Below are 144,179 nucleotides of genomic sequence, written 5' to 3'. Positions count from 1 at the left end.
TGATCGATCCCCTCCATCACCACAAACGAAAGAGTCCGTCCATCTCCCCCCTCCTCCCCGCCGCCGCCAAGGCCGCCCTCCTTTCCGCCGTCATCCCCTTCTATCGGTTGAAGGACGTGATGCACCCCTACTTGCTGCTGAGTGTATACTGCATCCACATGTACCTCGCCCTAGAACTCGTCCTTGCCTGCGCCGCCGGCGCCGCGGCTCTCTTCCTTCCCCGGGGCCTTGCGATCGAGCCGCAGTTCGACGCTCCCTACCGCGCTGCCTCGCTCCAGGACTTCTGGGGCCGCCGCTGGAACCTCATGGTCTCCGCCATCCTCCGGCCCTCCATCTACCTACCAGTCCGCGCCCGTTTCGGCCGCGCCGCCGGCATCCTCGCGACCTTCCTTGTGTCCGGCCTCATGCACGAGGTCATGTTCTGGTACATCACCCTCGCGCCGCCCACCGGGGAGGCGACAGCCTTCTTCGTGCTCCACGGGGCGTGCCTGGTGGCGGAGGGGGCCGCGCGGCAGGCCGGGTGGTGGCGGCCCCCGGCGGCGATGGCGACGCTGCTGACGCTAGGGTTCGTCGTCGCGACGGGGTTCTGGCTCTTCTACCCGCCGATCCTGAGGAGCCGGGCGGACGAGGTGGTGCTGGCGGAGTGCGCGGCGGCAATGGCTTTCTTGGAGGACGCCGGTAGGGCGGTGATCGCTTGGGTCCGTTGACCGCATCGGAGGATGGGGTTCACATGGGGAAGTCGACGCAGCGCAGAGAACAACGGGTAAATAAAGAATTACTTCTTCTTCTTCTGACGCTGGCGCGAGCGGCGACGGCTTTATTTATTCTGCCCTCATTCTACTGCGACGATTTGTATTATTTAGCGTTGATGTGAGCTACCGTTGGGAAAGTAATTTTAATTTGTTATGCATCAATTCGAAGGTGTCAGCTTTAGATTTGAATACAACCTTATTTCCCTCATCTCTATGTTTTCTTTTTATCAACAACTTGTCTGATAGTTTCTAACAGAGGTTTCAGATCGGATCTAATCAGAGTCAGTTCGATCAAATATTGAGAATAATCAATAGTTAATGATTAGCAAACTCGGTATAATTAATGCAATTGTTGTTGAGATTCATATTTTGAATCTCTCTAGTAGATGAATACAACTAATATAATACAATACAAAATTTATAAGATGTGACAAATGAGACAACTGTGATCCACAATCACAATAATAAACTAAAGAATTCATTGTAAAAAATAAATTATTTTTTTATTAGCAAAGAGAATCTAAATAATATATATATATATATATATATATTAAAATAAAAAATTATTGTGCCCAAAGATTATATATCATTACTTTCTTTGGGCAATTGGCAGCTGCCAAAAGTAATCTCAGCTGCACCAACGAGCATCCATTCATTGCTGTGTGATTTCTTCTAAGAAATTTGTCATCATGAGTAGGAAGAGGAATGTCGAGGCTAAAGATCCTTTCCTAAATGAAATGGCCCAAGAGACTCCGTAAGGGTTTCGGTGTTCCAATGCTGATCGTTAGTGAGCTTTGAAACACCAAGTATAGATACCATTCAGATCAAAGAAATGTGGGTTTCCAGGCTACGAACGAAGATGTCAAAAGAGCCAGCTTTGCTGGGGGGATGTCAGTGCTTCACCCATCCCCTGTGAAGCCAACGCTACGCTCGTTCGTGCACACTAGCATTTAGTAATTGTCAGGACCAGCCGGAATTGTGAGGAGGCTCTCTCTTCATTCCGAGGGGTGGGATGAATCATTTGAATGTTCCTTTTCTGATGATTTCTGAGATCTCAGGAAAAGTATGCCCAACAGGTGAATGAATCAGAAAAGAATGTTCCTTTCCTTTTCTGATGATTTCTGGGATCTCAGAAAAAGTATGCTCAACATTTCATTTAAGGCCTTGGATACATATGGTGGAGAGGAGACAAGCTTAGTTGAAGGTCAAATTTTGGATTATATATTAAATAGTTTTATTACGAATTTATTTTGATTTTTTTATAGAATAACTGAAATAATTTTCTCTTTTGCAACGACTCAGATCGACTTTCTATCTATCCTCCACTGATTTCTATGGAATAACTTAAATAATTTCCCCCTTTTGCAACTATTTGGTACAAAGGTCCTCCTTTGCTACTACTAGTGACTATATCTTTAGGAAGGGTTAATCTGAGGGCTATCAAAGGGATGCTGTCACGAGATCGGGAGAATTTATTAATACAGAGATACTTATCAGAATTGATGGTTTTAAATTAGAATGTGATAACTCACCAAATCCTCTTTGCAATATTGCCATAACTCACCAAATTCTATTTTGTGCTTAACCTGCATAATATTTTAACACTCATTACTGTATGATCGTGATAAAAACTACTATCATTACTCTCATCTCATCTTTGATATCGCTACGTTTATTATTATCATTGTTTATACCATTTCTACTACTCTTTTAAAAACCATATGAATATTTTCATGATCATAGAAATGTTACTATCAGTTCAATTCTACAAATCACTTATACTTAATTTTATATTCATCATGACATCGTGGTATCATTATCACCAACAGTAATCATTAACACCTCCTCTGCCATAATAATTTAGACGATAGGCATCAACCCTTCTTCTTTGTCATTATCAAACATCTATTTGATTACAAAAATTCTTTTAAAACTTATCAATGTTTTTATTAATCACAAACATGGGAGTACTTTTATAAAAAAAATCTAATTTCTTTTCATAAGTTTCTTTTTGAGAAGGAGAATAAATAACAACGATGTCTCTATTGATCAAGTCTCTAATGCTCGATAAAACTATACAAGCATCCGTGTAACATTCAACAATAATAATAATAATAAGAAAGCCATAAGTCCCAAAGATACAAATCTGATGCTGGAATCCTTAATTCTTCAGTCAATAAAATATGCTGAACAGTTTACAAGCCGTCAGTCAGCACAAGTATACATGTATCCTATATCGCAATTAAAACATCCCTAGTTATCAAGGGTTAACAAACATCAACAGCTCACAATGCTGTGAATAATATAGCTTTTATTGTTATTTTGTGAGATGACAAGTGATCTAAGTTTGTGTTGAAGTCCAAAAACGTAATGATGCGGTCTTCATCAAAGAAGGAAAAGAACGCTTAAAAGAGGCTATGACGAATGATTGTTGTCAAACCACTAAAATATTCCGTACTGTAAACTGTATATATTGTGTGCTTCGCATAATTCTTATTATTTAGAATTATACCGAGAACAATATACGACTGCACAGAGCAAAGTTATATAAACCTCCTTATAATTGACTTAGAATCACAAAGTGTAAGGCCTCCAGCCAAGTGGAAAGTCAGAAATGATATAATATCGTAATTCTATATATTTTCCTATAAGAACGTAAAGTCAAAATCATAACAAACCAATTTTTACAGTATAATTATTATATAAATTAATTCATAATTAATCAAATCATAGGATATTAATTAGTAACATAACTCAATCCATAATCAATTCACTCATAAGATATTTAATAGGTTCAACAACTCCTTAAAAGTCATAATATTTTAATCCAAATAATATATATATATATATATACAGTAATCTTATTAGAATAATTAGTGATCCATTTATAACTTTAAAAAAAATTAAGATATAATCATATGAGCAAATCATACTCAATAAGTACAACGACTCACATATTAACAAAATTTATCATAAATAAATATTTTTTAAAACATATAAATTTTTATGTCTTTCAAAATATGCATAAATATCGAATACTTTCTTCATGCATATAAAATTTACAAAACATCAATGTCATATGCATTTTGAATTATAGCTTACTAATAATACTTTTTTAAATATAAAATATATTTAAATGTATTTCATAATGAAAGCATAAATATGACTAATATCACATGTCAAAACTTCAAAAATAGTGCAAGGACTATCACAAATGAGCAAAGTATAGCTAAGGAGAAATATAACTATGATGCATATGTGAGAACAGAAATCTTAACAGTATTAACAACTATGGTTACGTTGTATCAATATCATGTTTAACTCCCATCTTATAAGTAAAGTATATCTTTGTATGTTTGGATTATTCGGATCGAGAGAAAAAGAATTCTTCGGAAGATTCGGATTATGATTGAGAAGAAATTAATTTCTGAACAAATATCAATGTATAATCCTCGTTAGTAAGATCTAAATCATAATCATATTAATTAGACAAATGTAATTTTACAAAAAAATATTATATCAATTATTTTCTTTACAAAAATAGAAGCTTTAATAAATCCTTTTGCATATCAACTGATGCAATCATATATCATTTAAAACTAATAATATTTACATGTTTTTAATTATTTTCAAATATAATATTAAATAAATATTTTCATATAAATCAGATACTATAAATCCATAAATACTTATAATATAACAAAGTACTATTCAAAATATATGTATTTTTCAAATCATCAACATACAAATCCTTTTGCGATGTTTTTAAATAATAAATAAACTTTTAAATCATGTAGATGCCAATAGTCTCTTATAGATGAAATCAAAGGATGCTTATGCCAATAGTCTCCTTTTATTTCCTTTTGTTTAACAACATCAATTTTCATTCTTTTATTTTCTTCATGATATAAGTTATAATTAATTAAAAACATTTTGATTCATCAATCCATGATCTAAAATATAAATCTAATTAATATTAATATAATATAATTTTTTTGAATTTGATCTGAATTTATTTGGTATCAAAACGGATCCTCACTACATTTTTCTTTTTTTATTTTCTCTTTATTTTTTTCGTTTTCTCTTTCTTTCTCTCTACAGTGCCAAAAGCCCATCCCCTCTCATTTCTTTTTTTCTCAATCTATTTCTCTCTTTCTTTCTTTTTCTTTCCTTCCTTTCTTCCTTTCTCTCCTTCCCGGATCTCTCTCTCTCTCTCTCTCTCTCTTCTTTTCCCTCCTCTTCTTCTTCTTTTCTCTAATCTCACAGCCGAAGCGTACTCCGTATCTTCTCTGTTAGTTTGGCAAGTCCAATTAGACTTGTTGTCTCGTCTTGGAACTATAAATAAGGGCCTGAGCTTTGAAGTTAGACACACCACGAGAAGTACTACAGACACCACAAGAAGTACAGCAGGCATCACAAGAAAACCTGCTTATGGTTTGAAGTCTTCTTGTTTAGGAAGCTGAAGGTGTTTTATGGCCTAGGAACATTTCCTAAGGCATTTGTAAGTGTCCCTCTTTTATAGTAGTAATTTGCTCCTCTTTCTTCCGTGGATGTAGGTCAAAGTCAATTGACCGAACCACGTATATCTGGTGTTCTGGTGTTTTGTTTGTTCTTGTCGCTTTATTCTTTCCGCTTTATTGTCTTTGTTGTGTTGCCAAAATTATCCTTTGGTAAATATCCTGGGGCTAGCTCTAACAAACTGGTATCAGAGCCTGGTTCTGGAATCTTTTGGCAACAATGACAATATCAAAGATCGTTGTCGAGAAATTCGACAGAAATGTCAACTTCGGCATGTGGCAACTCAAGATGGAGGCCATTCTGGTTCAAGACGGAGTTGATTTGGCACTTCAGGGTGCTGAGAACATTCCAGATGGTACGTCAAAGGAAGATCTTGCGGGTATGGATAAGAAGGCCCGATCCAGCATCATTCTAAACCTCTCTGACGAGGTTTTACGGGAGGTAGCTACGGAGACTACGGCTAAGAGCATGTAGGACAAACTTAAAGCCTTGTACATGAAGAGGACAGTGGAGAATCATCTCTACTTGAAGCAGAGTCTGTATATGCTTCGGATGGTTGAAGGTACATCTATACTCTCGCATCTTGATAAGTTTGATTCTTTGGTTATGGATTTGGAGAATATAGATGCAAAAATTGATGATGAGGATAAGGCTTTGTTACTCTTGTGTTCTCTTCCCCAATCTTTTAAGCATTTCCGTGATACTTTGATTTATGGAAAAGAAACAGTTTTGTATCAAGAAATTAAATCTGCACTGAAATCTAAGGAGCAGATAGACAGGAATATCAAAGTAGAGAGAATCAGGCTGAGGGTCTGGTTGTCAGGGATAAAATGGATAAAAGAGAATTTGACAGTAGTAGATCTAAATCTAGATCTAAATCCAGACATAGAAATTTGGAATGCAGATATTGTCATAAAATGGGGCACATTAAATCTGATTGCTTTAAATTGAAAAATAAATTAAAGCAAAAGGAAAAATTTGTTGAAAAAACTACTGAATCCGCTGAAGCTAGTGTAGCATCTGATGAGAATTTTGGAAATATTTTCTTTGCTACTGATGACAGGACAAGGTCTAAAAATGAATGGATTTTAGATTCAGGTTGTTCTTATCACATGTGTCCCAATAGGGATTTGTTTTCCATATATGAATCTTGTAATGGTGGAATTGTTTTGATGGGCAATAATGCTGCATGTGATGTTGTTGGTAGAGGAACAATCCGAATTAAAATGCATGATGGTATTGTGAGGACGCTCACTAATGTTAGACATGTTCCTGATTTGAAAAAGAATCTCATCTCTTTAGGCACCCTAGAGGCCCTTGGGTGTAAATACACAGTTGAAGGTGGAGTTATGAAAGTTTCTAGAAGTGCTCTTATTGTTATGAAAGCTTGTAGGTCTGGTAGCTTGTATATTCTGCAGGGAACTATTGTCACAGGTTCAGTTGCAATCTCGTCATCATCATTGTCTGATTCTGACATCACCAAATTATGGCATATGCGTTTGGGTCATATGAGAGATATTCGACCACCACAAAGGTATGCAAATTTGGTTGCATATACTTTGTCTGTTGTAGAAGAAACAAGTGAAGTTGGTGAGCCTACTACCTATTCAGATGCAGTTTCTTTTGATAATTCCGCTAAGTGGTTGATTGCTGAGGGAAAGGTCCTTGTTCAGAAAATTCATACGAAGGACAATCCAGCTGATATGTTTACGAAGCCTCTTCCGGTTTACAAGTTCAAGCAATGCTTGGACTTGGTTGGTGTTCATTGTTGGTGATTGCCCGTTAGGGCTTTTGTGAAGAAGGTGGAGCAAGTTTTGTTGGGACATGCCAAGGTGGAGATTTGTTAGTTTGGCAAGTCCCATAGTCCCACATCGGGAAAATTAGACTTGTTGTCTCGTCTTGAAACTATAAATAAGGGCCTGAGCTTTGAAGTTAGACACACCACGAGAAGTACTACAGACACCACAAGAAGTACAGCAGGCATCACAAGAAAACCTGCTTATGGTTTGAAGTCTTCTTGTTTAGGAAGCTGAAGGTGTTTTATGGCCTAGGAACATTTCCTAAGGCATTTGTAAGTGTCCCTCTTTTATAGTAGTAATTTGCTCCTCTTTCTTCCGTGGATGTAGGTCAAAGTCAATTGACCGAACCACGTATATCTGGTGTTCTGGTGTTTTGTTTGTTCTTGTCGATTTATTCTTTCCGCTTTATTGTCTTTATTGTGTTGCCAAAATTATCCTTTGGTAAATATCCTGGAACTAGCTCTAACATTCTCTTTTTCTTCTCTTCTCCCTCTTCTTTTCTTTTCCCTTTTTATCTTCTCTTTTCTTCTTCTCCGATTCTCTCTCTGTTTCCCTGTAACGTGAAAATTAGATTTTGCATTTTAGTTCATGTTATTCTTGTATTTACATTTAGTTCCTCTGAGAAAATTAGAGATTAACACAATCAGAAGCTGTGGTCTCTCCATATTCATCATATCACCTGCAATCAGATAATGTGACATTTAATGTCAATATAATATATGTCAATTCATAATTAATGCATGCAACACAAAGTGTGAGGTTAGATTAACTCACATTTCATAGCATCAATTCAAGTTATTTAAGGATTAAATTGGCAAATGACATAAGATTAGGCTCACGTGTCAATCACGATGGACATCATCGTATAACAAATTAAGAGTTGTTATGAGCATAGCAATGTTAGGCCTCTTTAATCAATATTTGATACATAGAAATATCAATAGCGGACCACTTCAACATGTGATTATGTTCAAAGCCATGCACTTTGCCCAGAAAAAGGCAACATTTCATAAATAAAATTTAAAATGCTAATATGAACGATTAAGTTTTGATATTTTAGGATAAACTTAGAGCCAAATTGATTTCTGGACCTAAAATCATGGACAAATTTAAATATGGTAATTATACTAGCCTCCTATTGGTCAAACTGGCTTAGCCTACTAAGTTCTTTTATTTTTCGTTTTCCTTTATTTGCATTAGTAAGTGATAAACCAGAATATATGCTTTGTTCACAATTTATCTTCACTTTCTTAATTTTAGAAAACCCTACATGAAATTTATAACATGAATTGATAAACCATAATCAATCTATTAAGTATTATCATGAGTATCGATAAAAAATTATTCATTACACATTAGAGATATATGTGAATATTTTTTTTCTAATTTTCCTTATGTCATTTCTTACTTACCTTGATACTATATTAATAATTTTATTGTTTTTATTTTTTTATAGACAAAAGTTTTTTTACTTATAGCTCTTCTTGTGAGTTGTTAATGAGCTCTTTTCTCATAAGCTTCTTATCTCTTACACACACGGCTCTTTTCTTAGCTCTTCTTGTGAGTTATTAATAAGTTTTTTTACTTATAGCTCTTCAAGTGACGTACTTCATTTTAAAGGAATAGGTGATTCATCCACACATGCCACCAAATCAATGTCCATACAACCGAGAGCCAAAAGAAATTTTTTTTTCTTTCCGATTTAGAAAAATTACCATCACTTAAAATAGGAACATCATTAATAAGAAAAAATAAAAAAAAAATCAAGAAAAATTAATCAACTTTATGCTATGGAACAAACAATCCACATTAATACAAAAATCTAACCTTTCCATGAGAAACCGTGCATCATTAGTAGAATATACATCAAATTTTAATTTTTAATTAATAAGATTGATAACAAGAGCACTCAAATAATTTTTTATACCTATGAATCTAGAAAAATTAATACTCAAATTATTATTTTATTTTAATTAACTCGTGAATGATAATTATCTCCTTATAGGGCCAAGTGTTTACCCTCCACAAGTCAATTGCAATCTCATGTGATGTCATTTATCCTTTTATAATTATTTTAAAAATTATTTTATCATAGATATAATTATCATCAATTAATGTTATATTGTGACTTAAAGAGTCTATGTCTCCTCCTAAGTTAAAACATTATACAACATCTCACCATTAATATATTAATAAAATCTCACATTGATGTATAATACAAAAAAATAATTAAAATGAATAAAGTGCATGTACAACAAGTTACGTAATGAAATCCACTTGATTTGTCCAAATAATATCAATTATCAATATCTTTAAAATAATTTAACGCATTAAATAATCCTTCTAATTTATATATCCAAATCCACTTTAATGGTTTCAAACATATTTCATAATACATATACCATAATTTGATTTTATCTTGATGTACCATATTTTAATTTTTAATTAATAAGACCGATAATAAGAGTATTAAAATAATTTTTCATACATGTGGGTATAGAAAAATTAATATTCAAATTATTAATTTATTTTAATTAACTCATGAAGGATAATTACCTCCCTGAAGGGCCAAGTGCTTACCCCCACATGTTGATTGTAATATTATGTGATGTCATTTATTCTTTTATGGATATCTTAAAATTTATTTTATCGGAGATACGATTTACAGTATTATGAGTTTTATACATATTGAATTACAACTAGCATAACAATAGAAATATAAATAATATGTATATGTTATCCTTACTTCATGATGTAATTTATGATGTTTATACTTCATAAATATGATATATGATATACTTATACTTTTGACTTTTAAGATTGAAATACATATTTTTCAAGATATATTAATTTTAATATTCTATGAAATTTTGACTGAACATGCATAAGCATTAACGTTTATGTTTACATATGATTAAGTTATATTAATATTTAGTGTAAAATAGAAATATTTGATGAGATGGATATTGTTTTAAGTTTTTATTTGTTTTAAGATGTTCAATCATATGTGATCTCATGATATGATTAATATCGTGAAGATATATCAATCTTGATTACTTATCATATTAGATATGTGAAATTTATAGGAGTAAACTCTTCATCATTTAGAGGGAAGAATGTAATATTTTTTTATTTTTTGAATATATATTTATAAATATAGATATTAGAAGGATTAAATTGTAAAAAACACAAGGGGTTTTAAGGAACCGGGAGAAGGGGAGAAAGAGAGGAGGTTGCGGCTATGGTCGTGGGGGAGAAGGGAAGGAAAATAAAGGAGTCTATGGATGTGGGGGTGAAGGGAAGGAAGGGAGGAGAAGGGGAGGAAGAAGAGAAGAGAAGGGAGAGAGTGAAACAGTGGAAAGGGGAGGAGGAGAAGAGAGGAGGCTATGGCTACGGGGGAGAAGGGAAAGAAGGGAGAAAAAGGAAAGAGAAAAGAGAAGGGGCTGCAACGGTGGGGGAGAAAAGAAGAAAGGAGAAAAAAGAGAAAGAGAATGGAGAAAGGAGAGAAGGAGAACAGAAGAGAAGGGGGCTGTGGCTGTTGGGGAGAAGAGAAGGAAGGAGAAGAACGAAAGAGAGCAAGAGAAGGGAGAGAAGAATAAAGGAAAGAAAAGAGCAAGATGGAGAAGGGAGGAAGAAGAAGAGAGGAGGAAAAAAGAAAAAAGAGAAAAGGAGTAAATAGAGGAAAGAGAGAAGACTTAGGAGGTCTAATGGGATTGAACCATAGACCTAAAGTCATTCCCTTAGTTTTTTTATTATAGAGGCTAAAAAACTTCAATCCTAAGAAAAAAAAGAAGATTTATCGTTTCCTAGTATACTTAGATCATTAAAGAATATGATTTTACTCGACATCTTCATTTTTAACATTATCTTTACTTCACATCTTCATTTTTAAGTTTAATTATAAATTTAATATATTTATAAAATAATAATTATATAAATTATCATATTCGTAATTTATTTAAAAAAATATGTTTCGACTGATTTGATAATCATGAGCTAGTCTAAATATAAATGTATGAATTTTGTAAGCATAAAATTATATGAATGTATGCATATATATTGATGTGTAGTATGGGAGTGTATAAATATTTTAATATATTTATGTGTGTACGCGCGTGAGTATAGAAATCTATAAAAAAAAAATTTTATAATATATGTATATTAATATTTTAAATTATTTTGATGTAAAATTTTATGTTCTTATAATGTATATACTATATTGTAGAGTTGTGCTTACTAAGGAAGTCCTTAGATGTTTACCATTAAATGTCTTATGTTCATAATTTTGAAATATTATATATATATATATATATATATATATATATATATATATATATATATATGACATAATATATGTTCATTAGAATAAAATTATAAAAATTTATACTTAGTGATTACGCACTATGGATCTTATTTTATAGGTAGAAATATTAGTACCATACTCAAATGATTAGGTAGGAAAGTGAATACATGCAAGCCTATGCCAACGATGATCTATGGACATTTCGTGTATAAAATTTTTGGACATATTAAATTATGTTGGATGGAATTAATTGGATATGTTCCGTTTGAGTTCATTTGGTTAAATATTTTGAATTATGTATAGGTGTCAAAATCATCATGTATAAGATAAATCTTATCATTTTGTTTAGTAATTAGCATGTTTTAAATTTTATAATTATTTATTTTTTATTATATTTATATCGATAGTAGTAATAAATGATTGAAATATGATATCCTACATCAATCTTACCTATATGATATAAGTAAAACGAAGAATATGATGTTACGTGATTATCATCAATTAATATTATATTATGAGATAAGAATCTGTACCTCATCTTTAGTTAAAACATTATACAATATCTCTTCATTAATTCATTAATAAATACAATAAATCCTTATATTGATGTATAATATAAAAAAAACTAAAATTACATAAAGTGCATCTACAAAAAGTTACATAATGAAAATCTAATTGATATGTCCAAATAATATCAATTATCAATATTTTAAAATAGTTCAAGATTTTAATTTATATGTCCAGAACCACTTGATGGTTTCAATAATAATCAATATATTTCATAATATATATATATATATATATATATATATATATATATATATATATATATATACCATATGTTTATTTTAACTTGACACAATATATTTTAAGTTTTTAATGAATAAGACTGATAATAGGAGCACTAAAATAATTTTTCATACGTGTGGGTCTAAAAAAATTAAATTATTATTTTATTTCAATTAATGAAGGATAATTACCTCCTTATAGTGCCAAGCGCTAACCCTCTACAAGTCAATTAAAATCTTATGTGCTGTTATTTATCCTTTTATAATCATCTTAAAAATTATTTTATCATAGATATGATTATCATCAATTAATATTATATTGTAACTTAAGAGTCTGTGTTTATTCCTAGGTTAAAATATTATATGACATCTCATCATTAATTTATTAATAAATCCTTATATTAATGCATAATACAAAAAATAATTAAAATCACAAAAAGTGCATGTACAACAAATTACATAATGGAAATCCACGTGATGTGTCCAAATAATATCAATTATCAATATATTTAAAATAACCCAAGACATAAAATAATCCTTTGAATATATATGTCCAAAATCACTTGATGGTTCAATAATAATCAACATATTTCATATCATATACATACCATAAGTTTGGTTTTATCTTGACATAACATATTTTTAATTTTTAATTAATAAGACCGATAACAAGAGCGCCAAAATAATTTTTCATACATGTGGGTCTATAAAAATTAATACTCAAATTATTATATTATTTGATTTCAATTAACTCATGAAAGATAATTAATTACCTCTCTATAAGGCCAATTGCCTACCCTCCACAAGTCAATTACAACCGTATGTGATGTCATTTATCTTTTTATTTTATCTTAAATTATTTTACTACAGAGATGATTACCATCAATTAATATTATATATGGTTTCGATAATAATCAATATATTTCATAATATATACATACCATAAGTTTGGTTTTATCTCGTCAAAACCAATATATTCATTATATAACAATTAAAATAAAAAAAATGAAGATGAGAAACTGATTATGAATAAGAAGAACCAGAATATCGATTAGAATAAAATTTATGTTCAAATTAAATACAATTGATTCTATCAAAGAAAAATCTCACGTATAATTTATGTTTTGAATAATATGGATAAAGCATAGCTCTGATACCACTAGTGTTAGCAAAATAATTCATGAATTAAATCTACCGTGAAATATAAAGTTACCTTCTGATTGTTTAACAATAATGGTTTGAAGAAGAACATTGAACTCCTTGAATGATGCACTTAAAATAATGAGTGGATAACCATAAACCTACTATGTATAGACCTTGATGGATAACCATAAGCCTATTATATATAGACTAGACAAGGGATCTTAATTTAATATAATTCATAAAATGTTTAATATATTATTCTTAATACTTTTATTCATGAAATACTCAATGCTTTATCATTATTATTATTATTATTATTATTATTATTATTATTATTATTATTATTATGTAATTGAAATAGTTCAATTTGACATGTGAATCATTTATTTTATTGGATTCCGTTGACCACTAAAATCTCAACACCCCAAATAATTATTTGACCAGAACTGCTAACGAAACTCTCTTGACGGGCATGTTTGTCGTAAAGATGGTTACTGCATCTTTGTGCAAGAAGAGGATGGTCTTCCTTTTCATTGTTGTACTGAAATTTCTCTTCAAGAAAAGGGAAAGGGGGCGAAGACAACTCCATATTCTATCCTGCCCTCTTGCGAGAGCATCAAGTGAGAGAGAACAAACGGTGAGAAAGTTATCTTCGCCCCGTTTCCCTTTTCTTGAAGAGATCTTTCAATACAAATGCATCTACCTTTCGGGAACCACATGACAAATGTGACTTGTCCCTTGACGGAAGGAAGCTCTGAGAGCTGACAAGAGAGGAGGAGGAGGAGCTCATTAGTCCTTACGTTCATCCGGATTTAGAGGAATTAAGTCAAAAACAGCTCGTAAAGATTTAGAAAAAAGGCTAACGATGAGGTAGGTGTTCATATATTAAGGATTGGATTCAGGAATCAAAAGTGTGCTATACTACTTACTACGCATCAGCTCATCTAACTCATGTATGAGTTGCTACTTGAACCTTTGACTTGTGCACGAATACGAGTAGTTTATTAGTAGAAGAAATAGAGAGGACAAATCCACACAGACTATATAGATATTTATTTGCGAAATTACCCGTGGGGTTCATTATTCTTCTTATGTGATTCCCATGCAGGGGTGGTCCAATGAATGATGATATTCCAGCCGATCAACGCAAAGGACCAAACCCACACAGACTGTGTTATCGAGTGAGGGGGGGGGGGGGGGGGGGTGTCTCAGGTACGGTCCTGACTGCACATGACATGCAATCGAGTCGTGACAGGTTACGTGGTTTCAAATTTTCTATTCATTCCACATCAAATTTGTGTCACGGGATTTGCCATCACATACTCACCAGTTAGTTCATGGGCTTTTGACACTGTGCTTGCCAACTGGCAGTCTGTACTTTTTACTGGCAAAAAGAAAAGAAAAGAAAAGAAAAGAAAAGAAAAGAAAAGGGCGAACTGGCAAAAAATGAAGTGTTGGTTCACATGCTCACAGGAACCGACTACAATCGAGCAATTCCAATGAATCTTTTTTTGGCTTCCTCTGCGATCGCGAGTAAAATAATGTCAACCGCCAGTCTCTCGCCAACCCTTGGAACTCCGCGACATGTTCGTTTCGAGGGACAACCACTGTAAAGATCCTCCTCCTCATCGGGGGTCTCATTTCCTCTGTGGTGCTTCCGAGCACTGCTCTCTACTCGAACATCTGATTGATACGTGACCGACTCCCGAACAAACCATGATGAAATTTGAATTCAAACACGACCAGATAGGAGCTTGTTATCTTCCGTTGGAAGTCTCCAGAAAAATCTGGCACCCAGATCAGATCACGTCGAGAAGGGGCGAGGAGATCGAAGGGCGTCCGTCCATTTTTGTGTACTCGATCGTCACCCGCAGCCTCTGCTTACTTACGATTCATTCTCATTCTCCCTCCTCACGACTCAACAAGTGGCGTCCATCGCCGTGCGACGCTCGCTCTCTCTCTCTCCTCGTCGGTGATATCCGCGTCCAACAAAATCCGCAACGGAGTCCTCCAGAAAAGGCGTCCGCATCCCTATTTATTACGAACCCCCGTGACCCTGGCGACTTTGACTTCTCTGCGACCTCACATTCGCTCGCCGATCCTCCCTCCCTAACTGCACCGACGCCGGCTTTGCCACAATCCCAAGCCAGCCGTCGAGACAGTGAGGCCGGTAAGAGGGGCGAGTCTAATCATCACCTTCCGAATCTTGGCTTTCACTGAGACCAGTGGAGGAGGGAGGAGGGAGGAGGAGGAGGAGGAAGAGAGAGAAGCCGTTGTCCTGTTCGCTAGGGAGATTTGTAGTGAATTAGTAGGGGGTGGCGTGGGGACGACAGCTTGTTGGATGCTTCTGCTCTCATCTTTATCTTTTTCCGTTTAGAATCAATCTACTTCTCCGTTTTCAAGCCCATTAGTCGATTTGGTTCTTGGAAGCCAAGGCGTAGGCGTTGGATCCAAATCTCTCGTCTTATTCTTCATTCTTCTCCACTTCGCCATCCGATAACCAAGGGTAGAATCGAAGTGTGATGATGGATAGCCTGCCGGCCACCCCGGGCAAGTTCAAGATGGACAAGCCCCAGTATCACTATCACCACCACCACCACCCGCGTCAGCTCACCGTCCGGTGGCAACACTACCCGCTCGTCTCCAAGGTCGCAGTCTGGTCTTTCCTCGCCATCGCCCTCCTAGTCGCCTTCTTCTTCCTCTCACCCACCACCCCCAACTCCTCCTCCACCTCTGGGCGTCGCTCCCTCCGTAACGCCGCCCCGTGGGGCGGCCCCGCCTGGGAGAAGTGCGTGCGCTCCTCCGCCCGCGTCCGCCGCTCCGGCGGCATCTCCGTCCTCGTCACTGGCGCCGCCGGCTTCGTGGGTACCCACGTCTCTACCGCGCTCAAGCGCCGCGGCGACGGCGTCCTTGGGCTCGACAACTTCAACGACTACTACGACCCCTCCCTCAAGCGCGCCCGCCAGGCCCTCCTCGACCGCGCGGGTGTCTTCGTCGTCGAGGGCGACGTCAACGACGGCCCTCTCCTCCACAAGCTGTTCGACGTGGTGCCCTTCACCCATGTGATGCACCTGGCCGCGCAGGCCGGCGTCCGTTACGCCATGACCAATCCGTCCTCCTACGTCCACTCCAATGTCGCCGGGCTCGTGTCGGTGCTCGAGGTCGCCAAGTCAGCGGACCCGCAGCCCGCCGTTGTTTGGGCTTCGTCGTCTTCCGTCTACGGCCTCAACTCCCACGTGCCCTTCTCGGAGGTTGACCGCACTGACCGGCCGGCCTCCCTCTACGCCGCCACCAAGAAGGCAGGCGAGGAAATCGCCCATGTCTACAACCACATTTATGGACTCGCCATCACCGGCCTCCGCTTCTTCACTGTCTACGGCCCCTGGGGGCGCCCCGACATGGCCTACTTCTTCTTCACGAGAGACATCCTCCGCAGCAAGCCGATTTCCATCTTTGAAGGCCCAGGTCATGCCACCGTTGCCCGTGATTTTACCTACATTGATGACATCGTGAGCGGTTGTCTTGCGGCTCTCGACAATGCTGGGAAGAGCACCGGTAGCGGCGGCAAGAAGCGGGGGTCTGCGCCGCTCCGCGTCTACAACCTCGGCAATACGTCCCCAGTCCCCGTGTCTCATCTCGTGTCTATCCTGGAGCAACTCTTAAAGGTCAAGGCCGTCCGCAATGTCGTCAAAATGCCACGGAATGGGGATGTACAGTTTACTCATGCCAACATCAGCCTTGCGCAGCGGGAGCTCGGGTATCATCCGACCACCGGTCTGAACACTGGCCTCAAGAAGTTCGTCCGGTGGTACCTTGGGTACTACCCTACTTCCTCGAGTAAAAAGGGATCAAGAGGTGGCAGCAGCAGTGCTCTCTAGCCAGGGAAGGATGTTGGTGGCAGTTGGTGATATTTTCTGCTACTTCCTCAGGTGGATTAAATTGTTCCTTCGTCCAATCCTTATTAATGTTCTTATGATTTTTTTGTTTTCACCCTGTTTTGTCGATTTACCTTCTAATTATTGCTTATTTGCTCTTCTTCTTTACATCTCTGTTTTGTGGTCATCATCGTTAAGAAACGAAGAAGGCATTTAGATATCATTCTGGGAATTGTTTTGCACTGGCATGAACCATTCTTTGTCGTACTTTGTGGTCGTTACTACTAATGAGAAACAAGCTCGCTTGTTCTTTCATTTCTCATGTTTGGTTTTCACTAATGAGAAACAGGTATTTAGATATCATTCTGGTAATGCTTATTAATGTTGGTCAAATCAGTACATATTGATTGGTTTTTACTAATCCAATGAAGGACCGCAACCGAACTAATAAACTTTGAAATATTATCTTTCATGGGCAGGGCACCGAACTAATAAACTCTGAAATAAGCACATGTTCTTGAGTACATGACCTTATAATTATTGCTTACCATCACCTCAAACACTAATTAACTCCATCTTTAACTTAAGCTTTTTTCCCTTTTAACAGTAGTAACAAAGTATATCAGATCCAGTAAAATATTATCTTTTGGTAGAAGAAGCAAAGTACATGATTTAAGTTTCTAAGCCACAGTTGATATAGTGTAACTGTGTAAATAAGATGCATTAACATTTTAAGTGGTTGTGGCTCTTTTCTTTAGCAGTTTGATTTCTCGACTTTTTTGGATAATTCTTCCTCAAGTTTCTATCTCTTAGTTGATATCAAAATTCCAATGCATGTTTTGCACTTATGTCACAGAGTAGACTTTTCTTCATAATACTATCCTAGCCCTTTAAAAGCAAAGCCCTTTCCACCGGTGTGGTAAGGGTGTGGTAAGGGTTTTATCTGTTTTAGAAGCTCCTGTTTAGGCCACTGCTAATGATGGACACAAGAGGATGGATGCAATAGGACTAACATAGGGATTGTGCACGTAGTTATCTATATCTGGAAGGAATAAATTATCAGCCTAGGCAGGAAGGTGTGTTGGCCAACCCCTTTAGATACTGGACAAGTGAACACTATGTGAAGCCTTCTAGGCAAGATGAACTGCAAGGACTTGAATTTGAAGATCATGTTCTGTTCCACCTATGGAGACATCATTAAATAAATTTTTAGGAATATAAAGTTCCTATTTCTTAATTCTTATATTTGAAACTCGTCTCTAAATTTAGAGACATGTCCTCATGTTAAAAGCCAAAGTGATTTCATGATATTGGTCTTTCTTCTAGGTCTTAATCTTCACACCATGGCTTTGTTAGTATCACTGTTTCCTGAGGCAATATTTTATCTCTGTTGGGTTGGCCACATAGTAGGAGTTGAACTCCTTGAATGTCCATTTGAGTCAGTCACCCAACCACTTTGCCTTTGTTTACATATCTAAAGGTGCAAGGTTGATTTTCCTTATTTGGAAATTGATTAGCATGAGCATTGCTTTCTTCAAATGGATCCAAGGGAGACAATTGGTGTCACCATTGGACTGCACTTTTTTCATCTTTGACACGACTGATATAGGTATTAATTTGCCAAAACTGTTAGCTGAGTCATTTAGAAGTTTGATGGTTTTTGTTTAAAGAGTTGAGCCAACATCCTCATCAGCAGTTTTTTAAGATCTCTGTGTGATTCCTTGAGTGCATTTCCAATAATGAAATACTCAGAATGTGCCAATGTAGAAAATTTACATTATGTAGCAACCATCACCAAATATTACAACTCCCTAAAGTTCGAACTATTCCAAGTACATTCAAATAAATGCTAAATGGAAAACAAAGCCTGATTTGATAATTTAGAGATATTGGTATTGCATGTTTCTGTTGGTTCTTTCACTTTGATGCTTATTATGACTTTGTGTGGCTCTGAAAAGAAACTCGAACAACTCATCTCAATATTGTTTAGTACCAGAAATAGAAATATGATTTAAAAAAGAAGCGTCCCATGGAATTATTTTGAGGAATATATGGCTCTAGAAGTATGGATTGCCAGAAGTATAATACTATTTGTATCATACAAGAACTGCAGATGAGAACAAGGAAGCCAAGAGTAAGAAGCTTTAAGGAACATGATGATATTATTCTCAATCTGAAACAAAAGTTCTATCTGATTGATTCTTATATGTGATTATATTTTCTAATCATTTACATTTTCACTAATCAAGAGTTTTTGAGGGAATCTTGGAAATAGCATAATTAAATACCAATGTTCTCCTTTTTCAGTTTTAGTTTTTTTTTACAAACTTAAATTGAAATTGTTCTTCAAAATCCAACACAACCTGAACCTAATGTTGAGACTTCCATACGTTCAACTTATTTATTACCTTCTTAGAGAATCATAACAAATTTCTGGCAACTTGATTTAATTTTCAACTTTATTATCTAAAAGCAAGTACTGGTTCCATAGAAAAAAATTGCTAATTTGTTCTAGCCTTATTGGATCAGATGCTTGCAATTCCATAAAAAAGAATTGTTGACTTGTGTTCTTGTCCTTTTTTGGCATAAAATTAAGTTTCCTTGGAAGCATTTGCTTTCTGCACTGTCATTTATTTACTTGAGTATTATTTTTAAGCAGAGCGGACTTTCTATATAGAATTCACTTCCTGTTGCCTTTTGTTGGAAGTAGGGCATATGTGAGAATACCTCTCATCCGAAGCCATTGGCTCTTGACATGTGGTGTTTTGTATTTTTATTTTTCCTTTGAATCTTCACATGGATGTCCCAATTTTTTTTATATTTTTTTTCCAGAATTCTGGTCTGCTTTTACAATTAGTGACTAGCACTTGTGATTAAAACTGATTGCAAACTATTCCTCTACACCCTATTTTTTTTTTCAAAACATTGGGTCGTTTTAAAAATTCAGGTCTGTTATGATTCCGTGTTGAGGTCATATACGTCAACTTCTGTCCAACTTTCAATATCCTTTTTTGTGTAATTATATTGCATTTGCAGAACTCAAACATATAACAAAATTGACATAATTTGTTCTACTCGGTGATCATGCTATTTATTAATTTTCTTCTCCATGATTCTTATTACATGAAAATGATTTAATCTGTTATGTGTGTGTGTGTGTACATAATTAATTTTCTTCTCCATGATTCTTATTACATGAAAATGATTTAATCTGTTATGTGTGTGTGTGTGTACATATACACATACACACACACATATATGTATGTATATATGTATGGATATATATGTATGTATATATATGTATGTATATATTGTAAACATACTGTGAAGCTTCCACAAATCCTTTTTGAAAGATTTTCAGATAGCACTTTGATGTTCGTCCCAAATGTGATGCTTCAGAGGTCATCTAAAACTTTGACCAGAAGGATGTTGACATTTTTTGCTTCTTTTGACTCATTGCATCTGCATTTTGTTGACCTTTCACTTTTTTTGTGAGAAATTAATGTCCCAAGTATGTCAGTTTGTAAATTCATGTCCCCTGTATTTGGATATCAGATCATTCAGTCAGATTCCAAGGCAAGCTATCAGTCAGAATTTTCCACTGTGTCCATCTTTTCTCATACAAGTCTACTTCAATACAAGTCACTTTAAGAGCTTGATAGCTGAATAATTTATGGATATCAGATCATTCAGTCAGATTCCAAGTTAAGCTATCAGTCAGAATTTTCCACTGTGTCCATCTTTTCTCATACAAGTCTACTTCAAGACAAGTCACTTTAAGAGCTTGATAGCTGAATAATTTATGGACCTGGAATGATATCCCTTGGTATCCCGAGTTACTTGTTGATTTCTATAAGAATTGTACAATTTGTGTGGTTAATATTTATGTTGCGTATAATAAAATCCTTTGTTGCTTTGGTTTACACAGAAATTGATGTGGTATCTTCGTTTTTATATGGTCATGTCTTTATTTTACTCTCCATATGAGATAAAGAAGCACAGACTTCATGATTACATCCAGAACACTTTGAAGTTTACAAAACTGTCTGTTGATTTACTGAAATTAACATATGTTCACATAACATAAATGTTAATGTCATTTAAATGATTAAGATAAAAAATTGTATCTGTATATTACTGCTATTATATGACTACAATAAAGCAACAGTAAGCAAATTGAGGATCATATAAGTGAATATTTTATGTATATTTTAAATTATAAAGCCCAATTTATTCTTTCTTACTTTCCTAGGCATCCTCGTCTCTTTTCTGTGTTTATACAACATGGGAACATATGTAAATGATGTTTTATGTTAGAAACAACTTCCTGAAATATTGTTTTCCAATTGGTGAAACCTCTGTTTTTTCTAAAATCGTCTTGCAAAATCCTATTGGCAATAGAAAAGTTCTTGGATTTTGACGGGAAAATCTGTCTGCAGATTTCTGTTGCACAGGACAGGATTCTCTTTCACCTAGTTGCTTTTTTTAATTTTGACAATGCATCTTATATTGCAGGCAAAGCAAAGTATGTTTTCTATCCCTTCGTTACTGAATAAAAGTTTAATGATAATGGACTTTATTCCAAGTTTTATACCCAATAAACCAGAACCTAAACAAGAAGGTTAATCATCTTGTCGAGGACAAAAGGCATTAAGAATCTATCAGTAAGCTTTTGCTAAGTAGACAATGTCTGCAGCGATTTTTTTTCTACAGTAGGAATCTTCTGATGGTGTGTAATGCTTTCATTTATACTTTTGAGGTGATATTAGCAATAAATTGATGACTGAAAACCAAATAGTTTCTCTTAAACTAAGTTGATTTTGTTAATCTTCGTCTCATTGATATTCAAAATGATGCATTTCATATAATTAAAATGATATGCATGTAGGATGCTTTTGGTTATAATTAATTATAATTAAAATCATATAATTAAACTAAGTTTTGGTGCTTTACTCTAGGATGCAAATATTTGATGTTAGCATACAACACCGTTAGGCATTGCAGAAAGAGTTGTGATGAAGATCATACTTGTTTATAAGTTATTTATGCTTTAGTGTCATCTGTATGTTTGCTTGAACCTGATAGTTGAAACACTGACAGAGCAACAAGATTATATAGTTGTAAATTCAATCCTGAACTTGAAAGAGGGCACATATTCTTTTATTCTTTTTTTTTTTTCTTTAGTACACTGGTAAATGTCTCATAAGATTTGCAGCAGTAACTAGCAGTGGATGCCTTTAAGGACCTTATTTATATAGGTGCATTCATGAAACTATTGTCTAAAAGAATATACATATGTCATTATAGGAACTATGCCTAAATTATTGGGAGAACATGTACTAAATAAAAAAGAAATCTTTAAATCAATGTTATCAGTTTTTGTTTTCTCCTCCTGTGATTCATCCAAACTCCAATTACTTAGAAATCTTTAAAGCTAACTGAGCAGTTAGCTTAGATCAGACTGAAGGACTAAAATCCATTCCAATTACTTGCCAGCTTGTAGCATGCCAAAGTGAAACACTGATGTGGTAAGACAATGTCAAAGGATAGATGTATGGAACGGTATTCCTTGAGTTGATGCATGGTGCACGCAACTAAATGTGCAGCAACCTATCTGGATATAGCTTAAATGGTTAATGGCTGTTGGTCTGATCTAATGTTCTTTTCTGGATATATACATTATGCAAGGCTTCCTTTCTCATAGTGTTAATATTTGCTCTTTTATGGAGATTTATACCTAGAATACCTTTTCTCCATTGGACACAGCATCAGATTGCTCAATTTTATTGTCTCTTGTCATCTGTTCCTTTAAAATAGTCAAGGCCCTTGCATCAGGTTATGCTACCTAGTTTCCAACCTCCACCTGCTTATATAACTTAGCCATTGACATGCTTGTGATTTGCTTGCTGGGAAAATGCATGTTTGTAAGGTTTTTTGTTTAACTGGTACACATTTACAGATTTTTTGGTATTAAAGGCAGAGGCTGCAGCATTTGATATATTGTGATGTAGAAGCCATATAGAAGCATGAACCAAAATTAGTAGTCAAGTAGAAATTTATTTTGAAGAGTGGTGAATTTCTAGATTTTGTGTAACAAGTTCAGAAGAGACCATATACCTAGTTTTTATCCTTGAGCATTACCTATCTATGAAGATAAGATCGAGCTACGGCCTCTGGTGATATGTGATGTCTGATACCATGACTGCAGGGAGAATATGTATCCATCATGGTCATGATGCGACATTGATGTGCTACTCTCTGTGCAGATGAACCATCCGTGCCCATGACTGCAGGGAGAATATGTATCCATCATGGTCATGATGCGACATTGATGTGCTACTCTCTGTGCAGATGAACCATCCGTGCCCGTATGGCTCATCCAGCAATGAAAGTAGGTGAGATGGTTGGTGTTTTTATTTTTTATAAAATGTTTTGCTTCGTTTTTTTTTATAGAAATAATAAGTGATGAAGATAAGATCTGATTCCACTGTTGAGACCAAATTGTTAGGACTTGAACTGAGAAGGATTATTCTTTGAGCTTACAAAGAAGAAGACCTTGAGGGGATTTGGCAATTCATTAACAGATTTTGCCTCCACTAACAAGATCGTATTCTAACATATTGTTTCAGGCCTTCGGAAATTGAGAATTTGATTAGTGGACATAAATCATGAGTCGATGATATAGCTGCCAAAAACATCTTGTTTCTTCTTGTTCATCATCTCATTTATATTGTGGTTGATTTATTGATGATAAACATCTATAGGGGTGCTTTATTAGTGTTCAACATTTAAGAGACTAAGTGAATATGAAAAAAATCTAGAGAGATTTATAATATTTAGTTTAAAATTTGATATACTAAAAAAGTTAAATTGGAGGAGATTTTAATAGTCATATGGGACAAACTTATGATGAATGTAAAGAATTTGCATGATAGTTTTGGTTATGGGAAGGGACATGGAGAGACTGTTATAATTTTGGATTTTTTATTAGAGGAGTCATAATTGGAATTAGAAAGATTTTTTTTTCGCTAGAAAATTAGATTAAATTGTATGTAATAATCATAAAGCTATATTTAGTGAATACCCGACGAATCAACATACGTTCATGATATTAGATATTTGTTGTAGAAATTAGAAAGAAAAAAGTATAAAAAAATTATTAGTATAAGATGGTGAAATTTTAAAAATAACAATGTAAGGATTTTAAATTATATGATGGAAAGAAAGATTTTAAAGTATATATATATATATATATATATATATATATATATATATATATATATATATATATATATATATATATATATATATATATATATATATATATATATATATATATATATATATATATATATATAAAGTTAAGAAAAAAAAGTATAAGAATTTAGGTAATATTAGATATATTAAAAGTGAATATAAAATTTTTTTATTAATGATAATGAAATTAAGAAAATATAAAGAAGTGAAAAACGATAAATAATAGTGGTGTATTTAATAATTATAGATTTATTTATAAAATTAGAGCAAAAGATGTTTTAAAAAATGAAAAAATACCTAAAAGTATGAGACTTATGATATTCCTATTGAGGTTTTAAAAAAATTAAGAGATCAATAAATAGTTTGATTAAATGATTTATTTAATAAAATTTTAAGATTTAGAAAGATGTCTAATGAATGAAGAGTTTTTCAATATCATTTTATAAAAGTAAGGGTGAGATATAAAATTATTTTAATTAAAAAAAATTAAATTCATGAGTTATACTGTGAAATTTTTGAAAAAAATATTGAAAGTAGAATAAGATTTGGAATAAATATCTCTAAAAATTAATTTAGTCTTCTGCATAAAAGATAGAAGTTATTTATTTATTAAAATAATTAATAAAAAATACAGATAGAAAAGTAAATATTTATATATGATTTTTATTGAGTTAGAGAAGGCTTAAAAAAAGTTTTTAACTATATGTATAATAGTACAACAGTTTGTCTTTTCTTTTAGTATATGAGTATGTCAAGTTAAAATGATAAGGAGAGAGCTTATTTATAAAGTAAAAATATAAATGTAGCTCTCTTACACAAACATAGTGCTTTTCTTAATATCTTTCTTATTAACAATGTGATTCACCTGATTGCTCCTCTTACCAATTCTCTGTATTGCGATCAGGGAAGTGTGGAATCACGTTATGATACAATCTACTTAGCTAATCGAGTCCACCTAACTTGTGATTGGATATGAATGCGGGGCTATCTCAGCACAACTCTGGTAGGGCAGAAGATTTGGCCACCTGAGACTATAATTAAATTTCCTACATCTTTTCGCCTTGTGGCGGCTAACAGACTTCGGAGACGAAGACGCTGTACCTGTATGTCTCACCTTTATCCCCTCCACCTTCGTCTTGGTGGTTCCCTTCTCTGCAGTCGTGATGGAGTCCTCTCTGTGGCTGCTTCTTTCTCTCGGTGTCTCCGTCCTTTTTCTTCTTCTTCTTCTTTCTAGAGCCACAAAGAGGTCATCGAAGTCCGGCGGTCACCAGCTTCCACCTGGGCCGACTCCACTTCCAGTTGTCGGCAACCTGTTCGAGCTCGGAGACAAACCCCACCGTTCCCTCGCCCGCCTCGCCAAGCTCTATTCCCCAGTCATGACCCTCCGCCTCGGTCAAGTGACCACCGTGTTCGTCTCCTCCCCGGAAATGGCAGGAGAAATCCTGCAGAAGAACGATGCAGTGTTCTCCAGTCGCTGGATCCCAGAAGCTGTTCGCGTGTTGGCCCACAGCGAGGCCTCCATGGCGTGGCTTCCGCCGTGCCAACGATGGCGGAACCTACGTAGAATCTGTAAAACCCAGCTCTTTACTGCAGAAAGACTCGACAGCTACCAGTCCCTTCGGCGCGAAAAGGTACAGGAACTGATGCAGTACATCTCTGACAGCAGCACGTCCAAGGGCTTGCTGGTTCACGTCGGGCGCGTGGCGTTCAGCACCACGCTGAATTTAATTTCTCGCACCGTCTTCTCCGTGGATCTCGTCGATCTCTACGCTGAGTCCGCGCAAGAATTCAAGCAAGTGGTGGAGGGGATCACGGAGGAAGCTGGGCGGGCGAACCTGTCCGATTACTTCCCACTGCTCGCAAAGCTCGACCCGCAGGGCATTCGTCGCCGTTCCACCAAATACTTCAAGAGGCTGCATGACATCTTCGATGAGCAAATAGATCGGCGGCTACACAGGGAACGAGATGGAACCACCGCCCGCAATGATTTCCTGGATGAGCTCCTCGAACACCAAGTGCAGGGAGACGGCACCAAGTTCGATCGACAAGCACTGAAATCTTTATTTTCGGTGAGGATACATTCTCGAACGAGTAACGGTGATGAGGCAAACTCTATTCCTACGACATCTAAACCACGAAATGGCTTTGATTTGGCAGGACATATTTGTGGCGGGGAGCGACACGAGCTCGAGAACCGTGGAATGGGCTATGGCGGAGCTGCTTCGTAATCCCCGGACCATGGCGAAAGTGCGTGAGGAGATCGGCCGAGTTATCGGCTTCGCAAGAGCAGTGGAGGAAGCGGACATCGGTTCACTACCCTACCTGCAAGCCACGGTCAAGGAGACGATGCGTCTGCACCCACCGGTGCCACTTCTGCTGCCTCGCTTAGCAGAAGCCACCGTGGAGCTGCACGGCTACGAGATACCGGAGGGCACGCGGGTGCTCATCAATGTCTGGGCGATCGGGCGAGACAGCAGCGCGTGGACGGAGCCGGAGGAGTTCTTGCCGGAGAGGTTCTTGAACAGCGAGGTGGACTTCAGGGGCCGCGACTTGGAGCTCATACCGTTCGGAGCGGGACGCCGGATCTGCCCCGGACTGCCATTGGCGTACCGGATGGTGCACCTCATGCTGGCGTCCATGCTGCAGAGGTTCGAGTGGAGGCTGCCGGAAGGGGTAGAGCCAGGGGATTTGGACATGGAGGAGAAGTTGGGACTCACCTTGATCATGGCTTCTCCGCTCAAAGCTATGGCCGTTCCCACTAAATGCTGTTAGACTAGGATTCATCTTGTCAAGTTAATCTTCCACCGTGAGCTCTGCCAAAGCAAGAAGATGCCGCTTACGAACAAATTTCAAGTGAATTGGCTTTCATGTTCATGTTAGCATTTGCGTCCAAGTTAAAGTTATGATTGGAAATAGGGTTTCCATAAAAGTTGAACCTAGAAAAGATTTGAGGCCATCATTTGTGTTCTCTATCTATTCTACTAGGATCTATAGCTGGCCCAACTGATGCATCGATGTTGGATCCACAAAAAGAGGATCACGTGATTGGATATAACTTTTTAATGTTGGCTTTATATTTTATCCCGGACATATCCCACTGCAAGTCTCATGCATCCACGTCGTCAATAGATCGATCCACTGGAATCTCATGCTTAGTTAAAGATGAAAATAAGATACGATAATTGAAGAGAAATGCCAAATTGAATGCTTGCCCACTTCTGAAAAACCACCCTATTTATTAGCAGAGCTCATCTGAGTGGAACTGACGGCCCCTGAAACACTCATCAAGCAATGTCATCGATCAATAATATGTTCGATAGTTCGCATGACAGTCTTGAGAGTTATGGAAGGATAAAGCACAATGCATGATGATGTTAAAGATAGACAAGTCTTTTAACTCCTGACTGAATTACGGATCCAAATAAAAATTCTAAAACTAATTCTTACAGCTGAAAATTTATCATGATCTGCATTGTCAGGAACCCCATATATCATTAGGTTTGCCCACAGTAAATTCAAAAACCAAATATAAATATACTGTGTTCTCTATAATCGAGTCCAACCATTGGGATCATAGGACTGATCGATGCTTGGTTTGGCTTTTATATGATTGATCACTAATCTAATTATTTAATTACCATGTAAAATACTTCTACGTGAACATGCGTATGTCATTAACAAAAGCAACACAAGTCTTATTAGTTTGGCAAGTCCCATAGTCCCACATAGAGAAAATCAGACTTGTTGTCTGATCTTGGAACTATAAATAAGGGTCTGGGCTTTGAAGTCAGATGCACCACAAGAGGTACCATAAGTAGCACCACAAGAAAAACTTAAGTGTTTGCTTTGGTTTAAGTCCAGTTAAATAGTTTGGACTTATAGTTTGGTTTTTCTTGTTTAGTATTTTCGGGTGTTTTATGGCCTAGGAACATCTTCCTAAGGCATTTGTAATTGTCCCTCACGTATATCTAATGTTCTGGTGTTCTTGTCTCGCTTTTATTCTTTCCGTTTTATTGTCTTGTTGGGTTGCCAAAATTACCTTGTGGTAAATTTCCTGGGGCTAGCTCTAACAAACTGATATCAGAGCCTGGTTCTGGGATCTTTTGGCAACGATGACAATAACAAAGATTGTTGTCGAGAAATTCGATAGAAATGTCATTTTCGACTTGTGGCAACTCAAGATGGAGGCCATTCTGATTCAAGACGGAGTTGATTTGGTACTACAGGGCGCCGAGAGCATTCCGGATGATATGTCAAAAGAAAAGCTTGCGGGTATGGATAAGAAGGCCCGATCAAGCATCATTCTAAATCTCTCTGACGAGGTTTTACGGGAGGTAGCTACGGAGACTACGGCTAAGAGCATGTGGGACAAGCTTAAAGTCTTGTACATGAAGAGGACAGTGGAGAATCGTCTCTACTTGAAGCAGAGTCTATATGCTTCAGATGATTGAAGGTACATCTATACTCTCGCATCTTGATAAGTTTGATTCTTTGGTTATGGATTTGGAGAATAAGATGCAAAAATTGATGATGAGGATAAGGCTTTGTTACTGTTGTGTTCTCTTCCCCAATCTTTTAAGCATTTCCGTGATACTTTGATTTATGGAAAAGAAACAGTTTTGTATCAAGAAATTAAATCTGCACTGAAATCTAAGGAGCAGATAGACAGGAATATCACTGGGGAAAGTAGAGAGAATCAGGCTAAGGGTCTGGTTGTTAGAGGGAGAATGGATAAAAGAGAATTTGATAGTAGTAGATCTAAATCTAGATCTAAATCCAAACATAGAAATTTAGAAGGTAGATATTGTCATAAAATGGGGCACATTAAGACTGATTGCTTTAAATTGAAAAATAAATTAAAGCAAAAGGAAAAATTTGTTGAAAAAACTACTGAATCCGTTGAAGTTAGTGTAGCAACTGATGAGAATGTTGGAAATATTTTTTCTGCTATTGATGACAGGACGAGGTCTAAAAATGAATGGATTTTAGATTCAGGTAGTTCTTATCACATGTGTCCCAATAGGGATTTGTTTTTCACATATGAATCTTGTAATGGTGGAATTGTTTTGATGGGCAATAATGCCGCATGTGATGTTGTTGGTAGAGGCACAATCCGAATTAAAATGCATGATGGTATTGTGAGGATGCTCACTAATGTTAGACATGTTCCTGATTTAAAAAAGAATCTCATCTCTTTAGGCACCCTAGAGGCCCTTGGGTGTAAATACACAGCTGAAGGTGGAGTTATGAAAGTTTCTAGAAGTGCTCTTGTTGTTATGAAAGCTTGTAGGTCTGGTAGCTTGTATATTCTGCAGGGAACTACTGTCACAGGTTCGGTTGCAGTTTCATCATCATCATTGTCTGATTCTGACATCACCAAATTATGGCATATGCGTTTGGGTCATATGAGCGAAAAAGGTTTGAGCATATTGAGCAAAAGGGGTCTACTTTGTGGACAGAGTACTGGGCCACTTGATTTTTGTGAACACTGCATTTTTGGAAAGCAGAAAAGAGTCAGCTTCACTTCTCCGGCAATTCACAAAACGAAAGGTACTCTTGACTATATTCATTCAGACCTTTGGGGTCCAGCTCATTTTCAGTCTAAGGGTGGTGCTAGGTATATGTTGACTTTCATTGACGATTATTCCAGGAAAGTTTGGGTTTATTTTCTGAAGCATAAAAATGATGTTTTTCTAACCTTTAAACAATGGAAGGCTTTGATTGAGAAGTAAACAGGTAAACATATTAAGCGGCTTCGAACAGATAATGGCATGGAATTTTGTGAAGGTGATTTTGAAGAATTCTGCAAAAATGAAGGAATCATTCGGCATCGCACTGTTAGGATGACACCTTAGCAAAATGGTGTGGCCGAATGTATGAACAGAACACTCTTGGAGAGAGCAAGGTGTATGATCTCAAATGCAGGGTTGACAAAGGACTTTTGGGTAGAGGCGATTAATATGGCTTGTTACGTTGTCAACCGCGCTCCTTCTGCAGTACTTAACTTTAAAACTCCAGAGGAAGTTTGGTCAGGTACTCCTGCTGATTATTCTGATTTAAAATTTTTTGGGTGTCCAGCATACATGCATGTAAATGAAGGAAAATTAGAGCCTCGGGCTAAAAAGTGCATTTTCCTTGGGTATGCTTCTGGGGTGAAAGGATACAGATTATGGTGTTCTGATCCCAAATCCCCAAAATTTGTAATCAGTAGAGATGTTACTTTTGATGAATTATCTATGTTATCTTCCAAAGAGGATTCTACTAGTTGTACAAATGATAGTGCGCAGAAGTAGGTGGAGCTTGAGATTGGTAGTTCATATTCCTTTAAGTCGAACTCTTCTGCTCAAAGAATGCTAGTAGGTGGTCCCGAGTCTACTAACGCAGATGATCCAGAGGAAGAGTAATATTCCATAGCCAAGGATAGACCACGGAGAGATATTCGACCACCACAAAGATATGCAAATTTGGTTGCATATGCTTTGTCTGTTACAGAAGAGACAAGTGAAGTTGGTGAGCCTACTTCCTACTCAGATGCAGTTTCTTGTGATAATTCCGCTAAGTGGTTAATTGCTAGTCATAGGTGCCCAGCAAGCCAATCACGTGAGTGATGGCACGTGTGACTTGATACAGAATCTTTTTGCTTATTATATTTTGGCGTATATCACTTTATAACTATTGCATATGTGCATATATATATTGTGATGTCCTTGGATTTGTGCAATGAGAATCAGATCGTGATAAGATCACGATAATGAGATTGATTCACCTTTAAACACATATCCTAAATAATCCCGGTCATAGGTTACTCGAGAGGGACATCGTGATAATCGGATAGACTGGTGTGCTGTATACCCGTCCATATGATGGATGCAGCTGGTCTCATAGCTGCTCGTGTAGGGACACTAGGGATACAGTACAGGTGCTCATTGGAGAATGAGTTCACTGATTGATCCGCTTACGGAATGCTGGATGGTTGATGATGCCTTATTGTCAGACAGCGATTCCGTAGTCCTAGTGATGTATCCGGTCCTTAGACTTGAGACACCAAGGATGTCCTGTATGAGTGCTCCACTCTTTGATACCAGACTTATAAGTTTGGCTGTCCTAGATCTAGTACAGCTGGTCATTGGGAGTGGTAGTCAACCTTACGAGGGCTATTGAGTGTCGATAGAGGATCATCCACTCTCGACGTCATGAGAGGAATATCCCATGTGTTCTTGCTCAGACAAATCCCTGGCCAGGGTCATTCGGGTTGAGAGAGAAAGAGTTCTCCGGGAGAATACGATTAGAGCGAGACTCGAGTAGAAACCGTATGGGTCTGACAGCACCATGCTCGATATACGGTCTCTGGGATATTAGATGGATGAGGGACTATAGGTACACGGTAACTGAGGACAGACAGGTCCAATGGATTGGATTCCCCTGTATCGTCTGGGGACTACGGCGTAGTGGCCTAGTACTTCCGTAGTCGATGAGTCAAGTGAATTATTACAGAGATAATAATTCACTGAGTTAGAAGGAGTTCTGACAGGTATGACTTACGACCAGCTCGATATTGGGCCTAGAGGGTCACACACATATGGTAGGTATTGCGATGAGTAGAGGTTCGGATATAAGATATCCGACGGAGCCCTTGTCTTATTGGATGCAGATCCAATACCCACTAGGGGAGGACCCATTAAGGTTTGATAGGGGACCTCTATAAATAGGAGGGATTCAGAGCCTCATAGGCTAGAGTCTTTGCTTGCCTTACCTATTCTCCTCTCCCTCTCCACCTTAGAGCAGGCCTGGAGTTTTGAGGAGCGTCGTCGCAACCCTACTATGTGAATCACCGCTAGAGAGGAGGACGCTTGACCTCCTTCACCCTCTCCTAAGGATCTGCAAGGAAACAGGGATATACGATCTCCCTAGGTAACACAATCTACTCAATACACAGTTTTAAGTTTCGCGGATTTTACGCACCAATCTTCGCACGATGACGAACATCTCTTTGGGAATCGGGGATTTTATTTTCTTGTTCTTCCGCTGCGCATATGATGTCGCCCCCATGATTTCCCAACAGTGGTATCAGAGCCAGGTTGTTCGTGCGAATGATTGGTTTTGAACTGCGTGTGTTGTGTTTAGGAAGAATATTGACGTCAAAATCGTTGATGCAAAAGCGAGAAAGGGCAGCAACAGTTTCTGCCCTCGATCTGCGTGCGCGAAGCGCAGCCGAAGGCGGGCAACACAGGGGCTGCGTCTGCAGCAGCCGGCCGGCGGCCTGCTTGCAGCAGGCTTGCTGCCGGCGGGGCTGGCAGCCCACGGGCAGAGGCGCCGCAGGGCAGCGGCGCCTGCCGCCGCTGCTCCCGCGGGCGAAACCCCCCCCACAGGGGCGACCGCCCGGCGGGCCAGCACCGCCTGCGGAGGCAGCGGCGCCCACTCGCAGCGGCATCGCCGCCAGCGGGCGTGCCGCCTGCAGGCGAGGGCAATGCCCTCGCCCCGCCGCACAGGCCGCCGCCGGCAGGGTGGCGGCGGCGGCAGCAGCGAAAGCGGGAAAGGGCATTAGGGTTTTCTGGGCAAAAGACAGTTTTGCCCCTCGGAATTTCAGAAATTCCAGTGTCCAAATTATGAAAATACCCCTATAAATTTGGAAATTCCCTAGATGTCCCTGATTTCAGAAAATATTAATTAATTAAAAGGTTTAGTTGATTATTATTTTTATCATTATCTAGTAGTTCTACATGATGATGATTATTTATACATGTGATGTATGATGTGTGGACGGATGATCATAGACCGTGTGATGTGTGTACTTGTGATTATTATTATTGAGGTCTGCGAGTCTCCATTATATTTCTCGTTTATTGTCGGGCCTGCGTGCCTATGATTAAGTTGTAATCATATGAGGAGGCGCAGTGGGAGTGTGGATGCGATAGCGGGACCCACAAGACGGACGATCGTGATGCATGGAGATGCATCAAGATGTCGATGGAACCGACGAGGATGAGATGGACGATCACAGGGCATTGAGATGTACCGTTGCACACATAGATGTTGATGTGAGTGATTAGGTCTACTGGCTCGGGCCTAATCATATTAGGTTGTGGTCCATGATCATCTGGTGTGATTGCTTATACACATACTAGATATGTATATATATTTGCATGCGATGTAGATATATATTAAATATGTATATGTGTGACATGTCATATTAGGAGACCAAAGCATAGAAACATCTCTCGATAATATTAAGTCGGTAAACGTGAGGCAATTAGATTGGCCCACGTGACCTTCCATCGTTATGAGTAGGAATCGATTCCCGGTGTAGGTTGAGTTGGTCGAGTCCCTCGAGACTCACCTATATCGCGATTTGCTATCTTGCTTACGACATAGAGATGTCACCGGTGACCTGAGGGCATGGTATGCTTGGTCGAGTCTCTCGAGGGTATATCATCAAATCAGACTCATCTTGTAACGAAGGTGTTGACTTAACCGAGCATCATGGTTGGTCGAGTCCCTCGAGACCATGGTGATTCGGAGGCCGAACAGGACGGGAATCACAAGGAGTTGTGATCGGCAAGAGTTGCCTACCTTTTAGGCTTAGTGTGATTGGTCGAGTCCATCGAGGTTACACTAAGACCCTGATTGGATCCTGATCCCCACTAGAAGTCAGCCGGAGACTTCCGTTTCACGTGCTGAGAGTGTCGCGTGACTCGTTAGTAAAATAGTGGGAGCATATTAAGATAGAAGTCCATATCTTGATAGTTTATTTCTTGCAAAATCTGCATGTTATTCATTTCTGCTGCATCTTTATTTTCAGAAAATGTCGCTTTCAAATCCCTTACGTGACATACTTGATGTCAACCGCCTCACTGGTCCAAATTATATGGATTGGCTCCGTAACTTGAGAATTGTTCTCACAGCGGAGAAAATCGTGTACGTCCTTGATAAAGTGATGCCTGCGCCCGAAGAAGGGGCAAACGAGGATGAGATCGCTCGATACGTGAAGTACATTGATGACTCCACTCTTGCTCAGTGCTATATGTTGGGCTCTATGACTCCTGAGTTACAGAGACAACATGAAAAGATGGATGCCAAATCCATTCTCCTACATGTCCGCAAATTGTTTGAGGAACAGGGAAGGATTCAGCGATATGAGATATCTAAGAGCCTCTTCCGCGCTAGGATGACTGAGGGGACACTGGTTCAGAACCATGTCCTAAAGATGATTGAGTGGATAGAGAAACTCACAGGTCTAGGAATGGTCCTAGAGGATAACTTGTGTGTGGACATTATGCTTCAGTCCCTAACAGATTCCTTTTCATAGTTCATAATGAATTTTAATATGAACAAGCTTGAGATGACTCTCCCAGAGCTCCTCAATATGTTGAGGGAGGCAGAGAGTACTATTAAGAATGAGAAGCCAGTTCTCTACACTAGTGAGACCAAAAAGAAAAGGAAAGCAGAAAGGTCCCTTAAGAAGGGAAAGGGCAAGGGCAGACCAGGTAAAGCAAATGTTGCTAAGAAAGGCCCAGCAAAGGACAAAGGCCAGTGCTTCCACTGTAGTAAAGATGAGCACTGGAAGAGGAACTGCAAAGAGTACCTTGCAGAAAGGGCGAAATAGAAGCTTGGAGAAGCTTCAGGTACATTTATGATCAATCTCTAATTGGCAGATTTTTGTGATAGTGCATTGGTATTGAATACCAATATTGCTTATCACATCTACAATTTATTGTAAATTCTAGCAAAGCTAAGGGGAGATTGACGAGAGGAATATTGCATAAAGGTTTGTTTATGCAAGACACTACTCCACATATCATGAATGTAAGTGTCTAAGAGGAAACGAGAGGAGGTGAACAGTGTATACCTATGGCATTGTAGGCTAGGTCATATCCATGAGGGAATGATTCAAAAGTTGCTAAATGATGGATATCTAGATCCATTTGACTACGTGTCATCTGCAACTTGCGAGCCTTGCCTTCGTGAAAAACTGACCAACTCTCTATTTAATGGAACTAGAGAGAGAGCCATTGAGTTGTTGGAACTCATACATAGTGATGTATGTGGACCCATGTCAACTCATGCCATTGGAGGTTACTCCTACTTCATTACATTTACTGATGATTTCTCAAGGTATGGATATGTGTACTTAATGAAGTACAAGTTTGAGGTTTTTGAGAAATTCAGAGAGTATAAGAATGAGATGGAGAACCAGACTGGAAAGAGTATCAAAACTCTTCGATCAGATCGAGGAGGTCAGTACTTAAGTACAGAGTTTACTCAGTTCCTCAAGGACCATGGGATATTATCCTAATGGACACCTCCTTACACACCTCAGCTCAATGGTGTCTCTGAAAGGAGAAATCGTACGTTATTAGATATGGTACGGTCCATGATGAGTTTCGCTGACCTACCCATCTCATTCTAGGGATATGCCTTAGAAACCGCAGCTTACCTTCTGAACAGAGTTCCAACTAAGTCGGTAGTGTCTACACCATATGAGATATGGAAAGGGAAGAAGCTTGATCTTAAGGTTGTTAAGATTTGGGGCTGCCCTGCCCACATTAAAAGACACAACCCCGATAAGTTAGAATCAAGGACAGAGCGATGCAAATTTGTGGGACACCCTAAGGAAACTTGTGGGTATTATTTCTATCATCTCGAGGACCAAAAGGTCTTTGTAGCTAAGAGAGTAGTGTTCCTTGAGAAGGAACACATTCTTGGCGGAGACAGTGGGAGAATGATAGAGTTGAGCGAGGTTGGAGAACCAAGCTCAAGCACCACTCTACAGCCCAAGTCTGTTCAGGTACCTAATACACAAGTTTCAACTTTACGCAGGTCTGATATCATATCCTCCTGAGAGATATGTGGGACATATTAGAGGAGAGGATGTAGAGGATATTGATCCTCAGACCTATGAGGAGGCTATTATGAGTATAGACTCTGGGAAGTGGCAAGAAGCCATTATTCTGAGATGGATTCTATGTACTCCAATAAGGTTTGGAACCTAGTTGATGCGCCCGAAGGTATTGTACCCATCGGTTGCAAGTGGATCTTTAAGAAAAAGATCGGAGTAGATGGAAAGGTAGAGACTTATAAAGCAAGGCAAGGTATTGACTACGACGAAACCTTCTCACTCGTAGCAATGCTAAAATCCATCAGAATTCTATTGGCTACTGTAGCACACTATGATTATGAGATCTGGCAGATGGATGTGAAAACCGCATTCCTCAATGGGAACCTCGAGGAGGAGGTGTATATGATGCAACCTGAGGGATTCGTGTCCAAGAATTGCCCAGATAAGGTGTGTAGGTTGCTTAGATCCATTTATGGACTAAAGCAAGTTTCCCGAAGTTGGAACATAAGATTTGATGAGGCAATCAGATCTTATGACTTCGTTAAGAACGAAGATGAGCCTTGTGTGTACAAGAAGGTAAGTGGGAGCGCTATCACCTTTTTGGTGTTATATGTGGATGACATCCTCATCATTGGGAATGACGTAGGAATGCTATCCACAGTAAAGGCTTGGTTATCTAGACACTTCTCCATGAAGGACTTAGGGGAAGCATCCTATATCTTGGGGATTAGAATCTATAGAGATAGATCCAAAAGGATGCTTGGCTTGTCCCAGTCTAGGTACATAGAAACCATTGTCAAAAGTTTTGGCATGAAAAATTCCAAGAAAGGGCGAACATGGATATGATACCTTATGCCTCAGTAATAGGGTCTATCATGTATGCCATGCTATGTACTAGGCCTGATATAGCGCATGCTCTGAGTGTCACGAGCAGGTATCAGGCGGATCCAGGCTTGGAGCACTGGAAAGCAGTAAAGTGTATCCTTAAGTACTTGAGAAAGACTAAGGATCTTTTACTAGTATATGGAGGTAATAGCCTTAAGGTTGAAGGCTACACTAACTCAAGTTTTCAGTTTGATGTCGATGATAGCAAGTCGAATTCAAGGTATGTGTACACCTTGAATGGAGGAGCAGTGTGCTGGAAGAGTTCCAAGTAAGATACTACTGCTGACTCGACCACAGAGGCGGAGTATATTGCTGCATCAGATGCAGCAAAGGAGGGAGTTTGGGTGAAGAAGTTCATCACAAATTTGGGAGTCGTGCCGGGTAGCAAGGAGTCGACTTTCTTATATTGCGACAACTATGGGGCGATTACTCAAATAAGGGAACCCGGGTCTCATCAGAAGTGTTCTGAGGAGGTTCCAGCTTATCAGAGAGATTGTAACCCGAGGAGATGTAGTAGTGGAAAGAGTTCCATCCGAAGATAACATTACAGATCCACTGACAAAGCCGTTGTCTCATTTTGCCTTTGAGCGTCATAGGGGTCTGATGGGGATCAGAAACATAGGTGATTGGCTTTAGGTCAAGTGAGAGATTGCTAGTCATAGGTGCCCAGCAAGCCAATCACGTGAGTGATGGCACGTGTGACTTGATACAGAATCTTTTTGCTTATTATATTTTGGCGTATATCACTTTATAACTATTGCATATGTGCATATATATATTGTGATGTCCTTGGATTTGTGCAATGGGAATCGGATCGTGATGAGATCACGATAATAAGATTGATTCACCTTTAAACACATATCCTAAATAATCCCAGTCATAGGTTACTCGAGAGGGACATCGTGATAACCGGATAGACTGGTGTGCTGTATACCCGTCCATATGATGGATGCAATTGGTCTCATAGCTGCTCGTGTAGGGACACTAGGGATACAGTACAGGTGCTCATTGGAGAATGAGTTCACTGATTGATCCGCTTACGGAATGTTGGATGGTTGATGATGCCTTATTGTCAGACATCGATTCCGTAGTCCTAGTGGTGTATCTGGTCCTTAGACTTGAGACACCAAGGATGTCCTGTATGAGTGCTCCACTCTTTGATACTAGACTTATAGGTTTGGCTGTCCCAGATCTAGTACATGAGAGGAATATCCCATGTGTTACGAGGGCTATTGAGTGTCGATAGAGGATCATCCACTCTCGGCGTCATGAGAAGAATATCCCATGTGTTCTTGCTCAGACAAATCCCTGGCCAGGGTCATTCGGGTTGAGAGAGAAAGAGTTCTCCGGGAGAATCCGATTAGAGCGAGACTCGAGTAGAAACCGTATGGGTCTGACAGCACCATGCTCGATATACGGTCTCTGGGATATTAGATGGATGAGGGACTATAGGTACACGGTAACTGAGGACAGACAGGTCCAATGGATTGGATTCCCCTGTATCGTCTGGGGACTATGGCGTAGTGGCCTAGTACTTCCGTAGTCGATGAGTCAAGTGAATTATTACAGAGATAATAATTCATTGAGTTAGAAGGAGTTCTGATAGGTATGACTTATGGCCAGCTCGATATTGGGCCTAGAGGGTCACACACATATGGTAGGTATTGCGATGAGTAGAGGTTCGGATATGAGATATCCGACGGAGCCCTTGTCTTATTGGATGCAGATCCAATACCCACTAGGGGAGGACCCATTAGGGTTTGATAGGGGACCTCTATAAATAGGAGGGATTCAGAGCCTCATAGGTTAGAGTCTTTGCTTGCCTTTCCTATTCTCCTCTCCCTCTCCACCTCAGAGCAGGCCTGGAGTTTTGAAGAGCGTCGTCGCAACCTTGCTGTGTGGATCACCGCTAGAGAGGAGGACGCTTGACCTCCTTCACCCTCTCCTAAGGATCTGTAAGGAAACAGGGATATACGATCTCCCTAGGTAACACAATCTACTCAATACGCAGTTTTAAGTTTCGCGGATTTTACGCACCAATCTTCGCACGACGACGAATATCTCTTTGGGAATCGGGGATTTTGTTTTCTTGTTCTTCCACTGCGCATATGATGTCGCCCCCATGATTTCCCAACATTAATTACGATGAATGAAGAAATTGAATCTCTCCATCGGAATATAACTTGGGATCTTGTGAAGTCGTCTTTGGGTAAGAAAATTGTTGGATGCAAATGGGATACCATTGCTGAAAGAAAGGTCCTTGTTCAGAAAATTCATACGAAGGACAATCCAGCTGATATGTTTACGAAGCCTCTTCCGATTTACAAGTTCAAGCAGTACTTGGACTTGGTTGGTGTTCATTGTTGGTGATTGCCCGTTGGGGCTTTTATGAAGAAGGTGGAGCAAGTTTTGTTGGGATATGCCAAGGTGGAGATTTGTTAGTATGGCAAGTCCCATAGTCCCACATCGGGAAAATCAGACTTGTTGTCTCGTCTTGGAACTATAAATAAGGGCTTGGGCTTTGAAGTCAAATGCACCGCAAGAGGTACCATAAGTGGCACCACAAGAAAAACCTAAGTGTTTGCTTTGGTTTAAGTCCATACTCAATTAAATAGTTTGGACTTATAGTGTGGTTTTTCTTGTTTAGTATTTTCGGGTGTTTTATGGCCTAGGAACATCTTCCTAAGGCATTTGTAATTGTCTCTCTTTTACAGTAGTAATTTGCTCCTCTTTCGTCCGTGGATGTAGGTCAAAGTCAATTGACCGAACCACGTATATCTGGTGTTCTGGTGTTCTTGTCTCGCTTTTATTCTTTCCATTTTATTGTCTTGTTGGGTTGCCAAAATTACATTATGGTAAATTTCCTAGGGCTAGCTCTAACAAGTCTTCAGACCACGAAAACAACCCTGCCTAAATCACTCAAGTGGTATTGTCAAGTATTTGCCTTTCGACGTAATCTCCTATCTAAATTTCACATGCATTATTTCATAGACCATCGTTCCTTTCGATTACCTCATCTGGTTAAATAAATTATACATTATTTTACTCCTATAAATATACTTGTTAGATTATGACTCTTTACTAATACATTCCATATCACACCAACCGTGACTCTAAATTTATTACACATTTCAGTCTTTTATGAACATATACTTCTTATGTTAAAGAGAAAGTTTCAATGTTCCATGGCATCGGGTTTTAATTGTCTTCGAATGACTACAGACAATCCATCATGTTGGCTTTGACACCGCACTTGTTGGCTTTTCTATAAAACTTCAAGAAGAAAGGAAAGATAATAGTAGAAGAAACCAAGAGTATCTCTTGGTTTGATCCAAGAGCACCTATTTATATTAATCAAAAGATCGAGTACAAGGTTTTTAAAACAATGAAAAAAAAAATCTACCATATCCTAATAAATCTTTTCATCTTAATCTATTTATTTAAATCTATATTTTTATCTTTTATTTTATCTAATCCTAACTATTTGAATTAATTTTATCACACTCCCTTAATTCAAATAGTTGTAACTTGAAGTTGTCTTCGTCTGACTTGTAACATGAGTTTTGGGCCTTTTTATTTCATACTTTATATGAAATAAAAGTATTGGTTCATTCAGCGCTTCGTTTGAACTTTCGACACATCGTCCTCTCCTTTAGTGTATTGCCCGATCCATCGGCATGTTGACCTCCTGCAACATCCAATCTTCTTGGCACAATATCTAATCCTTTTGGCCCAATGCATGAACTCATGGCACGAAGTCCTTTCGGCACGTCGACTAGTCCTCTAGCATGACGTCCAATCTTCTAACATGATACTCTCCGGCCCAACGTCTGATTCTCCTACTTCAATCGATTTGCTTTTTCATGATCGAAGTTAGTCGTGTATCACTCAAACGCTTATTAGATCATAATTTCATCAATTGATTTCATTATCAAACTCTAAGATTCAATAATCTTCCCATTTTAGATGATGATAACTAATTGATGATGAAGTTTTAATAAAACTCCCCTTATGTATATGACATATTGAAATAAACTTGAATTCAGAAAATGATAACCTTATAATCATAATATCTTTGAATTCAAGTCAAAACAATTATGATGATGGTAGCTTTTACATCATTGCATGCATCATAAAATCATGAGAATTGCATGCATAATTTTAAATCATCATAATTTTAAAAATAATCAAAGTATATCATACCATGTATGGTTCAAATTTCAAATCATCATCAAAACTTCTCCTTCTCTATCATCAATAAAAAAGAGAAAAGTGCAACTAGCATGTTTTTTAAACATGCAAACTAGCAATTTTTTTGAGATATACTAGGTAACAAATTTTACTTCTCTTGAGATGTGCAAGTTAGCAATTTTTGCTTCTCTTTTGAGATGCTTAAGCTAGCAATTCTTACTTCTCTTTTGAGATGTGTAAGCTAGCAATTTTTGCTTCTCTTAATATGTGTAAGTTTTTGCTTCTTTTTGAAATGTGTAAGCTAGTACATTTTGCTTCTCTTTTGAGATGTGTAAGCTAGAAAGTTTTGTTTCTCTTTGAAATGTACAAGCTAGTAATTTTTTCTCCTCCTTTGTTATTGTCAAAAAGAATGGACGGATACAATGGTACAATTCTTTTCCCTTTACATTAATATTCAAATCATCGCATAAAAGATATAATAAAAAGTTAATTTGGCGATAAGGTATACAATTCATAAATATAAGGAAGTTATATGAAATAAATCTCAAGTTGTGAATATTGATAAATCAAGATAAAAATTATGATTCAATTAGATAAATCAAATAGTGAAAAGAAAGAATCATAGTAAACGATCTTGATCCATGAAAAAAATCTCAAGTTATAATTCTAAGAAATCAAAAGAAAAATCATGATTCATTTAGATAATTCCCCTATTTAGTGAATAGCAAAAAGAAACATAGGAGATCAAATAGTAAAAGATCTCGATTCATACATAAGAAATCTCTAAGTCATCAACATCATGATTTGAATAAAACTCATTCAAATTTAATTTATCAAATCAGCAAAATCACTTTCATAGTTCAAGAGATTTATATAAATAAGCCTTAGAGATAGAGAAATTAAACAAAAAATGCATTCCCTTTTTAGCTTCAATTTATGTGATTGATTTCATACTAATATGCCCTAATCTTTTATACTAAAGCAAAGCATTATCATTTAAAATCGAAAAACAAGTTTCATCACAAAAATCATTAAGATCAATAGTATAACCATTAACTAATAAACTATCTTCAATCAAAAGATTTATTACTAATAATTTTAATTCCAATGATATTTTATTTATTATTATTGTTTCGACTAGAGAGCTTTGTGAAGTGTTTTGGATCTTTAGTCATATGCCTTGAGCATCTGCTATTAAAATTTTATTTTTTCCTCAGAGTTTTCGATTAAAGACATTTCTACAAGAAAGATATGTTTGTTCTAGGTACATATTTAACTTTGGGTTCTTCGTGATTAGATCTACCTAGCTTAACTTTTGGCATAAAATCATTTATGGTTCCTTAAGGGACCCAAACTAATTTATGAGAGCTATATTTTTTAAATAAATATTTATAAGCATAATGTTCACATATATCATAAAAATTATATTTAATTTTAGGGAAAACATATGATATGGGTGCTTTAACAAATGTATTTGGCTTTTATTGAGTATTACTCACAAGCTGATTCTTTCTTTTCTATTTATATGACCTTTGTTAACAATTATCATATTTAATAATAAATTTTAAATTTTAAAATTTTCTAATGTTTGTTGTAATAATACGTTTTCCTTTTTGACAAAGTCTAAGTCTTCACATATAGTACAAGGAGTTAATATACAATTATCATGCTCATTTTTTAATTTTTCAAATTTATTAGAGAGAGAAGCATGATTCATCTTTAGCAATTTATATTTTTTACAACTAATTTAAATTCATCAAACAAATCATGAAATATATCAAATAATACATTATAGTAAAGACATTTCAAGTGAGTCACATACTTGGCTTCGAGTGAAGAGGAATCGAGAGTGGACATAGTGTTGAATCTCGGATTTTGATGATGAAGTCAATTGTCATTTGTTATCTAATCTATATGTTGAGATAAGTGTGCAGGATTAACTACGATGAAAATAAGATATGCAGCAGGAGTTGCGCCGGAGTCAAGACAATGATCACGTTGGGAGTTCGAGAGTTCGACGGAAGTTCGGACAGTCGTCGGAGGTTCTGCGGGAACAAATCCGAGAAGTCCATGAGCTTGCCAAAGAAGCTTGTCGGAACTCGCCAAGTGGATCGTCACAAGTCCAGGAGTTTGCCGGAAGTCCGCAGGAACATCACCGAGGGTTCATCGGATGATCGACGGAAGTTCGCCGGAAGCTCGCCGGAAGAAGCGATTGACGCACCGGAGCAAGTTGTAGTAAATATCTTAAGAAATATCGTAGTTAGCACAATGATTAAGTTGGAAATAGGAGGTGATCCCATTAACTTAATCTTGGGGCAATTGGGCCCCTGAAAAACCCAAATTGAGCCGAATGGATCAACCCATTCGGACCCTAATTTCTGCCAGGCGGTTGAACCGCCCAAGCCAGGCGGTGGCACCGCCTGGGCTCAATCTCCGAGCGAGACTGGGTGGTTCAACCGCCCTAGCCAGGAGGTGGCACCGCCTGGGCTCGGTCTCCGAGCTCTGGCAGGAGGTGCAACCGCCCCTGATAGAGGTGGCATCGCCCAGAGGCTCAGTCTTCGAGCTTTGCCAGGCGGTGCAACCGCCAGATCCCGGAATTCCGGGAATTGACAGTTTTGAGCTCCAAATTCAAACTGGGTTGGGGCCTATAAATACCCCACCCATTCAGCATTGAAAGGGCACAAAAAACACACCGAAATCCTGATCTTATTCTGTGATTCTTAGAGCTCAAAATTGTTGTAAAGGCCAAAAGTTCTTCTCCCTCTTTTCTTCCAAGTTCTGATCTTTAAAGAGAGGAGAGAAAATTCTGTAAGGGTTGTCTCCTAAGCCCGTCAAAAGGAGTGAAACTGTAAAAGGGTGGTTGGCCTTCGCCTATTGAAGGAAGGCCTCTAGTTGACGTCGATGACCTCGTCGGTGGAGGAAGCCAAAAGTGGAGTAGGTCAAGATTGACCGAACCACTCTAAATCTCGGTTTGCATTTACTTTGAGCATATTATCTTTATTGCAAACCTCCTCAAAAGCTTACTGCTTTCTGCGCATATACGATTGGGTTTCAAGCTTTGCACTTTCCGAATCGGCGTTTAGACGTAAATCAGTTTTATCGTACGATCATCATATTTCAGTTTGCACTTACGTTTTGATTTCTATCATAACTGAAAACTGCCTTTATATCCTTGCTTTAACTGCATCTCGCTTAATCAAGTGATTTACGAATCAGCATTTAGACGTAAATCAATTTTTTCGTACGAATATCATATTTCAGTTTGCGCCTACTATCTGATTTGAACCATAACTGCAAATTGCATTTATATCTTTGCTACATCTCACTTAATCAAAAGTTAAAGTGATTTACGAATCGACTTTCTTACTGAAATCACTTTTATCGTACGAACACTTTTTTAATCGTCGAAAGTTTTCCGCTGCACTAATTCACCCCCCCCCCCTCTTAGTGCTCTTGATCCTAACAATTGGTATCAGAGCGGGGTTAACTCTCAAACGGATTAAAACCCAAGAGAGATGGCATACGCCGGAAACCAAGAGGGCCATTCTATTACACGTCCACCCATGTTCAATGGGATGGACTACACCTATTGGAAGACCCGAATGAGGATCTTTCTTATTTCTATGGATTTTGAACTTTGGAATCTTGTCAAAAATGGATTTTCGAAGTCTTCTCTTCCAATGATCGATTGGAATGAATTGGAGAAGAAGGCTTTCGCTCTTAATGCAAAGGCTATGAATGCCTTATTTTGTGCGCTTGATAAAAATGAGTTCAACCGTATTTCGGTTTGTGAAACCGCATTTGATATTTGGCACACACTCGAAGTGACTCACGAAGGCACAAGTAGAGTGAAAGAGTCAAAAATCAATCTTTTGTTACATTCTTTCGAACTTTTCAGGATGAAACCGAGTGAGACTATTGGCGACATGTTTACCTGCTTCATGGATGTCATCAACAGTCTAAAAGGACTCGGAAAAAGTTTTTCGGATTTTGAGCTCGTAAATAAGATTCTAAGATCCATTCCTGAGAGTTGGGATCCTAAAGTCACTGTTATTCAAGATGTGAAAGATCTAAACAACTTCCCTCTTGAAGAACTAATCGGGTCATTAATAACCTACGAGATGACTTGCAAAGCTCATGAAGAGCAAGAGGACATCCTTCCAAAGAACAGGAAGGATATGACACTTAGAACTTCAGAAGACCACTTGAGAGAAAACTCAAGTGATGAGGACTGTGACGATAACTTGGCACTTCTAACAAGAAAATTTAAAAAATTCATTAAAAGAAACAAGTTTAAGAATGACACAAAAAATAAACTTGAACCCAAGAAGGACCAAGTTATTTGCTATGAGTGCAAAAAGTCGGGACACTACAAAAGTGATTGTCCCCAAGTCAAAAAGAGAACATCAAAGAAGAAGGCACTCAAAGCAACATGGGATGACTCGAGCGCGTCCGAAGAAGAGGAGTCCAACACCGAGCAAGTTGCTCATTACGCCTTAATGACCATCGGAGAGGAGGTAACAAATTTAATAGATGCAGATTTATCATTTGATGAATTATTAAATGCCTTCCATGACTTATTTGATGAATGCAAGATTATTAGTAGAAAATACAAATTGCTAAAAAAGGAGCATGATAGTCTTACTTGTAATTTCGATAAGTTAAAAACTAAATATCATGATAGTTTAGGTTCATGCATAAAATGCCATGATCTAGAAACTCTCCAAAAGGAAAACTTGCTACTTAAGGACACCTTGAAGAAATTCGAGGTTAGTAGCAAGTCCTTGAACATGATCCTTGCAAACATGGGTCACGTTCCCAAAAGAAGTGGAATCGGATTTGTGAGAAGTCCTCACCAAAATCCAACCACCTTCATAAAAGGCCCCATCTTACATGTTCGACACCAAAGCAAATGCAACTTTTGTTGCAAACTTGGACACAAAACGCATTATTGTCCATTCAAGAAAATTAGTCCGAACAAATTAATTTGGGTTCCTAAAGGAACCATGATAAATTCTATGCAACATGATAAACAATGTAGATCTATTTTTGAGGCACCCAAAAGCAAATGGGTACCTAAAGATCATCCTTTCTTGTAAAGACATAAAACATCTTAAGATGAGAGCAAGAAATAATATCCTGCTCTTTGGATTCTCGATATTCATGACCCGAGATCCAAAAAGAACTCGCGATGCTCTCTAGCCTAAATAACAGAAGAGGATTAGAAAATTAAAATTACAAATGCGATATAGATACAATCCTATTTGATCTCTCAGAATTGGAAACCCATGATTCTCACTTCACATATCCTCTAGATTTTCAAACTCATTGATTTCATCCGTTCGTTACTTTCGAATCCAACTATATCATGAACTTACTAAGTTTGTCATGAACTTGCAAGGCTTACCAACCTGAACAATCTGTCACAAACATGTGCACGACATTTAGAGTATACACGTCACAAGATCTATCTTGATCATGCAAAATTTCTTATCTTACAATGAAAATTCTTACGTAATTACGTAAGTAAAGTTGATTGCTCTGAATGAAAATTCTTCTCAAGTCAAAAACATTCAAATCAGATCACACTGCAGTTAGAACAAGTGCTCACCGCCCCAGCTGGAGGTAGCACCTCCGGCTGTCACGTGTTGCAAGCGGTTGCACCGCCCCAGCCAGCAATGCAACCACCCGCAATTCTGCCTCTTTTTAACCCGAGCTAGGGCCAGCGGTGGAACCGACCCCAACTCACTCCCTTCCCCTCTTTACTCTTCCAAAGCTTCGCCACCTCCATTTCACCCCTCATAGCATCCCAAATACTCCTCATTTTGAAGCAAAAGATCAACAATCTCTCCTTCTATTGAAGATCTCACTAAGGTATTATCTAAGAACCCCTTAAATTATGTTTTTGATTCATTTACTTTTGCTCATTACTATCCTCTTAAAAAGCAGTAGTTATGGGGTCTAGAAGATTCTCAAGGGACAAAGGGAAGAGGGGATTAGTGGAAGATTTTGATTTTACCCTTTTCGATTCAAAATATCATGCTGAAAAGTTTTCCTCTTTCGAACTTAGGAGTGTCAATAAGGGAAAACATGTAGATTTAAATGAACTAAGAGACTTAGAGACAATCCAATGGTTTGCAAACTTAGATCTACTCCCTATTTTACAAATTAGTGAATCCATCTATCCAAGACTTGTTAGATTGTTTTACAACAATATACAAGTAGATGAAGAAGAAAGAATATCTACCTATCTCTTAGGACAACACATCTCCATTACGGATAAATTCATTTGCGATATGATAGGCATTCCCATAAAAAATAGAGGACTTTACTTTAGAGGATCATGGGATGATGAAATTGTTGGGACAACATATGTTGAAGCCTTAGGAACAATTTTCGCCAATCCCAACTTAGCATTTATTCCTAAAAGTTATGAACATCTACTGCCACTAAACACTAAGGTACTTCATCATATCCTAACTAGCATCATTCTCCCTAAACAATACCATCATGATGAAGTAAGCCAAATAGAATTAGGAACTATGTATTGGATCATGAAAGGACATGGCATCTGTCTTGATTATCTTATCCAGCAAAACATGTTAGAACTTTCTAAGAAAAACATGATGCTTCCATATGGTGGTATATAATCACTAGAATACTGAAAGCCTACGATATTCCAATACCACCGGAAGAAGAAGTAATAAAAGTAGATAGGTTTAGCATAATAAATAAAAATCTACTTCACCGATTAAGATGTGTTTATAGAAACGGTAGCTGGGTTAGAATGCCTAGAAGAACCGATCCCCCTCAACCTGAACCAGAACCAGAAACACCAGTCTTTAGGGGTACTCAATCTCCTCCGATCTGTCCCTTTGAGGAAACACATTCATTTGAGCAAGCTCCTGCATAATATGTCGAAGATATTGGGATTCGGATGGACCGATTTGAACAAAGACAAGAACAGCTTGAACATCGACAAGATCAAATCCTATCTGAGCTGCAGCAAATTCATCGACAATTTGACTCTTTATTTAGGCATTTTAATTTTCCATCTCCTGAATGAGCTTATATGTATTGTAAACTATTTATGTTACTCACTATGATCACAATGCCCTGTGCCTTGATCTTTGATATGGTTACCTGATGTATTTATTTGTGAGCAGAGTTACAAACATCACTCATTGTTTAATCTCGTTACTCACTATCGGATTTTATATTGAAACAAAATGTTTTTGAAAACCTTGTGTCTTAGTTTCCATGATAAATATGATTTGAGAAAATGATATACCAATGCAGTTGATGCGTCATGTTATTATATTGACATAATATTAAACATCAACTAGCTAATATTTTTACAAAACCTCTAAGTGAAGAACAATTTGATTTCATAAGAAGAGAATTAGGAATGTTAATGTGTCCGAATACATAAACTAGTTAAAATTATTTTTCGGACTTTATTGAATGATCAAATCACTTGATTGTCATTACATGCCTAAATAACATGTTGGAAATTATGTGTTGAATACAAAAATTTCCATAACAATAAGCATGTTTTGTCTTCATGATTGTATTTGAAAATCTATAGCATAGTCTTGTCCGAATGCATGAAAGTGTTAATTTTATTTTCGGAGTCGCTTAACAATTGGTATCCTAACAATCGAATTTTTTCATACACTTATGAAAAATATTTTTTTGAAATGGATTTGATAAAATAATTCCTGCTTATAAATTCCATCTTGAAATATGGATGATAGTGTTTTTTCTTGCAAAGATTTATTTCACATACATATCTTGATCCTTGTAAAAATAAAGCATGATTTAATCTCTCATCGATTTTAACTTCACTCAAAGTAAAATCACAAATAGCCTTCCTCCTTCATGCAAAAAGATTATAACAAATAAAAAGGAAGAAATATTCAAAGCAATCTACATATCATGCTTTCCTTTATATGCTTGTATAATTGGTTTCCTATCACTTACTATTGGAAAATAACATAAACCTAGTAAAGGCATGAACAACTATCACACTTATGCTCAAAATTTGCTTATATTGTTCTCCTGGTATCACAATTACCACACTTTTTGTTGATGACAAAGAGGGAGAAATATATGAGTATTAATGTCATGCTTGCATCACCAAGCGATATATGAATTGATGCTATGATTGCTATAATTTGCATTATGCCTTGTTTGTATCATGTAATGATATCAAAATCTTACTTCGTAGTTTTACATGTTGATATCTTACAATATGATGAATTGCTACTATTACCATCATTCAAACTTGTTATGTAAAATTTGAAAATGAATGTCAAGCCTTGACATCATCTTCAGATAGAAACATCATGATGGGAATTATGATGGGAGTATTGATAAGTTTAAATGATCAATATGTCTCTTGAATTCAAAGGTTTTGAATTCAAGAATGACTTATCTCAAGTATGGCATATAGACAGGAGGAGTTAAGGTTAACTCCATTATCAATTGATTGTCATCATCAAAAAGGGGGAGATTGTTGAATCTCGGATTTTGATGATGAAGTCAATTGTCATTTGTTATCTAATCTATATATTGAGATAAGTGTGTAGGATTAACTACGATGAAAATAAGATATGCAGCAGGAGTTGTGCCGGAGTCAAGACAATGATCACGTTGGGAGTTCAAGAGTTCGACGGAAGTTCGGACAGTCGTCGGAGGTTCTGCGGGAACAAATCGGAGAAGTCCATGAGCTTGCCAAAGAAGCTCGTCGGAACTCGCCAAGTGGATCGTCGCAAGTCCAGGAGTTTGCCGGAAGTCCGCAGGAGCATCACCGAGGGTTCATCGGATGATCGACGGAAGTTCGCCGGAAGCTCGCCGGAAGAAGCGATTGACGCACCGAAGCAAGTTGCAGTAAATGTCTTAGGAAATATCGTAGTTAGCACAATGATTAAGTTGGAAATGGGAGGTGATCCCATTAACTTAATCTTGGGGCAATTGGGCCCCTGAAAAACCAAAATTGGGCCGAATGGATCAACCCATTCGGACCCTGATTTCTGCCAGACGGTTGAACCGCCTAAGCCAGGCGGTGGCACCGCCTAGGCTCAGTCTCCGAGCGAGACTAGGCGGTACAACCGCCCCAGCCAGGAGGTGGCACCGCTTGGGCTCGATCTCTAAGCTCTGGTTGAGCGGTGCAACCGCCTCAGTCAGGCGATGGCACCGCCTGAGCTCGGTCTTCGAGCTCTGGTAGGAGGTGCAACCGCCCCTGACAGAGGTGGCACCGCCCAGAGGCTCAGTCTTCGAGCTCTGCCAAGCGGTGCAACCGCCTCAGTCAGGCAGTGCAACCGCCAGATCCCAGAATTTCGGGAATTGACAGTTTTGAGCTCCAAATTCAAACTGGGTTGGGGCCTATACATACCCCACCCATTCAACACTGAAAGGGCATAAAAAACACACCGAAATCCTGATCTTATTCTGTGATTCTTAGAGCTCAAAATTGTTGTAAAGGCCAAAAGTTCTTCTCCCTCTTTTCTTCTAAGTTCTGATCTTTAAATAGAGGAGAGAAAATTCTGTAATGGTTGTCTCCTAAGCCCGTCAAAAGGAGTGAAACTGTAAAAGGGTGGTTGGCCTTCGCCTATTGAAGGAAGGCCTCTAGTTGACGTCGGTGGAGGAAGCCAAAAGTGGAGTAGGTCAAGATTGACCGAACCACTCTAAATCTCGGTTTGCATTTACTTTGAGCATATTATCTTTACTGCAAACCTCCTCAAAAGCTTATTGCTTTCTGCGCATATACGATTGGGTTTCAAGCTTTGCACTCTCCGAATCGGCATTTAGACGTAAATCGGTTTTATCGTACGATCATCATATTTCAGTTTGCGCTTACGTTTTGATTTCTATCATAACTGCAAACTGCCTTTATATCCTTGCTTTAACTGCATCTCGCTTAATCAAGTGATTTACGAATCAGCATTTAGACGTAAATCAGTTTTTTCGTACGAATATCATATTTCAGTTTGCGCCTACTATCTGATTTGAACCATAACTGCAAACTGCATTTATATCTTTGCTGCATCTCGCTTAATCAAAAGTTAAAGTGATTTACGAATCGGCTTTCTTACTGAAATCACTTTTATCGTACGAACACTTTTTTAATCGTCGAAAGTTTTCCGCTGCACTAATTCACCCCCCCTCCCTCTTAGTGCTCTTGATCCTAACACATAGGTCACGACGATCGAACCACTATAAATCTGATGTACTCGGTTTAAATTTCTGTTCTGTTTTTCATTCTCATATTGAAAATTAATTTACTTACTTACTACTTTCACTATTCTTACGAATGCGTTTTTAAGTTAAACTCATCTTTCCGATACAAGTTTTCTCGAACGATATTTTCGAATTGACATAATTTTTCATAAGCACTAATTCACCCCCCCCACCCCCCCCTTATCTTAATGCTGGTTTCAGTCCTAACAATTAGATCATAACTTCATCAATCGATTTCATTATCAAAATCTAAGATTTAATAATTTTTTATTTTTATTATGATAACCAATTAATGATGTAGTTTTAACTAAACTCTTCTTGTCTATATGACATATTGAAATAAATTTAAATTTAAAAAATGATAATATTTTAATCATAATATCTTTGAATTCAAGTCAAAATAATTATGATGATGGTGACTCTTACATCATTGCATGCATCATAAAATCATGAGTATTGCATACATAATTTTAAATTATCATAATTTTAAAAATCATCAAAGTATACTTCTCCCCTTTTATCATCAATAAAAAAGAGAAAAGTGCAACTAGCAAGTTTTTTAAATATGCTAGCTAGCAATATTTTTGAGATGTGTAAATTAATCATTTTTGCTTCTCTTGATATATGTAAGTTAGCAATTCTTACTTCTTTTTTAAGATATTTAAGCTAGCAATTCTTGCTTCTCTTTTGAGATGTGCAAGCTAGCAATTTTTGCTTCTCTTGAGATGTGTAAGTTTGTATGTTTTTGCTTCTTCTTAAAATGTGCAAGTTAGTAAATTTTACTTCTCTTTTGATATATGCAAGCTAGTAAGTTTTTGCTTCTCTTTGAAATATGCAAGCTAGTAATTCTTTCCCCCCTTTGTTATTGTAAAAAAGAATAGAATGATAATATGGTATAATTCTTTTTCCTTTACATCAATGTTCAAATCATCACATAAAATATATAACAAAAAATCAATTTGGTGATTAAGTATATAATTAATAAATACAAGGAAATCATATGAAATAAATATCAAGTTATGAATATTAAAAAATCAAGAGAAAATTATCATTCAATTAGACAAATTAAATAGCGAAAAGAAAGATTATTTATTAAAATAATTAATAATAAAAGTATAGATAGAAAAGTAAATATTTATATATGATTTTTATTGAGCGCTTAAAAAATGTTTTAACCATTGATTATATTGATATTATTAACGATATGTATATTTAATTTTTCTTTTAGTATATGAGTATGTCAAGGTAAAATGATAAGGAGGAAGATTATTTATAAAGTAAAAAAATATAATAATTAAAATGATGAGGAACATTCCGAGTCTTATATGAATTTTGGATAGTTTTGAAGTTAAAATAAATATTTTATAAAATAGTTATTAGACTAACAACATTGTTTGGATCTTAATGTTGGATAGTTAAGTAATAATATATATATATATATATATATATATATATATATATATATATATATATATATATATAAAGTTTGTAGTTGAGATTTGAATATTGAGGTGGATATATGAAGTTACTTTAAAATTTTAAAAAAATATTTTTATTTATAAATAATTAGATATTATTTTAATAAAATATATAATAAGATAAAATTATTTAAGATGATATAAATATGTGACCGGGGGATCTATAAATACGATAGAAGAGGTAAAATATTTAATTTAGCATTAATGATAGGAGGAGAGGCAAAAAAAAAGATCTAAAAAATATTAATAAAAATTATAAATAAAAAATTAAATTCTCTAAACTTATTGAGATAACAAAGCATCTATCAAATCATCCTCAAAGCGGTAGGATTTTACTGGTGTATTGTTGTTGCTGTTGTGATAGATTTTAAACATGAGATGGGTTTGCAAGTTATTCTTTTGCTGTGATAAAATTTAAGGTATTATTACCAAATCAAAAACATACGATTTATGTACAGTGTGAAAAATATGATCTTTTTTTTTTCCACATTTGCTGCTGGTCAACGACGACTTTCTTGTCATAATCTCCTATATTTCTTCCCGATTAATAATTGTGTCAATGTAGCTCGTTCATCCATATTCTTACACAAACATAGTGCTTTTCTTAATATCTTATTAACAATGTGATTCACCTAATTGCTCCTCTTACCAATTCTCTGTGTTGCGATCAGGAAAGTGTGGAATTGCGTTATGATACCGTCTACTTAGCTAATCGAGTCCACCTAACTTGTGATTGGAGACTAATCTCTTATATTTGTTCCCAATTAATAATTGTGTCAACGTGGCTCGTTCATCCATATTCGTACACAAACATAGTGCTTTCCTTAATATCTTATTGACTACGTGATTCACGTGATTGCTCCTCGTACCAATTCCCTGTGTTGCGATAGGAAAGTCTGGAATCGCGTTATTGCAACATCTACTTAGCTAATCGAGTCCACCTAACTTGTGATTGGATAGGAATGCGGGGCTATCTCAGCACAACTCTGGTAGGGCAGAAGATTTGGCCACCTGAGAGTATAATTAAATTTCCTACATCTTTTCGCCTTGTGGCGGCTAAAAGACTTCGGAGACCAAGACGCTTACGTATATGGCTCACCTTTATCCCCTCCACCTTCGTCTTGGTGGTTCCCTTCTCTGTAGTCGTGATGGAGTCCTCTCTGTGGCTGCTTCTTTCTCTCGGTGTCTCCGTCCTTTTTCTTCTTCTTCTTCTTTCTAGAGCCACAAAGAGGTCATCGAAGTCCGGCGGCAAGCGGCTTCCACCTGGGCCGACTCCACTCCCAGTTGTCGGCAACCTGTTCGAGCTCGGTGACAAACCCCACCGGTCCCTCGCCCGCCTCGCCAAGCTCTATTCCCCTGTCATGACCCTCCGCCTCGGTCGAGTGACCACCGTGTTCGTCTCCTCCCCGGAAATGGCAGGAGAAATCCTGCAGAAGAACGATGCAGTGCTCTCCAGTCGCTGGATCCCAGAAGCTGTTCGCGTGTTGGACCAGAGCGAGGCCTCCATGGTGTGGCTTCCGCCGTGCCAACGATGGCGGAAACTGCGTAGAATCTGTAAAACCCAGCTCTTTACTGCACAAAGACTCGACAGCTACCAGTCCCTTCGGCGCGAAAAGGTACAGGAACTGATGCAGTACATCTCTGACAGCACGTCGAAGGGCATGCTGGTTCACGTCGGGCGCGTGGCGTTCAGCACCACGCTGAATTTAATTTCTCGCACCGTCTTCTCCGTGGATCTCGTTGATCTCTACGCTGAGTCCGCGCAAGAATTCAAGCAAGTGGTGGAGGGGATCACGGAGGAAGCTGGGCGGGCGAACCTGTCCGATTACTTCCCACTGCTCGCAAAGCTCGACCCGCAGGGCATTCGTCGCCGTTCCACCAAATACTTCAAGAGGCTGCATGACATCTTCGATGAGCAAATAGATCGGCGGCTACACAGGGAACGAGATGGAACCACCGCCCGCAATGATTTCCTGGATGAGCTCCTCGAACACCAAGTGCAGGGAGACGGCACCAAGTTCGATCGACAAGCACTGAAATCTTTATTTTCGGTGAGGATACATTCTCGAACGAGTAACGGTGATGGGGCAAACTCTATTCCTACAACATCTAAACCACGAAATGGCTTTGATTTGGCAGGACATATTTGTGGCGGGGAGCGACACGAGCTCGAGAACCGTGGAATGGGCTATGGCGGAGCTGCTTCGTAATCCCCGGACCATGGCGAAAGTGCGTGAGGAGATCGGCCGAGTTATCGGCTTCGAAAGAGCAGTGGAGGAAGCGGACATCGGTTCACTCCCCTACCTGCAAGCCACGGTCAAGGAGACGCTGCGTCTGCACCCACCGGCGCCACTTCTGTTGCCTCGCTTAGCAGAAGCCACCGTGGAGCTGCACGGCTACGAGATACCGGAGGGCACGCGGGTGCTCATCAATGTCTGGGCGATCGGGCGAGACAGCAGCGCGTGGACGGAGCCGGAGGAGTTCTTGCCGGAGAGGTTCTTGAACAGGGAGGTGGACTTCTGGGGCCGCGACTTGGAGCTCATACCGTTCGGAGCGGGACGCCGGATCTGCCCCGGACTGCCATTGGCGTACCGGATGGTGCACCTCATGCTGGCGTCCATGCTGCAGAGGTTCGAGTGGAGGCTGCCGGAAGGGGTAGAGCCAGGGGATTTGGACATGGAGGAGAAGTTTGGACTCACCTTGATCATGGCTTCTCCACTCAAAGCTATGGCCGTTCCCACTAAATGCTGTTAAGACTAGGATTCATCTTGTCAAGTTAATTTTCCACCGTGAGCTCTGCCAAAGCAAGAAGTGTAAACATAAAGATCTGTAATTATGCTATGTCAATAATACGGAAATAACCTATATGCCAGGATTGAAATCAATGCATAGATCTAATTATACAATGCATACCTTTTGATGTCATATGTTCAGAGATCTCGTTGATCTGCTAAGCACCGTCTTTAATCCAAAATAGTTGCAAGCACCGTCTTTAATCCGACCGTCTTTAATCCAATCGCACGCAATCTGAAGGAGTGCAAGGAGAGTAGACCATTTCTCCTCTCTTCCTATCCTTTCACAGGACCTACACTGATTGATGGATTTGGGGAGAGGGTTTTGGGGGAGAGTCGAGGAGAATAACTGAATCCCTCAACAGAGAGATCCTGTCCTTTTATAGGCATTTTATACATGGCCATGTTTTAAAAATATACCAATAAGTCCAATAAACACAATAATACTATATTAAGTCCAACTATCAATGCGAGTCATAGCGGTTGTATTTCATCAATGTCATACTCCCTTCTATGTACCACAACATTGTTAGTCTTTCCTAACATAGTCCATAATGACCCTTGTAATTTGTCTTGTCAAGACAATCCTGTTATTACATTCAACCATAATATGCATAAACATAAATGTAAACAGGATAGCAGAAACAGATAACTTTAATTAAGTAAAATGTCAATAATAGCATCCACGTAAACATGCATCACCATATCCTTTATGACTTGCTCACAAGCCCCATTCTAAGAACATGTTCTTTGAATATTTTGCACTATAAGGCTTTTGTCAATGGATCAGCAATCATTATAGTGGTGCTCAAGTTCTCAATTGACACTTACTGTTTCTGGACTCTTTCTCTAACCACCAAGTACTTTATCTCAATGTGCTTGGAACCACTAGAGTACTTGCCATTCTTAGAGAAGAAAACTACTGCGGTGTTATCACAAAATATCTTCAGCGGCTTGGCAATTGAGTCGACCACACCAAGTCCTGAGATAAAATTTCGTAGCCATAAAGCTTGATTTGTGGCCTCAAAGCATGCCACAAATTCAGCTTCCATTGTTGATGATGCAATAAGCGATTGCTTTGCACTTTTCCAAGAAATTGCCCCACCAGCTAACATAAATACAAATCCTGAAGTGGACTTCCTACTGTCGAGGCAATTTGCAAAATCAGCATCTGAATATCCAGTTACTTCAAGCTGATCAGATCTCCTATATGTGAGCATATAATCTTTTGTCCCATGTAGATATCTCATTACTTTCTTTGCAGCTTTCCAATGTTCCATTCCTGGGTTGCTTTGATATCTTCCCAGCATTGCAACTACAAAACTGATATCTGGTCTTGTACAGGTTTGAGCATATAATAGACTTCCAACTGCGCATCCATAAGAAATATTCTTTATTTGATTCTTTTCTAAGTCATTTCTTGGGCACTGGTTTTGACTGAATTTTTCACCTTTAGTAATAGGTACATCATTGGTTGAGCAAAGTTGCATATTAAATCTCTCCAAGATACGATCAATATATCCTTTCTGAGACAATCCTAATAATCCTTGAGATCTATCTCTGAATATCTCAATGCCAATAACATAAGATGCCTCATTCATATCAACCATCTTAAAGTTCTTGTTGAGAAATATCTTGGTTTTATGCAATAAACTAAGATCACTACTGGCAAGTAAAATATCATCCACATATAAGATCAATATAATAAACTTGCTCCTACTTACCTTCAGGTATATACACTGATCAACAGTATTTTCATTAAATCCGAAGGAAGTAATGGTATTATGAAACTTTATATACCATTGTCTGGAAGCTTGTTTAAGGCCATAAATGGATTTCTTAAGTTTACAAGCCCAACTTTCTTTTCCCTTTTCTATGAATCCTTCGGGTTGTTCTATATAGATTTCCTCATCTAGATCCCTGTTCAGAAATGCTGTTTTCACATCCATCTGATGCAACTCAAGATCATAATGAGCTACTAATGTCATAACGATTCTCAATGAGTCCTTTTAAGAAACAGGAGAAAAAGTCTCATTATAGTCGATGCCTTCCTTCTGAGAAAAACCTTTGGCCACAAGTCTGGCTTTATATCGTTCGATATTGCCCGTTGAGTCACGTTTTGTCTTAAAGACCCATTTACAACCGACTCTTTTACAATCATTGGGCAATTCAACAAGATCCCAGACATCATTCTGTACCATTGATTTTAACTCTTCTTTTATTGCATCATACCATTTTTCAGAATCGTTACTTTCTATGGCTTGTGAAAACGATAAGGGGTCTCTTTTTATTCCTATATCATAATCTGATTCTTGTAGATATATAACATAATCATCAGAAATGACATGTTTCTTTTTCCTTTGAGATCTTCTCAAATCTGCCAATTGTGATTGTTCTACAAGATCATCAGCGGCGACATCAACATCATGTGAGAGTTCTTGGATGTTATTTTGTTGTTCACCCTCATCAATACTCTCATTGATTTGAGGAACAATAATCTCTCGGACAAGAGATGATATGGGAGAATTAACCCGAATCTCCTCAATATCAAAATTAACCCTTCGAGATTTTTCACTCCCACTGATTTCGCCATTTTCTAGGAATTTTGCATTACCAGATTCTACTATTCTCATACTATGATTAGGGCAATAAAATCTGTATCCCTTGGATTTTTCTAGATAACCAATAAAATATCCTGAAATAGTTCTTGGCTCCAATTTCTTTTCATGTGGATTGAATACTCTTATCTCTGCAGGACATCCCCAAATATGTAAATGTCTTAGACTGGGCTTCCTACCGGTCCATAACTCAAATGGAGTCGATGAAACTAACTTACTAGGAACCCTGTTCAAGATATACATACCTGTCCTAAGAGCTTCACCCCACATCGACTCAGGTATAGAGGAATAACTCATCATGCTCCTAACCATATCCATCAGAGTACGATTTCGCCTTTCAGCAACACCGTTCTGCTGTGGCACACCTGGTAATGCATATTAAGCACAAATTCCCCGTTGTTCTAGGAATCTAGCAAAAGGGCCAATATTCTGACCAGATCCATCATATCTGTCATAAAATTCACCACCTCTATCAGATCTGACAATTTTAACTTTTCTATCTAATTGTCTCTCAACCTCATTTATGTATACTTCAAGAGTATCAACGGCTTGAGACTTTTCATGTATTAGATAAACTTTGCCATATCTAGACAGATCATCTATAAATGTGATGAAATATTTTTCTCCACTAAAACAAGGAATATGGAGTGGTCCACAGATATCAGTATGAATAATCTCAAGGAGTTCTTTACTTCTTGTGGTATTTTTCTTTATTTGTTTAGTTTGCTTTCCCTTAATGCAATCTATACAAATATCAAAATCAGTGAAGTCTAAATGTTCCAAAATATTATCCTTCACTAATCTTTCAATTCTTTCCTTGGAGATATGCCCCAATCGTCTATGCCACAATATAGAAGATATTTCATTATTGAAACTACGTTTCAATCCAACACTTGATTGCAGGGTCATTAGTGTCTTTGCAAACTCAAGATCCAAATTAATTCTGTACAAACCATCACAAAGAATTCCAGAACCAACTTTTATTGAATCGTAAAATATGTTGAGTTTGCCACTACCAAAAGAAATACAATATCCTAACTCATCAATTCTAGAAAGAGAAATCAAATTTCTAGAAATTGTAGGGACATAACATGTGTCAACAGGATCCATCAAGTGACTCGTCTCTAAGCGTAAACGATAAGTTCCCATTGATATCACTTTCGCTTTAAGACGATTTCCCATAATGATGAATCTTTCATGTTCTTTTGGTTTCCGAATTGAAAGAAATCCCTGCATGTTATTTGTAACATTAGTTGAAGTATCGGAATCTATCCACCAAGTGTTAGAAGGAACTTCTATAATGTTTGATTCGAAACATACAAAGGTCGAGTTAATACATTTCTTTTCGAACCAAGTCTTGTGTTTAATGCAATCCTTCTTCACATATCCTTTCTTGCCACAAAAGAAGCACTTTACAGTAAAGGCTTTCTTTTCATTAGTCTGTTTAATATTTACAGACTTAGCAAATCTCTTTGATGGATGATGCTTCAACTTTCTTTTCTTATTACCACCTCCTTGAGTAGTCGTCATGACATTATATGAATTTTCCTGCCTTAATCTCAATTCTTCCTAAACACACATGCTAGTCAACTCATTCAAGTCCCACTTATCCTTATTTGTATTGTAGTGAATCTTGAATGGGCCAAACTGAGAAGGAAGAGAATTGAGAATAAATTGCACAAGGAAAGATTCATCAACATTCATGCCTAATGTTTTAAGTTTTGCAGCTTTGTCAGCCATATTGAGGATGTGATCCTGAATTCCTCGAGTACCATCATACTGAGCAGTAGTCAATTCTTTCATCAATGTGCCAGCCAATGACTTATCAGCAGATTTAAATCTGTCTTCAATAACATTTAAATATTCCGTTCTGCAGTACTTTCATCAGTCAAGTCTGCAGGCTTTTCAATAAGTAATGCTAGATCAAGATCTAATACACCTAGTGTGAATTGCGCATGCTCTAACCATTCTGAATAATTTGATCCAGAAAGTACAGGGACACTAGAAGCATATGAATGTATATACATATAAGTACCACTGCAAAAAATATATAACAACATTAATGCTTTGAGTTTGTCAAAAAATTGATGAACTATTGATATCATCTATATTACACCTTTGGGTGAAATATTGACATATCTAGTGTTCACTCAAGAATATTTATGGAGGACTGATACCATCCTTGAGGAATAGGTATTGTTACCTTTGGGTATACAACCCTAAACTGCAAGGATATCTAAAATAGTATCATCCTACCCCATCACATAATTATTTGAATTAGATTCTCTTTTGGGATTATCTAAATCTCCTAATTATATATACCATTATGAATATTATTTCCTTAATATTATTTTATAAGTCATTAGTCTAGGTCACTTTGGTGGCTACAAGACTAATGCAATAATATAAAATAAAAATGTCCTATAAAATGACAAAACTTTTATTGTAATTCATATCACAAAAGTTTATCATCCTAGGCCACTTTGGCAGCTACTAGTCAGATAAAACTTAGGGAAATAAATTACAAATAATATTCATCAATATTTCTTTAATTTTGTTAAGCAGTTCAATAATAAAATAACAATAATAATTATTGAACATTTATGTAAAGCAGTTCAATAATAAATAACCATAACAATTATTGAACATTAATGCAAAGCAATTCAATAATAAATAACAATAATAATTATTGAATATTAATGCTAAGCAGTTCAATAATAAATAACCATAATAATTATTGAATATTTATGTAAAACAGTTCAATAATAAACAACCATAACAATTATTGAACATTTATGTAAAGCAGTTCAATAATAAATAACCATAACAATTATTGAACATTAATCAAAGTAATTTAATAATAAATAACAATAATAATTATTGAATATTAATGCTAAGTAGTTCAATAATAAATAACCATAATAATTATTGAACTTTAATAAAACTCATATGATAATTTCAAGCATATACATGTGAATAAATAAATGAAAATTCTAAAAATAATAATTAAATTTTAATTTTATTTACCACATATATAATGAATAATTCATATGAGAAAATCATAAAATAAACCATAATTTATAGTTTTTTTATTAATCAAAATTAAATCCAATCAAATAATCAAAAATATAATCATGATTAAAATTAATCATAATTATAATAAATGATATTTATCAATTTTATAATTGAGAATATAACCTAAATTTCTCAATTTCATAATGATAAAAACTGAAAATATTTGATAGGATATAAATCGAAAATATGCGAATGGTAGAACTGTAATTTGGCAGAAATTAGACCCGAGGGCAAAACCATAAATATGTTCACAGAACATAAACTGTAATTACGATATTTGAAAAGGGTAAAACTGTAATTTTTCAAAAACCCTAGCCTCGAGGGCAAAAACGTAAATATGCCAAAACCCTAATCTGCCATCGCCGTCGTCGCCTGCGCGAGCGGCGCTGCCGCTGCTGCCTGCGGCCCGGCCGCCTGTACGCGGCTGCCAGCGGCAGTTCTAGCCTGTGCGCGGCCACTGCCGCCACGGCGCTACCGCCGCAGGGTTGCTACTACTCACGCGCGGCCGTTGCCGCTGCGGCGGTTCCTGCCCGCGGGTGGCTGCTGCCAGCACGCGGCCGTCGCCTGTGCACGACCTACTCACGGATGGCCGCCACCTGGGCTGTCTGCCTACGTGCGGCCGACCGTCGCATGGACGGGTTCTGGCCGTGTGCGACCGGGTTCTACGATGCCGTCGCACGGACGGGGTTCTGTGATACCGTCGCACGGACGGGGTTCTGTAATGCCATCACGTGGACGGGTTCTGTAATGCCGTCACGTGGACGGATTCTGTAATGCCCGCATATACGTGCGTAACTGAATCCCTCAACGGAGAGGTGCGTCTATACGTGCCAACGTTATGACGCTCTAACACACCCTCAATCCCTAGAGATTCTTCTGTCCTTTTATAGGCAAGGATATCTTCGAGGAATCGATATCTAAACGGAACCCAATTAGTTATTCTGTTATATATCTTATTCAATTATAAAAGGACCACATATTCTAACAAAAGATGCCGCTTAGTGAATTGGCTTTCATGTTCATGTTAGCATTTGCGTCCAAGTTAAAGTTATGATTGGAAATAGGGTTTCCATAAAAGTTGAACCTAGAAAAGAATTGAGGCCACCATTTGTGTTCTCTATCTATTCTACTTGGATCTACAGCTGGCCCAACTGATGCATCGATGTTGGATCCACAAAAAGAGGATCACGTGATTGGATAGAACTTTTTAATGTTGGCTTTATATTTTATCCCGGACATATCCCACTGCAAGTCTCATGCATCCACGTCGTCAATAGATCGATCCACTGGAATCTCATGCTTAGTTAAAGATGAAAATAAGATACGATAATTGAAGAGAGATGCCAAATTGAATGCTTGCCCACTTCTGAAAACCCACCCTATTTATTAGCAGAGCTCATCTTAGTGGAACGGACGTCCCCTGAAACACTCATCAAGTAATGTCATCGATCAATAATATGTTCGATAGTTCGCATGACAGTCTTGAGAGTTATGGAAGGATAAAGCACATTGCATGATGATGTTAAAGATAGACAGTCTTTTAACTCCTGACTGAATTACGGATCCAAATAAAACTTCTAAAACTAAAGCTTACAGTTGAAAATTTCTCATGTTCTGCATTGTCAGGAACCCCATATATCATTAGGTTTGCCCACAGCAAATTCAAAAACCAAATATAAATATACTGTGGCCTCTATAATCGAGTCCAACCATTGGGATCATAGGACTGATCGATGCTTGGTTTGCCTTTTATATGATTGATCACTAATCTAATTATTTAATTACCATGTAAAATACTTCTACACAATCTTTTTGTGAACATGCGTATGTCATTAACAAAAGCAACACAAGTCTTCCAACCACGAAAACAACTCTGCCTAAATCACTTGTGACTCTTTATTAATATAATCCATATCACACCAATTGTGACTCTAAATTTATTACACGCTTCAGCCTCCTATGAACGTATACTTCTTATGTTAAAAAAAAAGTTTTAATATTTCATGACGTTTAGTTTTAATCGTCTTGGGATGACTACAAACAATCCACCATGTTGGCTTTGATACCACACTTGTTGGCTTTTTTATAAAACTTCAAGAAGAAAGGAAAGATAATAATAGAAGAAACCAAGAGTATCTCCAATCTGTAGTGCTTTGGATTGATCCAAAGAGAACCAATTTATATTAATTAAAAAATAGACTACAAGGTTTATAAAATAATAAAAAAATTATCATATCCCAATAAATCTTTTCATCCTAATCTATTTATTTAAATATATATTTTTTATCTTTTATTTTATCTAATCCTAACTATTTGAATTAATTTTATCACACCAGCTTAATTCAAATAGTTATAGCTTGAAGTTGTCTTTATTAACATGAGTTTTGGGTCATTTTATTTCAAACTTTATAATAGTTTATATTTTACTCTTAAGAGTTGCCTCCACCATTTTTGCATCTTTAACCTTCTTCAAAGTCTTCAATAGTTGCTTATCTTCTCTTTCCTCAAAAGACTCGTCAAAACTAACGTTGTCTTTTGATGCTTGAGACTTCTTAGCATGTTACTTTTTTAAATATTTATTATCATAACTTTCTTCAGAGCTATTATCTTCATCTTTATCACTATTGGTGCTCTCGACAATCTTTGTAACAGATTTATGGCACAGAATGGAACAGAATATAAAATTTTTCACTTCTTCAATTATGGCTCCTCATCGCTTTCATTAGAACTTTCATCAATTTTAGCCTTACTCTGAGGTATCTTCTTATCAATTTAAATCTTAAAAGATTCATTATGTGAGATAGTTTATATAGACCTACAAAAATTCAGATGATCATAATAGCTTTTATATCATAATATCGATTTATTAGTAATAGTAGCAAGTAAAGAGAAATTCAAAAATAATAAGGGAACACTTTATTTTTTTTATCATCTTTATAGTTGCTATCAATTTTTTGATTTTCTTATCATAAATCATATTTTTCATTATAAAAAATAATAAATATCCCTTTTCATCAATTGCCCTATACTAATAAGATTTTATTTTAAACGAACAATAAATATCATATTATCGATAAATTTTTTACTAGATTTGGTATTCATAGTAATTATTCCTTTTTTATCACTTAAACCCTATTGTCATTTCCCATCTATACTATATATTTGATTCAATTATTGAGTTTTTAAAATAAACTTTTATCCTTTGTTATATGATTACTGCATCTATTATCCAAAAACTAAACAGATCTGGAATATTTTTATGCCATAAAAAGAATATTTTCTTCAACTTTTTTTTACTATTATTTTTGTTATAATAATTTGCTTAATTTTTGTTCCATTAATCTTTTTTAATATGACCATATTTTTTATAGTATAAACAGAAAGAAAATTTTAGATTTTTATTTTTTTACCAACAATCTTTTTCAATATATCTAATTTTTTTGTAACAAAAATATTAATGGGTTTCTACATTACCTTCATTAGAGTTCCTTTAACCTCATTTGATTGATCACATCCTCTACCATTTTGATCTCTCTCTTAAGATTTGATTTCTAAAATTTTCTTTTAATTCTTCTTTTAATCGATCTTCATTTGAAGAGCATGTTCTGAAGTTTTATCTAAAGATTTATTTATTTTTTATTCATAAATTAAAAAAAGCTCATTAATTCATCAATAGATAATATACTTATATCGGTAGCTTCTTCTATAGCACTAGAAATCATATCAAATTTTAGAGATAAATACTTCATAAAACCTTTTCTACAACAATTTGATCTTTTAAGTTTTTATCATAATATCTCATTTGGTTCACAATAAAATATACTTTTAAGAAGAAATTAGTAATAGATTCAAAATCTTTCACTATAGGAGTTTTAAATTCACGTCAGAAGAATTTGAAACCATAAAATTTTTACCTTATTTATGCCTCCAATTTTTTTTTTAATATTTTCCAAGCTTCTATTGATATTGATGCTAATATGATTTATGGATTCATCTATTGCTTATTATAGTATATAAAGGGCTCTTGCATCTTTTGTATATTCTTATTCATTTAAGCTCTTTGATATTAGCAATATTAGGATTCTGTAAATCATACTTAATAAAATCATTCTCTACCAAATTTCATAATCCTTGTGAAATAAATAGAGTTTTCATCTTAATAGCCCAAAATTGATAGTTATCATATTTGACTATAGGAAGAAGTTAATTAAAAACATTTATTCCAATACTGGCCATCTTCTTTTTTTTTTTTTTTGATCTACTAATCTTCTTTTTTTTTTATTAGCATACTTTTGATACTACACTTAGTTACTTTTCTAGAAAATATCAGGGAGAACGAGAAGAGATTAGTAAAATGAACTAAGAGTATTTCTAATATATAATGCTTTGGATTGATCTAAGAGTACCTATTTATATTGATCAAAAGATAGAATATAAGTTTTTCTAAATAATAAAAAAATTAAATCCTAATATTTTTTTATCATAATATATTTATTTAAATATAAATTTGTATCTTTTATGTTATCTAAACTTAACTATTTGAATTAAATCTTTGTGAGTTTTGTACAACTATTTCGATCGTTGAGCAACTCATCCCTTCTTACATGATCTTATCGTTTGCCAAGCGCCTCACTTGCCTTGAGCACCATCAAGTTTGATTGTCGATATCGAGTCATAACTCAAACTCAATCATCCCAAGTTTTATTCACTACACGTTTTTCTCAACTCACTTATCCTCGTGGTGCCTCTTATGCGAAGGGTTGACAATTCATATGAATATCAATTTCAGATGCCCACTTCTCTAAGCAGCTCCTTTCCATACACCTCTCTATGCTCGCTTCTCTAGTTGCTCTCAAACCAACCCCTCTATATCCCCAACATTTGCATGTCAAGTGTTTCTAAGTATGCTTGTCATACTCTAATATTATCTATCAACAAACTTAGCTAGTTTTGCCTAAGTTGTACAACACCCTTGCGTATCCATCCATAAAGAGTCAGTCTCTTTGAAATATCTTATGGTCTCTTAAGAACCTGCAAAAGAGAAGACGAATTAAAGAAAGTATTTAACTCAGGATCCCACAAATAATAATTTTAACAGACACTTTGATAGGCAATGCAAATTATAAACATAGAATTTGTATGCTTTGAATGATCATGCAATAAAGAGTCCAATATGGTTTGTCATGATCAAAAGTCTCTATAAATGCTCACATGACATTGCAGTGGAATAATGCAATGAACCAACCATAGAAACTACCCTAAAAACTCATCGAGCCATGTGCCATCCAGATAACTCTTGGGTGTTGTACTGGTTAATAGTCTACACCACTTTACGAAACTAGAAAACCCTTAAAATAACTACTTGGATAATTTATTTCTGGACGGTTTTGCCTTTATACAACTATACAATCTATATTCACATGAAATAATTACAAAATCTAATTAAAATGGAGTTACTAAACCTATTGCAAGCCCTCAACATACTGTTTAAAGTATGAAAAAAATTGAAAGACAAATATATGTAAACATTACATCGAATATCTTGCTTAAAGTTTTGTTTGTAACATTGAGTCGTTCGAACTATATGAGTGTGGATAACCTAAACAAAGCTATTAGGAAAACCATCCATAGTATTACTAATTTAGAACTTAAGGAGAGTATTAATAATGTCACTATATCTTTTATGTATAATAAGATAGAAGCTTTGAATAGATAACAATACTTATTTGGTGAAACAAAATTAAAATATCTTAGATTGAGGGAGGGATAGGAATACTAACTATTTCCATAGATATTTAAAAAAGAAAACTTAAGAATCATATTCTATGCCAAATTTCTAATCACCATGATATTTCTAATTATTTTATTAAGTAATATGATAATATATGAAATTTGCCGGAGCAATGTTGATTGGAGCCAATGTATTAGGATAATTTGATGAGATTGTATTCCTCATCCAACCTATCACTTGCTATGAAATTCATAGTGTTCTAAAATAAATGAGAAAAGGCAAGAGTCCAAAGAGAGATCCTAGTTGCTTTGGGAAGAATCTACTTAAGTGTTCATTTCTAAAAAAGAAATTTAAAGATTTTAGGTGGATTACTCTATGTAATATTATTTATAAATTCTTATCAAATATTCTTGCTAATAGGATCAATCTCCTTCTTAATGGATTGGTGGATCAATTTTTTTATTTTGAATTGAGATATATATGATAATATTCTTATTTATAATGAGTTAGCCCATAGTCTTCTCAAATTCCATAGTTAATATTTTTAGGGTATATGAGATGATTCCTTTGGTCGGCTGTAACTAATACCCTTGTCAGTATAATTCTAAAGAGTTGATCAATTTTGTATAGGGATATTTTGTCTTGGCCAGTGAGGTTTATACAAACTGTTTTATATATTTTATGTGCAATTCTAATGGGAAACACATAGATTGGCTAAATGGGGAAGGATTCAGGGTGTATCTCCTTGAGGTGGATGTAATGACTGTTGACTATGACTGAAAAAATTATAACTGGGGGAAGGCTGCTATGCTCAATACTTTTGTAGCTGTTGGCTAATTTTTATTTTTATTTTCTCAAAAGAAAAAAAAATCTTTAGTAAAAGAAAAGATAAATCAAATAAATTAAATTATCATTTAAAAATTATATATATTTTATGATACATTTAAAAATGATACCATGATAACATGCCTGTGGCAAAAGTTTCTTTCTCCCCTTGCAGGCTACCAGCAGATCAAAACCAGAAAGTTTATTCATATTTCAAGTTGACCATACAATTATTGAAATGATGTGATGATATATTAGGTAAAGTTGATGTAGACAAAGTAAAAAAGCATGCCTCTGGTTCCTATGTCAGACCAAGTTGAACACACTCATGAATTGATAGGGTTTCTTCTGACCATTCAGATCTGTAAAGTTGAGAGAGATTTCTTTTCTTCTGGAGCAGTGCCTATCTGCCACAACTTGGTTATTCGTGTTCCTTCTTCTTCCTTGGTTCTAATTCCTGTTGCCACATCAGCTCACGAAGGTTTAGCACTCCATGGAATAACACCATCGTCAATCATAAGGATTTGCTCGTTTGTTGGCTGATTGCATATGGATGGAATTCTAAGAGCTGAAGGCAATTCAAGAGGGAGTTGTTTATGCTTGGAAGGGAAGTAGTTCACCTGCTAGAGATTTAAACTAATATATATATATATATATATATATATATATATATATATATATATATATATATATAAAGGAGCCACCCCCTTGCTGTCTTGTCAACTATACTACAAATATTTTTTATTTTTCCAAAAGTTTTAGATTATATATATTATAGAAAAGAAATATATATTTACTTTAAAAAAAATAAAAGGATTTATACAAGAAGTTAATTGAGTACTTTTTATATGAATGTACCTTCTAAATTTGAATGGAACACGACAACAACACCACCTACCATTTATAATAATATATCATCACATACTTAAGTGGTTTACAAAGGATTCTTTTTTGTCATTCATGTGGAATCAATCTTCTTAATGGTCATTTACTGTCGATGGATCGAGGCTACATCGGTGAAATGAACATGTGAGGTGGGTCTGCAGAGTTGTTAACTAGGATTATTCCTTAGACGTTCTTAATCATACCCACGATAGCTTCATGGAGCTTTTGATTCTTCAACCAAACGCAGATGATACTTTTCATATGAGATTAAATGACTATCATTACCATAGTTATTTAAATTATGATAATAATTACTTGATAATGTGATAGTTTAACTATAGCCGCCTAATTGAGAAAATGTGAACTTTGCCAACATCATGGACGTGTCCACGGGATGCATTTAAGCTCTCTACTGGATTTCCTCACTCTGACTGCACATCTGCATTTGTAATATCAATACCCCTACATCTGCTGATACGGGGATTACACACATCTCATCTTTAGAACAGCTAAAAGAAAGGTCCACCCCACCCCAATACGACTGACTGATCACCAAAGGCCAATCACATCGAGGACACCCAAACGCACGAACTCTTTGTTCGGGTTTAATCCTACAACCCCCCGCGGCGTAAGAGGCGAAGGTGCTCGGGGGAGGGGGCCGGCCCCGCACTCACGCGCAAGGCGGGCCCCGCAGGGCCCAAGTCCCAAGTTGACATGGGGGAGATGTAGGGGCCCACGGGTGGGGACGGGGAAAGCACCAGACTCTGGACATCATGAGGCGGAGGAGGAAGCAGCAGAAGGTGGGGGGACTGAGGAGGGCATGTCACGGTATGGCATGATTACCCTCATGGAACGCAGCAGGGTGTCTGGCTGACAGCCAAGCCATGCCGTGGGCTTAATGGCAGATGGATGTGTCTCGCCCGCTGTGTGTCGCTTCCCACTTATGATGGTGGCATGTCACACCACCACCACCACCGCCACCGCGCTCAGATGTGCTCTCAGGGTGCGTGTTGTGTGCATCATTCGCACGTGTAACTTACACGCTTATTTCTGATCAAAGATCCATATGCGTCCCACAGGTCACATCATTTTCATGTTATCTTTGTTTTGACATTGTTAAATGTGAAGCCCTCTCGCTCTCATTTCACTCGGGAAAACAAATTTACTGAGTCCTTCCATTATTTCACTTTTTTGTCGAAAAAAAAAATCGATAACATTTTGTTTTAGGTAATTTCGTACCAAACTTTTTGTAATTTATAAACTTAGAAGTTGCAGATATATCGTAAATATGTCAGAAAAATATTTATGTGCAAGATTTAAATCCAAAAGAAAGTAGGAATAACCTCGCATTATTGCTATAAATTAAAAGAGTCAGATTTCGTATGATGTTAAGTTTGACTCATTACACTCTTCTTGATACTCATTTAATTAAAAAGATGACATTTACAAGAATTTAAGATTGATTTGAGGACAAAAAGTGAGTCAAATATTAGAAAGTCAAAACGAAAGAAGAGCTAGCCATGACTTCGTCGGAGTCAAATGAGATAGGAAATTAGGATGGCTAAGGATTGCATTCCAAAGACTACGAGTCATTTAGGTTGTGTTCCTTGTCCTCATTCCAATCATTCATTTTCATTCAAGGTTGATGATCGATGGAAAAGCTATGAATTTGGTCCACCTAAGAATTTGTCCCCGTCTTAGTTTCAATATCAACATCCTCAACTCGGTGGTCCTTGGTTTTCATTTGTATTAAGAATAACTAAGGTCTTGAGGAGTTGAAGAACATTGACAACCAGATTCAAAGTCATGGGGATGAATGAAATCAACAATTGCATTTGAAAATCTAATGCAACTTGATGGTGGCAGCTACTGTGATTGTTGCATGTACATCTTTCTCCTCCCTCCGAGTAATGGAAGAGGTCTTTGATCGTATCATTGATCTTTGTACTATAACCATGTGATTTATATTAGCTATCTGCAACAAATAAAAGGAAATGAACCTCGATTGGCAGTTCATTTCAACTTCCAGCACCCCAGAAAGATCAAACATCAAGCAAGCAAATAAAAGTCCTCCTCCAACATGCTATTCCTGAGAAGAGAATGTCAGAGAACATGTTCTCGAGTGAGTTTATGTAAGAAGAATGTAAGCACGGGCGCAATTGCAGTTTTCGTGGTGGATTTGTTTGCCTACAGAACAGGGTTGAGTTCCCTTTTGAGTCTTATGCTTGAGGCTGTCATAGACAACACAAAGATGGAATCTACATTTGCCATGAGATGGTATCGGACGAGATCTACAATCCACAATGCAGATGAGTGCAAGTGAAGAGAAGGTAGATATTGGGCTCTGAGAAGCCACTCTTTATCGGAGGACTACTTCACCCGGGGTTCCAATATTCCGTGGAAGGAGGGAGAGGTGAGAGAATGAGTGGGAAAAGTAAATGTTACCTTTCTTCTGCTCGGTGGTCGAGTGGGGAGAAGCATTGATTGCAAGACGATTTGGAAGGATCTGAGCAGCTCATGATTTCATAGAGCCGGTGTTGCTGTGTTGAGGAGCAGAATGGACCCGATTCCAGTAGCGCACTCAAGTCTTCAGAGGAAATTTGAAGTGCAACTGGATATCGATACTACTACCATAAGTAATCATGGCTGCGACAATGACGATGACAATGAAAGCAACAACGGCAGTAAAAGTGAAAGACAACCAGACCAATGGCTGCAGCGGGGCTTTTGTGCTCTACCATAGAATCCTGGTTGCTGTAGACTTAGCGTTTTTGTCGATATTCCAGAGATCGATAAAGACGCTTCTACTAGTTGTTAAGCGAGAGAGCTTTGACGTACTTCAAATGGCTTCTTGCACGAGAAGGCATCTGAGACAGTCCCACAGTTCGATCCAAATCTTCCATTATGACCATGAAAAGGTTGCAATGGTCTACAGGAATCTTCTTCTTATTTGATACGGAGGATGTTAACTGATTAAACTATAATAGCATACACGAGGGACGTATAATCCTAATGGCATGATTGGATAGGTAGGTCTCCATCTCGGATGTTAGTGCTTGTAACTCATATCTGAAATAAAAACAAAATAGTAGCTTTAGTGCATGCATAGACATCATGCATTAGGACTTCAGCTTCAGTGTACGTCTATATTTCATGATTGAAAAAGACAAACCAGGTTGGGATATATTTCTTTTTATCAAAAGAATTCAGGCCCATTATGCTTGGCAGGAAACTTTTCCTTTTACTAGTCTTCTGTTCCTGGATCGACATCTAGCTTACCAATGAGTGTATCAGCTAAAGCCAAACTTTCCCGCACCCGATTAGGGATTCCATATTTCTCAGAAAAACAAGCATGAGATGGAGAAAGAAGAATGAGTACAAGGATTTGACTCCACCTTAGAATTCCAGAGTTCCATATTTCGAAGGAAAACAAGCATGAGGTGGAGAAAGAGGAAAAGTGCAAGGATTTGACTCCACCTTAGAATTCCAGAGTTCCTTTGGGGCACTTCAAGTATATAAACTTAATCACGACTATCCTATCTCTCTTAAAGTAAAAGAGACAAAGTAAAGGGCAGTCAATACTTGGGTCAAAGGTAACGACCAAAATAAGTGCATCAGTGACTGCATTTGGATACAGTAATCATCCCCCTCTATCTATGTTCTCTGTGGATCACGACTACAGATGTATGACACCAGAGAATTCTGACACCTAACCGGCATTTGCCGGTTCCGAAGTGCTGTTCAGAACACCGAAGGACCGATGAAATAGTTTCCTGCCTTCGCTGCTCGATGCTCTCAGACAGGTATATTCGTAGAGCAGTAGGATAGGAAGAGTAAAGTCCAAACAAGAAGAAGGGCAGGAGAGGTTGACATATCATCGCTGATGGAAGGAGGACAGGGAGTAGGAGGTTCACGCTGCTATCTTCTTGATGTCCCTCCAGTCTCAAGGCCATCCATGGTGCACCAAATGGAGTTCGAGCATCCGAAGGAGAACGCCCAAGGCCTAGGATTCCTAGTTCCACCCGATGGAACTCCGTTTCTGCTATCGACTGATGTTGTTCCCTTCACTAACGCCGCTGCCGCTAGCTGTGACAAGTCCATGTCCAAGCCTTGGAGCAATGAGGAGGTACGCGAGTCTGCATAGATCTGTGTGGGTTTGTACTAGTTGCACCTGTCTAGGGATGCATAACTTTCTTCAGCTCCTCTATCTGGATCTCTATGTCATTTATAACCAGGTGGCGACCTCCGATTCCAAAGGTCGCAATGATCAAACGGGCTCTTGCAGGGATGGTGGTGCCAATTCATGGTATGAATCTCTCTCTCTCTCTCTCTCTCTCTCTCTCTCTCTCTCTCTCTCTCTGACATGCACACACGCAGGTGGAGAAGCTCATCTTTGGAGAAGGGCAAGGTGAAGGTAAGAAGGAAGATGAGGGAGCCAAGGTTCTGCTTCCAAACGAGAAGCGATGTGGATGTACTAGACGATGGCTACAAGTGGAGAAAATATGGGCAAAAGGTTGTGAAGAATAGCCTCCATCCGAGGTATGGTGTTAAATTCCATCACACTAAGTCTCGTACAAGTACTAGTCTATATTTGATGAGCATAATCTGTACAGAAGCCAGGTGCTAATTGACCATAAAACTCGAAACTAAATCATCGAAAAGTAGAGCAACTTACAGGAGCATATTAGCCATTATTTAGTTCATGTGAAGGTTCACGAAAAAAGTCATATCAGCTGTAATAGAAATTTATACGAATGAACCAAAGGAAGAAAGTAAACTTCTTGTAATGAGCATAAATCTCATTATTTCAATTTTAAGCAATTTCGTTTTCATCATTAGTCAATCTAAGAACTCAAACAGTGGTGTCACTGACAGTAGCTAGTTGCCTTAGAAAAGAAAATCTTGATATGTTTATATATTCATTTTCTCTTATTTTGATTGATGTTTGATTGTGAACCAATAATATCACTGTATAATTAGACTTAATCGGTCAAAATATAACCAAATAGAAGATGTTCACTATATATATTGAAGTATATAGTTCCTAAAACTCCTCATACATATCAAAACATATATGTATATCTAGGAGTTAAGTACATTCAACTGGATAGTCACTAAGAAAACTCTAGTCAAGTTGTTCAGCCTTTTGACAAACATTAATGTTAATGACAAAGTACTTGATGTTGGTTTCATTTCCCAATATTGCTTTTTCATAGGCATATGTAGTTCAGGATTATGAAGACAAAAAAGACTGTACCGAGTCAAATTTCTAGTTTGGTACTCCAATGATAAACATGGTTGGATTCTTGAAAAAATCATCAAATCTCTATTTTGGTACTCCAATTGGTTTATATGTTACGCCGATGATGAATATTAGATTCTATACCAAATATCAAGCTCTCTATAATCCTTTGTCATCTCCCATTTGTCAGCAGAAGCTACTATCGTTGCACTCATAGCAATTGCCGGGTGAAGAAAAGAGTCGAAAGATTGTCCGAAGATTGCCGGATGGTCATCACGACATATGAGGGCAGACACACTCATTCTCCTTGTGACGATGCGAGCTCTTCTGAACATGAATGTTTTAGCTCGTTTTAGGAACTCAGATATAGGTAGATTGTGCTGCTATGTGAGTTATCATCAGAATTAAGCATCGAGAGAACTACTTCCCCAAGTTGTCACAGAAATGGTTATTCCTTTCTATAAATGGTGCATGTTACTGAAACCTCTATGTCCAAGAGGATCAAAGTCTGTCTTATCAAGTGTCAGATGTGAAATGATCTGTAATATATATTGCTTTGGACTGTTCACACATTATGATAAGCTATTAAAAAAATTAGTATTCTATTTTAGCTAGGATTCCTACTGATCATATTTAGCTATGATGTTTTCTGTAAGAGGATGATTGAGTTGTAGAAACATGGATCTTACATGCAAGTTTTAGGATCTTAAGTGTGGGTATGATAGGTTATATATGCTTGACTGGATGATTGCTTATAAAATCCAGTTTGTCCTGTATTCATTACCTTGATGTAAAAAAATGTCCAAAATTGCTTGTCTGATATAATTGCTTTCTAATGCATTTTCCCAAAATTGTCTTCCTAATTGTGGTGAAAAATGTGCAAAGTTGCTTAACCTTTTATCAAGTTAGTGGTATGAGAAAGCATTTCTGTGGTCATTTTATTCTTCATTCTATGCTTGCTGGATCTTTGTCTGCACCTTCAGGCTATTTCAAAATTCAATTTTACCTCTATTTTATTATCAACAATTGTCGAGTAATTGGTTAGGAAATAATATATGAAACTAGACAGCAAAGTTGGCACACACATTATTTCATGGAATGGGCACCGCATGCTTGAAAGATAGATTCCATCATCAAATTAACCTGAACTACAAATCAGAAGTTAAAAGGAATGTGGCAATCATCTTAACGAAAACGATAATTTATGGATCAAAATTCTAAATTTGTTCAGAGCAAAATTTAGCAATCACAAAAGGGAAATAAAATGATTATATATGCATTTGGCTCTTACAATTTCTAGATGACTTGAGGCTTCTTTTTTAATAGACTTAATGCTTAACTGGCTGGCAAGTGAATCCAAATAGTTATAAGATATATATATATATACTTAGATGTTTCTGTGAATGCTAGTTAATTCTCAGAAATAATAGAAAAACGAACATAAAAAGATGTAATTTAGCACCATCTTCCTATGGCTTATTAATTTTCCAAACTATTCTATGCTCCTTTCTAAATAGACAATGTTGTATCTCACAATTGATTATCATTAATTTTGCAGAGAATTAAGTCATAAATTACATTATCGTTACGAAGTCATTTCTTGAATCATAAATGATTATATGTTAAGTTTAATCTAATATGACTTACAAGATTTTGGACGAGCAGAAAATGTTTTTGTATCTGCTAATCAGGCTTAATACTATTTCTCATGTATGAAGTTCTCTTTCCAGATAATTCGTTTATTTTTCTTTTTGATATGAGAAACTTTATTATTTCTATTGCTGGTGAAAATTTTTTAAACCAAAACTATATTGATTTTTTATTCACTTGGGATATTGCTATTGAATCACAAATCTATTTGTTTTAGAAATTTGTTATTTCAAGCCATACTCACAAAAAAAAAAAATTGTGTAGTTCAAATCATCACCAACTTTTATTACTATATTTTATGTATGTATGTATGTATATATATATCTATATCTATATATATATATATATATATATATATATATGTATATATATATATATGTATGTATATATATATATATATATATATATATATATATATATGTATATATATATATATATGTATATATATATATATATGTATATATATATGTATGTATATATATATATATGTATATATATATATATATATGTATGTATATATATATATATGTATGTATATATATATATATGTATATATATATATGTATATGTATATGTATATATATATATATGTAGATATATATATATATATATATATATATATATATATAACATTTATTAGTATAACACATGAATTAAATATTGTTATAATCCCAATATATAAATTAAATATGAGAAGAAATTTGGCGTAGGTATCGACAAATATGAGATTTTTGGTTAAAATGATAAAGAAAATTTTACCATGAAGTTAGCAGCAGTGGTGGATTCGAATATTCAGAATCATATAAATATAATATTTAATCTTTGAAAGAATATATATGCAATATCAAAACTTAGTCGAGCAAATGTGCTATATATAGGAAACACAACCAATTTAGAAAACTGGAAGACGAAATACTTTTGTACCAGTTGTAGAAATTGCATCCATCAAAGTGCCCTAATTTGATGAAGTCAACCATCTTACTGTTGCATAATAATATGAAGTGGTAAAATTATTACAATAAATATTGAAAAGGAATTATTCCAAGACATGTAATCACTTTCTTTTCAGGGCTTCATGGTGAAAAAGAGGAAGGCCTTAATAATCCTTTATAATATAATCATGATTTATTATTTACTATAATCTGCGCCCAAAACAAAACAAAACTAAAAAAAATCAATCATAAGACAACCAAAGCGAATTCAACAAATAAATGTTTTTCGATTACTTCAATCAGGGCTATATGGCTATGCATCCTTAAAAAACCCCATGCTTTTACACCAAATGCTGCGCGAATCCAGTAACTTTTCTTATTGCGAAACATCAAATCTCAAACGACGTCCATAAGTAAATCTTGATTTATCAATAATCACTTGTAAAACTAATACTCCACGAAATTAAAGCGATTAAATGATCTATTTGGGTATGCGATAGTAGTTTCAGTAGGTGAGAGTCGTTTGTTATATAGGGTTTTGATCACCTGAACATGTATTAAATATGGTAGGATCAATGAAACCAAGATGCAATCTTGTGATTTTGCTATCCAATAAAAACAAAAACTTCATCAGAAAAAAAATGTTTTAACCTGTTCTGATAATATGGATAAGAGAAAACTTAGAAGATAAAATTTTATACAAAAATGTGGGTTCGTAAGTAGTGATGTGTGGTGAATCCAAAACTTGATCATGGTGTGAGTAAATGTAGATAGTGAAGGCTCGATTATAAAGAACATGTCAGTCTCGTTCATTGGTGGAACTTGAATCTGTCACGTAACAAATTATATACGTTAGGACAACGTAATTCATTTCATGCAGCAAAAAAAAAAAGATAAAACTCTTGAGTTTGTCCACCAAGAATGAGATGTCCACAATGGATATGTTGATGTAAAGAAGGAAAAAATATATTATCATAATCTTTGACACTAGAACTTTGCATCTATTATTATGGACATCTATTTCATGATGACTTTTAGTATTTGCCCAAGTATCCTAATTACTTTATGGTGTCTAATTGTCTTTGTCTTGAATTCACAAGTTAGTAGATGTCTCCCACTAAGATGCTAGTTGATTAAATGTGTTTCATCTCAAGAGCCTCATTTTTCATTTTGTTAAAAAGTATGTGGTCACCAACTTGTTTGATCATGTAGTTATTTTCTTTACTAAATATTATAAATGATTATATGAATAAATTATTAGATTATGTGGTTCTTTCTAATTAGATAAAATATATTATAGATATGATTGAATTTTAATTATGGTTATCGATCAATATAAAGAAAGTCTAGTTATAATAGGATTCCTTACCAGATGACTTCAGAGAGACTTTCTTAATTACTTATCATAAACCTTCTACTTTTGTTTATAAAATGATAGGACCTCCGAGGAACAAAATAATCAGTCGTCATTGAGAGATGATAAATCTTCTATCATTCCCCTTTGTCCCTAATCTATCGTTAATAGCGATTCTACGAAGGATAGAAAGAGAGAAAAATATAAGTTTAGCTTTTCTTGCATATCAACATCATTGTAGCTTTCAAATCCGATGACGGTACACTTACAAATCAAATAAAAGCTTTTTTAGTAGTATCCAAAGATATGCATCACATATTTGATTTATTGTTATTTGATTTCAATTTATAACATTAAAGTTTTTCGCATAACAATAGCATATTATGGTTTTTATGCTTACAATTAGTATCAAAATTATGTTTTGAAATCAAATACTTTAAATCATAAAAGTATTTCAGATCTATTGTGTATTTAGATTTGTTTATTAGTATCCTTCGCTTGTAAAAAGGTGTTATTTGATTTTAATTTACGATGCTTAAACAATCTGTTTGTGTTGTCGATCTAATTTCTATCTAGTCCATCCTATCACTTGCTTAAAAGAGATGTGAGATTTTTCATATTTGATCGATAGACCACTATCAATAACTTATTATCGACGACAGTATTATTGAGAGTGGTGGCCTTTGGTGGTTGCTAGCCCAATCGCAGAAAATGATTACGCATGCAGCGAAAGCACCATGGGATGCGGTGGCCAGCCTACTTTGATTGTAGGTGGTTGTAGCAACGTCGTTGCCTAGGATAGCTATAGCAACTATAGCAGTATTGCTATGTGCAACTATAGTAGTGCTGTGACTATGGTGACTACAGCAACACCGCTATGGCATTTGTTGGTCACGGTCAGCATCAATTAGACTTCCCAATAGTTGCACAATGGACACATGTGCACATTCGTGTACCACGACGAGCATGGGGGTTGCGTATCGACACATGTGCATAGTCTTTCAATCACTAGTGCAATACGAAGGTATTCCACCGGTGAGGAACTAGCAGGCGGTGCATAGGCGACAAACAGTAGTTGCACCGCCAACTTGTGTGGGTGGGCAAGATGGAATGTAGTAGGGGTAGCTATGAAAGAGAATTATATTTTTTTTAAGAATATTTTTACCTTTAAAAATTAAATTTTTCAAATTGAGTCCTTAAATTTATTTTTCATTTATGCCCTTCTAAAATTAGATAATTTTATTATATCTTAAGTAAAAATATAGTTTTACCTTTTAGAAATTAAAATTTTTTACTTATATCTTCAATTATAAATTTAATTTATTTTAATCAAATATTTTGATTGGACTTAATTATGATTGTATTTTGATTGCTTAATTATATTTTGATTCGATTAATCAAATTTTGATCGAATTAAAAAAAACTAAATTTTAATCAACTTTAATTTTGACGGGCCTTATTTCACGAATGGTTGACCCAAATCTATAAGCTAAATTTGAGTAGCCCAATTTTGGGCCTACCCAATTAAATATGGTTAATTAGTCTAAAAATTTTATATGGGATGAAAAATAAATTATGATTTTTTTTATAGTTTTCTCATATGATATATTGATAAAATTTTGCATGTGATAATTAAAAATTTAATTATTATTCTTCAATATTTATTTTATTATTCACATATATATGTTTAAAATTAAAAAATATATATATTTATTTTTCACATGAAGGTATTATTTATGTTTCATCATGATTATAGTTATCATATGAGTTTTTTTATACTGATTAATATTATTATAATTATTATTATTAAACTATTTTAATATAAATTAAATCAACAAAATTCAGTGAATATTATTTGTAACTTATATCCCTAAGTTTTATCTTATTGATAGCTGTCAAAGTAGCGTATGATGGTAGCCTTATGGGATATGAATTATAATAAATATTTATCATTTATAAGATATTTTAAATTTTATTTTATATATTGATCTTTTTTAGTCATCAAAGTGACCTAGACTAATAATTTATAAAATTACATTAAATAATTAGTCATAAATAATATTCATATAACACACATAATTAAGAGATTTAGATAATCTCAAAGGGAATCTACTTCAAATAATTATGTAATAGGATAGGATAATACTATTATGTAGATTATGGTTATATACCTAAAGGTAATAACACTATTCTATAAGGATGATATCAATACTCTATAAATACTAGATATATTAATATTTCACCCAAAAAGTGAAATAGAGATGATATCAATAATTCAACATCTATTGAAAACTTAAAATATTAATATTATATTATATTATTATAGTAATACTTCCTTATGTGCATTCTTATAAATGTTCATATTTTTCAGATTCAATTATTATAAATAGCTTGAGCATATACAATTAATACTATATGTGTTAGATCTTGATCAAACTAGTTGAAAGGATCATGTACATAACTATTAAAAATTATGTGAAACAAATAATTAAGATAAGTGATCAAATTTTTTTTAAAACACTCAATTTTATGATAATTATTAATAATATTTAAACTTTATTATGGTCTACAACTAGCATACTAAAATATTTAAAATTTATTTAAATTTATCAATAAGTCATTAGTTGATGCTTAATAAAAGAATTGATTGAAATTCAATATAATAGTATTTGATGAATTTAAGATTGTATCCTCGCTCACAAAGTTGTAAGCTAAAGAATATTGAGCATGAATATAGTTGAGTTCTTTATCATATAATTTATTCTTAATTTTATTTCTTCTTTGGCTCATTTAAAATTCACTATAATAAAATTAAATATAAGTAAAATTTAAATAAGTTGACTAGTATATGTGTTTAGAAAGTATTAAGATTAAAATAGAATAATAATAATATTTTAGATAATACTCAAAAAGTGAATAACAATAAAAGGTTAAAGTATAATTTATCAAATAAATTAACTAAATTTATAAATATTATATAAACTTATAAAAGAAAAAATTGTCATAATAAAGTGTTACTTACATGGTAAGAAAGGGAATATGAAAAAGGATAAAAAATTTTGGTTCTAACTAAAACTGTATAAGTCTAACCCTTCGAATCAAATGTTACATAAGTCTTTTTCTAATACTTGATATATTGATACGAATGCTTCAACTTATATTATCAATAATAGAGATTCATTTTAATATGGGAACCAAAAGAGTATGAAATATTCATCATTATAAGAAATTATCTTAAAGTGAATGTGATAGTAGTTTGTACTTATCACTTATACCTAAAAATGATTCATCTGATACTATGTTCCTATAATTCTAGAAATTTAATTTTTTTCTAAAATTATCATGATATTATTTCTTTTCTGGTGAAGTTAAACTTACCATAATTCAATAAAAGTTAATTTTTTTCTATATGATGATTTATACAGAATTAATATAAATCTTGAGTTTATAACGATCCCATAATCAAATACTAGAATGAAGCATAGCTTCATAAACTCCTTGATATTATATATGCTTACATATATGAGTCACTTTATATTTCCTATTTTAGTGAAAAGATGCATTTTATCATATTATAAATAACTGATTGAGATATGATTATATGTATCTAATTCATATAAAGTCTCAAGTTATTAACACCTTCAAGTGCACATAAATAAAGTCAAGAGATAATTAGATAAAAGGATTAAAATTATCATATCTAATATGGATAATAAATTTTATAGTAAATATGATGAGCCTGATCATAATTTTAGTTCTTTTGCTAAATTCCTAAAAAAGTGAAGTATTTATGCTTAGTATGCTTTACTAGATATGCCACAAAAAAGGATTTTTGAAAGATAAAATTATACTCTATGGTTAGGAGCATGATAAGTTATTCTTCTATACTTGAATCAATATCAAATAAAGCCATAAGAACAACTATGTATATCTTGAATATAGTTTTTAATAAGTTAATTCTAGCGACTAATTTTTAGTTATGGATTAGTAGAGAAAACCTAACTTAAAATATTTATACATTTAAGATTATCCTATAGAGATAATCTTAAATGTATAAATATTTTATTATTTATTTAAAAAAATTTAAGAGATACAAATTTTATTGCTATAATCATGGTAAGAGGATAATTAAATCTGGTAATACAAGATTCTTAAAAAAATAGCAAATCAGTTGGAATAAAAATCTCAAATTTTACTCTTGATATTGATGAGATATAGATTGATATTCCTTTATCATTTTCAAGAGATTGTTGTTCCTCAAATAACTGAAAGAATTAATGAGGATAAATGATAAAATAGTATTGATAAACTCTCACATGATATTGATGTCATTGCTAATGATCTTGTAGAGTAATCATAATCAATTGTTTTTAGAACATCTCAAAGGAAAAGGAGACGTATCATTTTTTATTACTATATGGTATATCTACAAGAATTATATTATGACATAGAAATAAAAAAGATCCCTTATTGTTTTCATAAGTTATTAAAAATAATGATTTTGAAAAATGATATAATAAAATAAAAGTTAAAATCAATGGACTATAATGGTATCTAATAACAAGTTGAATTATCCAATAATTATAAAAAAGTATGTTATATAAGTATGACTTAAAGGAATATAAAAAATACATGTCCATAATCAAGCAATATAAAAGTTAGACTTATGGTCAAATATTTTACTCATAAAAAATACATCGACCATAATAAGATTTTTTTTAGTTTTTTAAATGGACTCATTAAAAATCATAATAATATTAGTGACTCATATGGATGTAAAAATTAATTTTTTAAGATTTATAAGAATTAACATAAACGATTCATAAAGAAAATATAAGAAATAAAAAATTTGGTATGTAAATTTAAAAAATCTATTTATATCCTTAAGCAAGCCTCTAGACAATAGTATATAAAGTATTTTAATACCATTACTTCTTTTAGATTTAAGAAAAATATTATTGATCAATGTTTATATCTAAAGGTTTCTGGAAGCTAGTTTATTACATTAGTCTATATGTGAATAATATTTTACTTGTGAATAGAAATCTTAGTTTTTTATACCAAGCTAAAATATTTTTTACCAAAAAATTTTAAGATGATTGGTATGAATAAGGTATTTTATTTTTATTAGTATTAAGAAATTTAAGGATAAATCTTAGGGATTATTAGAATTATCTAAAAAAAAAATATTGATCGAGTCTCAAAGAGATTTAGTATACAGTTTTATTCAACAAATAATAAAAGTAAAATTTTAATTAAAACAAGTATTTTTAAAATAATTAAAAAATCAAATAAAGAAAAATCATTATGTATACGTAGTTGGAACTATTACATATTCAAGTCTATACCATACCAAAATATGAATTTTATAGTTGGAATACTAGTATATATTAGACTTACTCATGAATAAAATACTAAAATGATTATAAAGAAAATAATAAAATATCTGAAAGAGACAAAACATTATATGCTCATATGTATGGAAATAAATCAACTTAAAATGATGGCATTTTCAAATAATTCTATAAATTACCTTTATGATAGGAAGTCCATTTTATATTTTATATTATTAGTTGAAGGGGGGACTTATAAAAAAATATTAAGTAATGTATTATTGTATTATCAATAATAAAAGCTGATTTTGTTGTATGCTTTGAGACCACTAATCAAACATTATGATTGTAAAATTTTATTTTATAATTGTAAAATTTTATCTTATGACTTGGTGTGGTCGGACTTAATTATCAAATTATTGAAGATACTTTGTGACATATTATAGTAGTTTTTTTCTTTAAGAATAGTAAATACTATAATAGTTCTATACATTATGATATAAAGCAAGAGTCCAAAAATAATTAATATTAATTAAGAACTTGAGTTTCAATATATTGATCGCTGATCTATTCACTTAGGACTTACAATCTAAAGTTTTTGAAAAAATATATTCTTATGATTGGGTTTGTGAATAACTATATTTTTATAGTGATATATGTTCGAGTAGATATTATAATTAATATTTTTATTTTTATAATTAAAATTATTTGTTTATGCTATCCTCTTCATTTTTATGTATGTATATATTATGGTTGAATACGATAACAAGATAATCTTAATAAAATAAATTATAGGAGTCATTTGTACTAAAAAAAAGAGCTAACTATATTATGGTACATAGAAGGAAGTATGATATTGATGACATATAACCGTTATAACTTATATTAGTAGTCAAACTTAATACGATATTATTATTTTTATTGAACTTATTGGCCTATTTTATAAAATCTTTATATGCATGTAAAATACTTTTTTAAGTTTAAAAATATAATTAAATAATTTATAAAATAATTTTTATTTTAATATTTTAAGTTTTTATATTTTATCAATTAATGAGCCAAGTGAAAGAATGTTAGATTATATAATCCTATCTAATTAGGTAAAATATATTATAAATATGATTAGATTATGATTATAATAATCGATAAATAGAAATGAAGTTCAATTATGGTATGATTCCTTAGGAGATCACTTTAACGAGAGACTCTCCTAATTATTTATTTTAGACATTGGCTTATAAAACTATAGGACCTCCCAAGAATAAAATAATCATTCACTAAGAGATTACATATATTCTCTTCTTTTTATCCCGAATTTATCGCTCATAGTGTCATTTGAAAAATAGGAAGAGAGGAGAAGATGAGTTTAGCTTTTCTTGTAGATTGACATTGTTATGGTTTTTGAATCCGACGATGATATCAGATAAAGATTTTTTTAAGTAGCATCAAAAGGCATACATCATATATTTGATCTATTGCTATTTGATTTTAAGTTTTGATATTAAAATTTTTTAGGGTTAATGTTTATTTTAGCCCCTATGGTTTTAATTATGGACTACTTAAGCCCTTATAATTTACTTGTGTCTAAAATAACCCATATATTTTAAAAAATATAGTATATAAACCTCTCCCGTCAAGTTTGAGTTAATAGATGTTAGAGTTTGCTTACATAACATACTAACTCACAATAAACCATTAATATAATGATATGTAATTTAAGTTTAAAAAAGGGTTAAGGTCTATTTTAACTCTTATGGTTTTGGTTAGATCATTTAAGTTCTTATGGTCTATTCATGTTTAGAATAACCCTTATATTTTCAAAAACATAACTTATAAGCCCCTCCCGTGGAGTTTGAGTTAACAAACAGTCACAGACAAACTTTTAAACAGGATGTTTGATGTAATGCTTATGTATGTCCGTGTCTTTTGGTTTATTCATGCTTTGCACAGCATGTGAGATGATCGAAAGCTTAATAATCCCATTTTAGTTGGGTTTTGTGGTCGTTGTAGGCTTGTAAATAAATGTTGTGCTATGTAGACACTTGTAAGAGATATTCGGTCTATAATGGACCATTTTAACCCTTTGTTATGCAACCGTTCAAAGCTTGTAAAGTCCGTTTGTAATTTGCATTGGCTATAAAGTGTTTTCGGATATGCTTGCTTGTGGATCCCGAGTGAGACGTTTTCTCTAACCCGTTTTCTCTTTTATAGGTCCTAAGGGACCATGGGAGGTTTCGGGGAGGCTGACCTTTGCGGACGGACATGCAAGGGTGCCGCACGACTTAGGCAAAATCAGCTAAGTCCATGACAGATGGTATCAGAGCGGGACAAGCACTCATAGAAACACTTGGCATGCAAATGTGGGGGACTTAACGGGTCTGCGTTGAGGGTAGTCAGCACATATGCGATCGTTTGGGGGGAAACGGGCATAGAGATGCAGGGAAAAGAAGTCGCTCGGAGGAGCGGGCATCTGAGATTGACATTCAGAGGAATGGTCAACCCTTCGCGCAAGAGGTACTACGAGAACAAGTAAGCTTGGAAGAATGCGTAGCGCATAAAGGTTGGGATGGCTAAGTTCGAGCTATAGCTCGACGATGACAACATACTTGATGGTGCTCAAGGGAAGCGAGGCGCTTGGTAAAGGATGAAACCATCAAGGTGGAATAAATTGCTCAGCAACTGAAAGAGTTGTGCAAAGCTCACGGAGGTGAGGGGAATTACTAACTCAAAGAATTTGGTACTCATAGAATGCCTTATATGCGAACGATGGAGTGTTCGTGGCCATCCCAAGGTGACCGAAACTCGGTGTCATGGAGGATTGAAACTTTTTCTTCAGCATATGAAGGATACGTCCATAGGAGGTTGAAGTGTGTAGTGAGTTCAGCATATTGCTAGGCCTTAAGGGGTGTAGCGGGGGCTATATTGACGTAGAGTCGTAATCTAGCAAGTGCCTTTGTTGGAGGCAGAACAATGCACAGTTTGTTCAGCAAGACGGAGTAGTCCAAGGGGATGGTGGTCTTTGAAACTTTCAGAGAGAAGGAAACGAAGAGAGATATTGCTCCAATGGGATAGATATCCATGAGGGATAAGTCCCGGCTCTCTAAAGAGAGAATCATGTGCAATAGACCGCACATGTTGAGGAGTAGTACCTAAAAAACAACAACTCCATGAAGCTCAATGGATTGAGCGAGCGGCGAGGAGTCGTCGCATGATCTCGCTTAAGAGAATGCATTGGTGGATGCATTGTGAGATCAAGTGGGGGAGCGATCTAAAGCAACACAAATGAAGACACATTTAGAGTCGATATGGAGATCAGACTCAAGAAAGGGCTGACCCTTAGATTGGTGGGCACGAGGGCTACCATCAACTCAATGCAAAATGAGGAGTGGAGCAACTTGGGTGTAACTTGGCGAATTACCCAAGCCACACGAAGAGAGTTGGCATAGAAGATGAAATATGGAGTAGAGGCACAGAGCTTTCCTTGGACAGAGGTCAAGGACATGAACTCTTGCAGAGGCAAGAGCAGGATCATGTTGTTCCATGGGTCCTTCATTCTAATAGAGCAGACTCATCTTGCATGGTGCCAAAGACGAAGGGAGCTTCTAGGCATATGCATCTTATTTCGGAGAAGTATTTGATAGAGGAACTAAGACAACTCAACTTGCGGAGGCGAAGTTGGATTCAGAAGGTCTTGGCACGGGGCAAGAGGACGCGAAGGTGGGTACTCTTGAAGAATATGTCATAGTGTTGCCATTCAAATTGCTATAAAGGAAGCGGTGCGCAGTGGAGATTGTGCTAGTAGAGGCAGAGGCACAGGATCCAAACAACGGTGCACCATTTTCAATAAAGTCGATGGACTTTGGGAGCTACTAGGCGACGGACTATCGTAGAGCAGTGCTTCATCTAGGTGTGACCCAAGAGCAGGTATTGACCAAGGATCGATTGCCGAAGGAGCGAACAAAATCGAAAGTGGAAGAGACCCTACGATGTATTGGCCAAGGCCATGGAGGGATCACAATTCAAGTTTATCCCACAAGGATCAGAATACAATGGAGATGTCACCAAGAGGCAACATGGTGCAGCGGATCGTGGTAGAATAGTTCGTGGCAATACGATACACACGACGAGCCCCCGTGAGAGACTATATCATATGGAGGTATGATTGGGAGCTATTGGGAGCTCCACTTCGGTGAACAACATGACGACAAGAAGGACTATAGATTCAAGGAGTGAAGACCATAGTACCATAGAGGCAGGTCTTCCATGCGTGCATTGAATTTTGCATTGGATGAAAGCCTTGGTTATCAGCATATGGAGGCTGTGTACCACCAAGGGAAAAGTTCGAATGCAAGTACCAGTGAGTCCCATGGGAAGGACTTGATCATGCAGAGGTATAATCGAAGCAGTTGGAGAGTTAGATTGCTCTAGAGCCTATATTCGCTAAAGGGAGCCTGGCAAGTTAGAGGACAAGGTCGAATAAGCGAACGTTGCTACCAAGGAAGCTAAAGAGAACAGAATCGGTGCAAACCCTACAACATGACTGGCGGAGGCCATGCATGAGAGTTGTAGTCCGTCTTTCCATCGACCAAAGAGAACTGCTTGGAGAATATAGAAGTGTTGTAGCAAAGGGTCGAAAGGGGTGAGGATGCGACGATAAGTCCAGAGGGACTTAGCTACCCAAAACAAAGCATCGGTTAGAATGGAGGTGGAGTTGAAGGAGTGCCACAGAGGTAGATATACCGATCATGAAGAAAAGAGATGTAGATGCGAGGTGACGGATAGTAGGGCCATGGGCATGATAGCGCCATGGTACCATAGAGACGGGACTTCCGTGAAGTCATCGATCCCTTGCTCTCATGGAGGGAGAGCGCTTGGTCGTGAAAGGGGCCGAAGAGGTGGAGCATGTAGAGATAAACTCTAAGTACCAGGACAAGGTTAAAAGGAAGAGGCTAAGAAACTTTATAAGACCGGTGTCAACGAGCTTCTCATCAAGATAGCCGAAAGTGAAGAACTTTGGGTCGTGCAAGAGTGCATGACTAAGGAACGAAACAAACAGTACGTGGTGCTGTACCTTTGCTACTTAGTGGAGTAGGTGGCAAGGTTGATGGAGAAGACGATATAATCCTAGAGGCGACCAAAATCTATTAGAGACTTACTCCAAGTTGGGGTGAAAACTTACTGCATTCCAAAAGTTTGATGGCATTGAGAAGGTAAATCACAGTAGCTAACTCAACGCAAGGAGTGCAAACATTTCAAGTGCTTCAAAAGTGTGAGCAAAGAGTAGGTGAAGGCCAGTAACTAACACGATGCATGGAGTACAACCCTTGAGGAGGCGGGCGAAGTCAAGTAACCTTTATCTTCTCAACTCTTAAGAGAATGGGTGAAACCAAGTACCACAATTCTCTTATCTATCCGGTAGAGGAGCTCTGCACAGGTTTAAAGACCATTCGAAGATAATGGAATACAATAGTTGTTAAATCCTCACTAATAGTGATCAATGCTACTAAGAGTAGATTATCCGTTTCATTTCCCAACAAATGCCAATCGAAAGCAGAAGTGATACAAATCTACTTGGAAGTGACAACTAAGTGAAAGAAGAGTCGATGGGCAAATTTTATGGAGGAATAACCCAAAACTTTAGAAGTTTGTAAGGCGATGCTTGTTAAAGCTCCAACAAGCATCCACCCAGTTCAAGCAGCATAAGACATTTGAGAGACTAGCGCATAGAAGGGATGGTCTTTTCCTTCATCTTTGGATCCGTAGGAACCAACATGGATCAACACAACTCAGCCAACCCTACACTAGAGTCAGAGTCATTGGCAAGTTGAAGCAGCATGACAGATCAAAAGTTCGACTACTCAACAATAGCAACGGAGAGCAGTTGGGAGCCAAGAGATACATTGCAGCTGGAGTAGAAGATTGAAGACTCAGCGAAGGCGAGGAGTTGTAGTGTCGGCAAAGGCTTCGACGAGGATGTCGAAGGAATGGGTGGGGGAGAATGTCACGGACAAACTTCTAAACAAGATGTTTCATGTAATGCTTATATACGTCCGTGTCTTTTGGTTTGTTCATGCTTTGAATAGCATGTAGAGGGACAGTTGAAGGCTTAATAACCCTATTTTAGTTGGGTTTGGTGGCCGTTGTAGGCTTGTAAATAAAGATTGTGTCATGTAGACACTTATAAGAGATATTCGGTCTATAGTGGACCATTTTAACCCTTTATTGTACAACCGTTCAAAGCTTGTAAAGTCCGTTTGTAATTTGCATTGGCTATGAAGTGTTTTTGGTGATGTTTGCTTGTGGATCCTGAGTGAGGCATTTTCTCTAACCCATTTTCTCTTTTGTAAGTTCTAAGGGACCATGGGAGATTTCGGGGAAGCTGACCTTTGCGGATGGACACACAAGGGTGCCGCACGACTTAGGCAAAATCAGCTAAGTCAGTGACAAAATATCAGAGTGTATTTACATGACTACCATTAATGGTGGGAGGAGGCATTGTTGTGGAAGTGACCACCAGTAGTAGCACTGAGCTGCTGCAGTTTAGCAAGGTGTTGTACGCACGCAGTCTCTCCCACGCTGACGATGAGCTTAGGAGCTTCCGGCCCTATCTAAGGTGGATGTATATCGACCAATTCGACGCTAGGCTTGTAGTGGTCTTTTGGTCCCTCTTCCTTCTCCTAGGCGTCTTTGTCTCCATCGCCTCCTACTTCATCTTTTCTTATGCCCCCACCGGTCGCGCCTATGACGTGGTTGTCCAGCTCTCTCTTACCTCTGCCTCTGGCCTCTCATACATTTGCCTCTTTACCTTCATTCGCTGCTACAGCCTTTGTCGCTTCCTCTTCCTTAACAAGATAGACCTTAATCAATTTTTAAACTTAAATTACACGTATCATTATATTAATAATTTATTATGAGTCAGTATGCTATGTAAGCAAACTCTAACTTATGTTAACTTAGACTTGACGGAAGGGGTTTATATACTATGTTTTTTTAAAATGTATGAGTTATTTTGGACGCGAGTAAACCATAAGAGCTTAAGTTGTCCATGGCCAAAATCACAGGGGTTAAAATAGATCTTAATTCTTTTTAAAACTTAAATTATATATGTCATTATATTAATAATTTATTATGAGTCAGCATGTTAGACTCTAACATTTGTTAATTCAGATTTGATGAAAGGAATTCTTCAAAACGTAGGAATTATTTTAGATATGGATAAATCATAAAGCTTAAGTAGTTTACTACCAAAATCACATAAATTTTAATCTAAATCTAATTTTTTATATAATAATAATATATTATAAATTTTATTCTTACAGAATTATCCTTGGATTACATCAAAGTGCAGACGGAGCGTCGATTCTGAGACTAAATACAACATTCTTATGTTTCTTGAAGAGATAACACAAGAAGGATAGGATAGGATGGGATTTCAGATTTGGAGCAAGCGAAGGCTCCACTCCAATGGTCACCAAGAATTGTGGATGTCTACCTCATATGCTTGCATACGATAGGTGCCTTTTGGTTTGGAAGAATGTAAGTAGTGGCTCTTGTTTACGGGACTTGGATATGCATTATACCTTCAATAGAATAATTATTGTTGCAGCATTATTCTTTTCTTCTTTTGTGAGCATAAGTAGTTATTCTTTTCCTCAATGAAACAAAAATTTATGTTATGTTTTAATAATGTTGAATGTATACTATTGACTGCATGAAAGTAGAAAGGTTATTTCTGTCGCTCAAATCCTGATCAAGCAATTTTGTGGTGAGATCAGACTTTGTCCTCCGAACAAAATAAATTGCATTGGTTAATTTAATTTAATTCATTAATTTTAACAGCATGCATATGATGTTTAATCAAGTAATGTTGAAGACACAATGTAGTGCTAATATTAGACAATTTCACAATTATAGGTAATTGAATCGATATATGTATCTATTTAGAACGAAAGAAAAAAAATATCAATATGATAATTACACATATTATCCTGATAATTACATATGACAGCATCGCTGAAATCTATTTGGGGTGATTCAGCCCATCTAAATTGTAATATTCTATGTTAATCGACTCCACATCACCCTCGAAATCTTTTTGGTGTGATTCAGTCCATTTAAATTATAATATTCAATGTTAATCCACTTCCATGTATGTCAGAGGTGACAACACCCCCGAAATCTTTTTGGGGTGATTCGTTCGGTACATCTAAGTCGCAAGATTCTATTTTACTTGCCTCCCACGTATTTCAGAGGTGACATCATCACCCCTGAAATCTTTTTGGGGTGATTCAGTCCATCTAAATTGTAATATTCTATTTTTGTTAGTTCCGTGTTCCCTGTTTACAAACGACAAGAGTAGTTTTGTACTTATATGGAAGAGTAGAAGCCCAAAGTCAACAGGATATACAAGTAATATGAATGTTCCTCCCCTTCCATTATCTCATTAAGCCCAGTCAAAGAATGTATGCCATTGCCAACACATTTTAGTGCATCATAATTCAGACTGTTAATCACTATTAACCATCATGATCGATTACAAATATATGAAAAGAAATCCCCTTACGGTTAGAACTTCAACATCTAATGCTCTAATTTTTCATCATAATATATTTTACGGAAGTGATTAATGTCAGTTAGAACTTCAACATCTATGCTCTAATATTTTTAAGCGTGACGGAGATATGTATGCTAAAACAAATATGGAATATCTTAATTTAGTGGGATATTTATATATGCTGATCACAAATATGAAACATTTTGTTACGGATAAACTCAGAAGAGCCTAAGAAGGATGGGAAGGAAGCCTGATATATTTTTATTGCGGGAAAACTCAGGAGCCCATAATTTAACGTGCACTCGTTACTGAGCAGATCTATAACATATTGACAGACAAATAAAAAAAGATTAAAAAAAGAAGGGGAGGAGGAGATGGGCAAAGAAAAGGAAGCCGCCTCCTCTCCTTTTCCTCCACCATTAATTTGATTCCCCCATTGGTCTTCTTCTCCCCTCCATTGGGCTGCTCAGATTCCTCTTCCTGTCCTTTCTTCACCAGTTTCCTGCTTGTTACCCCTTTCCCCTCTCCATTTCTCTCTGGTCTTCTTGGACTGCGCAGAACAACTCAGAGACCTCTGTTTGGGGTTAATAAAAGAGCACGAGAAGTGCTTTCTGAGACCCTGTTGTCTGGGTTATCAGGTCTATATTGGTTTAATGGGCTCCCGGAAAGCACAACTCTTTGTAATTTAGAACTATAAAGAACAGTTTTTTTTTTTCTTCCTTTCGTTTTTTTTGGTGGATCTCTTATTTAGTTGTTGTGAATATTGCGAACCGGAAGAAGCAAGGAGTGGTGGAAATGGGAAAGAACGGACCTTGCCATCACTGTGGAGTTACAAGTGAGCGTTTGTTCATGCTTCCAATGAATATTTCCGTACAAAACATGGGAGAAAAATTGGATCTTTCCTTGGCTTCTCTATTTTTAGTCTTTCTCGTTGTCTCTTCGTTCTTGATGGTTTAATTTCTTACAATTAATTGGATGTTCTGGAAGACGGCACCCATTTAATAGCCATTTTTATTTAACTTTTGCCCCTCGATTTGTTTGCCCTCAATTTTACAAATCGGTAAAGTGTGTTGAAGTTGTTTTCTAGGGAAAGGGATCTCGTGTTATGCATCTCGAATACTGTAGGTTTAATAGTTAGTTCATTGTTTCATTTGATTTTTTTTTTCTTCTTGGTTCATTCTTTAAGCGGTTCCTTTGGAAGTAATTAGATTCATCCTGGTAATTGATGTGAATGAGTTTAATTTGAAGCCGGTGCTTCAAATTGGTGAATTTGGTTATTGAGGTTCAATCATTGGAATGTCTATGCTAAGCTCATTAATATCCCTAATTCTCAACTGTCTAAATGGCTTCGCAAGACCATAGGAACCATCATCTGTTTCATATTATTGGTCCTTTTTATATCAATCGTGCATGCATCTGAGGATTCTCAAGAAATCAACCTATCTGCAGCATATCATGTTAAATAGTTAAGTTGCAGTTATGAATGTATTCTGTCCAATTACTCTTCTTAGTAGCTCATTGATATCCCTAATTCTCAACGGTCTAAATGGCTTCGCAAGACCGTAGGAACCATCATCTGTTTCATATTGTTGGTCCTTTTTATATCAATCGTGCATGCATCTGAGGATTCTCAAGAAATCAACCTATCTGCAGCATATCATGTTAAATAGTTAAGTTGCAGCTATGAATGTATTCTGTCCAATTACTCTTCTTAGTAGCTCATTGATATCCCTAATTCTCAACTGTCTAAATGGCTTCGCAAGACCGTAGGAACCATTATCTGTTTCATATTATTGGTCCTTTTTATATCAATCGTGCATGCATCTGAGGATTCTCAAGAAATCAACCTATCTGCAGCATATCATGCTAAATAGTTAAGTTGCAGCTATGAATGTATTCTGTCCAATTACTCTTCTTAGTAGCTCATTGATATCCCTAATTCTCAACTGTCTAAATGGCTTCGCAAGACCGTAGGAATCATCATCTGTTTCATATTATTGGTCCTTTTTATATCAATCGTGCATACATCTGAGGATTCTCAAGAAATCAACCTATCTGCAGCATATCATGCTAAATAGTTAAGTTGCAGCTATGAATGTATTCTGTCCAATTACTCTTCTTAGTATGTACAAGTGTTTGGAGTGCTTTTTTTCAGTTATCTATTTGTGGACATAGTCCCATTCTGATATGAGGATTTAATTGTCAAAGGCAAATAGATATTTTTATTCTTATATCTCAGTTGCTTTAAGAAGCAACTCGGTTGTATCATTCCTCACTTTTTTTTCTCTCATCATTATGTTGGCTTTTAGCACTATTCTTCTTTTCTCCTATTGTGCTAGTTGTGATATGTAAAGGTCTATTAATATATTTACAAGGATCTATTATTAACCTCAAGCTCTTTTCTCCTATTGTGCTAGCTTCCATCAGAACATTTAATCTTTGTGATGACTCACAATATTGCCATAATTTTGTTTGTATAGCTTTGAAAAATTGATCTACTAGATATACATATTCGACTAAGTAAAAATGATATCTCATACACTTGATTGTAAACAAACCATGTATCATTTTGATGGGATTTTGGAAGGAAAGCACCTGGAAGCAATTTCTTGTTTCTAGAAATAGACAGACAATCTACACAAGTTATAATGATGATGCTTATGTTATTTTATCATTTAGGGAAGACTAAACCTTGGCCTTCATTGGGAATTTTATGTTTTTGGACCTTAGATAACTTAATGCTGCAGGGAAATATTTTAGAATGTTATGGTATTAGAAAGAACACGATAAATTGATCTAACTATCGCTTCTCATTTTTCCATTGTTTAATTGATATGGAATGAATAGATTTTGGTTATCTCCTTCATAGTAACATCACTTTTATCATTCTACTGCTAGGTTAGTTTTGCATTCTTTATTTTTTTCTTTGGTGGTTTTAACAGAAAGTATTCTGACCGTCTAATATAACCATTATTTTTGTGCCTGTTGTTCTAAAGCATCTTTCAGTAGATAAAATTAATAGCCTTGTGTTATATAATTATAACTGCTGAAGATAATACGACAATAGGTACCCCTCTTTGGCGGAACGGGCCACCTGACAAGCCAGTTTTATGCAATGCATGTGGTTCAAGGTGGAGAACCAAGGGTTCGCTTACAAATTACACCCCACTACATGCTCGTGAAGCTTTTGACTTGGAAAATTTGAGAACTTTCAAAGTTGAAAGCATATCCTTCAAACCCAAAGAGCAGCAGCTGCAGAAGAAAAGGCGGAGCAGCAATCCATTGGAAAGTTTGCATGAAATGCGGTATTCTGATCAGAACTTCTGCAAGATTGTTGAGGGGAACACTAGCAATCGATCTAGTACTGGATCAGCTATATCAGTTTCAGAGAGTTGTGCACATGTTGGAACTATTGATGCAAATGACATGACAGGTTATGATTCATTTCTGTTTATATTGAACATCTGATGGTAATCTATTGTAAGTGTGTGATGTATGTTTCAACTTTTATTCCATATTTGTTATAGTATATGTCGAAAGATCACACATTTAACAGAGATTCTGAGGGAGTGAAGTCAAAAGAGTGTATTTAACTCCAGAGGGTTAATTTCAAGATAATGTTTTAAACATGTTACATCATTTCGTTACAGATGTGATGGCAATAGCTAAGTCCTCAATTAGTTCTAAAACTAGATGTGATGGCAATGTTTATTACATCATGAGATAGCGTAGTTGGCTCCTGTTGATATGTTTGATTATTTTTTTGTTACATCTTATAACAAAATGAATTTATTTTCCTAGAAAAAATATTTATTTTAATTCTTGCACCTTCACAGTAAACTTCATAATCATTCTATATATTAACTTTTGTTGTTACTCCCTCACATTAGGCTTCATAAGTGTCCTTTTGATAAGCTGTTGGAAGATTTCAAGTGATCTTTTCTAGAAACAATATTCCCCTTAGACAAATAACATCTATCCTTTAATTTTTTTAAATAGGTCTAAAGAGGAAGCTGTGGAATCTATGATTATTCTTTTTGTACCACAGGATGGTATAAACCAAATTGCTCTGGAATATCACTTTCTGTATACATAGCCAACATAATTTCATAGGAAGCCAAGTGTGAACGAAGATAAAACATTTGATGTGAGATATTGATCTTGAGTTAATAGTTGTGATATTGGAAAATATTAAAATATTCTTGATGGAGTATGTCCTAGTTTATATAGCAAAGCTTGTAAAGAAATACACTTTGCAAGGAGATTTGATTGCTTATGGTGGAGGGAATCTGTCCATGTAGTTCACCCCAAATGGTTGGGATCTTTTGACTTGTTCTGATGGTATTGACGGTGGCAATGGTAGTAGTTGAGCTGTTTGTGATGTTCCCTAGGCTTCTATATGAGCATTTCCGATGGCTTCCTTGAAGCATGCTTCTTTGTTCAAAATAACCTTATCAAAGTTAACCAAAATGCTCTGAAGTCTTACAATCACTGAAGTTATTTTTCAGTTCTTCACATCCTTAAATAATCTGTAGGTACTTTACCATCCTTATTATGCAGTGCCTGATTATCCTCGATTTTCTTGATTCTCATAATTTGAGCAAATGCTGATAATATTTATGTTGTATGTTACTTTCACATGAGAAGCTAAAGACTTGAACGAGTTATCCACTAATGGAAGTCTGATTCAGCCTTTGTTGTTGAAGTACTTGTTACTTGAAAATTTTCTTTTCCTATTATCATCAATTTAGACTTGACACTAAATGGCTTTTCCATCACATATTCAGGTCCAGCAAAATCAAATGTTTGGGAATCATTAGTACCATCCAAGAAAAGGACATCTGCGACTCACCCAAAGGTCTCTCCTGTTGAAAAGCTGACAAAGGACTTATACTCCATATTCTATGAACAACAGTCATCTAATCTTTCAGGATCATCAGAAGAAGATCTGATTTATGAAAGTGGAACACCACTTGATTACACTGAGATAGGTTATGGAGGTTTGCTCATTAGACATCCCAATTCCGAGTACATAGAGGACGAATCAGAAGCAAGCTCGCATCCAGTAGATAAATCATACATCATAAATGAGAGATATGCAGGGTTGACGTCCTTCCCTTTAGACACCAAAAGCAAGGGAAAAAACTTCTCAGACAGTGGCACTCACAAGCTTAAGAACTTGACACAACATATGTCCCAAGAGACTGCTATGAGGTGCTTTACACACTTTACAAGTGATGTTTTTTTGTTCTGACTTGTTTCAAAATATTACTTTTCATCAGTTTTGGTATATGCACAAATTATTGTGTGACTTAATTTACAAATCTTGCCCATGTATTGTCTATGTTATTCTTTGCAGGGATAAGACTTTTGGTGAGAAGTTAAAGATCCTGCAAGACAAAGACTCACCCTTGCTCTCTGCAGATCTAAATGTAAGATTAGAGCTTCTGTTATATTTGTTTGACGACTAATTCAAGGTAAATGGATGCACTTGACAAATGTAATAACCACGAGTAGTTAGTAAATTTTACTATACTAACTTATATTGCAAAATTGAGCTTTCACTATAACTGTTCATCTTTATGCAGGATATCATCAATTTTGATATTTTTATGAAATACTTAGCAAATGAGGAAAAGCAGTTGTTGATGACATATCTGCCTTCCATAGATACTGTCAGATCTCCAGAAAGGTTCTTTCCTTTAGTAAAAATTAATTTGTCTTTATTGTCTTGTAATTTAAAACTGCACTATTTTTGTAATTGTCTTGTTCTATTCTTGAATGTGCAGCCTCAGAACCATGTTTAGAAGTCCCCAATTCTGCGAGACATTGTCAGATTTCCAGCAATTGCTTCAGGAAGGAACTTTTGATCTCTCCTTCTCAGAAGCGAATGTTGAAGACTGTAGGACATTAAAGAGACTCATATTACATGACTTGAAAAGATTTAGATGGGTGGAGTACTATGAAAAATTAAAGGTATTGACCCATAAGTTTTACCTATTAATCTATGTTCTAGATTCTTCAGGGACTTCTTTGGGCATGATAAAATATTTGCAAGTGAGTTTCTGATGATCAGGGAATAAACATGTCAACAGATAAAAGGACGAAAGGGTAAAGCTATAGGATCAAAATTTCCTGGAATTGACAATTTGGTATCCATCAAAAGGCCTCATGACAGTCGAAACCAGAATTCTTCAGGTTTGATCTCATCACTTCTCTGTTGTAGTTTCTTTCTTCTCTTTGCTTTTGTCATCTTGATTTGTGATAACTTTTCCTTCTCTACTTGGAGTATCTTTACCTACAAGGCATCAATCTTTAATTCTTAATGCTGTCAGAATCTGTGTTTGATCCTTAGAAAATAGTTGGTTAATGGCATCGGAGGTTTTTGTGTTTAGATGCAGGACCATATTCCAGATCTTAAACCAAAGTGCTTTACTATATTACTAAACTATAAGGTTGAGCTGCCTTTGAACACTTTTGTTTGTACAGGAACATGCATGATTGTGTGTGGTATGATTATGCATTTAAAACTTTGCGGATAGGGGAATTTCTCAGAAGCACCCATATCCTTAATATCTTTATGTATGCTTCTTATTACATAACTAGTGCTAGCACCTCAGGTGGACTAAATCATACTATTTTTCTTGATTTGTTTTGAACTCCTCAAATGCTGGGAGCTTTGATGGACTAATGGTGGCTAGTTATTGATGAACTTCTAGCCAAAGGTTTATGGTGGTTGATGATGTTGCCTACCAAAAACTGCTTATAATTTTCATGACAAGTACAGGCTTCATCAAGAATAAGTCATACTTTTTATTCGGGATTGTTTACTTATTCAGTTAGCTGATTGAACCAGTAAGGGAATGATTGTCATCAGGCTAATGTTAAAGAAAGTCATTTATGTTGGGAAATTAATTTTAACGGTTCCAAGTGGCAGATATCTGTCTTGATGTAGTGCTGGAAGTAGGTGGTTCCTCTTCCAGAATTCATGCAGTTAAATCACTGAATCACAGTTAAAGTTGGCATAAGCTACCAAACACAGTGATCATTATTGTTATACCAATTATATGCTTGAATGCTGGCAGTAGAGATGTACTGTCTTGCCAATCTCATGCATCTTCAGTAAATAAGAAGTGCTCTTCCATTCTGTGAATCCTTAAGTGTCCTCATTTATCATATGTTCACTTGGTTAAGTGGTTGTACAAAGAATTATGATAAGATTTCCAGCAACTGTTATGTTTGCCTCTCATGATCTGACACTTCTGCATAAAAGTACCATCACTGCTCTCTGAGCTGATAAAATTTGCTCATATGCTTTTGAGGAAGCTAGTTTGTATCTCAAGAAATAGGTAACGATATCCAGAATTCAGGACCCAGTGATGTATGGTAAAACACTTGGAAGAAATATTTATCATCTTACCTTGATTTTATCTCATGACATCAAGTTGATTAAGGATAGCATGCTAGAACTTCACTTCTAAAAGGCTAGTTATGTTGGATGCCCAAAATAAAACATCGAATGAGTGTTAAGTTGCCCTAGGCTCAGCGGCACAATGTTTTGGCGTAACTTCTTAGGAGTATACAACCCCATCAGATGCTCAATGCTCATGGTTTTGCAATGTTGCAGAGTTGTCTTCTTCACTACCACCATTGGTTTTGTTTTCTCATTTTGATCTTTGTGTTTCATCATGCTCATGCATCAAATAATTTAACTGCCTTATATGTTCAGTAATTTACATCGGACTAAAGGCTTTAAAATCTGGTACTTTAATTGAGAAATTTAGTGGCCTCCTGAAAAGAATTTCCTCTTGATAATTCCATTGATGATAAGAATATAATTTCTATAAGACAATTAAATTATTCCTTTAGTATATATACTTGATGCAAAGAGCTATATGCAGCTAATTTTTTGTCTGATAAGCAGATTAGTTATTTTTTGAATTTCAGATCTGAAAGCCACCACTAAAAGCCCTAAGAGAGCTTGTAAACATGTGGTCACGAGTTCTCCTTCAAACAATTTACATCATCTTGAATCTAGTGATACAAGGTCAAAATTAACCAACAATGAAGATAGCTTTGAGAAAAACAAATGCGATCACTTCAGACACAGGAATTTTCAGGCATCTCCTCTGGATATATGCTCCATGTCAGTTCCTTCGCAGTATACTGCTGATAGTTCTGATCATGATTTGCTTCTCAATGTTCCTAGCAATGCATCATTCCCGGAGGCAGAACTCCTGCACTGCCATCCATGGAAAGAGAAATCCAGTTCTCTGGCAGAGAGTGTGGTTGCTGAAATAGAAGAGAGTTCTTCCAGATTTCAGTCATCAAGTTTGAGGAATAAGCCGAAAATTCATTGACAATATAGTATGGATAATGTAGTTGTACGGGCATATCCTTTCTTTCCCTTACGACATAATCCGAAAATTAGTGCTTAACTGATGGGCATTTGATGTCAACTACTCTTACCAACTCCTTGTCTCCTGAAGTACTACTTACTATTCAGCGTCGTGTTACCTGTAATCTGAAAACGACATTCACAGTTGGAATTGAGATTGGGCTGCTCTCCTACTTTTATAGCCTGGCAAGAGTTCATGATATGGCTCAGGCTGAAAGCGGGAGCTTCCATTAGCAGTGAAGTTTGTATGTATTGCCATTGGAGTTGTAGCCTCGCAGTGTATTTTGATGCTGTTTGATCAGTAAAACATTGCTTGCAGAAATATTAACTTGGGATCTATATATTCTGCTCTTGTTTTTGGCAGATTATGCTCCTCCACTTGCACCCTGAAATCGCATTTTAGATTCTTAATGTTGTTGATCTTGATAATACAGTACTATGGCATGATATTTTGTAGGGCGGATGCCTGCACAAGCTCACACTGCGGCAATGTCCATGCTTGTATTGAACCTCTTTTATGATTCCCTTTTCAGGCATGGCTCATCTAAACTTTATATTTACAGAGGGCGCAGAGGTTTCTGCGAACTCTTATTTGAAATGATTTCGTCATCCAACCAAGCTTCTTAACATGACATCAGATATTGACATCAACGTTGGATATCATCAAAACAGGCATCGTAATCTATATAATGTCAACAAATACAAGATTCGGACGCTACATTTGGCAGTCATTCGCTCCATGATTGACTACATGCTCTGTGCTGCGGCCAGCCAACTGTTGTTGTGCCCTTCAACTTCTTCCAGGCTTCTAGGGTTTCGGTCAGGTCATCTACCTTCGCTTTTATACTTCGACAACAGTTCGCATGCACTGTAATCACTTCCTTGGAGTTCTTGGTGACTTGACAGAATCCGCTGAAGTAGAGGGTGTCCAAGAACCGGACACTCACGCCCAGCCGCTTGAAGACGCCATTAGATTTCAGAAACTCCAGAACATCTTGATCATGCATCCTTCTGAGGGTTTTTCTTGATTCGAACCACATGTCGAACAGCTTGATGGTCTTGTTATTTGAGGCCACATAGAAAAAGCCAGTGTTGATGTGATTGGAATCATCGTAAGGCCTGCCATTGTAATAATCACAGCTTATCTGCAAGTCCTCCCCAGAGAGACTCAACCTGGAGAATGGATTCCTTAGCCACATTATGTCCATATCCTGATTACAGAAACAGAAGAAGATCTTAGATGAATTAAATGTCTTTTGGTTTTCAAGGCATCGTTTGACCTCTGAGGCCTTATGTTTTACCATACCAAAATGAGGGATTGAATGATGAGTATCAGGCAAACCGAAGCAAAGTTAGATGGGTAATTTAACCTACCGTGAAAATGAAGTTGTATCCATGCTTGAGAACTTCTCCAAGAACCACAACTTTTTGCCACACCAAATTGATGTATCCATCAGACATGAAGAGCTGCTCTTTGGAGAAATTGAGACCCTCAGAAACAAGCCTGTAGCAATGAAGTCTGTGCATTTTACAGCGGTCGAACGCAGTCTGATCGACTGTGATGAGGAAGAGGTGGTTGATCAAGAATGCAGTATCCTCCCCTTCCTTCAAGCTTCTTAGGAAAAGATCGAGCATGCCGTTCTCTTCAACATATGCCTTATTCAAGTAACTGATGACCAATGTCTTGTTCCCCATAGCAGCAGCTTGCAGAGATGTTTTCAGCTGATGAGTCTGGCCATGAGCAACCAGATGATGCATGAGCCAGAAAGAATTCTGAACTCTTTTACTAAACATAACCTTACTTGTATGATAAACGTAGAACTGACCTTCCATGATTTGGCACAAGAACTGTGAGCAGAGAATGTGACATTAGGTGTTCCATTATTATATGTTTTCCAGACATCTAAGATGGCTGTGAGATCAGCAAACTTTGCTTTGCTGCTGGGGCAGCAGTTTGCATGCACTGTGGTGGCCTTTGCAATATCAAGAGTACCCTGACAAAAATTGGTGAAATGTGCTGTGTCCAAGTATCCCACTTTCATGTCCAACTGCTGGATGAACCTTTTAGATCTCATAAGATGAAGCACATCATCTCCCTTCATGCTTCTTGACTCATTCATCACAGCATATGATTGCTTGAACAAGGCCATCGTCTTCGTATTTGAAGAAACAAAGTATAAGCCACTGTCGTATAGATCGCCACTTAACAGCATGTCTTCTCCATTGTGATTCAACCTTGCGAATGGGTTTCTTAGCCACATGACATTCATATCCTGCAAGCGGAGAAATATGTGAGGCTGCGAACCCAATATAAACTTCGCAAGCCGACAAAACTATTCGGGTCTTTTTCCATGGTGTTGGCAGTAATCGATGGAATCAGTGTGAAGAAACTTACTGTGAAGATGAAGCTGTACCCACGCAAGAGAACTTCTCCAAGGAATAGGGTTAGCGTCGAAGCGAGGCTGATTAAGCTTGTAGATTGGATGCTTAAGGCCGGAGAAAGGAGAAGAGTGTCAGTGTAAAGCTGATGGCAATGGAGTTGAAGAACCATGCAGTGGTTGTATGCAATCTGATCGGTGGCGACGAGGAGAACGTGTCTGATCAAGAACGCAGTATCCTCCCCTTCTCGCATGCTTTGGAGGAAAAGCTGCAGCATTCCATTGTCTTCCACGGAGGCCTCGTTGATCACTCCTATTATCAAGGTCTTGTTCCTCGTGGAAACTCCCTCTAATTCTATCCGAAGTCCATCTTTTGGATTCGTCTGTGGACATGTACAACAAGGAAATATAGAAAAAAGTAGAAAGAAATAAAAGCAAAGTTGCGCCATTCTCTGGTATTTAAAATCTACACAAGATGGATGATTTCCTTGGGGAGTTCTGAAGCAGTCTGTACGTAAGTGTTTCATTGTCTGCAATAACCAAACCAAAGAATGTCCACACAATAAATATGCTTCACAACTTCGTATAACCCTTTGGTTTAATCCGAAGTTGAAAGTGAGTAAAAATTAAGATTGAGATTTATTTAATGAGCATAAGATTATTATTTTGGATTTAAAACTTTTGAGTTTGTAGTTCATACTCTAATAAAATTATTAAGTTATCTTACGTCATAATACTTCATTTATAGTTGTCTACTTCACACCAATCAAAACTATTATATTAATTATCTCATTAGATACTTTGTCACATCTTAGAACTCGACATCGATTTCCTTTTATGTGGAAAAGGTTTTAAATACTTATTTTTGAGTATGTTTCACGTTTATGTGGAAAAGGTTCTAAGCCAACCAATAAAATTCACGTTTATGTTTTCCTTTCCTTTGTATACAATATATTTACGTCGGGGATTCGGTGGATGCAATCAGTTTTTGCTGCTGCACTGTTCTGTTTGACGCATATGCACAAAGCCGGTGGGCCACTTTCACAGCAATTAATGACGTCTTGTCAAATGAGAGGATTTCTTGCAACTGCTTAAATATTGGTCAATGAAACTGTATCTAAAGCTTAACAATTAGATCTTAATCAGAGTCACATTGGCAATGCTGCCAGTCACGTGATGCAATTAATTCCCACCCGACAAGGAAATCATTAACAGTTTCGACCATTTTACCTGCTTCTTAATACCTTATGGTTCATGCTTTGGGAGAATATTAATAGTAATGTGTCAGTTGGCTATATTAAACCGATCGTGCAGTGTTATTGACCTTTATGTGTACTTATTATATGGATTGCGTGTCACAGTGTTAGACCGTGACTTTTGGAGCAAATCTTGATTAGGTCCACAAAATTTAATTTGATTTCAAGAGGTGTCGTTTATAAGCTTGCAAGTAACGTATCTGTCCCAACGAATTCTAATATGATACGTGTTAAAAATTATATATTTAGTTAAATTAAAATATATATTTATATATATTTATTTTATCCTCTACCGAAATAATTATAAATTAATATGTGAAATATTTCTTCGCAGGCTCAAATCGGTACGTTTGTCTTGTTCACGGACAAAGCCCATTACAGGCTTATATGTACATATGGTGCATCCTTGAACCAAATCCGTCAACAAAAGAACAAAAAGCTTCCTAATTGCTCTCAAATCTGTGTTCAAAGTAGGGAAAGTGAGATCCTAATCCACACTTGTCGTCCTCTGAGTGGCCTTGCACTACTTGATTGTGAGGCTGGAATTTGCACCCGATCCCACCGGCACATTATCCAAGGGGAACGTAAGCGACCCTCAGGCGCTTGAAACTACCGACGAAACAAAAGACATAGGCGAGATGAACGGCCCAGATGCGCTACCCTTCTCTTATTCATTTCGAGCAATTCCTTCTCTCACTTCGTTACTGATTGCTCGTGGGTGCACTCGTTAGATGATTGGAGAATTTTAAGAAGGATCAGTGTTAAGACCGTCGCCTGTTAGGGTACGTCTGAGAGTAATGGTATGACGAGTGAGGGAAGCATTCGTCTATCCTTGATCCCCGATTGCCTCGTAATGACGACGCCGGCCCTGCCGCTTCCCTTCGTCTGTAGCATTTGCCCTTCCGATCGCGAAGGGAAGAGCAGCTCCCTCGTCTCCTCTCGGAGAATGATAGGAGCGAAACCGTAATTTTCGATCAAATTCCGAGGTTTCTCTCCTTTATTTTTCGTCATATTTGTGCAACCAAGCATTTCCTGGCATCGGATTGGCGGTATCATTCGGATTTGTGGGTTGGTGTTCTGTTTCGTCGCGACAAGGGGAGCTGAGTTGATCTCTCGCAGGCTTTGGGAAAGGGGGGTTGTTAGGGGCGAAGAGGAGGGAGGTATGCATAGGGATCGGGGAGGGAGTGGGTCGAGGGTGGAGACCGGAGCCTCATATCGTAGGCGGATCAATGGCGCCCTCGACAAACACCTGGAGAGATCGTCAACGGCGACGTCGGAGGTCTTGAACCGCAGGGAGAGGGAGAGGGATAGGCTGTCGGTGCCGTCCACCTCTTCCGGAAAGCACCTCGAGCACCAAGACCAGCGTTCTGCTTCTCTTTCCAAAAACAAGTACTCAGATGGTTAGATTTTCTGTATTTTCTGCTATCTCACTTAGTGTTGTGTGTTCTTCTATATTTGGAGGATAAATGGATCTGTTTCTTTGGATCTTTTAACAAGTTCTCATCATCGAATTGTTTAGGGTTTTTGTTAGTGTATGAAATTTTAAAGTAAAAGAACAGATGTATTTGGTGTAATAATGCAGTAAAATTAGATTACCACTCTTGATGTCTCCAGTTACTTAGGTTTAGTTATTTGTGGTATAGTTAGCATGTGAAATTGGTGATTTTGTTTCCTGCCGATATACCAGATTTTGTCTTTAAATATATACTGAAAAAAATTGTAATTTTGGATGAAATTTCGTGTTTTGGTAGAGTTAGATAGTTTGCTTGATGTTTTAATACTGGCATCATTTTTAAGAAGACGGATGAAGATTTATTTGTTTCATATTTTTCTTGTCACATGCTATTTTTAATTATTAAACCATCAGCATGCAATGTTTTTTTGTATGGTAACAGTTGGAATTCTTATTTAATCTCCCCTTCTCATCTGTTTGCAAGTTCTATTTGATGTTGCATTATCAGGTTTAGGATACAAATATCTTTCTTTAAGTGATTAACAAGTCATTGCTTGGTTCAATGACATTCTTTTTTTGCACTACCATTTAGTATTTGCATCAAGCTTTTGTAGTGGTGATGACATTTTGCGGCTAACATTGGATGGCACATGTTATAAACCAAGTCCTTAGTAATGTATTGACACTTTATATTTGTCAACTATTTATATTTAGGTCATTTATTGTTTTTTTGACAGTTTTGATTATATTGCATCTAACTTGAGTACTGATACGATGATCACAGTAAGTCAGGCTATGTGTGTTTAGGGAATGGCAAAAGGAACTCTTTGCTTTCCCAATCTCAGGTTTAATAGGATATCGAAATCTTTCTTAAGAGGTGAGTTCCAGACTGTAGGAAATTAAAGCATTTCCGTACGCACACTTCCTTTATTCCTAGCTAGAATGTTTGGAAGCGGACATGAAATGCTGGTGGTTAAAGTATCACATAATGTATGTACATTATGTGAAGCATATGTGATCAATCATAAGAATCCAAATAGTTTTTAGCTAAGTACGAATCAAGAATTATACAATCGACTATAAATTGTTACTAAATAAATATGTGCCAAGGTAAAATAAAAAAAATTACAGGATGTCAATTATTCTCATTTAGGAACTATTTCAGTGATAAACTTTATGAGGCAAGTATATATTGTATGATCAACTATAAATTGTATATATGTCTTCAGTTTTTGAATTGAGATCGTAACTTGTGTGGAATATTTGATGCTAAAATTCAGTGGTCTGGAGTTGGTGAGAAATGCCATAGAGATGAAATATAGTGCAATCTAGTTCTCAGTTGATTTTTCTTGTGCTTTTTTGAGAATTAGTGCACATGCATCTTGATTGTGTCATGATCATGGTTTTGTAAATGTGATGATAATTTTTCATTCTCTCTTCCTCTTATTAATCCGCCAAACATATGCTGGCTTACTTGCTTCTAGTCATGGTGTGGAGAGATTGCTGATTTCTGTTGGTGGTGGTATATGTTGACTTCATCATCTGTATTCTCATGTGAGTCCTGTCATATTTATACCTGTAAGCTTTCTGACGATGCTTTCATTACTATTCCTGGAGCCGCAAAAAGAATCAGAAACAGATAGTGAAGAGTCAGATGTCAGTGGTTCTGATGGGGAAGACACATCTTGGATTTCATGGTTGTGTAATCTAAAAGGCAATGAGTTCTTCTGTGAGGTTGATGATGAGTACATACAAGATGATTTTAACTTATGTGGTCTAAGCAGTCAAGTACCCTACTATGCCTATGCTCTTGATCTAATCTTGGATGTGGAGCCTTCCCATGGTAATTTTTAGTTTTGATGCATTTATCCTATGCATACTTTTGTCTTTATCCTTCTCAACATACTCATGTTATTCCCTGTGGTAATTCACTGATGACGCATGCTGCTGCATCGTTTGATCTTAGTTTGCTTTTTTGGTTTCCTTGGAATTGAAAGCAATAATTGTTAATTGTTAAATATGTTTTATTGTTTGCTTCCTATTAAGCTTTATATGGGAACTTTGAACTTGGGTCACTTATTTGTACCCTTTCATTTCTTGATTTTTAAAGTAGTTTTAAATTATTTATTGGAAAACTATAAAATACTTTAAATCTTGGGATAGCAATTGTATATTAAGAAATTTTAAAGATCTCGTCTTTTATTTCATTCCAAAGGACATGATAGATGAGCATAACTTTATGGAATGAAAGCTTAAAATTTTAAAACAATTGAGAAGCCCAATAAAATCATCAAATCCACTATACTTTTATCTTATTGACAGGTGTAAACAACTGACATAAAATTCAAAGACACTCCTATTTAAAAATTCTTAAAGAAACTGAGGTTTTTCTTCTTCTTTGTTGAAGATAAGTTTTTGAGGCCTCCAAATCAGTTTCAATTTCGAGAAAAAAAACATTTGAACCTTTTGATTTGATTTTGGGATCATTGTGAATCAACACAAATTGAACTGTCCAAGATACACAGCTTGTTCCTTGCCTCTGATTAATATGAAACAGGATGCTAACCACTGGAAAAAAAAAAGTTCATATACATGCTTATTTCTTATAAGTGTTTGTTGTTTTTTTAAAAAAAAAATTGCGATTTAGTATTGGTTTTGAAAAAATGCATTATTATGATATCATCTTTTTCATGAACATTTAATTTGAATATTGTCTAAGTTTAATTAAGTTGAGTTTTTGTTAAAGTTATCTATTATCTAGATTTTGCTATACTTGTCTTTTTAAAGTCTAAGGATGAAGTTCTTCACAAATTAAGATCTTTGAGGCTCAGACTAAAATCTAATTTGATAAGAGATTTAAAATCTTAAAGTCCAATAGAGAAGGTGAGTATACTTCAAATAAATTTGCCAAGCTATGTGAAGATCATAATATAATTCATGAAGTTATTGCTCTCTACTCACCTTAGCTTAAGACTAACCCAAAATTTATGGGAATGCTCTTTTATCTGTCTGTATGGAATTTTCTAAGAGAATAATGATGTAACTTCTTATGAATTTTGGAACGGATACAAACCGAAGCTTAGTTACTTCCGAATGTAGGGTATTGAATTAAGATTGATATCCTTGAGCCTAAAAGGAAGGAAGAGAGGTCCTTCAACTGTAGATATTCCCTATATAGCATTAACTATAGATTACTTGTAAATTGTAATGAATTCTGAAAATTTTGAATCTCAAATGATATCTTGATTGAATCTAAAATTGTATTATTTTTTGAAAGCATATTTCCTTTTAGATATAAAATACATACCATTGTCCTACATCATTCTTCTTCACCTATTCCAACCCTATAGAACTTATCTTAAACCTGAACCCAAAAGAAGCATGAAAGCTTGGATTACAAGAAACTTTGGTGAAAATTGTCTCATACTTAGTAGAAGATACACTAAGTTCATTTCAAGAGGCGTTGTGCTATGTTTCCTTTTGGAAGGAGACGGTGAATTGTAAAATTGAATCCATTACAAGTAATAATACTTGGATTGTCACTTATTTATCTCTTGCAAACAAACCCCTAGAATATAAGTGGATTTTCAAAATGAATACTAGGATCGATGGTATGATAAAAAAATATCAGGCTACACATATAGCTTAAAGGCTCAGGCAAAAAACATACATCGATTATTTTGACATGTATACGCCTATAGCATGGATTATTATCATCCGTGTCCTACTTGCTTTTGTTTCTATCTACAAACTTGTAGTTCATCAAATGGATGTAGACATTGTTTTTCTTCATGGAGATCTAGAAGAAAAAATCTATACGGACCAACATGAACTTGTCAAGCCTGGACAAGAATGGAAGGTGTGCATGCTGGTTGGATCCTTTTACAAACTAAGCATACGTCATGAAAATTTTGATTTTGTAATTCTATTTTTTGGTTTTCAAATCAATGAATATGATGAAGATAGGGAACAGATTTATTCTGTTTTGTTTTTATGTTAATGGTATTCCAATCTTTACTTTTGATTTAAACCTCCTAATCAAATCTTTTTTTCTCATTATTTTGTTACGAAGGATTTTGGAGAGGAGAGGTTGATGTTGTCCTCTTTCGGATGAATACTTATTCCACTAAATGAGTTTAGTTTTTGAAAAGACAACTGACTAGTCACACAGTAGATGCATAAGCATCAATCATTATTTTGTTCTTAATTTTTGGTGTTTATATTTATTTTGAGATAATTTGTGTTTTTGTAGAGATTATCATAGCACTTATAAGGAAAACCATAAATTACAATTATACCCTTGCCTTTTACAGTTTCATCTCAAAAGTTATGATTTTATCCTTGATTTAATTCATCTCATTTCGAAAATTATGACTCTACCCCTGCATTTTATCATAACGTTGCCTTATTACTCACATGTGTTCTTGTTGAATCTGTAAATACCCAGTGCGCATAATGCCTGCTGCGAGCCACAAGCACATGTGACATGCAATTAGTAATGCATGGGAGTAATAATGCAGCATTATTCTCGAGGTGCAATGGTAAACAACAAGGATAGAGTTGTAATTTTTGAAATTAAAGGTTAAATAACAAGGGTAAAGTCATAATTTATGAGGTGAAACAATAAAAAGCAAGTGTAAAAATTATAATTTGTAGTTTTACCCAAATAAATGCTTTGAGAATTCCCACAAAACACAAATTACCATAAAATAAATATAAATATAAAAAAATTAAGAATAAAGTAATGATTAATGTTGGTGTGTACTATACGATCATCTCATTTTAAAGACTAAACTCATTTAGTGAAGTTAATATCCATATGAAGAAAATAGAGTGAATTACATCTTGAATTATGTTCCTTTTATCCATATTTCGATTATCTCAACATAGTATGAAAAAATTTATGAGGTGAAACAATAAAAAGCAAGTGTAAAAATTATAATTTGTAGTTTTACCCAAATAAATGCTTTGAGAATTCCCACAAAACACAAATTACCATAAAATAAATATAAATATAAAAAATTAAGAATAAAGTAATGATTAATGTTGGTGTGTACTATACGATCATCTCATTTTAAAGACTAAACACATTTAGAGAAGTTAATATCCATATGAAGAAAATAGAGTGAATTACATCTTGAATTATGTTCTTTTTATCCAGATTTCGATTATCTCAACATAGTATGAAATACGTCTTTGTGGGTTTACATGTTAATGATTTTACACGAGTATCTTATTTGTTCATGAGAGTATCTAAAGACTGTCTAGATCATTTGCTGCGGTCATCTACGAATTCTCTCATATAAGAGCCTTCTTCTTGGTTTCCACGAAGAAAGATATTCTTCACATCCATTTGATGAATTAGGAGTTATGGATGAGAGCAAAAACAAGTAGGACTTGGATAGTAGTAATTTACACTATAGGCACTTACGTGTTGAAATAATCAATGCCAACTTTTTGTCCAAACCCTTGAGCTATAAGTCTAACCTTATGATTTACTTGTGAAAATCAAGATTACTTGTAATGGAGTCTATTTCATAGTTCACCTTATTCTACAAGGAAGCATCCGGAGAGCACATAATCTCTTGACATAAACTTAGGCTGTGGTTAGGAACAAACTTGTATTTTAATGTACGGTTGGAGAAAGGGGTTTGAGTGAATATGTAGTTGTAGAATGCTTTTAGTACTTGGTAAACAATAAATGAAAACTGTATTTTAAATGTACATTGACATGAGTGTTGTTTGGTAAAATTATATTTCAAAAATTCATTGAATATTTTGTGACAAATTTACCCTTCTAATATTTTTAATATTTATTTAAAAGTGAATATATATTTTTTATTTAAATTAATAAGTAAATAAATAAAAAAAATGAATGTATGTAATCTTTAAAAAATTTCATATGGCCCAAATATATAATAAATAAAAAAATAATCATATAAATAAATATAAAGATAATCTTTAAAAATAAATAATAATATTTAATCTTATAGAAAATATCGATCATATTGGTTTCTTACTAAATCATTTTGGCAATCTCGTATTTTTTTGATAAAGTCATAGGACATTTTTGAAATTTGAAAAATTGCATTAGCATCCTACAAATACTAAAATGCTAATGCTATCCTGAAATAAAATGAGCATTTGAGCATTTCTAATGTAGCATCCAGGCCAGATGCGGTTTGATAAAAATTTACCAAGCACCAATTTGCATTTGTAATGTGCATCGGACTCTCACTGCAAATTTCTAATGTGTTCCTAAGCATACTGTTAGTGTGTCATTAATAAAGTAGGAGACCATCACCAAGGTTCCTCGCAATCCTAGCTCTATTGTTTCTCCTTCTAAAGGGGTTGGAAAAGGTGAATAAGAATCACTTAAATGTTAGTAAATATTTTAGGTTCGAAAGGAAAGATATTTTTAAAGAATGACGCATCTCTGGATTTAATCGATGTCATTTGAGGTTTCAAAAATTTCAGAATCACCATAAAGAATCTACAGGTAATGTAATGGAATATCCTATAAAGATAATATCTATAGTTTTATGACCTATCTTCCTTTCTTTTGGGCTAAAGAATATTAACCTTAGCTAAACACCCCCCACATTTAGAAGTAATAAAGCCTTGGTTTTTGTTCCAAGCACCCCCTGAGAAATCCTATGAAGTATATAATAGGTGGATAAAAGAGCCTTCTCATGAGTTTTGCAGTACTCATGAACTAAGGATTAAGCTATCAACCATATTGATTTCTATTCTTTCTTTCAGCTACTCAATTAGATTGAGAATAGTGAGTAGTAACTTTATGAATTATACCATGATCATGGGAAATTAGTAGAAGATAGCAAGTTCATTTTGAAGTGCACTCACCTCCTATAGCAGACTTTAAGATTTTATTCTCTTATTAAGTTGGTGTTCAACCTCAGCTTTATAGATCTTAAATTTGTTAAGAATTTTATCCTTAAACCTTAAAAGCAGTGATTTAAAAAGCGCTAGGCGCCAAAAGGCGCCAAGGTCCAAAAACGCCCGAGGCGCTAGGCGCTCGCCCGAGCGAAGCGAGGCGCTAAAATATAAAAATATATAATATAATTAATAAATATAATTATTTAAAATTTTAAATAAAAATATGCTGTTTTAAATAAAAATTCTAGTCGCGAGCAGAGGGAAGGCTCGCGGGAGGCACGAGCAGTGGGAGTCGCGAGCAGCGGGAGGGCTCGTGGGAGGCACGAGCAGTTGGGAGGGCTCGCGGGAGGCGCGAGCAGCGGGAGTCGCGAGCAGAGGGAAGGCTCGCGGTAGGGCTCGCGGGAGTCGCGAGCAGCGGGAGGGCTCGCGGGAGGCGCGAGCAGCTGGAGGGCTCGCGGGAGGCGCGAGCAGCGGCAGCGGGAGCAGGAGCGACGAGCAGCGAGATCGGGAGCGGCAGCGGCAGCGGGTTAGGGTTGGGTAAGGGTTATATCGGTTTAGTTGGTTCGATTGAACCAACTAACAACCGAACCAGGACCGAACCAGACCTAAAATCCTGGTTCGGTCACTTGGTTTACCTAGGCGCTCGCCCGAAGCGCCCAGCGCCTGGGCTCGGGCGAGCGCCCAGGCGGCGCCTGTTTGAAGCGCGCCGCCGGGGACATTAGCGAGGCGCTCGGGCCTTGCCTCGCCTCGCCCGAGCGCCTAGGCGAGCGCCCGAGCGCCTCTTTCAATCACTGCTTAAAAGTGAAAAAAAATATAACAGTAGCAAAATTTAGAGATGTCATCAATAAAGGTTGTGAGGTCACAACCTTGTAGGTCTTAAATTTGTTAACAACTTTCTCTTTAAACTTTAAAAGTAAAAAAGGTTAGTGTAGTAACATTTAGAGATATCATCAATGAAGGTCACAAAATAAGGACTTCCACCTCTAGTAGGACCCCTATTTGAATCACAGCCATCGCTATGTATTTTTATATAGGATATGCTTAAAACTAGGTTGTTTGGATTGAGCATAAATTTCACAATTACATTCAAATTAGAATTAAAATTTGGAATTAGTTAAGATTAGACATTAAAGAAATTAAATCAAAATTGATATGATAAGTTTAAGTTGTTAAATGTCACAAGATTTAGAATTTAAAGATGATTCTGCTTTATATGTAGGAGTAATTACATTGATCTTAAAAAGGCCCTCAAAAATAACTTTAGTGGCTTTTAAAACTGGAGCCTAACTATACAAGGAGAGATTATATTTGGTACGTGCATTAAATCGCGAAGTACTGGCCTCTTTCCTAGACTGAGTATCAGGTTATAGTGACATATATGTACAAGGTAGAAGTGACACATCACATGTTTCATTCCCCATGATTCCACTTCCTTTGTTTGGGATCTTGGGATCTTATAAGAGGAAAACCAATCTTGATCAGTGCAAGCATATATGTTAGCACTAGAATCTAACCATGGTAGGTTAGATTAACAAAAGGGTAAAAAAACAAAGACCTTAATAATATTAACTAGAGGTTTAGGCTTAAAAGATGTTTTCTTCTATAAACTATCTTTCTCCTTTTGCTAGAAGAAGGATGAAGCAAGATGACATAGCAGAACCAATCATGTTCCTGGCTTCATGTACCCTTTGGGTTTAGGATGACACCTAGAGTGTTGGAATGAGTTAGAATTAGGATTTGTGAGGTTCTTGAACCTCGGTTTAAATCCCTTATCCTTGGGTATAATGATACCCTTGGGATTAAAGTTATGACATTGGTTCGTGTTAAAGTTTTTATGGTTTTGGAAATGACTCTAGGATTCAGTTATGTTGAGCTTGGCTTGCATTTGATTTTTCTTGAGCCTCCCTTTGCCTATACTGGTGTTCTATTCTAATGGCTTAGATGATGTACCTAAGAATTTGAGAGGTTTGAGATCTCCAAGTCTCTTGACCAAATTTAGACCAAGGTGAGGTTAGTCTATTTAATAGATATAAAACTTGATATGATTCACTAAAGTTGATACCACCCCTTTGAATTTTATGAATTAGGTTTGTGAATTTCATTATTCATAGGTAAATGATCTACCATTTTAAAGTTATTAACATCAAATATAGTGAATTTACTAGCACCTTCAGAATGACCTACAACTCGTATGAATTGTGTCTTTGATTTGACTTGTGTTCTAAGGTTTATCAAATTTCCTATGTAGTCCATTTTAATAGGTTTCATATAGAGTCTTCCACGTACAAAGTATTCAACTTGTTTAGGAGATTTTTTAGAATCAGAAGACAATCAGATTTAGAAAGATTAATGCGTAATTTTTTGAAACAGAAATAAATAAAAAAGTAACAGAACAGATTTTTTTCTTTTTTTGAAAATAAGTTTTTTTATTAATAGAACATAATTTTTTAAGAATATTATATATAAAGAACAAAGAACACAATAGATTTAAAACAAATATTTTTTGATTTTATTATTTATTAAAATAAAAATTGATTGTTTTAGTTCCTTAAAACAAAAAACTTTTTTTTGGTTATAAATTAATTAAGTGGAGACAGAAACAGAAAGTTACAAAGGAGGAAATTTTTTTTACTGATAACAGATTTTTTACTAAAACATATTTACACCAATGGGAAGACAAAATATGATATAAATATATTTAGATTTTTTTTGAAACCCAAACAAACAGGATGATCAAATGAATATTTTTAAATTTAATGTTTTAATCCGAAAATAAAAAGTGTGTAAGTTCTAGATAATAAATAACTCTAATGAAACTTGATTTTATTAAACTTTGGTAATATTCTAACTAAATGTCCATTCAAAAGATAATATCATAATAATGCACATCTTTTTTAAAAAAATACTAACCCATGATTTGGTTATTATTTAAAAAAAAAAACAACAAATGCTTGAGAAAAAAGTTAGCATGTATATGAGCAATTCTTTTTTCAGGTGGGTTAGCACCCTATTTCTTATTTCATATTAATTGGACGTGAGCAAATAGGAATTTCCAGGGACAGCACCTTGTAATTTTACCTGTTCATTGTAAACCAAGGATAGAAAATTTTCTCTCTCTAACAATCTAAGTGGAGGATATTGGACAAAAGATGTTTCTGGAGATTGAATTAAAATCTCTCTCTAACAAAATTTGATCAGTGATGAACACTTATTAGCCAGTCATAAATAGTAAAATTACTGGTGATCTCCATGGTGAACAACATAAACAAGAAAGTTCTCTTGGCCAATATATGAAATTGGATTGCAGTTGTTAACAATGGCCAAAACTGATCGAACTTGAGTTTTCAGTGTCTGATTAGAACTTGCTCAAACTGGAACTGCTAGTGTATATTGGTTGAAGAAACCTTTGTCTTTGATAATTGGTGTTGAAGTAGTCATTAAACAATTTGAGATTTTGCTTCTGGTATTTCATTTCTCTTCAGAAGCTTTCTATCAATTGCCTCTGTTGTTTGAATGATAGAATCTTGGGATCTTCTGTTGACAATTAGATTACATTAGTAATAAACATTAAAACAGCCATTCTAAAGACGTGAGATTCAGAGAACAAGATATTGAGCTAAGTGGTTAGGCAAGGATATGAAAATATGCCATAAGCAGGGCTTCAACTCAAATTCTGTTAGTTGTATCAGGGAAGGGGATACTTGTTTACTTCCAATCTATAAAGGTGCATGGATCTTTAGCAAATTGATATAGTGAATCTGATTTAAATTTATCTTTGTTGTTCAAAGTCAAACATTTATGCAATGGTGAGCTATATAGGAAGGAGAGTTAGCTTTTTAGCTGGCTTTAAACAATATGCATGTCAGCATTGTGTTAAGAAGCATTTGGGTGGAATATAATACATGTTCTAAAGGGAATGTTAAACTATGTACAATATGAGCAAGTTCTTCCAAGGGGTTTTTTACAAGGGGTTTTTTAAACGACATGATATGGCTGAAACTTATAATTTATAGATAAATGAACTTTTCATTTGTTCTTTGTGTATGTGTATTATATAGTTCAGTTTTCTCCCTTGATATAATTGTTCCATTAGAAGTTTCTTAGAAAAAAATCTTTGCTTTCAAGGGGTAAGACTATGGAAATTGTCCCTTCCTAAAATCCGCATGGAAGGGAAACTTACCGAATGGGGCTTGTCTTTGAGTTTATTTGTTATTTTATTATTCCAGATCTTTTAAATATTTCTTTTGGTAGTCTTAGACATCTGTACTTTTTTACTTAACAATAATATTTCAAATAACTTTAGAAGGCTTTGAACAGCTAGTTGCTACAATCAGGTGTTTATATTTTTTTTGATATTTTGCTAAACTCTATGTTGTTTGGTCCTTGTGCTCTCTTTATGGCATTGTAATTTGTTGTGCATGGCCAATAATGAAGTAGGCTTAGATTGCAAAATGGGTGTTACAAGATGTGATGGGGATTGGTAGGATCATTTGAATTGAACCAATGGGATCGTACTTGATTGAGAAAATAACTCTAAATTTGCATATATATATATATATTCATTTTAAGTAGCTAAACTTTAGGAGATATGAAATGAAATAAAGACAATATAGATGTATGCTAAAAAAAAGATCTGTTTGTGTATATATTTCATATCTATCTTTCATAAAAAATAGTAAATTTGATAATATAAATAATATTTTTCAAGAAATGAAAACCGTAGAGAACAATCCATTAAAAATAACCATCATACATATTGTCCAAAGATATTATTAGAGTTATTCAATTAATATTATGTATATATTATACAAAAGATATAAATTTATCAATTTGTAGCTTTAAAGATAATGATAAGCTTCATTATGGTTCTAATGCTTCTCTTATCACCAAACAAGTACAAGAAAATGCAAAAACATATAATGAAAACTATTTGAATTAATTCTGTCTCCGATTACATTTTCGTTCACTTTTTTTAACAAATTAAGAATTACTCTCTGTCATTCCCTTTTTATTCCTTATACCATTTCCTCTCTATCATACACAATAATGAATGACTGATGTTGTGACAATTGTGGTAGGTGAGAACTTTGATGGTCATAATAGATGTCATTCCCTTTTTTATTCCTTATAGCATTTCCTCTCTATCATACACGATGATGAATGACCGATATTGTGACAATGTGGTAGGTGAGAACTTTGATGATCATAATAGATGTGAATTATCAAATTTTATTTTCCTATGTTTGACAGTCGATCATTTTCATCTCATCTCTATCTTGGCTCTCCTGTTTTTCCCCTTGACTCTTCTCTTTCTTCTTCTGAGGATGTGTAGTCAGCTGAAATTGTTCAAATTCTCCCAACTCAAGATGAGTGCAATTGATTCTAGATGTTCCCACCAATTTCTGTCCTAACCATCAGTGATTGCAAAAGGCGCTCGGGCGCTCGCCTAGGCGCTCGGGCGAGGCGAGGCGAGGCCCGAGCGCCTCGCTAATCTCCCAGGCGGCGCGCTTCAATCAGGCGCCGCCTGGGCGCTCGCCCGAGCCCAGGCGCTGGGCGCTTCGGGCGAGCGCCTGGGTAAACCGAACCAGAATTTTAGGTCTGGTTCGGTCCTGGTTCGGTTGTTAGTTGGTTCAATCGAACCAACTAAACCGATATAACCCCAACCCTAACCTGCTGTCGCTGCCGATCCCGATCGCGATCTCGTCGCTCGCTGTCGCTGCTCCCGCTGCCGCTGCTCGCCGCTGTCGCTGCTCGCGCCTCCCGCGAGCCTTCCCGATGCTCGCGCCTCCCGCGAGCCCTCTCACTGCTCGCGCCTCCTGCGAGCCCTCCTGCTGCTCGCGCCTCCCGCGAGCCTTCCCGCTGCTCGCGCCTCCCTCGAGCCCTCCCGCTGCTCGCGCCTCCCGCGAGCCCTCCCGCTGCTCGCGCCTCCCGCGAGCCCTCTCGCCTCCTGCGAGCCCTCCCGCGAGCCTTCCCGCTGCTCGCGCCTCCCTCGAGGCCTCCCGCTGCTCGCGCCTTCCGCTCCCTTTCCCTTTCCCGCTGCCGCTCGCCGCTGCCGCCGCTCGCTGCTGCTGCCGCTGCCGCTCGCCGCTGCCGCCGCTCGCTGCTGCTGCCGCTGCCGCTCGCCGCTGCCGCCGCTCGCTGCTGCTGCCGCTGCCGTCGCTCACCGCTGCTGCTGCCGCTGCCGCCACTGCTACCGCCGCTCGCCGCCGCTGCTGCTGCCGCCGCTCGCCGCTGCTTCCTCGTTTCTCCGTCAGCAGGTTTATACTGTTAATGTGATTATATTTATTAATTATATTATATATTTTTATATTTTTATTTAAAATTTTAAATAATTATATTTATTAATTATATTTTATATTTTTATATTTTAGCGCCTCGCTTCGCTCGGGCGAGCGCCTGGGCGAGCGCCTAGCGCCTCGGGCGTTTTTGGACCTTGGCGCCTTTTGGCGCCTAGCGCTTTTTAAATCACTGCTAACCATATACTAGGTACGGATCAAGTATATCTTATTAAAATCAAGTGATAGGCAAACTATGAAATGTAGGTTGGAAACTCATAATTCTCTTTTCATGCACATGCTAGCTTTCTTTTACGATTATCACTGTTGATATAGTATTCTCAACTGTCTTATCGTAATCAGTTAAGAACGATAGTGAATTAAAAGTCAACTTTTCTTGTTAGTTTTATCATTTTCAAGTACTCCATGTTATTACTAGCTATCCTTTTTCTTCGCCCTATTAAAGTTGATGGGCTTCAACTTGCCACTTGGTTCTCCATGTGTTTCATATGCCCATTGACAAACTTCCTTAGTAGTCCCAATCAGTTAAAATGTTAGGGGTTCGAGTCCCATTGTCTCCTATGCATGTTATGTAATGGATGAATGGGTGGAAAAAAATAAGAAAAGTTCCTTCCCCTTAAGTAAATAAATAAATAAAGAGGAAATGGCAGTTTCAGGCATAGTACATATGCTATTTAGGCTACTCCTCAAGTGATTTTATTTAATATCTGTACTTTCTTGTGGTACATACATTAGACTCTGTTCATTTAATTTATATCTCATACTTTTGTCATTCAAATAGACTTGTATGTCATTCAATTAATCATTGTAGTCCAGTGTGCTTCCAATATTCATGCCAATGTAAACCTTTTTTACTCTGTTTAAGTTTGGTATTTCAGTGGTCCATCTCATATTGAACAATTGCATGATGATAAACTGCATACACATGAATAATAAACTCTCTTGCCTACATGGTGATTTTTACTTTAAATATTATTTGTCGTTATGGTTGCAATCATGTGGTACCAATTACGTCTAATTTTCATGCCCAGATGATTTGTTTACTGAAGAACAAAATAAGTTAGTTGAAGCAGCAGCTGAGATGCTTTATGGTTTAATTCATGTCAGATACATATTAACCAGTAAAGGAATGGCTGCAATGGTGAGATCTTGTACTTATTCCCCATATTTGATGGTATCAGTTTTTATTCTTAATTGATTGGTATCAAATGACATTTTAAAATTTCAATTTTTTGTAGCTAGAAAAGTTCAAGAACTATGATTTTGGAAGATGCCCTCGAGTTTACTGCTGTGGCCAGCCTTGCCTTCCTGTTGGCCAATCAGACATCCCTCGATCCAGTACTGTGAAAATATATTGTCCAAAATGTGAAGATACATATTATCCTAGGTCGAAGTACCAAGGCAGTAGTATCCTTTTCTAGCAATCATTTTAAAGTGAAAATAGCTTTCAAATCTGAAATACTTGTTAATTTTGTTTACATCATGATAAGATGCTTTCTAATTTGTATTTCATGCTGCTACTCGTCGCATGTATAGATCAAATATATATTCGAGTTCGAAGTAACATGTTCCAATCAAATCCAAGATATTCTAGGATTTCATTTGGATTTTAATCTGGTCATATCCTGATCTGACATGAATTGGTACTACAACTATCGCAATAAGCCATAGTTCCCAACTATATGAGGTTAGCTACATTGATCCTATTGTGCCATTGAGCTTTGCTGAGGGACACTAGTCAAATATATATTCAAGGGCTATCACATCCATTACAAAGGGCCATCATACCCATTATATTGTTTCTGGTGAGGTGTTTGTTGTCTTCTATCTTCTCATGGACCATTAATCTGAACTAACTTGCATGCACTTTCATAGCTATCCAATTCCACTTGAAGTTGAATTAATGGTTTAACCCATACATCAATGTATCTGATTATCATTTTGTGCTGTTGATAATATATGTTATTATGGTTAAATTGCATCATTTGAGTTGTTGATTGTACACAAAACTTACTATATTTACATAAACCTACATGACTTTTCCATTGTGTAATTATCTAATACAATTCCAAGAAGATCTTTTTAACTCAACAGCTGGACAGATCAACTAAAACAAACATTGATACAACCTGAATCAATCGTAAAGAAACTGCGGTATATGAAGATTTATTTTCATTGACCTGGTCCATTATAAGAATTTGTTTGCATTATGCAAAATTAGGGTCAAGCCTGATGGTCTTGCAAGTCTTACATGGATGCATATGTTTATCCTATCAAATTCTTTTTCAGAAGTCAAAAATCAATATGTGAATGTTAGTTGGCCCACACACACACATATAATTGGAGGGAAGAACTCATACTACCTGTGTAAGTTGCCTTTAGATAAGTTTGTTGAACTTTTCTTGACTTTGTTAGATGTTGATGGAGCCTACTTTGGAACAACATTTCCTCACCTGTTTCTGATGACTTATGGACACCTGAAGCTGAAAAAGCCATCACAACGATACACTCCAAGGGTATTTGGATTTAAGATTCACAATCCTTGATGCCAGAGTTGATCTGTCACATGGAAGGGTCAGGCTGCAGCTGAATACACAACTCTATATTGAAAGAGGTTGCTGCCACAAACTGTATCAGTTCTCAGAATGTGACTGTACACGGCTTCACCATAGTAGAATTTTAGGAAACACCTGTCGGATGGCTTACCTATTTAGTAAGCTGTGTATCTCAGTGTACCTGTAACTACTGAACAAGTTTTATGGTTGATCGATTTGGCCTTGTGCATTGCAGGTCTTGCCCCTTTTGCACTGGGGCCCAAGATGAATATTTCAAACTCGACATCTACCATCACTACAATTAAAAGTTTCTTTTTCGAGGCATATGTATGCATTTCAATCCTTGTACTTTTCTGATAAACCTTATATTTGTTCCAGGTGCTACAGGCCACTGCTGTAGTTCATGTAACTGTCATAATGATATTTAATTGTTTGGTCCAATGGATTATGCAATGTTAGAGAGTGTTTAAAGCCCATTTGCATTATGCAACGGTGGCTACATATTTGACCCATGAATGGTTGTATTAGCGAGGCAAATAATTTGTCTGTTGATTGTTGCTTAACAAATACTTTTTGCTCTCGGCTTCTGTGAAGTTTGCTGAACTGGACAGAAGAAAATTTCACTTGTTTCCTTGTATATAGGAAGACGTTATATATAAGAAAAAAAATTATTCAAATAGATCTAGTGTTAATCTAGTAGATATAGACAAATGAGATAATATAATTAGGAAGAAATCAATAATTATATCCTAGTTTATCACATCAATCTCGAGAATCAAATTCTAGCAGTTATTGAGAGATCTCAAACTCGAAGGTGTTCAACATCTCAGCTTGATGTTCAACGTCTCAGCTTGCTAAACTGTTGTTTTTGAAATCCTTTTGTGAAAATATATGTTATTTGTCGCTTGACTTGATAGGGATAAACAGAATATATCCAATATTGATTGACACAATGTGCTTTGTTCGATCATGATGCATCCATCGGGTTGTGAGAGATACTAATTGCTACATTGTTATCTAAATATAATTTCACTAGTTGATTCCAACAAACTCTTTAACTAAAGATCTTCTAACATCTTTACTCTCGGCCCAATCAATATTTATGCATGCATCATTATCCCTTTTCTTAAACATCAGTCCCTTACCTTTTCTTAGACGTCAATATCGTCCCTTATCCGCCTGTGTGCACTTAGCTTGTGGTTGGGGTCAATGAGTGTTTCAGATGGTTTGCTGTTAACACAATATTATCAATTTTCATAAATAAATCTAATATATATTTCTTTTGTGAGACTGAGATCTCTCCTTTGGTTCTAGCTTCAAGGTTTTTAGTTTCTCTTATTCAATAAGATCGTCACCTATCGAGATAATGTCATCTATGTACACAATCAGATTGTATTGAGACCTTTCTATTGTCAGCATACTTATAAAACATTAGTGTGATTTGTCAAACCTTAATGTTTCTTTAAAACCTAAAGGTAGATTCATATAGATTTTCTATTCTAATTTGCCGTTAAGGAAGATATTTTTCACATCAAACTATTATAGAGGCAAATCAAATATTACTACAAAAGATATCAAACTATTATAGAGGCAAATCAAATATTACTACAAAAGATAACAAGACTCGGATACTATTCATCTCTTGATAATCTATCACAAATGTTTGAGTGTGTCTCTTAGCCACTAACCTTATTTTGTATCTCTCAATTCATTTGTCATCTTACATCCATTTATAAGTTTGTAAGTTTTCAAGTGTCGTTCTTCTCCCTGCTCCTTGAAAATAGCTTTTTTCAACTTAGGTACAACTAGATCTTCGTGTATAGATTTAGAATAACTATGTTTGACAAATTAAAATTTAAAGATTAAAAAAGGATAATAATATATGATATAATATAAAATTGGAAGTAGGATGAATAGTGCATTACCTCCTTTCTTTTGTAAAAGCAACGGGAATCAAGATCTTGAAATTTATAAGTATCTGGTTATAAAAAATAGCTTAGAGTATATAAAGTTTCATGATTAGTTGCACTTGTTAGAATTTTTTATACCAAAATGTGTTTCTAAATTATTATAATAGAAACACAAGAAAAACTAATATGGAAACGAAATTATGTACCTTTAGCTATTATTATCAAGAATTTCAACAATGATATCTTCTTGAATTTTGATACTTTCGAACTCAGAACTCTCACTTTAGATGGTGTAGAAAATCTTTTAGACTTAAAAGAGATGTTAAGTCCAAGGACCAAAGCTCTCGTTTATATATATGTTCTCCCATCAAGAACATTTATTATCACCAACTCATAACATTCAAGAATTAATTCAAATTGTAACGTTTGAACCATAATTAAAAATTTTAATAATATTAAATAAAATATTTAATAATAATGATTAAATGAAAAACTAAAATATTTAAACCAATGAAGAAATTGATTATAATGAATGATGAACTTAATGAGAACGGTTACATTATTATTAAATAAAATATTTAATAATAATGGTTATATTCTCCCACTTGGTCTATACGTTTAGCTTAATAATTTGAATTAATTTTTATTTAACAATTTAAAAAAATACATGAATCATAGCAACAAGCCCTCTAAGAGCGAGTATTATCATCTATGTATTACGATATATTTAGTTTCTTAATCTTAATGTGATAATATTACTTAATGAATAAACCTTATGTTTATTTTTTGTTCAATATCAATATATTTTCTCAAATTAATATATATGAGAAAATTTCACAATATATATAAGAGTTTCAATATAATTACAAAGTGGAACCAAGTCCCATTTTCTTTACATGATCATTGAATTTCAGAGGTGGCATACCTTTAGTCAAATGATCGATAATCATTAATTCAATGCTAATATGCACAAAGACTACTTTCTTTTCTTTTACATGTTCTCTTATGGCTAAATACTTAATGTCAATGTGTTTACTTCGACTTGGACTTTTATTATTTTTAGCCATAAAGACAGCAACTGAATTATTAGAAAAAATTCTTAATGGTCTAGAAATAGAATCCATGATTCTAAGCCTAGAAATGAAGCTTTTAAGTCATAAACCATGTGAAATAGCATTAAAATAGGAGATAAACTCAACTTCCATGGTAGAAGTAGTAGTTAAGGTCTGCTTGGTGCTTCTCCAAGAAATACTCCACCAACTATCATAAAAATATATCATAATGTTGATTTATGAGAATCAACACAATCGACGAAGTCTAAATCTAAGTAACCAATCACATCCAGATTGTTTATATGTCTATACATAAGCATGTAATCTTTGGTTTCTTGTAGATACCTCATCACTTTGTTTGCAGCTCTCTAGTAGTTTATACTTGGATTACTCTGATATCGACCTAATATCCCCACAACAAATACAATATCAGGTCTAGTTCAGACCTGAGCATACATAAGGCTTCCTATGACAAAAGCATATGGGATGTTTTTCATTGATTCCTTTTCAAGGTTGTTCTTTGGCCATTGGTTCAAATTGAACCTATCACCTTTCACAATAGGAGCAATACTTGGTGAACAATTATTCATCCAAAATCTTTCTAAAAGTTTATTGATATAGGTTTCTTGTGATAGACCTAAAATGCCTTGAGATCTATTTCTATGGATCTTAATACTGATTGTTGAATCTCATATTTTGATGATAAAACAAATCAATATGTGTTTATATTTTAATCTGCATTTTAAGTAATGCAGGATGCTTTGATTAGGATGAGACAATTAAAGCAGGAAAAATCATGTTGGGTTGGAAGAACATGTCAGAAGATTGGACGTCGGGCCAGTGGATCGGTCGACGTATCGATAGAAGGCTCTGGGCCGTGGATTCAAGCATCGGGCCAAGAAGAGCAGGTATTGCGCTAAGGATATCGGAGTTGCGGAGTCAACTGGCTGATTGGGCAATAGGCCGCAGGAGAGGACGATGCGCCGAAGAATCGGACGAAGCATCAAGGGACCAATGACATACCGGACAACTTGATTAATGCTTAGTATTAATTGTCTAGATCGAAGTATGTTTTACATGTGTAGGATTAACTACGATAGCAAGACATGAAGCAAAATGAAGCCCCGAAGTCAAGATCGAGATCACGTTGGGAGTTCGAGAGTTCATCGGAAGTCCGGATGTTCGTCAGAAGTTCTGCGGGAACCAACCGAGAAGTCGTAGAGCTTGCTAGAGAAGCTCGTCGGAACTCACTAAGAAGATCGTCGTGAAGTCCAAGAGCTTGCTGGGAGTCCGCCGGAATATTGCCGAGAGTTCGTTAGAGGTTCGCCGGAAGCTCGCCGAAAGAAATGACATAGGGATTTGTTTAGCTTAGAATATGTCTTAGGAATTGTAGTTAGCATGTAATTGGGATTAGATTTGGGGCAACCCAATTAGGGTCCAGCTAGGCCCATGTAAGAATTGTTTTAGGCCCAATAAGAGGCCCAAACAGTGCCCTAAGAAGACTCATCGTCATGGCATAGTCTTCGAGACTATGTCAGGCGGTGGTACCGCCAGTCTGGGCGGTTGTACCGCCGCTGGCAGGGTGCCAAACGATGGTACCGCTAGTCTGGGCGGTGATACTACCCAGCACTGTGTCCCAAGCGGTGGTACCGCCTAGGGCAGTGTCAGCGAAGACTAACATTGGGTGGTGGTACCACCCAGCGCAGGCGGTGGTACCGCCCATGCCCGGGGAACCTAGGATGAGATATTTTTAGGCTCCAAGTTTGAATTAACTCGAAGCCTATAAATACCCCTCTCATCCCTGATTAAAGCACATAAGTATTGAGAGAAAAAAAGTATAGAAACACTATTGCAATCTTATGTCTCATAGTTCTAAGTGTTAGAATAGTTTGAGAGAGGAGCGAGTGGGTGTAAGGGTTATCTCCTGAACCCGGTAAAAGGAGAATTGAGTTGTAATAGGTGGTTGGCCTTCACTTATTGAAGGAAGGCCTCTAGTGGATGCCGGTGGCCTCGACGGAAGATGAATCAGAGGAGTGGATGTAGGTCACGAATGACCGAACCACTATAAACTGCCATCTTCTCTGGTTTGCATTTACTTCCTGCTATTACCTTACTGCAAATCCCTTCAATAGCTTACTGGTTTCAATACTTTTCCGTATGCTTTCAATCTAAGCATATTTTCGTAATTAGTTTTCAACATACGAAAAGGTTTTTCCGGAAACGATGTGATTTTATCCACTGCACTAATTCACCCCCCCCTCTTAGTGCCGACTCTGAACCTAACAATTGGTATTAGAGCCTCGTTTTTCATATTTAGTTTAACACCCAAATTGAAATGACTCTTTTCGGCAACCACGAGGGTTACTCTCTCATTCGTCCTCCCTTTTTAAATGAGACAGACTACACTTAAAACTCGAATGAGAGTTTTCTTGCTTTTATTGGATTTGAATTTATGGCACATTGTCGAATCTGGTTTTAAAAGGTCTTCTCTTCCAATGAATGATTGGAATAATTTGGAGAAGAAGATATTTTCTTTAAATGTTAGAGCTATGAACGCTCTATTTTGTGCCTTAGACAAAATCGAGTTTAATTAGGTTTCTATTTACGAAATGGCTTTCGATATTTGGCACATTCTTGAAATCACGTATGAAGGAACTAGCAAAGTTAAAGATTCAAAAATTAATTTTTTAATACATGATTTCATGCTTTTTCGAATGAAGCCGAGTGAAACCGTTATTGACATATACACCCGTTTTACGGATATCGTCAATGGTTTAAAAGCTCTTGGCAAATGTTTCTCGAATTTTGAACTTGTTAGTAAAGTTTTACGATCACTTTCTAAAACTTGGGATTCAAAAGTAATCGCTATTCAAGAATCAAAAAATTTAAATACCTTTTTGATCGAAGAACTTATCGGGTCTTTGATGACCTATGAAATGACATACAATGCACGTGAAGAATGTGAGAACCACCTTCCAAAGAACAGGAAGGATTTGGCACATCGAACAAAAGAAGACCACTCGAGCATAAGCTCAAGTGATGGTGAACTTGAACTACAAATAAAATCTAAAAAGTTCATAAAATAAAAATTAAAGAATAAAATGAACGCAACTACTTGCTTTGAACGCAAGAAGAAGAATAAAAAGTGGGATGAATCGAGCTCCTCCGAAGACGAGGAGAAAATCAACAAAGGCGAGGCGGCAAACTACGCCTTAACGACTTTCGACGTTGAGGTAATCAAAACGCCTTTAGTTTATTTTGAAATTACTTGATGCTTTCCATGATGTATTTTTTTTTTATTTAGTTTAGAAAAATTATTTTTTAAATTGCATAATGTAATGAAAATATAAAAAATTAGGAATCATGCTTATCCTTCTAAGTAATTTTTAAAAATGATCATGAAAATTATATAAAAATATAATAAAATATTAATCTAATGCTTGCACAACAAATATGATTAATTCTATGTATGTGCTTGAGAAGTAATAATGTATATCTTAGTGATTTATATCTTAATGATTTTCATATTGCCTTCCGATTTTAAGAATGATGCATGACTTTTTGTACGGAAACTAAGCATGAAAAGTTAGATTTATCTAAAAAGAAAAATGCATGACTACAATGAACTTGATTAAAAATGCCTTATGAAATCATGCTATATGTGGTTAAGAAGTAATAATGTGTATCATGTTGATTTCTTTCTCGATTTTGATTAAATGAAATCATGTTTGATTTGAAGTAATGCATAATGATGTAATGAAAATATTAAATATTTTGATACCATGATTGATAATTTTATGCATGAGATTTTAAAGTTATACATGATGATTTTTATGATTTATTAGTCTTGATGGTTTTTATGTTGAAATTCATTTTTCGATCCTAAATGTTTATACACATTTTTATTTGGAAAAAATGAAATAAATCACATGAATTTAAACAACTAAAAAGAGAAAAGCATTGTTCTTGAAAATTCTTTTTCTCTATCTTATTGATTTATATGAATCTCTCGAAAGTAATGTTGAGATTTTGATGATTTGAATTTAATGAGTTTTATCGAAATCATCATCTTGATTTCTCATGATTTATAACTTGAAATCATTTATGAATCAAGATCTCCTACTATGTGTTCTTGTATCTTCTTATTGAAATTTATCAAAATGAATCATGATTTTTTTTTTGGAGTTATAATTGAGAGATATTATACATAAATCGAGATCATTTACGTGACATCTTTTGGCTATAGGAATGTCTTCATCTCATCATCATCTTGATTTCTCGATATTTGATACATATTTTTCTATGAATCAAGATTCTTCATACTATGACTCTTCTTGATATTGTCCATGTGATGGAATGATACATGCGATACTTATTTTTTTTTTATGATGATGTATGTAATTCATATGATGTGTATCATGAATGCTTTAAATGATGAATGTTTGGTATCATGATCAACATGTTGATAAATGCTTAAAAATTTTAATATTTGAGTATTATGTATGATATGCTCATTAATGATGATTGATTTATTTTTCGGTATCGTGCATGAAAAATAAGGTTTTTGAAATTGTACATGTTTTAATTCGAATATATAATGATGCACAAATAAGATTGATACTTACCTTTGTCATAATCTGAAAATTGATATAAAGGGTCTTCCCTTCTTTTTGATAATAACAAAGGGGGAGCAAGAATTTCTAGCATGGACATCATGAAAAGAGGTAAACTTGTTAGCTTGCAAGTCAAAAAGATGCAAAAATATGTTAGCTCGCTCATCTCGAAAAGAGAAGCAAAGATTGCTAACTTGTATATTTCTAGAAGCAAAAGTGCTATTTTACCTATCGCAAAGAAAAGCAAATATGTCAACTTACACATCTTTAAAATTGCTAGCTCAAACATTGCAAAAGAAGCAAAAATTTGCTAGCTTGCAACTTGCATATTTCAAGAAGCAAGAGTTGTTGTCTTGAACATCTCAAAATTGCTAGCTAACATCTCAAAATTGCTAGCTTGCATGATGTAATACTTACTAAATGATCTAAGCTTACAAACTTGCATGATGGTAAAAATGGATGTTATGTTTTTCATGCAATGATTTGAACTTTTGTATTTCCAAACACATGAATAGTTGGAACTGCTCCTTTTTGTTGATGACAAAGGGGGAGAAGTATGTTGATTATATGTTATGATTTTATCATGACATGTTGCTTGGATTTTTGAATCCAAGAGTTTCTATCAATAAGCCATATTGATAGGGGGAGTTTGTTTAAACTCCGTGAGTTAAGGTTAACTCCGTCATCGATTGGTTTTCATCATAAAAAAGGGGGAGATTGTTGAATCTCAAATTTTGATGATGAAACCAATCAATATGTGTTTATGTTTTAATCTGCGTTTTGAGTGACACAGGATGCTTCGATCAGGATGAGACAATTAAAGCAGAAAAAATCATGTTGGGTTGGAGGAACATGTCAAAAGATTGGACGTCGGGTCGGTGGATCGGTCGACATATCGACAAAAGGCTTCGGGCCGTGGATTCGGGCATCGGGCCAAGAAGAGCAGGTATTGCGCTAAGGATATCGGAGTTGCAGAGTCAACTGGCCGATTGGGCAATCGGCCAGAGGAGAGGACGATGCGCCGAAGAATCAGACGAAGAGTTGAGGGACCAATGACATACCAGACAACTTGATTAATGCTTAGTATTAATTATCTAGATCGAAGTATGTTTTACATGTGTAGGATTAACTACGATAGCAAGACATTAAGCAAAATAAAGTCCCGAAGTCAGGATCGAGATCACGTTGGGAGTTCGAGAGTTTGTCGGAAGTCTGGACGTTCGTTGGAAGTTCTGCGGAAACCAGCCGAGAAGTCACGGAGCTTGCCGGGAGTCCGTCGGAACATTGCCGAGAGTTCGCTAGAGGTTCGTCGGAAGATCACCGGAAGCTCGCCGGAAGAATTGACATAGGGATTTGTTTAGCTTAGAATATGTCTTAGGAATCGTAGTTAGTAATTGGGATTGGATTTGGGCCAACCTAATTAGGGTCCAGCTAGGCCCATGTAAGAACTATTTTGGGCCCAATAAGAGGTCCAAACAGTGCCCCAAGAAGACTCACCGTCATGGCACACTCTTCGAGATTGTGTCAGGCGGTGGTACCGCCCAGCACTGCATCCCAAGCAGTGGTACCACCAGACCTGGGCGATAGTATCGCCCAGGGCAGTGTCAGCGAAGACTGACACTGGATTGTGGTACCGCCCAATACAGGCGGTGGTATCGCCCGTGCACGAGGAACCCAGGATGAGATGTTTTTAGGCTCCAAGTTTGAATCAACATGAAGCCTATAAATACCCCTCTCATCCCTGGTTAAAGCTCATAAGTATTGAGAGAAAAAAAGTATAGAAACGCTGCTACAATCTTGTGTGAGCTCCTCTCATAGTTCTAAGTATTAGAATAATTTGAGAGAGGAGTGAGTGGGGTGTAAGGGTTATCTCCTAAACCCGGTAAAAGGAGAATTGAGTTGTAAAAGGTGGTTGGCCTTCGCCTATTGAAGGAAGGCCTCTAGTGGATGTCGGTGGCCTCGACGGAAGAGGAATCCGAGGAGTGGATGTAGGTCATAATTGACCGAACCACTATAAACTGCCGTCTTCTCTGGTTTGCATTTACTTCTTGCTATTACCTTATTGCAAACCCCTTCAATAGCTTACTGCCTTCAATACCGTACGCTTTCAATCTAAGCATATTTTCATAATTGGTTTTCAATGTATGAAAAGGTTTTTCCGAAAATGACATGATTTTATCCGCTGCACTAATTCACCCCCCCTCTTAGTGCTGACCCTGATCCTAACACTAATAATATAAGATGCTTCACTATCAAAATTTTTAGAAAAAAATTATTTCACCTCATGCAACAAACCCTTATCGTTGGTTGCAAGCAAAATATCATCTACGTATAAAATAAGTAAACATATTTTACTCCCATTGACCTTCTGGTATATGCATTGATCCATAGGATTTTCAACAAATCCGAATAAAGAAATCACTTCATAGAATTTAAAATATCATTAGCAAGAGGCTTGTTTTAAATCGTATATAGACTTCTTAAGCTTATAAACTAAGTGTTCACCAAGAGGAGAAACCTTCAGGATATTTCATATAAACCTCTTCCTCAAGATCTCCATTAAAAAATACTATTTTTATATTTATTTGTTGCAATTCAAGGTAAAGAATAAGCAACCAATACCAAAATGATACGAAGAGAATCTTTTTTAGATATAGGATAAAACGTCTCCGTATAATTGTTTCCCTCCTTTTGAGTAAATCCCTTTGCAACAAGCTTTGCCTTGTATCTCTCAATGTTGGCTAACGAATTTTTCTTAGTTTTAAAGACTCATTTGCAGCTAATAGCCTTTGCTTCATTAAGCAACTCTACAAGAACCCAAACTCAATTGCTCATCATAGAATTCATCTCTTCTTTCATGGTATCATGCCACAAATTTGATTTATTGCAACTCATGGAATGTGAAAAGGTTTCAGGATCATTAGGAATTGCTGATCTTTTATAGTCCAATATTATAGTCAAATTCTTGTAGATATATAATATAATCACTAGGAATTGCTGATCTTTTATTTTTAGTAGATCTTCTTAATGTTGTACCAATGTTTCCCTAATGAACTTGTGGTTCATCTAGTTATCCAAGAGCTTGTTGTAATTCCTGAACTACTTGATCTATTAGAATATTGTCAGCAACTTATGGAATTTCAATGATTGATTTTTCAGCACTAGTTTGTACTTGAGGAGTGCTATGAACTATAACCAATCTATCATTTAATGTGGAAGGTTGAGATTCTATATGATCATATGTATAAACTATGTTCCTAAATCAATCGCCTCTACTAATTATGTCATCCTCAAGAAATTTAACATTTCTTGATTCTATAATCATAGTTGTGTGAGATGGACAATAGAATCTGTAACCTTTGGACTTTTCGATATATACAATGAAATATCTACTAATAGTCCTCCGATCCAGTTTGTTCTCTTGTGGATTATATATCATAACCTCAGATGGACATCTCCAAACGCGCATATGTTGTAAACTTAGTTTCCAACCTTTTCATAATTCAAATGGTGTCTTTTGGACAGCCTTGGTTGGAACTCGGTTTAATATATATACACAGCTATCTTTAGTACTTTAGTCCACAAGAACTTAGGAAGATTAGAGTTACTAAGCATACTCCGCACTATGTCTAATAATGTTCGATTTCTTCTTTCTACAATACCATTCTGGTATAGAGAACTAGGCATAGCGTATTAGGTAACAATCTCATGTTCTTGAATAAACTTAGCAAAAAGACCAAGTGCTTGTCCATTTTCAGTATATCTACCATAATATTCTCCACCTTTATGTGATCTCATAATTTTAACTTGCTTATCACATTGGTTCTCAACTTCAGCCTTAAAGACTTTGAAGGCATCTAATGTTTCATTTTTGTTATGAAGCAAATAGATATACATATATCGTGAGTAATCATCTATAAAGGAGCTGAAGTATTTCTGACCATGTGTGTCCATGTTTGGACAACATATATCAGTATTATGATCTCTAATATGTCTGAACTCCTATTAGCACTTTTTTTTGACTTATTAGTCTGCTTTCCCTTAATACAATCCACACAAGTCTTAAAATTAATAAATCAAGAGTACTAAGTACCCCATCATTAACTAATCTCTTAATTCTCTTTACAGAGATACGTCCTAATCTCTAATGTCATAACATAGAGGAGTCCTCATTAATATTACACTTTTTAGTGCTAGAATGAATATGTATTGAACTTTGAGTGTCATCATTTTATAAGAACATATGATAAAAATCATCAGACAAGATATATTTCCTAACACAATCAGATTTATATAATAAATGAAATGATGTGTCTTAAAAATTAAAAAAATATCCAACTAGTACAAGTCTAGAAACATAAATTAAGTTTCATGAGAAACTTGGTAGATAAAAGGTATTTTTCAATTTTAAAACAAAACCACTACTTAAAGTTAAAATGCATGTTCTAATTGCCTCCACATGTGAGCCCATCTTATTACCTAATAAGATATTTTACTTGCTTCCCACAGGCTTCCTTAGGTTTTACATACCCTACAAAGAGTTTGCAATGTAGATTGTTGATCCAGAGTCAATCCACTAAGTGTTAATATTAATATTAACTATATTAGATTCATAACACACAAATAAAGTTGGTTTACCTTTCTTTTCAAGCCATTGTTGGAATTTTATACATTCCTTCTTCGTATGTCCCTTTCTTTTATAAAAGAAACACTTTGTTTCTTTCTTGATATCAGCTTTGAGTAGTATTTTATCATTTCCTTACTGATGAGCTTTCTGATTGGCTTGATTTTTGTCAGTTTTATTCTTCCCGCGAGTGATTATCACCAGTGCACTCTCACCCAGTTCCATCACTAGCCTATCTTCTTCTTGAACACACATGGTCATTAATTATTATCCTTATGTGTATTGCATGAACTTTTAAAAGGTCTGTATTAGAGTGGAAGGGTGTTCAAAATATAGTACGGGAAGGATTCTGACATATTAACCTCAAGTTTCTTAAGTTGAGCCACAATATATCGTATTTGCATTATATGCTTATACACACCCTTTATGTTGGTGAGTCTAAGGGATGATAATTTTATTATTATGGTACTTGCTAGTACATTTTCTGAAGTGATGAATTGCTCATCGATAGCTTGTAGCAAGTCTCGAACCTTTTTATGCGGGTCAAAAGAACCACGTATACCAACAGTTATCTTAGTCTTGATAAACATCACGTTGAGCTGATTGGATCGCTCCCATCGCTCAAATAATGTGACATCATTTTGAGTGCTGATATTAGTGACTATAGGTGGTTCGTCTTTTTTAATAGCATAATTAGTATTCATCCATCCTAAATGGAGGAGAATCATCTCCTTCCATATCTTATAATTATCACCACTAAGTTCTAGAATGTTATATCGAATATCAGATAAATTAATAATTTAAGAAATTGTATAAAATCAAATATGTTTTTATCAAAATTTGAGGCTTAATAGTTTAAATGGTATGTTTTTACCAATATGAAACATGCTAAAAGATGAATCTCATGATATAAAAATTACCTATGAGCTAAATTCTTAATTCAAATATATTCAAATGATCTTTATGATAAAACTATCAAATTATACTCCAATTCATAATCGTTGTAGCATGTTTAGAAAGATTAGAATAAACTTTGAAATTTGTAGAAATAAAAAGAGGAATTTCAGCAATGAAAGCTAAGAGAAAGAAACAAATATACCATATACCATAGTCAGTAAAGAAAAAAAAATCAGAACCTAATTTTACTATGATACTTTAAACAAGATGATAGAAGAAGAGAATTTTACTTTTCTATATTATTGCTTATATATAGGATGAAGTACATATAGTCAAACTAGAGAAAAGAAAAAAAGAAATCTAATTATATCTAGGTGCTAATCTAAGAAAAATACAATAGTTAGTAAAGTATCAATAATTATTTCCTAGTCTATTATACCAATAAAATAGTATGTCGAGAATAAAATTACAACAAAACTTAAGAGATCTCAACATTTTCATGTAGATGATTTTGAACTAAAGAAATCTAATTGTTCATTGATATATAATTGTCGTTAAATGCTGACTATACTTATACTTAAAATGGTAGCCCTTTGCTCCCCTCCCACCTTAATAACTCCCCCATCCACTAAAGGTATTTTCAACCCCAACAAAGGTGATACTACATCTTTTTCATCTTCCTCCCATGGTAAAAGTGACATGCCTCCGATAAATACTACTAAGCCTTCTTAGGTGGTGTGGCCTTTAACAACTTGCCGCACAAATCAACATTAGAATGTATCAAGATTTCCTCCATTGACTATATTCAGTTCGAGGAGGTAAAAGTTTTTTATTGTCTGTGGGCTTCCTACCTCAATCACCACCCTCCTCTTCCGATTTTACTAATTTTTTTATCAAAAATTTGGCCATTCATTTCTTTTGCTTTTATTTATGCACTTAGGGTTTTAACTAAGGATCTTTGGCATTTCTGTAGAGAAATTTTATAACTCATTCCTTAATGTCCTAATTTTCAACTGCTATTTGAATATATCAATACTACTCCCCTTTGGATTCATTTGCTTGAACTTCCAATGGAATATTGGAATAAAGAGTCCCTATTTCCTATCATTTCTTTACTAGCTCATTCTCTTAAGATTGATCCCACATCTCTTAAATATGAATATGAAAATTTTATAAGAATTTATGTTGAAATCAACATTACTCAACCCCTTAAATAGGCTTTATGAATTGGTTCTTTTAACATTGAAAATTTTCTAGTAATTTCTTATGAGAATCGCCACTATCAATATGGTAGATTAAGTCATAAACTTAACCATTATTCTTTTATTTTTTATTTCTTCTCTTTAACTAAAGCTTAAGATGGGGATCCTATACCCTCGGGTGTGAAATCTCAATCAATTATAGTTTCTAATTCTTTTGATAATCATATTTTTGAATATTGGATTTGTGATAAGTGTCGATCTTTCCATCAAAAAAATTTAGCTTTAAGATTGGTGGCAACAACGGAGGAACAACAACCTAATAGTTCAATATGTGCTATGCACATAATAAAATATATTGTGGAGGCTAACCCTAATGTCTTCCAATGTCCATGCATCGTATTATTTCAAAAAAGTACAAAAAGTACAAATCCAAATAAGGATATATATCTTACTCCCTCCATCTCCTCCCCCGTAGATTTTGGATCTCAAGAAGCCTAATGACCCTGCATGGGCTACTTATGGATTTAGATGGTGGATCCAAGTTAGATCAAGTCCCAACAACTTTAATAAATTTGTAGCCAATCTAATACCCTATCCAATCAGTTTCTAATATCTCTGAAATAATGATTCCTTCCTTTGCAACTATGGTAGCCTTAGAGATCAATATGTCCTCCGATTATATCTTTTTTGCCACTTCTCCTTCTAGGTTTAATAGCCAAAACCAACATATGATTGTATCTTCTCCATCGTTACTTACTAGCCTTATCTCTTTTATACATAATCCTCATCCTGATAAAGACACCTCTAAAGTATCTATAATGATTGATAGAATAAAAACTATCATTTTTAACCTTGATATATAAGTTATATCTCCATCATCTATCTATCTATTCTTTTGAGGACAATGATCTTTTGAAGGATTACTTGATTCAGATGATAAGAAATATCACCCATGCTAACCTAATTTTTTTAAGAATTACCTAATTCAGATGATAAGGATTACATGATTTTGAAGAAATATCACCCGTGCTAACCTAAAGGCAATATTTGGAGCCATTAGAAGAAAAAAATATATTTCCTTATTTTTGAATCTCATATTTTAGGTTTGGTTTTATGGGAAAAATATTTGGCTATAATTCTTTTTTTTCGATATGTTGTCAAGCATCTCGACTCAGTAAAATTTATTATATTTGTAATGTACAAAATTCGAAATCTCGGCTTGAGACTCATTACGATGTGGCATAGATGGGTACACAATCGAGATATACCATTAATCATTATGGTTCGATCCTTATAAACCCGTTATAACAAAAAAATATTTGGATTTAGGATTTCTAGATAAGTTTTAATCTAATAAAAATTAATAATAAATAAATATATATATATATATATATATATATATATATATATATATATATATACATAGATTTTTATAAGTACTTTAAAGTCATAAACTAATTTCATCAATAAAACAACATGATAATTATCATAGGCTAATAATCAATTATAACCCATCGAGTAATAGGCGTTTGAGACAAAAATAACCATACATGGTGATGTTAGGAAGATTGTGAATGTAGGAAATTTGTATTTGACTCAAAGATAAAATCTCACCTTCACCATTTATCATTTATAAAACTAATTTAAAAGTTAGAGAGCCAACAGAGTAACATTAGAAATCATAGAATTCCACCCACAGGGCAGATTTATATATTAGGAGTCATAAGAAATACAAGTAAATAACAAGGCACAAAGATCATCCAACTCATCATCCTTCCATTGTCTCTTTGATCATGTATAAAAGACTCATAATCTATCCAAAGTTTTTAGAATTGTAACATAGTAATTTTAAATCCCCATCGACGGTGTCAATAAGATGAGATTTTTGCCACTGTTTGAAAGCAATATATCCTGATATTGCATGATGAAAAATAAACTACATATATTGACCAAAAAAAAATGAAACTACAGATAATTATTAAAACCTGTCATATAAATATATATTTCTTCAATTGAATGAACATATACTTTGCCCAACCAACTAGTTTTCAATTTTGTTTGGTTCTACGTATAGTCCTTAAATTCTGGTGTATTGTTTGCTATGCGTGCAGCTATAATTACACCGAACAACAATATCCAATTATGTATACATGGATCTGCGTATGTATTCTCCGTATGTATTCTCGTAGTCATCAGGCAGCGGATGCTTCAGCCATCTTCGAGTTCTTGCATCCGGTGATGTGACCAACGTAGAGGTCGGAGTGGCTGCAATCACTCTTGTGGGGCACAACCTTCCTTCCACCTTCCGACATGCTCTTCACGAACGAGACGAAGTGCCGCCAATTCTCACCTTCAAAGAGCCTCTTGTTCATCCTCAAGTAGGTGAAGGCACTCAGGCCAATGCTGTCGTCGGCCCTGCTCGTAGCCAACACCTGCGAGTACGCCTTCTCATCGTACCTCTCCAATGCATTCTCCCCCGCCAGCTCCGCTCCGGCTGCCTTGGCCGCCTGCTTCACCTGCCGAACGATTAGCTCCGGCGAACAGTTGGCGTGGCCCGGTTGCTGCTCGTCTCTCATCTCCATGCACGTGAAGTTGAGGACAACGCCCCTCGTCGCCATCAACTTTGCTACGGGCAGGTAGCCGTCGTGGAACCTCGTGTTGTAGTAGCCGGCGGTGAGCTCGGCTGCATGAGAACGGGTTCGGTAGTGCCAGTGGATTCCTGCAACTTTGCCGGATAGTTTGGCGCCGGTGCCGCGGAATATGGCCTCTGCTGCAGCCAGGACGCGGTCGCCGTGCTCCAGTAGCGTTCCCGAGTACCATTCGAGGAAAAATTTGCCGTAGTCTGTGTTCCACGTGCCTTCTCTCCGGAAGAAGCCGGTGTCCTCCGGGAACTGGTTGTAGTGCCCAGAATCATGCGGCCCATCCTTGCCCCACTCCTCATGTCCGGCTGCAACCGCAGCAGCTTGCAGAGAAGCTTTCATGTACTGTCCCAAAGCATAAACACCATTTAATTTGTGAGACTATCTAATGCGTGATCGTATATGGAAAGTTAGCCATTGTCAAAAGAGGGATGCTGGGCAAAAAGAACTGCAAATCTTGAGCATGTAACGAATCTTAGATGGTCACCTTGTCATAGCACTGGAATTCTCCAATCCCAGGAAACCTCCAAGTTCCATTGCTCTCAGGATAAGATGGGTACCTCAGCTCCCCACAGGGGCCCATCCCTACTTGGATTTCCTGAAGCGCAATAAGTAAATAAGTGACTGCATTGATTTGAAGCCGAATTGATGATTCTTTCATGAGATTGATATGTTCAGTACGGAACTCTAGAGTTAATCGGAAACATTTTTTCCTTCGAAAAAGATACAATTGGATTTGATGACAACGAGAAGACAAAGAATTGTTGAGATGCTTGATGCTTACGACAATGACATGGCCGAGGTAGCAGTTGAATCTGTCCTTGAAGCTTCTCATGTAATCGGAATAGACTTGGATGGGAGTTCGCCCCATGAGCACCGGCAACGTGTCGCAGCCGAGCGAGATGTACTCGGGGTTGCGTCGTCCTGATCTGTCGGTGTACACGATGTCTGGATCCCTCCTCGTCTCTTCAAGCACCCATGGCGGCAATGGAACGCTGCATTCAGTTTCCAAGCTTTGGATTAGCTCAGGCCAACAAGTACTAACAGAACCCCGGCGTTGCAGTATTTATCCTTTTGATATTTGTCATGTTTAATGAAAACTGAAGAGCTAAGGTTGCAGCAAAAATTGAGTTCTAATGGATGCTTTCTCGTCTCAAAGTCTAATTTTAATTTTTGAAGACTTAAATTCGATGCGTCTCTAAAGTCAATTGGACTAACATATATTTAATTATTGTTTGTCAATGTGAAGGACACTTCCACCTCAGTTTACTAGTCATGTGAAATGGGGTGATGAATATATGCAAGTACTGTTGATTGGAGGTACACCTAACATGGCTAAAGTGGACTCACCAACCCCATGGAGGCATATGATATTGTATTGACGACTGTTACAAAGGAGAGCCATCAAATCAATGACTAGGCTGCGTTAAGCCAAGCAACCATAGCAAATCCACAAAGGCAAGCAACAAGACAGTTGGACGCCTCAAACTTCGAATTGGGGGAGATTCCCAATTTAGAGGAGTCACGCAAGAAACGCTTATCGAACAAGAAGAAGTTTGGCACGCAACATTATGGGAGTTTTGGATGCCTGTGTTACCAATGAAATGAACAAATCCCCAAATAATTCTAGTTTTACAATATATGTATATATATTTCAAGGCGAAAGGTTTGGTAGATCCCAAGATGTAAAACTATTGTATATAAAGAAATTATTTTTTCGTTAGGTAACATCAAAAAATTATATTAGTGATGTAAATTTGAAAAAGGCCTTTTTGGAAAATTATTATATGATTAGCATACAAATCTTTACCCCTTTTTTTAGATTTAAAAATGATTATTTATAGTTTACAATATCATAATCTCAATTTGAAGGGATCATTGAGACTATATTATTGGTCCGAAATACTTAAATATGATTTTATTATTTAATACCTATTAAGTCCATATAAATCAACATAGGCCTTATATATGGAATAAAAATGCAATATTTTTTTAACTAGACATAAATTAAAACAAAAATACTTATGGGTTAATCTAATCGAAGCATAACAAATCAGATACGAAATACTGTTTTCAGCATTATTTTCTCTTGAAAAATTGTAATATTTTGAGTGACTTATCCTATTATTTGTGAAGGGCGAATCTTAGCCTCAAGAAGCCCCCAACACTTGTTATCTACACAAATCAAGTAAGATATGTCATGGGACACTAATCCTTTTGTGGATGGATATCTAATTCAAAATTGCATGGATCCAAGTTTTGGGTAGCATATACAAGATTGTATATAGAATTAGCAGTGGACAAAGTTTAAACAAGATGAATATTAGCGACAAAGTAAAAGGCAAAGCCAAAAGCATCATCAAACATGATGTACCTGCAAGAGTCTCCCACGTTACCGCCACACTGGTGGAAGGACATGACCATCTGAAGCTTGAGCCCGTTCCTCTCCACCATCTGCGCCAGCTCCAGATACGGCTCCCAGTTGTAGCGCAGGGGGCCGTCCTTCTCGACCAGCCCCCACCACACGTCCACCATCACCCCCTCCACCCCGGCGCTGCGCAGGGCCATCAGGCTGGCGTTCAGCGCCCTCGCCCTCTGCAGTCTCCCCTCCGGCGACACCGTGTCCAGTGGCAGCATCACGTAGACCGGCACCCGAGCCGTCCCTCCGGGAACTCCGTGCACGCCGGAGAGCCCGTGGAGCTGCTCGGCCTTCCAGCCCCCGTGCACTGCCGGTGCTCGCTCGATCATGCCGTGGTTGGACGCTTTCGCCGCTCGGAGGCGGCAGGCAGGCTTACGGGGGCTGAGGGGGAGCAAGCTGGGGGACTCGTCGGAGGCCTTGTGGCTCTTGCTGGGGTCGATGGGGTTGGTCATGAAAGAAGTCGATGAACGTAGAGTAAGGGCCATAGCTGCAGCCAAAACGTGAGAGCTCGAAAATTAACTATATCCTGTGCAGAATTATGTTGTTAAGACGAGAGAGAGAGAGAGAGAGAGAGAAGGAAGACAGGTTTGAGGATATAATGTTGAGAGAGGCTGCTGATTTATAAACGAAAAAGATCAACCAAGAAGGTTTGAATCTTTGAAATAGACAAATGTGGTGGGCTCAATATCTTCAATGTAAAAGTAGAAAAAAAGTGATCGGAGGGAACTCATGAGCAGCTTTTCTGCCTCACATTTATCACATGGTTGGATATAAAAAGTGACACGTAAGCATAATCATATTTTTATTATATAAAAATTTTAATATCAAAATCTAAACCAAATAATGATAGATCAATATAAGTATTACGTACTTTTTGATATTATTCAGAATATCTTATTTGTAGATCGTCGGATTGGAAAGAAATAATAATTTTGATTTATAAGAAGAATTAGACTCATTTCTTTCTATTCTTTGTACAATTAGACTTCTTTCTATAAATAATAAATAAGGACTAAGGGGACATGATATTATAATATTTAATATATAATAGGTCCTATTTATTTATAAGTGAAAGTAAAGAATTTAGAATAAATAAGTATCAGAGCCCCTCGGTCATCTTATAAGGAATTATATCATAATTTGACTTTCTTTCTATTAGCTTATAATCATAATTAAAATTCAATCAAATCTATAATATATCTTACATAATTAAAAAGAATCATATAATCTAACGTTCTTTCACTTGGTTTAATAAGACATAAAAAATCAAAAATCAAAATAAATAAATTAAAAGATTATTTATAAATAATTTTAATCAATTAAATTCTAAACTCTTAAAAATATATTTTACATATGCATATAAATTTTATAAAATTGACCAATAAGACTAATAAATATAATAATATTATATTAAGTTACACTATCAATATAAGTCATAACATTCATATGCCATCAATATCTTACTTCCTTCTATGTGCCATAATATTATTTATTCTTTCTAGCATAATCTAAAATGATCCTTATAATTTATCTTATTAAGACAATCATATTTAATCATTATATATATATATCAATTATTATCCATTAAAACATATATCATTATATCTTTTATAAATTACTCATATATCTAATCATAATAACATATTCTTTCAAATACTCTAAGATGTAAGGCCTTAGGGAATTAATTATTCGATATTGCCCTTTAAGTTATATTTAGTTTTAAAAACTCATCTATAACAAATTTTTTTATAATTATTATGTAATTTAATAAGTTCTCAAACATCATTTTGGTCTATTGATTTAAACTCTTCTTTTATTTCATCATGCCATTTTTTTGAATCGTCACTTCCAATAAATCTTGAAAGCAGTGAGGGATCTTTTGATTCCTATATCATAATCTCATTCTTATAGGTAAATCAGAACGTTCTTTCAAACACTTTATCAAGTTAGTGATTTGAAGAATAATAAATTATCAAATATAAAATGATACAGAAGTATCAATCTATATCTCCTAAATAGCAAGATTAAAATTTAAGATTCTCACTCTCACTGATTTATTATTTTCTAAAAATCTTATATTACCATATTCAATTATCCTCATACTATAATCAAGTCAATAATCTAGAAATCTTATATATATCTCTCTCTACTAAAACAGAGAATATAGAGTGACCTACATATGTATATATAATTTCAAGAAATTCATAAAACTATATTTCATTCTAATATTTGATTATAGGATCGTTGTAAATTTAAAATTCATATTGATTCTGTATAAACTATCTACAGAATTTAAAAGTTATTTTTATTGAATCATAAATATATTGTGTTTACAATCACTAAAAGGAAGATATTATCCTAATAATTTTAGATAAAGAATCTAAATTTTAGAATTATAGGAATATAACATGTATTTTTTAAATTCATTAAATGATTTTTTCTAGACATAGGCGAGAATAACTTATTACTATCACTTTTTCTTTATGATGATTCCCCATAACGATGAATATTTTATACTATTTTGGTTTTCATATTAAAATGAATCTTTATTGTTAGTAACATAAGTTGTGTTGAATCTCGTATTTTGATGATGAAACCAATTTATATGTGTTTATGTTTTAATCTACGTTTTGAGTGACGTAGGATGCTTCGATCAGCATTAAACAATTAAAGTAGAAAAAAACATGTTGGGCTAGAGGAACATGTCAAAAGATTGGACGTCGGACCGGTGGATCGATCGACGTATCAACAGAAGGCTTCGGGAGTTCGAGAGTTCGTCGGAAGGTATGAAGCAAAATGAAGTAAAATCATGTACAGGATTAATTACAATAGCAAGATATAAAGCAAAATGAAGTCTTGGAGTCAAGGACGCGAGTTCGTTGGGAGTTCGAGAGTTCGTCGGAAGTCCGGACGTTCGTTAAAAGTTCTGACAGAACCAACCGAAAAGTCTTAGAGCTTGCCAAAGAAGCTCGTCAGAACTCGCCAAGAAGATCATCGTGAAGTCCAAGAGCTTGTCGGGAGTCACCAGAACATTGCCGAGAGATCATCGGAAGTTCGTCGGAAGAATAGGCATAGGGACTTGTTTAGCTTAGCAAATATATTAGGATTTCGTAGTTAGCATGTAATTAGGCTTGGATTTGGGCCAATCCAATTAGGGACTAGCTAGGCCCATGTAAGAACTGTGTTGGGCCCAAAAAGATGACCAAACAGTACCCCAAAAAGTCTCATCGTCGTGGCATAGTCTTCGAGATTGTGTCAGGCGATGGTATCGCCAGTCTGGGTGATTATACCGCCCCTGGCAAGGTGCCAGGCGGTGGTACCGACAGTTTGGGCGATGGTACCGCCGAGCACTGCCCCCCAAGCAGTGGTACCACCAAACCTGGGCGATGGTACTACCCAGCACAATGTCAGTGTCGACTGACATTGGGCGGTGGTACCACCTAGCGTAGGTGGTGGTACTGCCCGTGCCCGGCACGGGGAACTCAGGATGGAAAAGTTTTTAGCTCTAAGTTTGAATCAATTTGAAGCCTAT

General features: G+C 35.9%; 9 protein-coding genes across 16 annotated transcripts in view; 7 read left to right on the top strand and 2 right to left on the bottom strand.

Annotated features, from left to right (window-relative positions):
• LOC103981953 (probable long-chain-alcohol O-fatty-acyltransferase 5) overlaps window positions 1-960 on the top strand; it is a 1,499-nt gene extending 539 nt beyond the window's left edge. The window contains exon 1 of the mRNA XM_009398729.3: window positions 1-960. This exon is cut by the window's left edge and continues 539 nt beyond it. Coding sequence (XP_009397004.1) covers window positions 1-707 — 707 coding nt within the window. The 3' untranslated portion in view covers window positions 708-960.
• Window positions 961-15,194: 14,234 nt separating this feature from the next.
• Window positions 15,195-23,586, top strand: LOC135610206 (UDP-glucuronate 4-epimerase 3-like). Of its 4 annotated transcripts, none has more exons than XR_010486062.1 (2): window positions 15,195-17,232; window positions 23,445-23,586. XR_010486062.1 is itself a non-coding variant. In XM_065104407.1 (1 exon), the coding sequence occupies exon 1, from the start codon at window positions 15,826-15,828 to the stop codon at window positions 17,179-17,181; it is 1,356 nt and encodes a 451-aa protein (XP_064960479.1). In that variant the 5' UTR covers window positions 15,196-15,825; the 3' UTR covers window positions 17,182-17,401. The 4 variants fall into 4 exon arrangements, 1 of the variants encoding a protein (XP_064960479.1); XR_010486063.1 differs by having other exon boundaries at window positions 23,387-23,528; XR_010486064.1 differs by lacking the exon at window positions 23,445-23,586 and adding an exon at window positions 20,734-20,959.
• A 1,753-nt stretch (window positions 23,587-25,339) lies between these two features.
• LOC135610205 (geraniol 8-hydroxylase-like) lies at window positions 25,340-27,552 on the top strand. The gene is made up of 2 exons (XM_065104406.1): window positions 25,340-26,504; window positions 26,593-27,552. The coding sequence occupies exons 1-2, from the start codon at window positions 25,599-25,601 to the stop codon at window positions 27,205-27,207; spliced, it is 1,521 nt and encodes a 506-aa protein (XP_064960478.1). The 5' UTR covers window positions 25,340-25,598; the 3' UTR covers window positions 27,208-27,552.
• A 26,604-nt stretch (window positions 27,553-54,156) lies between these two features.
• Window positions 54,157-55,952, top strand: LOC135609074 (geraniol 8-hydroxylase-like). Its single transcript, XM_065102163.1, has 2 exons — window positions 54,157-55,118; window positions 55,207-55,952. Exons 1-2 carry the CDS (start codon window positions 54,216-54,218, stop codon window positions 55,819-55,821), a joined length of 1,518 nt encoding a protein of 505 aa, XP_064958235.1. The 5' UTR covers window positions 54,157-54,215; the 3' UTR covers window positions 55,822-55,952.
• A 16,838-nt stretch (window positions 55,953-72,790) lies between these two features.
• Window positions 72,791-74,791, top strand: LOC135609073 (probable WRKY transcription factor 12). Its single transcript, XM_065102162.1, has 4 exons — window positions 72,791-73,119; window positions 73,229-73,299; window positions 73,371-73,532; window positions 74,429-74,791. The coding sequence occupies exons 1-4, from the start codon at window positions 72,877-72,879 to the stop codon at window positions 74,589-74,591; spliced, it is 639 nt and encodes a 212-aa protein (XP_064958234.1). The 5' UTR covers window positions 72,791-72,876; the 3' UTR covers window positions 74,592-74,791.
• A 17,620-nt stretch (window positions 74,792-92,411) lies between these two features.
• On the top strand, window positions 92,412-100,819 carry LOC103981955 (GATA transcription factor 27). 5 transcript variants are annotated; one of them, XM_065104402.1, is made up of 9 exons: window positions 92,412-92,893; window positions 95,126-95,491; window positions 96,840-97,272; window positions 97,418-97,490; window positions 97,647-97,750; window positions 97,848-98,034; window positions 98,154-98,256; window positions 100,006-100,178; window positions 100,268-100,819. In XM_065104402.1, the coding sequence occupies exons 1-9, from the start codon at window positions 92,854-92,856 to the stop codon at window positions 100,352-100,354; spliced, it is 1,566 nt and encodes a 521-aa protein (XP_064960474.1). In that variant the 5' UTR covers window positions 92,412-92,853; the 3' UTR covers window positions 100,355-100,819. The 5 variants fall into 5 exon arrangements, with proteins under 5 accessions (XP_064960474.1, XP_064960475.1, XP_064960473.1 ...); XM_065104403.1 differs by lacking the exon at window positions 100,006-100,178 and having other exon boundaries at window positions 92,413-92,893; XM_065104401.1 differs by having other exon boundaries at window positions 92,413-92,893; window positions 100,006-100,819.
• Window positions 100,820-100,960: 141 nt separating this feature from the next.
• LOC135610204 (uncharacterized) lies at window positions 100,961-103,562 on the bottom strand. Its single transcript, XM_065104405.1, has 4 exons — window positions 102,852-103,562; window positions 102,259-102,729; window positions 101,831-102,178; window positions 100,961-101,667 (listed from the first exon to the last, which is right to left on the bottom strand). Exons 1-4 carry the CDS (start codon window positions 103,359-103,361, stop codon window positions 101,185-101,187), a joined length of 1,812 nt encoding a protein of 603 aa, XP_064960477.1. The 5' UTR covers window positions 103,362-103,562; the 3' UTR covers window positions 100,961-101,184.
• A 1,336-nt stretch (window positions 103,563-104,898) lies between these two features.
• LOC103981956 (putative casein kinase II subunit beta-4) lies at window positions 104,899-121,792 on the top strand. Its single transcript, XM_009398734.3, has 5 exons — window positions 104,899-105,490; window positions 107,171-107,386; window positions 119,768-119,877; window positions 119,975-120,143; window positions 121,152-121,792. Exons 1-5 carry the CDS (start codon window positions 105,253-105,255, stop codon window positions 121,280-121,282), a joined length of 864 nt encoding a protein of 287 aa, XP_009397009.2. The 5' UTR covers window positions 104,899-105,252; the 3' UTR covers window positions 121,283-121,792.
• A 15,772-nt stretch (window positions 121,793-137,564) lies between these two features.
• On the bottom strand, window positions 137,565-141,245 carry LOC135610203 (beta-amylase 3, chloroplastic-like). Its single transcript, XM_065104400.1, has 4 exons — window positions 140,603-141,245; window positions 139,013-139,223; window positions 138,716-138,826; window positions 137,565-138,573 (listed from the first exon to the last, which is right to left on the bottom strand). Exons 1-4 carry the CDS (start codon window positions 141,130-141,132, stop codon window positions 137,782-137,784), a joined length of 1,644 nt encoding a protein of 547 aa, XP_064960472.1. The 5' UTR covers window positions 141,133-141,245; the 3' UTR covers window positions 137,565-137,781.
• Window positions 141,246-144,179: the final 2,934 nt, after the last annotated feature.

The sequence above is a fragment of the Musa acuminata genome, chromosome BXJ2-4, assembly GCF_036884655.1.
Source record: "Musa acuminata AAA Group cultivar baxijiao chromosome BXJ2-4, Cavendish_Baxijiao_AAA, whole genome shotgun sequence".
In the NCBI taxonomy this organism is placed as follows: domain Eukaryota; kingdom Viridiplantae; phylum Streptophyta; class Magnoliopsida; order Zingiberales; family Musaceae; genus Musa; species Musa acuminata.
Note: the sequence above shows the minus strand (reverse complement) of the source record. Positions and strands in the feature narration are given on the sequence as shown.

Excerpts from the sequence above, each read along its gene's own strand:
- LOC135610203 (XM_065104400.1), bottom strand. The coding sequence starts at position 141,132 with ATGGCCCTTACTCTACGTTCATCGACTTCTTTCATGACCAACCCCATC. Across the intron at positions 139,224-140,602 it reads AACGTGGGAGACTCTTGCAG|CGTTCCATTGCCGCCATGGG; the intron begins GTACATCATGTT and ends AACTGAATGCAG. Across the intron at positions 138,827-139,012 it reads ACCTCGGCCATGTCATTGTC|GAAATCCAAGTAGGGATGGG; the intron begins GTAAGCATCAAG and ends ATTGCGCTTCAG.
- LOC103981956 (XM_009398734.3), top strand. The coding sequence starts at position 105,253 with ATGCATAGGGATCGGGGAGGGAGTGGGTCGAGGGTGGAGACCGGAGCC. Across the intron at positions 105,491-107,170 it reads CAAAAACAAGTACTCAGATG|AATCAGAAACAGATAGTGAA; the intron begins GTTAGATTTTCT and ends AGCCGCAAAAAG. Across the intron at positions 120,144-121,151 it reads GTCGAAGTACCAAGGCAGTA|ATGTTGATGGAGCCTACTTT; the intron begins GTATCCTTTTCT and ends TGACTTTGTTAG.
- LOC135610204 (XM_065104405.1), bottom strand. The coding sequence starts at position 103,361 with ATGAAACACTTACGTACAGACTGCTTCAGAACTCCCCAAGGAAATCAT. Across the intron at positions 102,730-102,851 it reads GGTACAGCTTCATCTTCACA|GATATGAATGTCATGTGGCT; the intron begins GTAAGTTTCTTC and ends CTCCGCTTGCAG. Across the intron at positions 101,668-101,830 it reads GATACAACTTCATTTTCACG|GATATGGACATAATGTGGCT; the intron begins GTAGGTTAAATT and ends TTCTGTAATCAG.
- LOC135610205 (XM_065104406.1), top strand. The coding sequence starts at position 25,599 with ATGGAGTCCTCTCTGTGGCTGCTTCTTTCTCTCGGTGTCTCCGTCCTT. Across the intron at positions 26,505-26,592 it reads CACTGAAATCTTTATTTTCG|GACATATTTGTGGCGGGGAG; the intron begins GTGAGGATACAT and ends TTGATTTGGCAG.
- LOC135609074 (XM_065102163.1), top strand. The coding sequence starts at position 54,216 with ATGGAGTCCTCTCTGTGGCTGCTTCTTTCTCTCGGTGTCTCCGTCCTT. Across the intron at positions 55,119-55,206 it reads CACTGAAATCTTTATTTTCG|GACATATTTGTGGCGGGGAG; the intron begins GTGAGGATACAT and ends TTGATTTGGCAG.
- LOC103981955 (XM_065104401.1), top strand. The coding sequence starts at position 92,854 with ATGGGAAAGAACGGACCTTGCCATCACTGTGGAGTTACAA. Across the intron at positions 97,491-97,646 it reads TGCTCTCTGCAGATCTAAAT|GATATCATCAATTTTGATAT; the intron begins GTAAGATTAGAG and ends ATCTTTATGCAG. Across the intron at positions 97,751-97,847 it reads ACTGTCAGATCTCCAGAAAG|CCTCAGAACCATGTTTAGAA; the intron begins GTTCTTTCCTTT and ends TTGAATGTGCAG.
- LOC135610206 (XM_065104407.1), top strand. The coding sequence starts at position 15,826 with ATGATGGATAGCCTGCCGGCCACCCCGGGCAAGTTCAAGATGGACAAG.
- LOC135609073 (XM_065102162.1), top strand. The coding sequence starts at position 72,877 with ATGGAAGGAGGACAGGGAGTAGGAGGTTCACGCTGCTATCTTCTTGAT. Across the intron at positions 73,120-73,228 it reads AGCCTTGGAGCAATGAGGAG|GTGGCGACCTCCGATTCCAA; the intron begins GTACGCGAGTCT and ends ATTTATAACCAG. Across the intron at positions 73,533-74,428 it reads AAGAATAGCCTCCATCCGAG|AAGCTACTATCGTTGCACTC; the intron begins GTATGGTGTTAA and ends ATTTGTCAGCAG.